Source organism: Notolepis coatsorum (genome assembly GCF_963971535.1).
Source record: "Notolepis coatsorum genome assembly, chromosome: 5".
Classification (NCBI taxonomy): domain Eukaryota; kingdom Metazoa; phylum Chordata; class Actinopteri; order Aulopiformes; family Paralepididae; genus Notolepis; species Notolepis coatsorum.
The window spans coordinates 160066023-160210201 of NC_140169.1; positions in this window are offsets into that span (position 1 = coordinate 160066023).

Consider the following 144179-nt stretch of genomic DNA (forward strand, 5'->3'; position numbering starts at 1 on the left):
CCGCGCAGGTGAAAAGATGCGACTGCTGTTACCTCGAGTATCGGAGGGGACTTGTGCTATGTATGACTTAGTCCACATTGCAGCCGGCTTGTGGGAGGCAAGAAACAGCGTTCGAGACAGGGGAGGGTTGAATTGGACGATACGAAAAATAGAAAATGGGAGAAAAAGTGGATCAAAAAAAATAATAAAGGCCTGGTGCTCTTTGCAGCTGAGGTAAATAGAAGACCCGTCCTATATTTGAGGATTTACGGTACTCTTCTCTTTCCTCCTGTCCTGTCGTGTCGTCCTTCCTCTCTTCTCCTCCTCTCCCTCTTTCTCCTTTCCCCTCTTCTCATCCTCTCTCTTCTCCTCTCTTCTCTCTCTAGTCAGTGTGACAAATTGAAACGGGCTGTCGCCAACCTGCAGCCGGCGTCCCTCAAGATGTTTGGGACCCTCTACAACAGGGGTTCCCAACCTTTTTTCCCCCAGGGACCCCCAAACATCTGATGAAATTCCTGGACCCCCCTCCTAATAAAATACCTTAAAATACTTTCTGTACTGTACTGTCATTGTATTGCTGTTGGCAATAAAGTTTAAAATAAAAAAGATGTTTAGGACCCTCTACAACAGTGCTTCCCAATCCCTCAGGCATGCCAGAACAGCTGGCCTTTGTTAGAGCCATATGGAATCCGCGATCACGGAATCGCGGACGGAATCGCGGAATTGAGCAATAAAAATGGAATCAACTATATTTATAATCAAAAAAAAAATTATATTCCTGTAAATACATATAAATATTGATCTCAAAGACTCCTTACGGCGTCATTGGCAGATTACGCATGTCGGAGAATGACGTGGAAACTCGTCCTTGGTGAATAAAGGGTTTACCCCTAGAAATGTTGTGTACCAAAATTAAACTAAATGCCTTCAGGTAGAAGGAACAGGTTAATTTGTTTAGAGGGTGAGTATATTTCTATAGAATCCTACAATAATCTAAGTTTATTGTACAGTACAATGAGATTGCTATCTGGAAGGAGGAGAAAGGATCATACGTGATAGAATTGTTGGTCTCCTCATCTGACTTAAGCAGATGAGGAATAAACGTGTAAGCCAGACAACCAGAACTCTAGTTGCAGATGAGGAATAAACGTGTAAGCCAGACAACCAGAACTCTAGTTCAACTCAACTGATTTATTTGACCCAGGGCCAAGAGTGAATAAAAGGTTGTTGTTCGGATCTTTCAAAAATGTTCTATTTGAATCCCTCCGAAAGGGCTGACAGGCACCACACAATGGATGACTCAATGGTTAGTCATTAGAGTTTGTTTATTTGAACAAACTAGTTGAGATGTTTTCTCCACAATACAACCTTTATAATTCTCACAGTTGACCACAGGCTTACCATAGGTCAAAAACCTGTGAAACAGAACAAAATGCAGTGCATACACATTAATCATAATATTAATATACAATATATATTAATATCAATACCAATCAATCAATCAATATTAATATTAATATCAATATACATATTAATATATCAATACCACTATCAAATATACATACACTATCCATTTTATATATTATATTATATATATAATTTATATTTATATATATACATTACACTATACACTATCAAACCAGTATGTCATGTCCCCTTTAATTGTGGGTGAGAGGAGGGAGAACTAGAATGACTTCATTTCCCAGAATGCATGGCAATGTTTACTTCCTCCTCCGTGAGATACGAGCCACTAAGCTCCCCACACACAACGGACAAGATAGCAGTTCTCATCAAAGCACACACACGCTCACACAAAAGTTCCCCACATGAATCTCACCGTGACAAACCGGGAAAGCCACCAGGACACTAGTTCAGCTTTGCACCTACGGCGAGGTGCGTTAGCCTAGCCATAAGCTAGCGGCAAACATTCAGACACAACGTTCATTCATTCAGCCAGCATCACTAACACCGTGCACTATGCAAATATTATCCGCAGGCTGCATTAGCAGCCAGCAGCCAACGTGATGCATTACATTGTACATATGTGACACAGCCAAGTTAACATTGCAATCCCTTAATAAAGTCCACTTACCAATGGGCGATGTGATCCTGTCAGTGCTATAGTGAGAAGTGACAGCCCGCCACCATTTGAAAGGCAGCTGCGCGAACTGCGCATGCTCAGTCCCAATCACAAACACCTGTTAACTTATTTAGACCCCTTTACACATCTGATCCTTATATTAAATAAACCAAAAGTCTTGACACCTCCCACTTGGCCGACTGATACAATCCAAGGAGGCCACTAAAATACAGGCCACTATAAATACAAGTCACTAGAGTGTTAATGGGCATCTCAGCCTTAAATCAAACTGTTGTAAGTATCTACATTAAAGTGCTTTTAACTAAGTGTCCTTCAAAGGTAAGTGGGACATTGTGAACACAACCCGCATCATGAACACAAACTAACTAAGGAGGTGGGCCCCACCACCTTTCCTCCTACTGAGTGTAGGTTTGCCCTTGAACCACTCAGTTGCCTCACAGGGTTACCCGCTAACTAAACAAAAGAGAGTCACAAAGTCTTTTGGGTACCCGATGGTGAGGACTTCTTCTGCTGGTCTTCAACCGGAATCAGGACCACCAGCCTCCGCACATCCCTGCGAAGGACGATGGTTGTGGGCAGGGTAAAGTCCTTTGCCCGGGGCCTGGATACATGGGGGGCAGGAAACCCTAGGCAGGTTGTGACGTCCGCGTCACGGACCACCCCCTTCTTGTCTGGATACGTGAAGACGATCCGGCCAAGCCGGAACTGTCCTCTTAAGGCATTCTGGTCTGCGATCCAGACCACATCTCCAACCTTGACACTCCTCTCTGCTCGGTGCCACTTATGGCGGATGAACAAGTTTGGACCTGCCAGTTCGCTCCATTTCGACCAGAATTTGTCCACCCCAGCCTGGACAGCCCTCAGCCTGCGCCACGGATGAGTTTCCACATCAATCCCTTGCATGTCTCCTCCTTGTCCGGTGCGCCCGAGGATAAGGGAGTTAGGAGTTAGGTACTCGACTGTGTCCTCTTGTATTCTCAAATGGGTTTGCCCTGCTGGTACGCTCCGGAGGGAGGTTTCCCATCACTTGCCGGCATAGCTTGGCTCTCTGCTTCTTGCAAGGGACGCACTCGTTGACCACCCTTTTGACAGTTCTCCGACCTTGTACTACCCAAGACTTTCTTCTTGTGCGCAGCAGTGTGGCTGCAATGCCTTCATGATTGGCCTCATGAGCTTCTCTAGCCAGCAAGGTCCCCAGCCATGATTTGTAAGGGATTAACGGTACAGCTGTTCTGTCTTCACTCCATGATTGGACTCTACCGCCGCAAAGCAAGAGTCCTGTGTTGTCATCTCTGGTCACAACAAGGCGGTTCAGGGTTGTGTCCTGAAAGTTTACGCCGTCTTGGGCTGCAAGGGCCAAGTCTTGGAAGGCCACCATTCTCTCTCTTGCAGAGAGCTCTGGTCCCCTTGCCTCCCACTTTGCTGAATCTGAGGCTTGGTATTTAGCGCTCAGCCAGGATTCCGCAGCTCGTCGGACCCAGGCGACAGTTCCACCTAGCTTTGTCAAGCTACTGAACCGTTTGGGCTCCACAAGGCTTACGAGAGCAACACCCCAGGACTTTCTCTTTGGCTTTTCTGCTGCTGGAGGTGGACCTTGGTCTTTCGGCTGTGGTTGCAGCGCAAAGTCTCTCGAGTCTGTACCAACATCAGTACTGCTGGGGCCTGAGAGCTTTTGTGACTGAGCCCTGGTGACTACAGCTGAGAACGCCTTTCTCTGTAGTCTCTTGACGTCATCAGCGACACTGGTCACAATTTCACTGGGCATCTTGACGGGCCACTCAGCTTCAGGCCATCTCAAGAACTCTGGGCCTCGTTGCCACTCTGACTCATTATCAAGCTCCTCAGGAGTTGCTCCCCTTGTGAGGATGTCCGATACGTTGAGGTTTCCATCAACCCACCTCCAGTCTTCTACTGGTCCAGCCATTTGGATCTCTCCAATGCGGTTGGCAAAGAAGGTCTGGTAGCCATAACTGTCCTTCTGGATCGCTCCCAGAATTGTTTGGCTATCCACGAAGTGGACCCAGCGTGCGACCTTGATGCGGCAGTGCTTCTCAAAGTATCTCTTTAGACGGACCGCAAAGACATCGCCGCATAATTCTGCTTTAATTACGTCTCCTTTCTGGTCAAGAGGAGTAAGTTTGGCCTTTGATTCAACCAACTTCACGACGACCCCATCTTGCGTCTCCCAACGGAGGTAGAGCACGGCACCGTAGGAAGCCTCGCTCCCATCAGAAAATGTTACGCCCAATGGGCAGCCTATGGCTCCTTGAGGTGTGAGGCTTCTCTCAAACCTGACTTGGCCAAGTCTCACATACTCCTCGAAGAGTGTTATGGAAGCCTCCCGGAGTTTGGGCGAGTGGGTCATCCCAAGTGTCTTTGGTCTGATTCCCTATGCCTGCCTCTTGGTAGGAGCTTCTCACAAGCATTACTCCTTTTTGCTTCACAGGTGTGGCAAGACCAATGGGGTCGTAGAATCCAGCGACCTGGCTTAGCAGTACTCGACGGGTCAAGGGGTTTGGAGTGTTACTTCTCACTTCCTCTTGGCGCAGATCGAGTCCAGTCCTCATCTTGCCTCGTTTTCTCGAGAAATTGATGGACGTCATTATGCGAAGCTTGTCAGTCTCTGGTTCATAGCCAACTCCCAGTGCTTTGCTTTCTTCATCCCGCATCTGGTTGGGTAACACCAGAGTCTTGGGTGCAGACATAGTTGTCTTTGGGTTACTGGATCTGTCCGCAGTTCCAGACCTCCCACTTTGGGCTGACAAGACCCACGGTTTAAGGGAGAAGCCTCCAGCTTTCAAGATCTTTTCGACTCCTTCTGTGATCTTCTCCAGTTCTTTTAAGTCATCGTGGGACGTCAGGATGTCATCTACGTAGCTGTCTTCTACCAGAACCCGGCGCTCTTCTACCATGGCTGCGAACTGGGGCAGATTTGCCGTTTCCCTCATGGCGACCTGAGCGATGCAGCCAGCAGGTTTATCTCCGATGTTGACTCTGACAACGACGAAGACTTCGATTTCGTCCTCTGGGTTGTCTCTCCAGAGGAATCGATGGAGTTGGACTTCTTCGTCTTTTAGCCACACAGAGTTGTACATTTTTCTCACGTCACCTAGGGCGGCGAACATCCCAGTCCTGAATCTCAGAAGGACTCCTCTGATCAGATTGAGGACGTCTGGTCCCTTGTACAAGAGGTCGTTTAAACTCACCCCTCGGAATTCTTGGCTACTGTTCCAAACAATTCTCACAGGGGTAGTTGATGAGTGAGGATTTGGCGCGACCAGATGACTGATGTACCACTTTGGTCCCTTCCAGCTGTCGTCTTCCTCTTTGGTGAGTTTAGCGGCAGCTCCCCTTGAGACCATCTCGTGGATCTGCTCTCTGTATGCAGCCTTCCACTCTGGCTCCCTTTCAAGGCGTTTCTCAGTGTTTCGGAAAGTCGCCTCCACGGCACGTCGGTTGTCTGGCAGCGTCACAGGGTATCCTCTCCATGGATAAGCCGCGTCCCAGTGCTGTGCTTGTCAGATTGTACGTAGGTGAGACATCCTTTGATCTTTTCAAGGTCTCTTTCCTCTCCTAGGGTCATTTCTTTCCCTCCAGGGGGACATCTACCACACTTGCAGCCGCCACATTGAGGATCGCAGGCCGCACCGACGCTGTCCCACTTGAACCATTCGATGATTTCTTTGTTGGTAGATGCAGTACTTCGGAGGAGTACTTCTTGATCTTCAACCTGGGCTTTACTTGATCCTGCTGGGCCCACAAGGATCTCTCGGTATGCCTTTGAAGTTGTTCTCATTGACCGTGCAAAGTGGATTTCAGACCTATGCACCGCTAGGTCCACTGCCTCAAAGAGGTCGGGATGAGCTCCACCAACAGTCTTTCCCAGGGGACCGTCCCAGAGGACGAGGTCTCCCTCCACTCTGATTGGCTGTGGGACTAGGCGACCCTCCCTGTGACTGATCAGTAGGTCAATCTTCTCAGGGCGGACCAAGTCTTTGACTGCGACGTCTGGGAAGAACTTTTGGAGTTGCTGCGGCGTGACTGCCTGGTTCACCTTTGCGATGTTTTCCAAGCCGTAACAAAGGAGTTTGTGCTCTGCCACTGTTCCTTTGGGGGTTTTTACCCTCAATCTTAAGGAATACCTTTTGGTAGCAACTGTTTTCTCCATCCCTCCAACTCCTTGGACAATCAGTTTGATGTCTTCGCCATTTAGTTTCAGACGATCAGCGGCTTCGTTCGAGACGTAGTTTGTGTCTGAAGCTAGGTCGATCAAAGTGCCGACTAGCTGACCCGAGTTTGTCGTCACCTCGAGTAGCATCATTACCACTGGATATTCTTTTGGCTCACCGCTGGTGCACACTGTTGTTGATGTTCTGTTTGAGAACGCTTCCTTGAACTCTGCTTTTAATTCAGGGGAGAGTTTGGCAAGGAGCTCCTCTTGTTTATTGGTCAGTCCAAGTCCCCTCCTCTCTACTTTTGAATAGCTCGGCTCCTTCTGCTCTCCACTCTTTTCCATCTTCTTGGTCGGTGGCATCGGACAGAGCAAGTAGTTATGGTCTGAGGACCTCCCTTTCCGACAGTCATACTTTGCACAGAGGAATTTCTGGGTGCAACTGCCGTCTTCACCATGGAGGCACAAGCACTTGAAGCATGCTCCAGATTTCTTCAACTGAGCCTTCTTGCTGGACAGGCTTAGTCTCTTGAAGACCTTGCAAGAAAACAGTCTACCCGCATGCTCTTCGTCCCCACACGCTATGCATGAGCTTGATTGAGAGCCCTTTTGGGTGTTTCCCGCTGTGGCTTTGGTGAATGCCCTCCTTTCTCTACCTCGGTCGTTGGGTCTCTCAGGATAGTCCGCTGGACTGGGCTGCAGCTGATCCAACTCCTCAAGGATGTCCTCTTGTCTCTTCAAGTACTGCAGTAGGCAATCAAAGTGGGTCTGTGGTGAAAAGCCGCTTACAGGGTCAAGTCTATACGTAAGCCACTTTTCTTTCAGGGTGTCAGGCAGCTTACTCTCGATGGAATGAGCCACCACCCGATTCTTCACGGCATCTTCCTCCCCCAGGACTTGGAGATCATGAAGAGCTCTTTCCACAGCCTGAATTAGTTCGATGGTCTTTCTTGGTTGGTTTCCCTTGACGGGGGAAAGTCCATGAACCTCTTTTAAGATGAGCAGCACTATCTTCGGCTTGTTTCCGTACTTGTTGTCCAGGAGCCTGAATAAGTCATGGGCGGATCCGTAGCTGGACAGCACGAGGTCCCTCTTGACTTTCTCATCTAGGCTCCCTAGGAGATGGAATTTCCTGATGTTTTCCAACCCATGTGGGTTTCCCAGCTGCTGCAGGTCCTCCCATTCAGCTTTCCAACGGTAGTAAGCTCTCATGTTACCAGAAAACATGGGCAGGCGTGCTCGCTCTAGAGTGATCTGGGGCCTGAAGTTATAAGCACCAGGGTATGTGCCGGAACCACCTGGTGGTGCGTGGAAGGTGCCATGTGATGTGCTTGTGGCATTTTGAAGTGCAGCATCGTTGAGATCAGAGGCCATGCTGGGCAAGCTAGGCTGGACGATGGGTCCAGGGGTCCGAGAGTCTATGGGGCAGTCGACTTGCACTGCCTTTTTTGTGGACTCTTCAATGCCCTCTTCTTTCAGGGCCGTGCTGTATTCAAACCCTGCTTCTTCGACTCTGGTATGCTCCATCTTGAAGTTCAACCATGCACCTCTCAGTTCACTTTCTCCTAGTACATGAGCCCTGGAGGTGAGATGGTTGGCTTTTTTGGAAAAAGCAGTCTGGGCTGCTGAACGCCTCTGCTTCAGCTTCTCCAGCTCCTCCTCTGTCGCTGCCATCTTGCTAACTTTTCCTTCTTCGACCGTTGACTTATGAGCTTTTCTCCCAACTGGGCTTAATAGTCTTGTTTTCCGACTGTTCCCTTTTATTGGCTTTAGCTCTTTGTCTTCGGCTAGCAGGTTTAGCAGATGTACAGGGGGCAGTATGGATGGGCTGTTAGCTAACAGTCAGATGGGTTAAGCAGTCTCTTTAATTAATAAATTTGTCCTTGCTTCAAGGTCATCCGGCCTACTCTCTTGAAAGCCGGGCCTTGGTTTATGAGAACCAATGGTTTCTTGGTTGGACCAGTGGTTTGGTTGTCACATTGGTTTATGACTTAAAACCTTTCCTGGTTTATAACTGAACCATTGGTTTTTGACTGTTCGGATCTTTCAAAAATGTTCTATTTGAATCCCTCCGAAAGGGCTGACAGGCACCACACAATGGATGACTCAATGGTTAGTCATTAGAGTTTGTTTATTTGAACAAACTAGTTGAGATGTTTTCTCCACAATACAACCTTTATAATTCCCACAGTTGACCACAGGCTTACCATAGGTCAAAAACCTGTGAAACAGAACAAAATGCAGTGCATACACATTAATCATAATATTAATATACAATATATATTAATATCAATACCAATCAATCAATCAATATTAATATTAATATCAATATACATATTAATATATCAATACCACTATCAAATATACATACACTATCCATTTTATATATTATATTATATATATAATTTATATTTATATATATACATTACACTATACACTATCAAACCAGTATGTCATGTCCCCTTTAATTGTGGGTGAGAGGAGGGAGAACTAGAATGACTTCATTTCCCAGAATGCATGGCAATGTTTACTTCCTCCTCCGTGAGATACGAGCCACTAAGCTCCCCACACACAACGGACAAGATAGCAGTTCTCATCAAAGCACACACACGCTCACACCAAAGTTCCCCACATGAATCTCACCGTGACAAACCGGGAAAGCCACCAGGACACTAGTTCAGCTTTGCACCTACGGCGAGGTGCGTTAGCCTAGCCATAAGCTAGCGGCAAACATTCAGACACAACGTTCATTCATTCAGCCAGCATCACTAACACCGTGCACTATGCAAATATTATCCGCAGGCTGCATTAGCAGCCAGCAGCCAACGTGATACATTACATTGTACATATGTGACACAGCCAAGTTAACATTGCAATCCCTTAATAAAGTCCACTTACCAATGGGCGATGTGATCCCGTCAGTGCTATAGTGAGAAGTGACAGCCCGCCACCATTTGAAAGGCAGCTGCGCGAACTGCGCATGCTCAGTCCCAATCACAAACACCTGTTAACTTATTTAGACCCCTTTACACATCTGATCCTTATATTAAATAAACCAAAAGTCTTTCACATACAAGGATTATCAGAAAACATTAACATGTCTGCTGTGTACAGGAATCAACAAGGTTTGCATCTCAAACCCCAACAGGTACATAAAACAGTCATTCGTTAACATAATTTGAACATACATAAAATATTGTAAGCCCTTTTTGCATATAAGTAAGCCTGGTTTCTAAGCTAAGTTACATTCTATTCTAACCAAACATAGTGGTTCCATCCGGCTTACTTACATCAAAAACAGCTCAGTCTCTCTGGTCGGGAGGGGTGGAGCCGCAGACCCATGGGGTTGGGGTGGTCTGGGCTCCTGAACTACCAATATGTTCGCTCTTATATACTATAATTTCTGGCCAATAATAGCACATTTTATTAATACAGTTGGTCCAATCAGGCGTCTTCTGTGGTCGGTCTCCTGTGGGGCTGGCTGGCCCCACCTCTGGGTTTCTCTGGGGGGACGTGCTGGGACAGAGAGAGAGAGGGGGCTTATCTGTGGCCCCCCGTCATTGTCTTCCTGTTGGGGACTGGCCCCAACAGGTTCTTGTCGTCGGGTGGGGGTTGGGTTGATCTTCCCTCAGCGAACAGAAGGGGGGGTCTTGATGGCCCCCCCCTCCTTGGTGTGGTCAAATCTCCTCTAAATGAATCTATATGGCTATAGATGTCTAATATCATCCAAGTACAGTCAGTGCTTTCTCAGACTGATATAAGACATCCTATGAAACCACACAACCTTTATTCACCAGACTGACACTCTATCTATCTGTGATAGATATACCAGGCTTCCATAACAGGAGTGTAATACCACTTGTTCCTCTGCTATTTAAAGTGAGCCTGTTTACTGTGGGGTGTGACTTCCCCTGTGGCCTTTTATGACCGGCAACTGTCGTTCTCTCCACTCCAATCTTCCCCCTGATCGGGGGTTTGTTTGGACTGCACTTTTGGCTAAGCCCTGTATTCATTTCTTTTATTCACACATATTAGTTATGGAATTCAAGGTCAATATTTACCACAAGGGAACCTGATTGCGACGACACCTTCCTCTCAGCCAACTCACCTCGCGACGCTCAGACACGGCACGAGCCACGAGGAGTCTTAATAGCAGTCTCTTGACGAATCCTACAGAAACAAGAAGTGAAGATGCAGGCCCCCAATGTGCCCAGTGTGAACTGGCGCGACAACTTCCCAGTAGCACAAGCACGTAACAGACAACGACTGGTGGACGCCTCTACCACTCATTATTTGAATCTTAATTTTACTAACGATGAAATAATGTCAATGGCCAGATCGCAGGAGGATGGCATGTACCAGCGTGCCCAGCAGCAGGGCTGAGTACCACGAGATGTTGCATTTTGAGATCTATCTATACGAGTACGTGTATACGCTCAGATCTTACGCTCTGTAAGATCACGAGGGCGCTGCAGGAGAAGTGATGACCCAGTCCCACAGAGCTGTGGGGCTCCGAGCTCCTCCCCGTCCCCCTTCCATCTCTGTTAGGATAGTTATGTTATGTTATTGTTATTGTTAGGTAGTTATGGTTTTATGCCTTAAGCATCAAAGTGATTACTAACATATAAAGTATATATATCACAAAAAGTATGTAAACTATTTTTGTTCTCTAACACTTTGCCAATGAGGGGTTCCGGTTCCGGGTCGGAAGGATGTGAACGTCTCTGAGCCATGCTGCCGCTCCCGTACTTTTATTTTACTTTAAAAAGCCTTTTTTTATTTTCAAGATAATTGAACCACTAATATACAACATCCGTATCTAAGACTGTACTATTCGACCCAAAAAGGAAAAGAATAACGAGCGTGATGACTGCGCGAGTCTTGAGAAGCGAGGCCGCCCATGTGGATGGGGCTACCATGGCTAAGCTAATGGAGGAGCTCAAACAGGCCTTCACCACGGAGTTCAGAACGTTTGCTGCCTCGCTCGAGTCTAGACTCGACGGCTTCCAGCAGGAGATCGCAGACCATACCCAACGCTTGACCTCCGTGGAGGGCGGCATGGATAGGTGGTCGGATGGGATGGTGGAGCTGGAAGTAAGATGCACAGCTTAGGATGTAGTCATCGACAAGCTAAGAAACAAGCTAATTGATGTTGAATCACGTAGTCAGCGTTCTAACATACGCATCCTGGGCATGGACGAATCCCTGCACAGCAACCGTCCCAGTGTCTTTTTCGCGGAGGTCCTGGTGGAAATCATGGGGAAAGATGTCCTCGCTACACCACCGGAGCTTGACCGATGCCACAGGACGCTAACACCCAGACCAGCACCAGGCTCCAGGCCTAGGGCCGTAATTGCCCGCTTACATCACTACAAGATCAAAGAGACTATTATCCTGGAAGCTCGCAAGAGGAGAGGGAATCTGACATACAGAGGGAAACCAGTCTCGATCTTCGAAGATTATCCCCCCGAGGTGGTCGAGCAACGATCACAATACCGAGATGTCATGGGGCCCCTGTACAAGCGTGGATTTAAACCATCGCTCCAGTTCCCTGCGAAGCTAATCATCCGAACCAAGGAGGGCAGATTGCATCTACCATCGCCCAAGGACGCCGTGGACTTCCTGAGGACCCGGCCCAGAGGGACCTCGAAACCGGTTTCGCCAGGGCGAGACGCGGACCTGACACCGGCTTCACCAGGGCGAGACGTGGACATGACGCTGGCTCCACCGGGGCGAGACGCGGACCCGACACCGGCTTCACCAGGGCGAGACGTGGACCTGACGCTGGCTCCACCGGGGCGAGACGCGGACCCGACACCAGCTTCACCGGGGCGAGACGCGGACCCGACGCGGGCTCCACCGGAGCTGAACGCGGACCCGACACCGGCCTCATCAGATCCTGACGTGGTAGTAGCGATGGACCGTTAGCATACTGCTACGGCTATCACACAGAGAGGGGTCGCATTTGATATTTTATTACATATGCGAGTATGGATGAATACTTGACGTTAGGCCTCGCCTGGAAAGTTATCTTTTTATTTTTCTCTCGCTATCTGACATAAGGGGAGGAGGGGGACAAGTATGTTGTATATGACTGTTGTACTGTTGCACGACTTCAGCCACGGGCTAGGTTGCTAACTGCTAACGTTTCGGAAGGAGCGGGACCTATTCTATTTTGTTTCGGATATTTCTGCCACGCTTATAACTTCTGCGCGATATACCAGCTCCCGGCCATGTTTTTGATCATTGCCACCGGGATGCATTTACTGTTGATTACACGTCGAGCGAGATGGGGTCTCGTGGCTGCGCCAACTGTTTGACTCCCAACCGGTTCATGCAACCCGCATGGCTCCCATTAATGTTTGCTGCTGACAATGTGCTCGCTGGAGCGGCGGGCAGCCCCCGGCACAGCGCCCTCCTCTGGTGGGGAGGCATAACTGTGTAGGGTCAAACCAGCGTCAGGGGAGATAACAGTCTCACGGGCAGGGTATCGCCCCCTCCCGGCCTGGTGGATGTACTGCGCGCCTGTTTTGTCGCAGCATGCCTGGCAGATACACTCCCCCCCCCCCCCTTTTTACCGACAGTTCTGGGTTCCAGCCGTTGACCTTACTAATGGCTTATGGTTCAATTTGATTTTTTCTTGTTTAATTTACACTTTGAGGCACTTTTGTATACAGGGAAATGTGGCAGTTGGCCACTGAGATGGTTCTACGAGTGGTAGGTTTGAAGTCTCTGGAAATGTTGGTGAGTCCCTGTGATGTTGGGGAAAGACCCACCGGTCCCACACATTTATATGTTTTTTATGTCATTAATATATGTTTTATGTATGGCTCAAAATACGTGTGCATAGTGTTTAAGATAAGTGAATTCTACATGCCCACAGGCTTGCCCAGGTCTGCCCCACCTACACGCCCCTCAATGTTCTATGGCTACGGCTAACTCTGAGAGCTTCAAGCTCTGCTCCTGGAATGTTCGAGGCCTGCAGAAGTTGGCTAAGAGGAAGGCGATTCTGACCTTTTTAAGGAGGGAGAATGTGTCTATTGCTTTTTTACAAGAAACTCATATGGGGCCCCACGACACTGCTAAACTCCAAAAGAGCTGGGTAGGACAGGTCTTTGCTACAAACTATTCTACATTTAGTAGGGGAGTGGCCATATTGATCAATACAAATCTCCCCTTTAGACTTATAACTTCCTCTGTGGATAGCCAAGGTCGCTATGTGATTATCAAAGGGGTTCTTAAGGGTAAAGAAATGACATTTATGAATGTATACTGTCCCCCAGGCTACTCCCCTGACTTTCTATCCAAGATATTTACTGAATTTAATGGCCTGGCCTCTGAGAATGCTTTTGTGGGCGGAGACTTTAACTGTCACCTCATACCGTCTCTTGACAAACTCCCACCCAGTCTGGCTCCCCCCTCTAGGCAAGCAAAGATGCTCACCTCCCTATGCGAAGACACTGGATACTCAGATGTCTGGAGAACCCTTTGCCCATCCGAACTGAAGTTCACCTTTTTTAGCGGCCCACACAAGAGCAACAGTAGAATAGACTATTTCTTCATCCCTTCCTCTAAGCTCTTTCTAGTATCGTCCTGCACAATCGGAAGCATCGTTCTATCGGATCACGCCCCTATATACCTGGTCTACTCCCTGTCAGAAGAGAGAGCGCTGTCGAGGCGTTGGCGCCTCAACCCATACCTCCTCAAAGATGATATGACTAGACTAGAAGTCTTTATTTGTCATGCAGTTTAACACACACACGCGAGATGGGCGACCCACAGGAACACACACACACATGCACTGAGTCGCCGATGAAATGTCTCTCTGCACTTTTCCCATCCCGTTGTCCTTCCCCCCATGGGCAGCCGGGAGCAGATAGGGCGTCAACGTGAGCCGCGCCCCGGGGACCAATCCAAGTGCTCCTGTCCGTCTTCGTCAAGGACGCCACAGCGTTAGCGATCTGTTGTGCATGTTTTTCCATTGGGTTTATCTTATCGGGGGGGAAACCCTTGCGAGCACGGGGAGAACATGCAAACTCCACACAGAAAGGCCTGGGAGATACCCCACCTGAGTACCTGGCATCATGGAAACCTGGTCCCCAAGTGGGAATCGAACCCTGGACCTTCTTGCTGTGAGGCGACAGTGTTAACCACTACACCACCGAACCGTCTCCTATTTCGAATCGGAATTTAAAATGTTCTACTCAATTAACTTTCATTCTACGGATAACCCGTCTCTACTCTGGGAAACATCTAAGGTCTTTTCTCGTGGACTGATTATATCTTATGTATCATCCAAGAAGCGCAAGAAAAATGAACAATGCAAACTTCTTGAATCCAAACTAGCCGACCTTGAAAATCAGCATGTTTCAAACCCAGCCCCGGCTGTGCTTATAGAGCTTACCAGAGCGGCGCTAAACACTCTTCTGATCCAGGACGCAGAATATTCTCTTAAATTTGCCAAACAGAGAATGTACGAACACGGTGACAAGCCGGGTAGGTGCCTGGCTAACTTGGCAAAAAAAAGGGCTGACACCCAAGTAATAGCCTCAATCTCTGACTCCAACGGGGTCAGGTCCTTTGACACCAAAACTATTAACAAAGAGTTTGCCTCTTTCTATGCCCAACTCTATAGGACTGAGCGACCCGATGGTGCTCTCTCTGACATGCAGGCCTTCTTCGCTGAATTACACCTCCCTAAGGTATCGAAAGATCAGAACTTGCTCCTTAACGCCCCAATTACGAAGGAAGAAGCTCTGGGCGCCCTTAAGGCTATGCCATCTGGTAAGGCTCCGGGCCCGGACGGTTTCGGATTCGAGTTTTATAAGGAATTCGGTCATATTCTATTAGATCCCCTGCTGGCAATGCTTAATCACTCCGCTGAGGTGGGGATACTGCCCCAGTGCCCCAGTCTCTACGGCAGCGTTTCCGTTAGCCGGTAATTACCGGTATTTGACCGGCAAAATCTGTTGAAGTCCGACATATTTAATCTCTCCGGTCTTAATGTCCGGTGAAAATAATTACCTGAGTCTAAGCACAATTTGATTATTTGAATTGTATTAAAATAGGCTAAAATTAAATAGCCTATGCGATGAACGAAACGATCATTACATTTGTTTCCTCGTTGCTTCTAATAATGACAACGACGTTGTCAGCGAGAGCTTAGTGCTGGGTGTGCGAACTTTTGTGAAGCTGCAGAGCCGGAGCAGCAGCAGCACAATGCAGTATTCCAGCAGTACTCCAATTCAGCCATTTTCAATTCAATGTTGGGTGGGGGGCGCTGCTGTGCGGTCCCCAGAAAAGAGCCAATAACAGCTGAATCAGCTGCTCTGCAGCGTCATACTCTTTGCAAATAAGTCGTTGCGAGGTGGAGAGAGTCGTCACGCAAACCCACGATAATGTTGCCGTCTCTCTCTGCCAAATTTCTCAGTTCTTCGCTTGATATAATTAATACAAATGTCCAATATAACGGAATTCGTTAGCTCATAAAAATGTGATTATAACAGACTGTTGTTTATTAATGTCGGGCGACTGCCCACAGACACCTATTTGATTTAAAGTCGGCAGCAGCACGAGTCTCGGGACTTATTTTATTTGGAATATAATGACTTTATACGCAAAAGTAGCCTAGTTTTAAGTAAAAATATTATAAATCTACATGCCTTGATGATGTCATTATTTTGTTTTGTTGTCATTCTTTTGCCTATCAATTGTTTTTAAGCTCAATAAACTGACCGGAATTTCTCTCATTTGACCGGTAGATTGAAATCTACCGCACACTGAGGCCGGCAACAATTTTTTCTAACGGAAACCCTGCTCTACGGGAAGCTAATATCTGCCTTCTCCTTAAGAAGGGTAAATGCCCTGAGGAGTGCGCCTCCTATATGCCTATAGCCCTACTCAATTCGGACCAAAAGTTGCTTTCCAAGATCCTGTCCATGCACCTGGAAAAAGTACTCCCTTTTATTATTAACGAGGATCAGACCGGTTTTATTAAGGGTAGGAACTCTACCGACAACATGAGACGGCTCCTCAATATCATCCAAATGACTCGTGAGACAGACCACCCCGCGGTGGTTCTGTCTCTCAACGCGGAGAAGGCATTTGACCGTGTAGAATGGCCGTATCTATTTTTAACCCTCGCTGAATTTGGCTTAGGTGACACCTTTATTGACTGGGTCAAGGTTCTTTACAACTCGCGGATGTCGGCGGTCCTGACTAATGGACTTAGGTCTAGCAACTTTCCTCTACAACGGGGGAACCCCCAGGGGGATCCTCTTAGCCCTTTACTATTCGACATGGCCATAGAACCACTCGCACAGGCCGTAAGGCAGTCAGCCGAGATCTCAGGTATTAGAGTGGGCGGGAGGGAGCACAAAATCACTCTTTACGCGGACGACGTGCTGATCTTTGTGTCTAAGCCTGACTCTTCAATTCCATGTCTAACCCGCATGATTTCCACATTTGGAACTTTCTCGGGGTACAAAATAAAACGTTTCCAAATCCGAAACAATGCCACTTGGGACACTCAAATCTATTCCGATACTGCCCGAGCCCTTTCCATTTAGCTGGTCGCCCTCCGGCTTCGTTTACCTAGGAGTATTTGTTACACCCACCTATGATACGTTGTCTAAGGCCAATTTTCCCCCTCTTTTAGACACCATAAGGGCAGACTTAGTTAGATGGGCCCCTTTACCGATCTCCTGGCTGGGTAGGATTGCCCTCGTCAAGATGAACGTACTCCCCAGACTGTTGTACCCTCTCCAAATGATCCCAGTGCTGCTGACAAACAAGGTTATCAAGGAGCTAGAAGGCTGGCTAAGCTCATTCATTTGGAATGGGAAGAAACCGCGTCTGAAAATGGCCAAATTACAGATGGATAGTGAAGATGGGGGTCTAGACCTACCTAATATTAGACACTACCAGCTGGCGGCACACCTTAGGGTACTGGTCGGCTGGTTCAGATCAGACCCACTGTCAATATGGCTGGACGTTGAATCCTCGCAATCTAAGTCCCCCCTGTGGAACCTACTATTTATCAAAGACTTTAGGTCTGTGAGGAAAATGTGCTCCAACCCCATCACATTATGTTCCGTCAAGGCCTGGAAGACTGTCCGTAAGGTGGAGGGCCGAGCCAAGCTGACCTCTCCTCTTACCCCGATTGTAGGCAATCCTGACTTTAAGCCAGACCAAATTGGTGGCGGCTTCAAGACCTGGTATAAGCAGGGCATAACCGATCTTGGCCACCTGTTTGATGGCCGGACCCTAATGTCCTTTACACAGCTGCAGCAGCGATATGGCCTATTGAAAGCGGAATTTTTTAGGTACCTACAAATTAGGCAGTTTATCACCAAGGACACCTCACTTTTAACTGACACCTCGCAGGTGGAGAAAGCCCTCTCCTTGCAGATCCCCAAAAAATAAATATCTATCTTCTATAGTACTCTGAACCTTAATTCATCTTTATCTTCCTAAACAGTCCTGGGAAGAGGATTTGGACATAGAAATCACAGATGCAGACTGGCAGGATACGTGGACCTACGCAAAAAAAATCTCGGTTTGCAACCGCACCAAGGCCATCCAAATTAGAATATTGCATCGCATCCATATTACCCCCGCCCGTAAAAGTAAAATGGATCCCAATACGTCCCCACTTTGCTTTAAATGCAAGATAGAGATTGGAAACCACGTCCACTGTTTTTGGACCTGTGTAAAACTCCAGAGCTATTGGTACGACATTGTAGAAGAACTGTCTGACATATTTCACACCCCCATCGAGCTGGATCCCCTCTGCCTTTTGCTGGGCCTCCCAGATATTCATGTTACCAATTTCAAGCATAAGAGACTGTTCAATTTGTTGACATTTGCTGCTAGAAAGAACATCATATTGTTTTGGATCAAGGACGAGGTCCCGTCAATAAGGTCATGGCACAATATCATAATGGAATGCATTCCCTGTGAATATATTACGTGCATGCTGCATTCCAAGTTGGACACTTTTTATGAGATCTGGGACCCTTATCTGTCACATATTGGGCCTGCACTATCCACCACTGTACTCGCCGGATTTCCCCATTACCAGTAACCTCCCACTGCTGCCTTGTTTTGTCTGACGGTACTGGCATTGTAATACTGTACATGTACACTTGGCTACAGTAGTGCTGCACATGTCCTCTTGGCTGCAGTGATACTGTACATGTCCTCTTGACTACAGTAGTACTGTACATGTCCTCTTGACTGCAGTAATACTGTACATGTCCTCTTGACTACAGTAGTGCTGTACATGTCCTCTTGACTACAGTAATGCTGTACATGTACCCATGGCCGTAGCCAGCTATGAGGTCACCGAGGTCCGGACCTCGGTAACTATTTGTAACTATTAAAAAAAAAAAAAAAAAAAAAAAAAAAAATTGTCAACGACCGGCCCACTACTAGGCTGAGACATCGGCCCATTGGTACTGACTGACACTGGGCTGGCCCAATCACATCTCTTACTAAGCACCCCCCCGCCAGTCGTGCAGGTATATGACTGAGAGGGGGGCTGGTACATGACTGAGATGGGGCTGATACATGACTGAGAGGGAGCTGTGGTACATGACTGAGAGGGGGCTGGTACATGACTGAGAGGGGCTGGTACATGACTGAGAGGGGGCTGTGGTACATGACTGAGAGGGGGCTGGCTGGTACATGACTGAGAGGGGGCTGGTACATGACTGAGAGAGGGCTGGTACATGACTGAGAGGGGGCTGGTATACATGACTGAGAGGGGGGCTGGTATACATGACTGAGAGGGGGCTGTGGTACATGACTGAGATGGGGCTATGGTACATGACTGAGATGGGGCTGTGGTACATGACTGAGAGGAGGCTGGTACATGACTGAGAGGGGGCTGGTACATGACTGAGAGGGGGCTGGTACATGACTGAGAGGGGGCTGGTACATGACTGAGAGGGGGCTGGTACATGACTGAGAGGGGGCTGGTACATGACTGAGAGGGGGCTGGTACATGACTCAGATGGGGCTGTGGTACATGACTGAGAGGGGGCTGGTAGATGACAGAGGGGGCTGGTATACATGACTGAGAGAGGGCTGGTACATGACTGAGAGGGGCTGGCTGGTACATGACTGAGAGGGGCTGGTACATGACTGAGAGGGGGCTGGTACCATGTATTGGGCATCATTGTAGGTCAAACCATTAAAAAGTTAATTTCCACGGCAGCCATTTTGGATTTTGGTCTCTCACAAATTTCCCCCGCCTTTTTAAAAAATCCATTGAGAAACGAAGTGCCACAGATGACCCAACTACTAGGTCCATATCGTATCATCATAATATTATTTTTTAAATCATTAGGATAAGGGTTCCCTTGATAAAGATGCATGAAAAGGCTGTATAATAATCAACACCAGTAGCTCAACTGCAAAAACTGCCTTTTTATTTGATTAGATTTATTTGGAAATTAAAAACACATCATAAAAACAAATGATCTTGACCAATTTGTATTCCTGAGGATATCACCTAAAAGCATTCATTAACAAGCATTAACACTTATTTCCAAGGTGGTCCTCGATGGAAGACATAAAAACACAGCACATTATAGCCTACTCAACTGCAAATTTTTCCTCAACTGCAAAAATGTATGCCTACTTATGTATTAGCCTACAGGGAAAAACACATTCACAACAGGCAGCAAAGTTTGTTTTCAGCCAAGTATGGTAATAAGGTAACTATTAGGATATACATGGTATGGATTACTTACTCTTAATAACTTATTACTATCTGTGGTAGCTCTAGTCTCCACCTACACAAATTGTTTTTGTGCTGTCCATTGATCATGCACCTTCACGTGGTAGGCACATAGGTCAAACTCCCCAAACAAACACAGCATTGATTTAATTGCCATATAAGATGAATATAAAACAAGAAGGTGATCTATTAACTGTGTAAACCTTATGCAATATTCATCATTGATATTTGACTACTTGAAATCTGTATGAACTGAGTAGTTAGTATCAAATGAAATAAGATGGAACTGCTCCATGCATTCATTGAATAAACAACTATTTTCTCATTACCAGTATGGTATTGTTTAAATTGTACAGCTTTTTGCACATCTTTGTCAGGGGATTCCAACAATTCTGGACCTGAATGTACCAGTTAATTGTAATCATCTCTCTCCTTATGTCTAGTCAAGCCAGGTTGTGGAGGAGAGAGACAGGGATGAACAGGCTATAGACTACGTTGCCCATCCTGAGCCTGCTATGATGCAGGTGTTTTTACATCACCACCCAAAACAAGATTCAGCCAAGAGCGAGTGAGTACACTGGTCCACTTGTCCATGGCACTTACTACCCAGCTTTGTAATGGGTTGGGGGGGGGGAATAGTACAGTAAGTACGCATATTTAAGGGGACCGTAAGGATGGTGTACTGGTGGGTGGTGTCCGACCGATTATAGTGGGCCGGTCTGGGCCAAAAAAATAAATGGACCTCCCTAATTTCTAAACCCTGGCTACGGCCCTGCATGTACCCTTGACTACAGTAATGCTGTACATGTCCTCTTGACTACAGTAATACTGTACATGTCCACTTGACTACAGTAATACTGTACATGCTCACTTGACTACAGTGATACTGTACATGTCCTCTTGGCTACAGTAATACTGTACATGTACTCTGGGCTACTAGGGAATACACGGTCACATGCACACGCTCACACCACACATATATGCATGTACACATAAAACATATACATAGGTAAAGCACACGCACATATGGGTAGGTAGAACACACATATATATAGCACACGAGATAATGCACACACGTGAAAGCCACACTTATTTTATTTTATTTATTTATATAGTCATTTCCTTATTTAATTTGTATTGTCTTACTTTTTTGTTTGCCTGTCTTGTGTTGTTATTACTGTTGTTAGTGTCATTATTTTTATTATTGTTAACGGTATTGTATTGTGATGTCTTGTTCTATGTTGAAAATTGAAAATAAAAACATTTATAAAAAAAAAAAAACACTTTGCCAATGAAACAGAAATCTTTGCTGTGTACAACACAGTGTACAGGAGTCGGATGCATTTCCCTATTTGTGTAACGTGTTGAAAGCATAACCCTTAAAAATGTGTTATCCTTACAAACGTTCCCAACCCTGTAATACCTGTTTCCCCCTTGTGTATGATAATTATATGATCATTATAAAAATTATAATTATAACACAAATGTTGAAAAACAACTTCTAAGTGTATAGCGCATACTGTATCCTTTTAGCAGGACTATACAGTAGTAATATTGTGCTTATTCTTTGAATATTTATATATGTATTTTTTACTAAGCTTTGTATAGAAGAAAAAAACAAGACACTTAAGGCTTAAGTGGCAGGCATGTACCACTTTCACATGTTTAAAAATCCAATCTATATAGAGGACAGTAATGTACTGTATGTACGTCCCACCCATGCACATGGATCTATACCCTATCGACAGACGCATCAAATGTTTGCAGTGAGCAATACCCAGTGGTATGTATGAGAATTATCTTGCAGTCTATTTCAACAGCTTGAGAAGTATTTCCAGTTTTGTATTTAAAAAAAAAATGTATTCTTTCCTGATTACCTCTTGTTAATAAATATATTTCCTCAGAAAAAAAAAAAAAAAAAAAAAACACAGCAGAACAACATGACACATAAAAACTAATACAAGTCCTTTCTAAACAGGTGTCCGTGGAGAAGCACAAAAAGCCCCAGATCATACTGGATTATAACCACTGCAAGGGGGCGGTGGATAACCTGGACAAGGTATGTATTGTTTTATAGTGCATGCCTGGTGTAATTATTCTGTTTATTTATCGATATATGATGTGAAAACATGAATGAAGATAACAACCCAAAGTGACATCTACTGTTAACCCCTTCTTTCAGGTATGCTCCGACTGCGCAAGACCAGGACCATTTGCCCGGCCCCTGTGGCATAACAAACAGATGGAGAGGGTGGCCGAATTTCTCTACTTCGAGTGTAGATTTTACGTGGATGGCTGCCGGGACAGGCTGACCTACCGGGACATGGCGACTCACGAGGCGTTGTGTCCTTATAATCCCTGGCGGAATGGTGTGTATCTACCTGCCTGTCTGTGTGTCTACCTGCCTGTCTGTGTGTCTACCTGCCTGTCTGTGTGTCTGTCTATATTTGTCTTATCTGCGAGTGTCTCCCAGCAGTTAATTCCTGTATATATCCTGATATCATATTCATCCTTGTCAGTCAGTCTATGTGCAAGAAACTATGTGCATATAACTCAAATCTTTCAATTCAAATAAAGAGCAAAATGGACAATTTAACACTGGCCACCTTCGTCGACTTCCACTAGTTCTATTAGTCATGATGATGATGTCAGCATTTTCCATAAGCTACGGTTTCACCCATCCACACTAGGGATGCCCCGATCACGTTTTTTGCCACCGATACCGATCACCGATCGTCGTGAGCCATATCGGCCGATACCGATCGTTTTTGATAAAAATTTTTTTTTTTATTATTTTATATAATTTTTTTTAATTTCTTTTTATAAAATATATATATTATATAATTAGACTTGTACTTGTATTATCTGCGAGACATCGCCACCAAGCAACAAGCTCCACTGTCTGTGTGTACTCGAGTAGCCTCCAGCTACTGCCAGGATTCTCCGGAGCTGCACCTGGACCCTATACTCGAGTAGCCTCGAGCTACGGCAAGGATTCTCCTGCGCTGCAGATGGGCCCTATTGATATAACGTTACTGTGCTTTGGTCATATCACATTCAACATGCCCTCAGCTCGAATACGCATCGAATCAGTGTTATAAGACATTTACAACAAGGGCAAGGCTAAGAGAATCATTAAGGACTCCAGTCACCCGAACAACTGCCTCTTTGAACTGCTGCGGTCAGGCAAGCGATACCGGAGTCTCAAGGCGAGCACAGAAAGACTCAGAAGAAGCTTCTATCCCCAGGCCATCAGGCTGCTCAACGAACAATGAACACTACACAACAACCATCAAACGCACATAGCACACACATCCACACGCACACACTCACTTTAAACAAACACACTGTAGCACCCACTCCCCACACTTTATAGCACACACTCACTTTAAACAAACACACTGTAGCACCCACTCCCCACACTTTATATTGATTGATAAAGGATTACACTACAACTCGTACACCTTACTGTAAATTGTACCTAAATTGTACCTCATCCCATTTCTGCTTTGCACTATATAGTATTGTATATTAGTACACTGCATAGTATTGTATATTATATGGTAACTCAGTTACGTCTATTCTGCATCGAACATTGTACATATGTCTATACTGAACACTGTGACCTCATTTTCTACTTCTAATTTACATGCTATACTATGTTATTTGATACTTATCTTGTCTAGCACAGTCTCTGGAGCGTAACAGTAAGAAGCATTTTGTATAAAAGTATTCTGTACTTCTGTATGACAACTATTAAAGAAACTTGAAACTTGATATCAGGAGCTATCTGTAGCTACTGCTAGCCGGATATATAACGTTAATATTTAGTATATTTTAGTTCAATGGGACATTTCGTTTTGAACAGTGAACTAACTTGCGCTAACGAGAGCTAACAGAGCTATCATACACGTCTCTACTAGACTATTGCTGGAGCGTTTGTTGATATCAGGAGCTATCGGTAGCTAGCTGGCTAGATACCGTTCGGTTAGACAATGCCTCATCATGTATTAAACTAAAAGTGAATAGTTGACTGGGTCATTTTGTAACGTTAGCTCAGGGAGACGCCGTCCTCCCGTGTCCCGTCCCACTAGACTAGACCCGTGTTTACATGCGTGCGGGAGGGGCTGGAGGGATGAGCAGACGCCGCACCACCCGGTGTCTGAGACAGAACAGAGACAGCAAGTGAGATCGGTTTTGACGATCGGCGAAAATAAAGCATTATCACGATCACCGATCACATATTTATACTGATTATCGGCCGATAACGATCGGTGGCCGATCGATCGGGGCATCCCTAATCCACACCAATACACCAGTAGGGTTTCTGTGTGATCACCTACTGAGCGGTGTGTAGAGGCTGTCTGTTGTCGATACTCTGGGCAGTCTGTAAGCCTGGTGAGAGAGAGAGAGAGAGAGAGAGAGAGAGAGAGAGAGAGAGAGAGAGAGAGAGAGAGAGAGAGAGAGAGAGAGAGAGAGAGAGAGAGAGAGACTCCCCTACAGGTCGGTTGGTGCGCCTGCGCAGTAGAATCGGGAAGCGATGGGGGCGGTGCCCCTCCAAAGCGCAGACCCCTGACGCTGAAAGATGCGACTGCTGTTACCTCGAGTATCGGAGGGGACTCGTGCTATGTATGACTTAGTCCACATTGCAGCCGGCTTGTGGGAGGCAAGAAACAGCGTTCGAGACAGGGGAGGGTTGAATTGGACGAAAGTGGATAAAAAAAAATAATAAAGGCCTGGTGCTCTTTGCAGCTGAGGTAAATAGAAGACCAGTCCTATATTTGAGGATTTACGGTACTCTTCTCTTTCCTCCTGTCCTGTCGTCCTTCCTCTCTTCTCCTCCTCTCCCTCTTTCTCCTTTCCTCTCTTCTCATCCTCTCTCTTCTCCTCTCTTCTCTCTCTAGTCAGTGTGACAAATTGAAACGGCCTGTCGCCAACCTGCAGCCGGCGTCCCTCAAGATGTTTGGGACCCTTACTGGCCTGTACAGCTTTTACCACCAAAGTCCTCTGAACAGGGCCAACTTGCTGGGCAGCTATGAGGCCCTCAATAAGACGCCCCTGATGCCCACCAGGATTGGGGGGACACGATGGGTTGGCCACCTCCTACGGGCATTGGACAACTTCCTACGAGGATACGCGGCCATTCTACAGCACCTGGAACAGGTGATTTCCATAGAAATTAACATTGTGTGCCTGGTTGGTTATTATGATATATGCTTGGTTATTATGCTATGATAATTAATGTCAAGGCATCAAGTGTCCTTCCATAGTTATAGCTTACAGCTTCATTGTTAATTTGTTTTGTTTTGTGTATATATTTTTTGTTTTGTTTTGTGTATATTTCAGATTCAATCGCCTGATGCCCAGGGTGTCCAGCAGGCAAAAGCAAAGAAATTCTTCAGCTCTGCCAGGGACAGCTCTCTGATGAAATTCTGTGGGTTCCTGCACGACACGGTTGGCCACTTGAGCAGCCTCTCTGCATCGCTCCAGAAGGCTACAATAACTGTTGCAGAGGCACACAGCTCCCTTGTAGCCACCAAGACTGTGCTTGAGAAGTACAGAACCAGGTAGTCATTATTTTGCTCTCTGTAATTCATAGGCTAAATCTACTGTGGATGGCTAAAACTAAAAGTATTCAGTCATTGGTATACATTATACATAATAAAATAATTATAAAGGTTGAGGAGACTTATTTTTATTTAACATTTTAAAATAATAAAATGTCTACTTTTTATGATTAGAGAAGGACCCATGACGAAGGCCACCGGTGGCCTGACCTATGAGGGAGTGGAGTTAGCCAGAAGTGACAGAGCAGTCAAGTCCTCTCAGGACAGCATGCTGGCTAACCTCATCAGTAGCCTGGATGACAGGTTTAAGGACTTCAGTGCTGGAGTTCTGCATGCCACAAAACTGTCCAGTTTTAAGAATTGGGCAGAGCCAGCAAATGCAGCAGGTTTGTTCAGGATGTCAGTCAATCAGAATAAGGTCATATGTTTAGGCCTACATTACACAGAATGAATTAGTAAATACATACTGTAAGCTTAAAGCTTCAAATAGAAAGATTTAGGGCCGGCTGGCTACTTGCAGTTTGATTGATTGCAAATTTTATTAACAGATTGCAGAATGGGTACAAAATAAATACAATACAGTACAGTACGGTTCAATACACACAATTGTTAAGGGGATGCATCATGCAGACCAGAGAAAGACTTTCGTCTTGTTTACATCAGGGTCCCCCATTTTCAATTCATGATAAAGCAGTGGGTGTTCAAATGAGATAATAATAAGCCATCATATTACACTAGCAATAGTTAATATGCACTATACCAAGCTTGGAAACAGAGCTATGCAGTTTGATATTAGTTGGGTTGGCTTGGCTAACTGAGGGTCTTTAATGAGATAAAAATGCACTCTGACTCATGAAATTTATTCCATGTCATCTTCCAGATTTTGGTGACGGAGAGGTTGAGGCCCTTTGTCATCATTTCAAAGAAGTCCTGAACTCTGCCGGTGTCTGTGAGGTTAAAATACCTGACCAGTGGACCATCCTAAAAACAACACTATACCAAGAGGGAAATGTGGTCAACCTGTCCTGGTCTGAAGTGAACAGGCTCCACAAAGACCTGTGCCCTGATGTGCTCCATCTGATGGACCTCGTCCTGTCCATCCCAGCATCCACAGCTGCCTGTGAACGAGGCTTTAGTGCCATGAAGCAGGTGAAGACTTGCACACTGCAAACGTTATTAAGCTCTCTGTGAGTGCCAAGAAAATATGGGTTCACTCACTGCCATTTCCCCCCTGTTTTTTTGTTGTTTGTATTTAGGTTAAGTCTGATTGGAGGTCCAAGCTGACCCCTGCCTCCCTATCAGATCTCCTCACAGTGCAGCTGACCTCGGAAGACATCAAGGCGTTCGACCCCAACCCCGCTATTGACCTGTGGTGCACAGATGGAGTATCAGAAGGCCAGGCTCCATGGCGGACCGTGTTGAGGAACTGTCTGAGGAAGAGGACTAAGAACTAAATTAGGGCTGGCCGCCAGAACAATTAGAATATTCGTTCCGTTCCGTTATTATTATATTATTATATTATTATTCCATACAAGGCTGGATGCATTACAGACTCCGCTAACATCCCTTGTTGCCTTGTAGGTGGCAAGTATGGATTCGTTTATCTTGTTTGAAGTTGTTTTAATATGTTCTTTAATTCTTTTGCTTCCATATTGTAAATAAATTCGCAATAAATTATTTGCATTTAAAACTATTAACGCTGACTCATTCCTTTAGTCCACTCAAAATTATGCTAATATTCCTTATGTTGTTTATGATATTAATTGAAAATAGCATACAAGAGTATTATATAGTAATAATAACACATGGCGATATACTAAAAAGCTATTTATAATTTTTGGCTGGTAAAAAATCTGGATGGCTGGTCGTTTTTTAAATCTACCAGCCAAATGGCTGGTAAGTCAAAAAGTTAAGTTTGTTCCCTGGCCAGTATATTAGTAACCCGGCTTGTATTAGGAGGCCGGCTTATAATTGCTTAGCTCAAGAGCGCACCCGGCCATTAATAGAGACCCGGCTTGTATTTGAGACCCGGTTACTATTAGAGGAATTACGGTACATATTTGTGAGTGCGTAGCAAAAACTCAACTGAAATAAAAAGAAAATCACTAAAGACTATTTAACACTGATTCTACTCTATTCTATTGTGTTTATATATATATGTGTGTGTGTGAGTGTGTGTGTACTGCGTGATGTATCTCGATGTAACACATATCCAACAGTGCCCGTCTGGCCACCTGGTATGGTCTCATTTCTCTCATCACTATAACATAACTGGTCTGGTTCTGGTACCAGCACATCACAACACTAAACAATTACAGCAGCGAACATGAACGAAGATAACATAACCAAAAGTACTCATCTCAGGGATTAAAGCAAAAAAATCTCCTGACTGAACTTTTTTTCTGGCCAAGTCATATTCTTATTTTAACCTCCACTGTATTTATTTTTTAATAACGTTAGCGTTTTAAGGGAGCCTACTTGTAGAGCCTACTGTCCTGACTGTGACTATAGACCCTACTGTTGTGGTTGTTGTGCCAGGCAGGGAGGCTGTGTGCTGGAGAGCGTGAATGCAAGTCTTGTGGCTAGCTTCTGATTGATGGCGAGCTAGCACCCTTTTCCCATTACTTTGAACCATGAACTAAACGACTTGTTATCATACAAACAAGGGACTAAACACGTTTCGCAATTATGCCACAACAACAATGGACAGTCTCCTCCCCACGTTTGTATATATTTTTTTACCACCCACTCACCCCCTCCTAATGTACAGTCTCCTCCTCATCATATGTATATATTTACTGTTAGGATCTCTGGGTAACAGTACTGTATATTTGCATATCGTATATGTGACAAATGTAACAGTACTATTAAACTATATACCTGTAAGGCATGTATGTCCCTATGTCATAAATGTCATGATGTCATGTATGTTGTGTATGTCATAAATGTCACTATGAATTGAAAATGGGGGACCCTGATGATGTAAACAAGACAAACGCCTTTCTCTGGTCTGCATCCCCTTAACAATTGTGTGTATTGCTACTGGATTTACAAGATCCAGAGTGAATGAATGAATGAAAACTTTATTTAATACACAAGACCCTCTTCTTGGGACCAAGTAAGGTTTTGTCGATAATCCAATGTACAGTTACAACCCCCCCCCCCCCACCCATCGCACCCACCCAACCACCTCCAATGTACAGTTTCTTCGTCAAATGTATATACTCTTTTTAGACTATTTTTGAATCACAAACAATAGGCTACTGTATTTTTTAAATCTGGTATGTCATGAATGTATAGATGTAGCAGTATTGTCTATCTGTATGTCATGTGTGTCATATATGTTATGATGAATTGAAAATGGGGGACCCTGATGTAAACAAGACGAAAGTCTCTCTCTGGTCTGCATCCCCTTAACAATTGTGTGTATTGAGCTGTACTGTACCCATTCTGCAATCTGTTAATAACAATCAATCAATATTTAACAGATTGCAAAATGGGTACAATACAGTACAGCTCAATACACACAATTGTTAAGGGGATGCAGACCAGAGAAAGACGTTCGTCTTGTTTATCAGGGTCCCCCGTTTTCAATTCATAGTGACATACATGACATACTACATATAGTAATGTTACATTTGTGACATATATGATATGCAAATATACAGTACTGTTACCCAGAGATCTCCCGGACAAATGGGAGAAAGACGTTTATTGAGCTTAAAAACAATTGATAACGTTCTGATTAACAAAGTCATTCGTTTTGTGGCATTAACATTACCTAGATTTATCAACATTCATACATTTATCAGAAAGCGAGCGGCGCAAGCACACACACGAAACACCACCAACAACAACAACGACAACAACACACTGCTACACTGCTTGTCGCGTAAATAACGTTCTGATTAACAAAAGGCATTCGTTTTGTGGCATTCACGTTACCTAGATTTATCAATAGCAATAGTATATATATGTTTCTTTAGACTAGAATAAGTCAAATGAACTTACGGTCTCGTAAAAGTTGCCGCATCTTGTTGATGAGTCAAGTTTACTCGCGAGTAGAGCTAGACGCTAGAGAGCAATGGCGGAGTTTCAGAAACTCAAAAGAAAATGGGCGCTTCCCATTGGTGCTGAGCACAGCGGAGGCGGGTGAAAGGGCTGTAAACTCAGAACAATCTTGCCTTCTGGTTGGTTGCATTTGCCTGAGAATTTGCCGATTGCTCGCAAATGACTGCTTGGTGCGGCCGCGGTAGGGGAAAAAAAGTATATTTGACGCCTCTGATTGGCTCAGGTTAAAATCCGTCACGACTCCGAATCAAATGACGGAATCTCCAAATCAAATGGACGGATATCTGTCCCAAGACGGAACGCTTTAATGCCTGTTATCTACTGTTAACCCCTTCCCTCAGGCATGCAGCCATATCTGGGCAGAGCGCGCCCTGGTGCCCCTCCCGAGAAGAAGCAGGGGAAACGGGTTGTGAATGACCTCATGGTTGGCCTGGGGGCAGGCCACACCCTCACAACAGACAATTTTTTCACGTCGCATGAGCTGGCCATGGAGCTCATGCAGCGAAAGATGGCTTTGGTGGGCACCATGCGGCGGAATAAGCCGGAGCTGCCACCCAAGCTGCTCCCGCTTCGCGTTCACGGCCAATGCCACGGCCGTGAGCTATGTCCCGAAGAAGGGGAGGAATGTCTTGTTGCTGAGCACCAGGCACCGGGAGGAGGAGGTAATAATGTATTTCATTTGTAACGCACCCTACATTCCTGAGAATCTCAAGAGTGCCACAGAATAATACAATATAAATAGATTTATATAAAAAAAGAACACAGCAGAACAACATGATACATAAAAACTAATAAAAGTCCTTTCTAAAGAGGTGTCCGTGGAGGCGCACAAAAAGCCCCAGATCATACTGGATTATAACCACTGCAAGGGGGCGGTGGATAACCTGGACACGGTATGTATTGTTTTATAGTGCATGCCTGGTGTAATTATTCTGTTTATTTATCGATATATGATGTGAAAATTAGGGAGATATTATTTTTAGACTATTGCGTAATTTCTCCATGTACGACGGGTGCCGTCTAAATGTGTGCGAGTTGACACTAATTTGGTTTTATCTAATTTTATTTGGTTTCTCTTTTTTTATTTCAGCTTGTGGGGACCTATAGTTGCCGGAGGGGGACGCGGCGCTGGCCGATGAAGTTCTTATCTAACATCCTGGACGTGTCCCTTTACAATGGGTTGGTGCTCTGGCTGGCAATCGAACCACGCTGGAACGTCGGGAAGAAGTACCGACGGAGGCTGTTCCTAGATGAACTGGGAACCAAGCTCGTCATGCCGCAGGTGGCCATCCGGGAGAGGTTGCCCCGCGGGCTAAGCGCTGCCGGCATTGTGCAGGATGCAAGGCACACCGCCCGGCAACAAGCCACACCAGCAGCAGCGACACCACCAACAAAAATGTTACTCTTGCAAACATCGAAGTTATATATCGCCACAAGGACGCAGCTCTTATCCTTCGCCACGCACACAGAGGAAATCTCGCTACGGAGCTGGTGGAGGCCTGAGGATCAAGGCTTTTCTAAATGAATCATTACAATTATCAGTGCCCCCCGGGCCCCGGTGATGCCCCCACCCTGGCGAGCCTGTTTGTGTGTCGTGGCTGCTTGCAGTATGTCCCACCCCCCCATCCGAAAGTGGTGCTATTGGGGCCACCTGGCATGCCAGAACTGCTGGCCCGCCATGTGCGACTTCTATATGTCAGCTATATGTCAGTTACCCGAAGCCCGGTGGAACCTGGTCATGGACCGATTGGCCAACTTCATCCTCGTCCCCTGCAAGAACGCCTGGTTGGGCTGCGAGACCACCCTGCTCCTCGCAGACAAAGCGCGTCACGAGGGCCAGTGTAGGGGCGACTTTGTTCGTCGAGGGGGATTCACACGCCGGTACCTCACCCCCCAGCCGGGCACCTTGGCTGACAACACTGACCTGTCCTGCCTGTTTGTCTGTTGTAACTGCGAGAATTCTCGATGTAACATATATCGAACAGTGCCCGTCTGGCCACCTGCTATGCCCCAGATGCCGGATCCATGTCGACGGGTGCCTTTTCTGCAGAGAGCATGATTGGCTCATAAGGAACACGTGCATGGAGAGAGTGGCCACCTTCACCCGTTACTTGGATAACTGTGGCAATTCTAGAGCCAATACATGCAAACGAGCGCTGACCCTTGCGGGAAAACTATTTCGAAGCTCCTTAATGTTCCAAGGTCGACTGTTGTGAGTATCATTGCCAAGTTTAAGGCTCATGGGACGGTGAACAACATCACCGGGCGTGGACGGAAAGCCAAGCTAACACCGGCTAGCATTCGGTTCATCACAAGGCGGGTGGCCAAGGACCCACGGCTTACTGCCAGAGACCTACAGCAGGCATTGGATGTGACAGGTGTCCGTGTTTCAGTCAGTACCGTGCGACGGGTCTTAAACCAAAATGGATACCATGGTCGGACTCCACGAAAGACCCCTTTGTTGACAACGAAACACAAAGGGTTACGTCTGAAATATGCTAAAGAGAATGTGACGAAGACACAGAGTTACTGGAGTTCCGTTGTATGGAGTGACGAGACACAGGTCCGACTGTTTGGCCCCATGAACTGTTGTTATGTGTGGAGAAAACGCAACACAGGCTTTGAGGAAATCAACTGTTTGCCCAAAGTCAAACATGGCGGCGGTTCTGTTATGTTTTGGGCGTGCTTCTCTGCTCTTGGTACCGGCAATATAGCTAGGGATGCACGATAATTATCGGGCCGATAATTATCGGGCCGATATCAGCAATTATGACGTCATCCCGATAAACTCGATAACGTTATTAATAGCTCCGATAATATAATATATTTTTTGGTAAAAAATGCGGTGTGGGTGAATTGGAATGAAGTGCGTTTGTTTTGACTAAAGGCTCCTCCCGTTTTGTCAGTACTGTGCTACGACTGACAGCGTGTGGTTTAGGAACAGGGCGTTTTACACAAATCCAGCGCTCCCTTTCTTGGCTGTGACGTAGCCACGCAAGTTAACGTTAACAACAAAGATGGCCGCGTCGGTACTCGGAGTTTCAGAGGAAAAAAAGATCGCTTGCTATTTGTAATAAATGCTGTGGTAGTTTCCCAAGCAAAATGTATATACATGTACAGGAGCGGGCGTCCGCCAGGCATCATTGGTAAGCACTGCAACATACATTCCTAGCCCACAAGGGTCGACACTCTTCTCCTGTAGAGGGGGAGGGTAGTTGATATAGTTTGGGTTAGCACATAGGATACACAACAGACTTCTGTCTCACTTCCCCAGGCCGAAACTCAGATACAATAGACTAATAGAAATGGCTTGTTGACTAACTACACTTACACAAAAGAATAGCCCGCAGACACTCCACCCTGACTTTTGGGCTGGCGGAGACAATGGGGGTTGACACCAGACCCTTACTTTATTACTTCCCCCAACAGAAACTGCCAACTGTAGCTGTTAAAGTACAGTTGGGTAAGACAGTACCTCCAGCAAAAACATACCTTAAAAGGCTTTCCGGGACATGTCTATTCAAAAAGACAGTCACCTAGTTTCAGCCAATCAAACGTGTCGGTAGGCTAAAAACGGTCACGAACACGGGTTCTCCAATTGAAAGCTCTCTCGCTCATAGAAAGGTCCGCCCATTCATGACGTAAAGTCTGGCGTAGTCTAGGGGGAGGAGTTTAGTCTTTAAAGTAAGCGGTTCATATCGAGAGAGACAGAATCCCAACAACAACACGCAGGCAACACACACTCTACATTCTTCCCCTACTGGACAAAGGACCGGCGACGCATTGAGACGAATACCATCCAACCATCGAAGAAGGAGCCGAGAAGAGATAGATGCTTTTTAGTTTAAAGTGAACTTTAGTCTGATTTCTGATGACCCTCGGCATAGCGATTGCTTCCATCAGGACTCATTGCATTGTTCTTTAAAATCTTTTATTTGTAATTGACTTTGGATCCCATTAAAATCGGATTCTTACATTAATCTTCTTGATGACTCTTTCTTCAAAACGCCGTCTTTTTGCTGCCGCCTGGTAAACCATTTCCTGGTTTTTTAAAGTACAACAGGGCTTTTAAGGTTTAGACACAATGCAGAGCAGTTTAGGAGATTAGGTTCTGATTACTCAGAACATGAATAGCCCCGTTGGTGACTTCAAAAGTGGTGCCGTTAACCTGAGAACGAGAAGCGTCCTTGATTTGAGATTTTTACAACAACACTGGATTTCAGGAAAGCTGCCGGAGGAATTCGACAACATCAGAACCTGGAAATAGGTGAGTACAATGACGGAATACGTAGGACGCTCAGTTCGAGCTGGGGTTGGCAGAATTTACCTCATATATAGTATATAGAAATGAGGCGTTGAGGGGCATAACAACTGTGATCATATTGATTAGTTCAATCGCGGATTGAAGTATCGAACTACATTGAGATGAAAGGCCTATTGAATCGTGGGCTCGGTAATCTGGTGTCGGCAAGTTCCGATAGGGTGTATACCGGGGAATGTACATACCTAGTCGTTTTTCCCGGGACCGGGCACAGCTGAGGTGGTAATTTTTTACGTGTCTGAACAATGAGTGGGTTGTGTGTCTGCGCCTGTGAGATGGAGCGGGTTTCGGCTGGGAGCTGTATCTCAAACAGCGGCCGGAGGAGATCTGTTCCATCGGTCGTTAATACTATAATTCAACATTGTTTGGGTCATGTAATCAGGAGATGTGAGTACGCAAAGCGATCAATATGATACATGGGAGTTATGGGTCACGAGCATTAACGTGGAAGTAATATGAGGGGGGAGGCCTCACCGGAGTTAACGTAGGTTTTTGTAAAGTATCATCCAGGGGCAGCCGTAACCGTTTCAATTCGACGGGACGAGCTCTCTGTATTAATACCGACCGGACTAAATGGAGATCGTGCCCACATTAAGGTTTGATCGAAGGGATTAGGACGAAGTTGACTAAGGTTTGTCTACAAATGGAGATTTGTGGATTACAGAAAGCCATAGTCGGCGGAGATCCATTTTAGTGCGTGTAAACTCTGGATCATATTACGATGCACGTCCGTCGTGATGTCGGTGGACAGGTAGTACTTGATAAAGATTCGGTTCAAAATACTGTTTGTAATCTAAACGTTAGGTAAAATTAAAGTGAACTATTGCACTTAATCTCGTTTTTAATAGACGCACGGAAACTATTAAAAAATGTAAAAATCGAATGTGAATCTTTAAAGATGGCCGCGCGGGCTCAACAATGGCGTGAGATCAGATTCTGAATGGTGAATGAGTTGAATTAATAATGAGTGTGTGTATGGATGTTAGAGGTTAGGTATGCCTGACATAACAAAAGGACTTATTGTTATATTGTACATTGAGTAATGAAATAAGGGATAAAATCTGTATACTGGCGCTTATGTTGAGATTAAAGTTGTTTTGGCGTTATAGGCTCGTGCTCGTCAAAACTCATGCTCGTCGAAGCTCGTGCTAGTCAAAGCGTGTGCTCGTCAAAGCGTGTGCTCGTCAAAGCTCGTGCGCAGCGAAGCGCGTGCGCGTCGTAGCGCGCAGGCTATAGGGTGTAGACAAGCGGCTAAGCTAGCTACATGCTATATGGCCGAATGGACGAAGCGATGAGACTAGCTCGTCGTGGCTCGCTAGGATTATTCAATACTGTATGTCGTGAATGGGATGATATTATATTATTATTATATTATGATATTATAGTGCAACTGAATTGTCATTGATGTTGAATGCGTCGTGTGAATTGCAGTATTGGCTAATGTTAGTACGAATGCTGAATGTGTGGAGAATGAGTAGGCCGTGTGAGAGGTTCGCGCATGCGCACTGGTAAGAAAGGGCTATATGTGTGGTGTGAGGAGTGAACGAGTGGAATGGAATTGAGATGTGGTTAAAAGTACGCTAGGTGGCGCCAGAGTCAGACCTGTGGCTTCCGTCCTGCCTGCTGACGCAGGCTGGAGGGGATCCTCGGGAAGTCTCGCGATGCGCGGCCATTTTAGGTGGAGCGCCGTGGTCGCCATTTTAGACGGGGCAAGGGGTGACCATTGTAAGGGATTTATATTTTCAAAGCGATGTGGTTGGAACGGGGGCGGTGGAGGCATCATTTGGACTCCTGTCCTGGGCAGATACAGGAAGCGTTTAGCTGGTGCAGTTTATGTCGTGCGTGGCTTTCAGTATGGTTAGATATATATGTCCCTTTTTTAGGACCCCCCCCTCCTCTCTCTCTCTCCCCTCCTCTCTCTCTCTCCTCTCTCTCTCTCTCTCTCTCTCTCTCCTCTCTCTCTCTCTCTCTCTCTCTCCCTCTCTCTCTCCCTACCCCCCCCTCCTCTCTCTTTCCCTACCTCCCTCCCTCCCCACCACCTACCCCCCCTCCTCCTGGGGTATTTGGACGGCTGCCTGGGGGATAATGGGGTCTGGGGCAAGGATTCAGAGGCGCCGGCCCCACCTGGGGCGTTTTGGATTTGTGGTGAGTTTGCGTATGCCTCGTTGCCGATTGACTGGAGGGGAAGATGTGCGTTGGGTTACTTAGTACCAGCTATGAGGGTGTCTGATGTTTTGCCAGCGTTTCCCAAGACAAGGAAGAGACGGGATGCGGACCATTTTTTCAGGGTGGCGTTTCCCTGGTATGGGGCATATGCAAACATGGGGGAACTGGATCATTTGGCTAAATTATTTGAAGACATGGCTGCTACGACAGCGAGGGGCTTGGGCCTGGAGGCTCAGGAGTTACGGTCCTTATGACTGATGGAGCTGCAGACGAGAGCAGCTATGGACTTCCTATTGGCAAAGTCAGGGGGCATGTGTGCGTTGATTGGTCAGGAATGCTGCACATTCATACCAGCCAATGATGAAGGGGGTTTGCCAGCCATAATTGAGCATTTGAAGAACATTACTAGGGATATGCAGGACCCTCGGGAGGACTTGTGGGATGACTGGGGTCATGGACAATTGGGCTATATGGGGTGGTCTGTTGTTAAATATCTGCTTTATGCTGTGGTGATGTTTGCAGTTATAGTTGTCTGTGTGACTGTGATCAGAGTGTGTGTTATGTATATGTTCAGGACTCTCTGCGAGGCTGGTCCTGCGATTGAGAGGTCACACTGCTCGGCTGCACCTGCGTTTGCTATGATGATAATGAGGGATGACGCGGAGGGGGGCCGGGTGGGTGTGGGCGTCCCGTTGATGCCAAGGTACCCGGAGTACGCGCTGGCGGCTGTTCTCTGATCTGGGTGGTGGACATTCTGGGTTGGGGAACGGGAAGGCCAGGGCGTGCGAAAGGGTGTGGGGTGGGGGACGTGCCTGAACGAGTGTACATTACCGTTGGGTGTGTGGATGTGTATGCAATTTTGTTTTTTCCCATAGTGGGTACGTGAGTGATGACTGTATTATGTGGAGCTGGGTACCCAGAGTTCGGTGTTGGGTCCGGGCTGTTATGCATGGCCGTCCGGCAGGGCACTGGATTCTGGGGATGATAGCTTGAGTGATGGAATAAGATGCTTGGATGCTGACTGCTTTGTACCTGTGGTGGGGTGTGTTCTGACCTCTGTGGAGGGTCGGTTATGGACTCTTCAGAAACCAGGGGCCGACACCTCACGGCATACGGGGCGCGGTGTCCGATGCATTCTTTAGATTATCTCTGGTGGACACGAGTCTGGATGACGAGTGTCCCCTGGGGGATTGGTACTGAATAATGGAAAGAATATGAAAGAATGTATGTAATGATACTAATCAAGATGTTTTTGTTTCCCGAGGGATATCAGAATTGGAGTGGAATCAAGCAGAAATAGTGGAGAGCCGAAATTCGACAAAAATAGGAACCCAGTGTGTTGACGGAGATCGAACGGGAAGAAAATCAGGGAGTAGAAACTGGTGACATCACACACATGTATCAATTACAAATATCTCGTTTTTAAAAGTGTATGAAGGAAGTAAAAAGATACTCATACAGTGAATGAAAAGAACCTCTCAGAAATTTGATTGTATAGACAGAGTAAAGTACAAGTCCAGTTGATAAATTAACAAGAACTGTTGTCATTGTGTGCTCTGATCTCCAGCAGTTCGATTGGACACGCGGAACACCACAAATCAGGTAAGAATAGGAATTTCAGGTGGAAAAAGGGACAGAAGAGAATAGGAAGGGCCTACAGTGCCACTATTGGCTGTCCGAGTAGGAGTCAGTCACAAAAAGCATAGACACCTACATTTAGACAGGGAATACAGAAAACACTTTTCTGCCTGTTGCCATTGTTACAAGATCAAAAGGAAAGGGAAACTCTAGGAAATGGGAAAAAAGAGCTCATATAGGAAAATGGAAGCCGCAACCCACTCAGATAAGTCGACCCTAATTGGTTGGATAGAAGAAAGTCCAGTACAGATTATTGCCAACGAACACCCCCACACAAAAGGTAACAAATATTATTTGAAAAAAGCAGCTAAAATATCGAGAAAATGGAATAAAAGATGGACACATCTTGTGAACCCTTGGCCTATCGAAGGTTCTTTTGATTTGGAACTAATAGCTGACATAAGAGTGCTAATCAAGACATATAAACACCACGGGATGAAGAGGCAAGGGCAAAGAAATGTTTGCAAGAAACTTCGATGATAGACTCTTACGCACGAGAGGCCGAGAGGAGAAATAGTGACAGGAAGGGCAGTGCAACTGTCAATGACGCGGCCAAACCAGGAGAGGAGGTAGCCCCGGTCACCATATCTCCCCTGGCCCCTAACACAACAACTGTCATCGTCCAAAGTGCAGCTCAGGTAGCCTCACTCACCCCAGTGTCCCACCCAAGAGTAGAACAGGTAAGAGTTGAGGGAGCTTTAGCACCCCCACCATATGACAGTAGGAATGGGGAACGAGTGTACCCTATCCTACCTATAATAGAAATGAGCAGCCCTTATCAGTTAACAGACGATCAGGGGAATACAGAGACGGGACAAGCAAGAACAGCAATTCACCTGACACCTAGGCCACAAGACAGTCAACCCTTGGCTCGTTCAGAAAGGGGATATGCGCCCTCACAGCGTCAAGGGGAAAAGACTGGATATTTGTCGGAGGGAGCCAGGCAGATCCAATTGGCTGAAGTGGAAGGACAAAGCAAATATGAGGCAATGGTAAATCGTAAAAAGTGGGAAAAGCTAATGGAAAAACACGGCCCCACCCAAGCCTCATCTGACCGCCAGAGCGAGTATCAAAGAAGTCGCCTCCCCGCAAGTGATTCCAGCCGGTATGAGAAAAGAGACAGTTCCCCGATTGGTAGCACGCTAGCCGAGTGGGGGCTGATAAATAAACTGGAAATATCCACGAGAGGTAAGACACCAACAGAAACGGGAAGACAAGAGGGAAAATCCGAACCAGCACTAGAAGGTAAGGAGTCTGAGTTAAAGATCTCTGTTGTTGAACTTGTCGAGAAGATGGTAAGGCTAAAGGACGGTCTGATATGAATAGACCGGGAGCTCTTGGGATTGGACAAGGACCATGCTGAAATAGCAGGGCGGATGAAGGACCAAGAAACTCCAGAGGAAAAAGAGACAGAGGAGTATAAAACGATCAGTGGGATGTGGGAAAACATTGAGAAAAAACGAGAGGCCCTGCGAGCCAAAAAAAAATAGCAGAAAAAGGCCCTCGAGACGATAGAAGATGCCGTGAGGGATGGAATGAAGACCAGATCACAGATGAGAAGTCAGCAAGCTCACAACCAGGCCCCCATCAAGATAGCTCCCGTGATAATAAGAGGACAGGACTTGGAATATCACCCCTGGAAGTCATCCGACATGACTCAAGTATCTGAGAAATTGCCGCCCCTCCAGAATGGGGCCAATCCGTGGATTGCCAAATTGGAGGAACTGATGATCGGACAAGAACTGGCGATGGGGGATATAAAACAAATATTGTCAACCATAATGGGAAAAGAAGGCATGGAAAAAATACTGGAGAAGGCTGCCATGGGAAACCATGTGGGGACTGGAGCACAGGATGTGGACCTGTTCGCACGGCACAGGGGAGTATTGTGGCTGGCCCTCCGAGAAACCTATCCGACCAAGATGCACCCAGACCAAATCCACATTGGGACCCTGGGGGACTCCCACCCTAGGAAGTACGTACAACAAGCCTACGCCGCCTGGAAGGATACAACTGGTCAAGATGTAGAACGGGACCCCCTGCATGAAGCCGTGCTAAGAGGAAAGATTGAAGATGGCCTCCCCATGGAGGTGAGGCAAAAACTGGCTGAGGTGGTGTCTCTGTCAAGTCTCCCCCTAAACTATTATACCGATAATGTGGCCCATCAAGTTGACCTATATCGGAAGAAGGAGCAAAACAAAAAGGATAAGGATACGGAACAACACCGAAGGATCCTGTATCAACAGCCAACCGATGCAGGGAAGATAGTGGAATATCTCCAAGCCTTAGTCCAGTCCCCACAACCAAGAGGTGAGACGGGCTCCAACGGGGAACCAAATGACCAGAGACAGGCTCAGTCGGGGACCCAGGGGAGTCCTGCGCCAGAACAACAACAAAATCCAAGGGGAGCACCCTGGCAGTCACGGGGACAAGGTGGAGGCAGAAGAGGGGGCGCGAATGGAAACAACGCTCGGCAAATTGAGTGCTGTCCGTGCGGGAATCTCGGACATATTTCACGAGAATGTGAGCAGGGCTATCAATCCAGAGGAGGAGGCCCTCGAGGGGGGAACAGAAGAGGAAATTGGCGGAACCAAGGCCCACTCCAAGGCCAACACCCTAGTGAGAACAATGGCCCGGTGAATCCATCAAGAGGGCCAGATGAATCACTCTGAAGAGGCCCAGAGAGTCCAATGGGGAGGTGTCAGCTGTCAGTGTCGTCTTTAAGGGAGGAGCCTATTGTGTGCGTATCGGTGAATGACAAATCTGTCGAGATGATGGCAGACAACGGTGCGGCCTATACGGTAGTGCAACCCCAAGACGCGACGCACCTAACCATGTCCGGTCGATACGTACGGACAATTGGATTTGAGGGATTAAAACAGCTGACGCCGGTGACCGATCCTGTGACTCTGAGATATCGAGGCAGGGAAGCGACTATTCCCGTGCTGGTCTCGGAAAGCACACCCATTAACTTACTTGGCCGAGATGGGCTGGGGTTACTGGGAATGGACATTAAATGTACTGCAGAGGGTTGTGTGATAAATGTACGAGAAGACCATTACTATCAGATGGTACAAAGAATCGACAGCCGACCACCGGAAATCTATTGTCTAGGGGGACTGGACCAAGAGTTGCTTGGTTCAGCCTTGCGATGGGAGGCATTTATCACTGCCAACATGCCTGAAGCAAGTGATCCAAAGACACCATATCATTGCACTCTGCAATACCATAAAGATGCAGACTCGTCACAGGCTAAGGAGTGGCTGAGTGTGCAACCAGACAAAGTACAGCTTAATGCTACCAATATCATACTGGGGCCGCAAGGAGCAGCGCTACGTATTGCACGGAGCGACTATCTGCATAAAGAACACGAGATTGCGGACAGTGTTCCCCATGTGACTTTAAAGGTAGCCAGCTCGTGCGATCAGCAGCACATTGGCGAGATGATGAAAAAAGCGGAAGGGATTAAATTTGAACAGATGAAAGAAAACAAACTGATCTGGATAAGCCCCGACAAAAGGTTTATTAAGATCATGGTCCAAGGCACAGGGATGGGTCGCCCCCAAACTGTGCAATTATCCCAAGAGACAATGGGAGAAGTCCCTAACGCATTGAGCCTCCAGGAGGACATGATGAAGGCGGTGCCAGAGAAGCTGTGGTCAAAAAACAGCACTGACATTGGATTAATCAAGTCCGCTCAACCTGTGAGAGTGGAGTTTAGACCTGGGGCCACCCTGCCTTGGAAAAATCAGTATCCATTGAAGGAGAAAGCGGTGGCTGGAATCGAGCCACAAATCAAAGGACTTTTGACAGCGGGAGTCCTACAGAAAACAACTAATCCCCGGAGCAACACGCCGTTGCTACCCGTGGAGAAACCTGATACCTCGTACCGGCTGATACACGATTTGAGAGCTGTCAACGAGGTTTTACTTGACTATCCCGCGGATGTCCCCGACCCCCATGTGCTATTGACATTTATCCCATCGAAAGCTGAATACTTTACGTTTATAGATTTGTGTAGTGCATATTTTAGTGTACCCTTGAGCAAGGAGTGCCAGCATTTTTTTGGTTTTACCTATAAAAATTAGCATTATGAGTATACTAGAATCCCTCAGGGACTAAAGCATTCGCCACACATATTTAACAAAATCCTAAGGGAGGATTTAGACGGGTTGGATACAATATTGACCTCTAGGGTCATTCAGTACATGGATGATCTGATACTGTGTGCAGACGATCAGACAACATGTCATCGCGACTCCGTAAAACTGTTGCAGCTATTGGCAGAAAAAGGCCACAAAGTGTCTTTGAAAAAATTGCAATATTGTAAACCTAAAGTGATCTATTTAGGACAAACAATTTCACAGGGCCATCGGGCTATTTCGGAAGAACATTTGGTGGCCATTAAGACGGCGCCCAAACCTGTGACGGTAAGACAAATGATTGGATTTCTGGGTATCACGGGGTACAGTTCTCCATGGGTCGAAAACTATACGGAAATAGTGAAACCATTAAGAGACATGATGAAAGAGGCGGGCGTTGATAAGCTGAGTAGTAAAGTGGTGTGGACTGAGGATGGTTTACGGGCGTTTGAAACAATCAAGTCCTGACTGTTAGAAGCGCCGGCCCTGGCTTTGCCTAACTATACCAAGAAATTCATACTATACGTCTCTTCCTCTCCAGATCAGAAGCAGGCGTGCGCGGTGTTGACCCAGGACACCGGGGTGGGGGCGCGACCACAGCCGATGGCGTACTACTCCATTGCCTACTCGGAAGTCGAGATGGGGATGGCTCCATGCTACCGAGAAATGGCTGGAGTCTATACAATGTACGAGAAAGCCGCAAGTATCATGATGGGATATCCAGTGGATATCATGGTGAGGCATGACTTAAAGAGTCTGTTGGAGTCCGGTAAATATGCACTAACGATGCCTCGCATTAGACATTATTACAGGCTTTTGGAACAGGAGGATGTGACGCTGGTCAGGTGTTCCATAACGAACCCGGCAGCGGACATCCCTACTCCTGAGGATGGAGAACCTCACGACTGTGTGGCCGAAGCCGAGAGGTACTCTAAACTCAGAGCAGACTTGCAGGCTTTTCCATTTAGCAGTCCAGATCTGGAACTATGGACTGACGGCTCTTGTTATCGAGTTGGCGAGGGACTAAAAGCAGGCTACTCCGTGATAAGGTCACAGGGCCAGGAGTTTGTGGTAGATAAGGCCGAAGCTTTAGCACAACCCTGCTCAGCCCAGCTAGCAGAATTGGTCGCACTGACGGAAGCATGTAACATGGCAGAGGGCAGAACTGTAAATATTCATACCGACTCGGCCTACGCACACGGAATAGCTTTTTTATTTGGCACGGTGTGGAAAGGGAGAGGATTCAAGAAAGCCGATGGAAGCGCCATAAAACATTGTAGTCAGATTAAACATTTGTTAGAAGGAATTATGAAACCAAAGCAGATTGCAATAATCAAGTGTGCTGCTCATCAGTCAGACGAGTCCAAAATAACTTGAGGAAACAATAGAGCAGATGAAGCTGCCAAGGAAGTGACAGGTGCTGACAGGGCAGGTAAGGTCTTGGTTATCACACACAAGGTTGAGTTAGAGGACAAGATAACTTACAAGGATGTTTTGACTTTCCAGGAGGAGGCTAGTCAGGTAGAACGGAACCTCTGGATAACCAGGGGGGCTTGTCAGGATGATTTAGGTTTGTGGCGCAACCACGGTGGATTTGTGGTGGCTTCTGCTGGCCTGGTCGGACTGCTGATCCACACGGCGCATGACTTCTGTCATGCTCATCGGGGAGAGGTAAGGAGAAAAATCAGAGAATATGGCTTTTGGGCGCCAGATTTAACCAGTCAAATTGATCATGTGATACAGAGATGTACGGTATGTTTGAAAAATAATATACGTAAGGGGATTAGTGTGTCACCAGGACATATCCCCACGCCCAATGGCCCAATGCGAGACCTTGTAATTGATTACATTGACATGATTAAACCAATTTTGACACCGCACGAAATGATGTTAGGTCGTTGCATGGTAGTACCAGGCTTGCGCGCGACAGGCAAAGGTCCAAGTTTGGACATCCTGGACAATGATATGCGCGAGTACGTGAAATACATGTCAAAGATCCACAAAAATATTCTGGATCATGTCTCCAGTAGACAGGAGCATGAAACCGGGGAGGAGGTGAATAGGCCGACTACACCTCAAATCATACCGGGCGACTACGTTTATGTTAAAGTATTTAGGCGTAAATGGTATGGCGCGCGACGGGAAGGGCCATACAAAGTCGTCCGAGCCACCGAAAGGGCTTTACAGGTTGAAGGGTCACCGATGTGGTTCCATATGTCGCATTGTGTAAAATCAATAGATACTGGCCAAGAATGGGAATCTGAACCACGGGCCCTGAGCAAGAAACCGGGGCGGCGCAACCGCTAAATGAAGGCGAAGCGGCGGACGATGAAACCGGCGCGGCGCAACCCCTAAACAAAGGGGAAGATGCGAATGATTATGGGGAGCCAGACAGAGGGCAACACGATTGGCCACCGGTAGGGGATGAGGGATTCCTACAGGAGCCAGACAGAGGAGAGGATTATGAATTGGAACATAATAATTTCTCCTCTGTGGACTTGGATGGTGTACCAGAAGGACCGGAGGGAACTGTGCTTAGCACAAGCCCGGAAAGAGATACTCGACCGCAACGAGTCATTAACACTTTGACTGCCGGGAGCCGTCTTTAGACGTCTTTGCTGGCCATGCTAAAGTTGCCGGGGGACGCTGTACGTCGTCTTTATATCAATATTTCAAAAATCTGCGATCGGATTCATAATGTCCCTCCGCTGGCCTGAGATCCACCAGCAGGACCCACTGAGCTCTCTGGCGGTTCAGGAGCGCCATCTGGTGGCCGATCGGCGCAAGCGCTTAACAGGAAGCGCATTAGAGGTTTTGCTAGACGTCCGTATTGCTTCCGGCCACTCGGTACATGTCCCGTGACTCTAGCTCGTCACTCTACATAGCGATCGATTGCCAATAACTCGATAAACAACATGATTTGGACGTATATACCATTATACAAGCTGGAGATGGACCGGGTAATAATATATCCCATAATGATAAAATTTCTACTCGACGATGATCGCCCAACGGCGCGCGGAGACTGGGGTGAGTTTCAGCGTGTAACGTTACCGTCTTCGATAATAACTGATATTATCAACATTTGACCCACATTAGATGATTGGTATAACGCTGCCCACGGAATTATAAACGCCCCCTCGCCCATCCGGTCAACATCAGATGACGTGTAGTAACTTCTAGAAGTACGTCTAGTTGGAATTTTTTATATCGCGCTGATTGCCATCAAACTGTATTTCATCATCAATATAATGCATTTGGGGCTATATATCACGTTCTGGAGAAAGCTGCAGAAAGAGATGAAAACATACTTATACATTAGACCATACTTTACTATGAATATGTGAATGAAAAAGTTTAACGTTGCTACACAATGAACAATACATATAGGACTTTGAATGGGCCCTAATAATGGCAATGTAGCAATAGAATTTAAAAAGTTATAGCCCTGCAAAGAAGGGGACTTTCTCCATAGACAAATAGCGCTGGCAATCTATGGTATATCATTAATTTAACCTTAGGCAACCAAAGTGTTAAGAAACCTCAAAGGTACACATAGGCAAAGTGAGGGAAAACTAAATGATAGTCCATGGAGAGAGCGTGTATATTTTTTTTGATTTTTGATTATTGAGCTCTCTCCTTTTTTAGAAATGTTTAATGTTAATGCATGCAATAATCTTTTCTTTCAGAGTTAGCCGCACAAAACAGACATGTTTGGTTAACTACACATAAGTATAGCAAAAACCTGGTAATTGGTCCGATGTTCTTTTTGTATAAAGGGACGGACCTAGACGGATGTCAACTTTGAATAACTGATAAATTGTGTAAACTTCAACTAAACTGATAGTCGTTAATTGTGTGAGTGAACTAACGCGGGTGTTGAAAGCAATTGACACTAACAAATATGAACTGTGCATTAGAAGGATTCTTTAAATATTTGGTTTTTATGTGATTTGGCTAAACAGTTAAAAGGTTAAGGTATTTGTACAATGTATGAACAGTTTGATTGAGAAAATACTAACAAGAATATTGGGGATAAAGAATCCCCAAACCAGGGACCTGTGGTAGTTTCCCAAGCAAAATGTATATACATGTACAGGAGCGGGCGTCCGCCAGGCATCATTGGTAAGCACTGCAACATACATTCCTAGCCCACAAGGGTCGACACTCTTCTCCTGTAGAGGGGGAGGGTAGTTGATATAGTTTGGGTTAGCACATAGGATACACAACAGACTTCTGTCTCACTTCCCCAGGCCGAAACTCAGATACAATAGACTAATAGAAATGGCTTGTTGACTAACTACACTTACACAAAAGAATAGCCCGCAGACACTCCACCCTGACTTTTGGGCTGGCGGAGACAATGGGGGTTGACACCAGACCCTTACTTTATTACTTCCCCCAACAGAAACTGCCAACTGTAGCTGTTAAAGTACAGTTGGGTAAGACAGTACCTCCAGCAAAAACATACCTTAAAAGGCTTTCCGGGACATGTCTATTCAAAAAGACAGTCACCTAGTTTCAGCCAATCAAACGTGTCGGTAGGCTAAAAACGGTCACGAACACGGGTTCTCCAATTGAAAGCTCTCTCGCTCATAGAAAGGTCCGCCCATTCATGACGTAAAGTCTGGCGTAGCCTAGGGGGAGGAGTTTAGTCTTTAAAGTAAGCGGTTCATATCGAGAGAGACAGAATCCCAACAACAACACGCAGGCAACACACTCTACATTCTTCCCCTACTGGACAAAGGACCGGCGACGCATTGAGACGAATACCATCCAACAATCGAAGAAGGAGCCGAGAAGAGATAGATGCTTTTTAGTTTAAAGTGAACTTTAGTATGATTTCTGATGACCCTCGGCATAGCGATTGCTTCCATCAGGACTCATTGCATTGTTCTTTCAAATATTTTATTTGTAATTGACTTTGGATCCCATTAAAATCGGATTCTTACATTAATCTTCTTGATGACTCTTTCTTCAAAACTCCGTCTTTTTGCTACCGCCTGGTAAACCATTTCCTGGTTTTTTAAAGTACAACAGGGCTTTTAAGGTTTAGACACAACGCAGAGCAGTTTAGGAGATTAGGTTCTGATTACTCAGAACAAGAATAGCCCCGTTGGTGACTTCAATGCAATGCAGACGTTCCACAAGGAGGGAAAAGGGCAACAACTTGCAATACATCCAGCCCGACGGGTCATCTGCGGCATCACCACCGCCACGACGGTGTGTTATTGTGTTAACTTAGAAGCCCACGACGACGCGAGGAGCTAAGAAAGGTTAGCCCCTTTCGTGGCTGTGATGCAACCCTTGGTTGAATACGCAGTCACTTATTGCTCCGTAGTAGCCAGGTTAATTTGCACCACCAAGGACTGCTTAAAAGCTAGCGGCTTGAGCCCTTCTGCGGTTCCCTCGGTCTTCGACAGACAGACCGGCGCATGCAGTTCAGCGTCGCGGAGCATTTAGCCTGCTGGCTACCTAGCTCGACTTCAACCAGCATCTGGAGCTCCAGCAGCTTGTCGATGTGCTAATAGCCTCAGCAAGCTAACGTTAGCTGGCTCCAGCAGCTTGTCGATCTGCTGGAGCCAGCTAACGTTATGTTGCTGAGGCTATTAGCACATCGACAAGCTGCTGGATCTCCCGATGCTGGTTGAAGTGGAGCTAGGTAGCCAGCAGGCTAAATGCTCCCGACGACATCAACAAGCTGCTGGAGCCAGCTAACGTTAGCTTGACTGGTTGCTGGCTAACTAATGTAGCTACTCGTCCCGTGAGATAACGGCGCTGCCTGGCTGGTTGCCCTTCTGTCAAACTTCTTTAATTTAGCAAACGACTCGTCAATAGGTACAAGCGTGCTCGCGCCGTCGTCGCGGGCCCCCAACACCGTGGCGGTGGTGATGCCGCAGGTGACCCGTTGTTGTGGTGGTGATGTGTCCACTCAAAGCCTCTTTTTCAAGGCTCCGCTTTGAAAAAAGAAGAACAAAAAGCTTCGAGCGTCTTAGGTTGGATGCACCACAAGCTGTTGACGGATTGTGAATTTTCATTTGGAAAAATAAATATGGTCACTTTATCAGTCAAAACTGTTGTCTTGGCTTTTGTTTCTGTTGTCTGGTTAGGTCACATTTAAGTTGGTGTTAAGTTATCGTCCTGGGAAGTATTTTTATTTATTATTATTGTATTGTGATATGTTTTGTTTCATGTTGAAAAAAAAAAATTTTGATCAAAAAAAATATATACATTAAAAAAATTATTATAATACAATAAATATCGGTTATCGATATCGGTTATCGGCTTGAGGAGCATAAAGTTATCGGTATCGGTATCGGTGTCAAAAAACCAATATCGTGCATCCCTAAATATAGCATGAGTTAATGGCATTATGAACAGCATACAATACCAACAGATCCTTGCAGGTAATGTGTTGCCCTCGGTTGCAAAACTCAAAATGGGGAAAGAATGGCGGTTCCAACAGGACAACGACCGGAAACACACATCGAAATCGACCAGAGCTTGGTTCCAATCAAGGCAATGGACCGTGCTCGCCTGGCCAAGTCAAAGCCCAGATTTGTGGTGGGACCTCAAGAAATCGATTCAAAAACACAGACCAACGAGCCTGGCTCAAATAGAGGACATTGCACGTTTTGAATGGGCAAGGATTCCACAGGCCCACTGTGCGAAGCTGGTTAATGGATACGGTGCACGGTTAAATGCAGTGCTGAAAGCAGAGGGTTTTTGTACCAAGTATTAATAGTCTTCTGGGTCTCGTCCATGTGAACAAACATCTCCTGTTAATCTCCTGTGAAAGAAACATTAAACAAACCCAAAGAGTCCTTGTGTGTAATGTGTTTTTATATTGCAATAAGGGTCAAACCTCCCATAATAGTTTTTTTTTATCTATCGCCGTCTGTGGTGCTGAAATGCATTCAACATGCATGGTGCCGCTCATCCATTCACATTTGACCCACAGGAGAGGCTCTCAAGAGGCTGGCCCATGAAGATGTTCAAGAGCATGCTGGACGTGTCTCTGTACAACGCATTGGTGCTGTGGCTGGCCATCGAACCTGGCTGGAACCTCAATAAGAAGTACAGAAGACGGAGGCTGTTCCTGGACGAGCTCGGAACAAAGCTCGTCATAACACAGGTGGCCCTCCGAGAAAGATTGCCCCGCGGGCTAAGCGCTGCCGCAATGGTCAAAGAGGCAAGGGACTCCGCCGCCCGACAATCCTCTCCACCGCGTGTATCCTTTCGGCAACAAACGTTTCCTTCCGCGTTGTGCTGATTGGCCAGCGATCTACGCTCGTTTCGCCCCTACGCCGGTAGCGCGCGCACGCATGCATTAAAACACACGCAGGTTTTAATAATAATGCAGGTTTTGCCGCCACGCCGGTAGATAATAATAATACTTAGGCCCTGTTTAGACGGAAACGCTAGCAGGTGAATCCGCAAAAATATTTTTTCGGATGTGCCTTTCGTTTATACGGAAACGGCGTTTTTACAGGGTGAAACCGCAAAAAAGTGAGACTACCTTCCAGGGTGGAATTCCTAGAAACGATAAACCTTTGCGCTATCATCTAAACTGTCAAACCGCATAAAACGATGACGAAAGGGTTGTCAAGGCTCTCGTCGCGCGTACTGCTTACATCACAGGCATGCGCCAGTAGCCTAGAAGCGTAAACAAAGCATGTCTGATTCTATCCATGGCGATCACCTGAAGGCTACATTGGCAGTACTTTTAAATACACAAGGATCTGTCGCGCGGCGTGACTGGACCCACTGTCTGTGAGTGACTCTGCTTTGGTCCAATCACATTCCCCACCCACATTCTGCGAATCAGAGGCAGAGTAGGGCGGGTCTTCACAGGACGTCATGTGACATATGCGCCAATCGTGTGACAGCGGGGCTCAGTCGTCTCGAGTTGTTACAGCCTCGTCTGCACGGAGAATTCCATCCCAAAACGCTAGTCTAAACGAAAAATTAAAAGTGAGACCGTAAGACGACTTTTGCGGTTTCTGTTCAGACTCTCTCCGTCTAAACGTAGCCTTAGACAAACGCACGCAATTGGCACAAGTGTAAATTATGCATTCGTCACTCAGTTTTAACATCGACGCACTTAGCTCAACTCGTTTGCCAGCTTGCTGTGGAGCCTATGGTCACAAGTTCGAATCACTTTTTTTATGTTTAATTAATTTATCATCTATCTATATTAACGTAACTAGCTAGTCATATCAATCGAAATAATGTTCATCTCTCTATATTAACGTAATTAGCTATTCATATCAATTGAAATAACGTATTGTATTGTTTTCATCTCTCTATATTAATGTGATTCCATCAACACATAGGTAATATTTAGATTACAGGCTAGTCATGCATAATCTCGCCCACCAGACTCTTCTACCGAATTGACTAGGTCGCGCAAGTCAATCAATAGATTACACTTTCTGTAGGCCTAACTAGGGCTGGGCGATATAACGATAAATATCGCGATATATTTTAATAATCGATTCGACACTCACCTACTCATTCTGTTGTGACACAACATGATCGCGTTTGAACCAATGTGTAAAAAAATCTGTTTTAGATTAGGCTGTAAAAATCATCAATTTATTGCCATCATGGATAACAGAACAGATTGACAAAGCACAAAGATTGACAAAGCACAAGACTGGGCATTTATTTAAAAAACATATACCCTAACCACATAGCAGATATTTAAAAGGTAATTAACAGGCATGTTCTACAACATATATCCACTCTTGAACAATGAACAACTCCTAATAGCTAGTTACGTTAATATAGAGATGATAATGCACAAGGCTGAGATATACATGCCAGGGGCACACATACATGCACATACTCATTTATAGGAAATAGGCATACACACACGTACATATACACATAGTTGAAGCATAGGCTCTCACTTACACATATGGGGGATATACACATACATAGGGGACACACACATACGTAGCTGAGACGCACATACATATACATACCTGAGATACACACTCACATAGGGGGCAGAGGCACACATGGATACGAGACACACACAAGAGGTAGGAGTACAGTCACACACCAGAAAGATGCACACACACACACGTATGAGGCATGCACACATACTTACGTGATACACGTACCCACGTACATATATCAGAGACACACATGCATGCATGCTCTCATGCACACCTACATATATCTGAGACTAGGGCTGGGCGATAAAACGATAACGATAACTATCGCGATAAATTATTTCCTCGAAATAAACATGAAACGTGGTCGCAAAGTTTCGATATATCGATTTTCCAAGCTTGGATATGAGCACGCACTAACAACCAATCGGTGAAGGAGATGGCTGAGAGCGAAGGAGACCCGGAAGGAGACCCAGAGGTAGGACTCACTCAACAACAAGGCTTGCTAGGCTAATTAGCTTGCACAGCAATGTTTTATATATTTACGTGCCGAGTATGTGTGTGGCGTGAATTCTGAGGCCACGTTTATAGTAGTGTGGGTATACAGTGGACGTCGTTTCAATATATTGTGGCGGAAGAGAGTATTTTAGTGTCATATTTAGCACATTGTCATGGAATACACCGCTTAGAAGCAACAGGCTGGCTAGGATAACTAGCTTGCACGGCGATGTTTTATATATTTACGTGCCGAGTATGTGTGTGGCGTGAATTCTGAGGCCACGTTTATAGTAGTGTGGGTATACAGTGGACGTCGTTGCAATGTATTGTGGCGGAAGAGAGTATTTTAGTGTCATATTTAGCACATTGTCATGGAATACACCGCTTAGAAGCAACAGGCTGGCTAAGATAACTAGCTTGCACGGCGATGTTTTATATATTTACGTGGCGAGTATGTGTGTGGCGTGAATTCTGAGGCCACGTTTATAGTAGTGTGGGTATACAGTGGACGTCGTTTCAATATATTGTGGCGGAAGAGAGTATTTTAGTGTCATATTGTGCGTCGATGTTAAAACTGAGTGACGAATGCATAATTTACACTTGTGCCAATTGCGTGCGTTTGTCTAAGTATTATTATTATTATTATTATTATTATCTACCGGCGTGGCGGCAAAACCTGCATTATTATTATTAAAACCTGCGTGTGTGAGCGTGTGGGCGTAAAAACAAAATGCGCATGCGTGCGCTACCGGCGTAGGGGTGAAACGAGCGTAGATCGCTGGCCAATCAGAGCAACGCGGAAGGAAACGTTTGTTGCCAAAAGGATACACGCGGCCGGGCCGCGACAACACACCGGCTGAGCGGCAGTGCCATCTCTGCGTGCGCAAAAGGAGCCGCCTGGAGAGGCAATGTCACAAATGCAAGCAGGCTATATGTAAGGATCACAGCCTCGCTGTGTGCAACACGTGCACCCAATAAAATGAATTATAAAGAAATCTATTCGTCTTTTTTCAATTCAGGTATTTTCATAAATGTTAGCGTTTCGCCATTTCGTGACCAATATGCGTAAATTCTTTTTTCTAATGAGCAGATAATGTGAGTATAATGTGCAGCTGGTTGAAACGCTGGGATATTATGTATAAAATGTAGAAATTAATATTTTTATGTACGTCAAATATACTTCCCTCAGAGCGAGCCCACTTGTGTAGGCTGGTAAAGCTATGCCTCCTAAAATGTGAATCGGAAATACAGAAATACCGGCTACAGGCTTTCCGGTTTCCGGGCACCCCCTGATCTGTTTATAGTCCCCAGCAAAACAAACAACAAGCAGGTCTGTCAGCCTGTCGAGGGAGGCGATAACGAGGTTGTTTCTGGGGGGAATACATTTTCATGAGCACCGTGTCGTGATTTCAGGGGCGGGACTTCCTACCTGATTCCCACTTTCGGCCGTAGTGCTTTACCAGGCTTTATCTCTCGAGATAAAGCTGGGAACGAGGTTACCACTTGTGTCACCAGCTGGATCACTTTGATTGGTGGTCGCTCCCCTATCTGCTCCCGGCTGCTCACTGGTGAGACAAGAGGGCTCGCTCTGCATTGGGAGGGGCTCTGTGTTGAGATTATACCCGGAAAAAGGTGTACTGTATCACCGCTGGAAATATTACCAATAACTAGTGCTTACTAACGTTAGCGTCGTGGCTATTTCTGACCAAATTAGTAAATTATTTGTCTACACCAGGACATTAGCTTATTCACAAGGACTTTGAGCTGGTTTCCCACGCTGGACCATGGGGTCGAAAACGTATATAAATATAAATAAAATATGCTGTTTTGTGTCTTTTTTGTCATAAAAAGGCAGTTACTATCAAACAAAAGGGAATATAAGTGGTTAAAATTTGGAGATATTTGTAATCTTTTATAGATATCTTGAGGCTCTTAGTGGTAATCGTGGGGGAAATTTCTTTTTTTTTAAATATTTAAAAAATATATATATGACCTTGAACTTGATGCACACTTTCGTGCTTTAAGCATCATGATCTCATGTAGTAAGGAAGGCACAAGGGTTAAAGGTGACCTTTTCTCTCCAGGCCCCGATGACACTGCACTGACAGCCAATATCAAACAAAACATGTGCAGGGTCCTGACTGAAAAATAGAGCTTACCTGCAATCCAAGACCTGCTGAGAAAGGCCACCATCTTAGATCCAAGGTATCGTGGCAGCATGGAGGAGGCAGAGGCATTGGATGATGTCAAACATCAACTTGTGCAAGAGCTACTGGACTTAAAAGAGCCAGAAGGAAGTGGAGAAGGTACCAGTGGTGAGGGCTGCAGCTGCTGGAAGCAATGATGAATCTCCTGCTGCAGCCGCCAAGAAGAAGACCAATAAGTAAAAAAACAGAAGAGCTCATCACCTCACAGGTCAGGCCCAGGCTGCAGTTCCAAAAAGAGTGCAGGCTGATGCAGAGCTGACCACGTTTCTCCAAGATCCCTTGATGTGGTGGCGTGATAATCAAAGAAGGTATCCTTTGATGGCCAAATTAGCACAAAAATACATGTGCATTTGTGCAACAAGCACCAGCTCAGAGAGAATGTTTAGCACAGCTGGCAACATCGCTACTCCTCAGAGATCCTACCTTAAACCACACAACGTCAACATGTTGGTGTTTCTTGCTCGAAATCTGCCAAACTGAAGTAGCTACAGATTTGCACATGGCCTGTTGATGCATCTGGCTGCTTTGATTAATAAAGTATTTTTATGTCGTTTTTTTTTTTTTATTAAAGGCAGTTAGGTCCTCCAGTTAGGTCCTCCTAACTGGATTGGCAGTGTTTCCTGTTAAGGAATGTGTGACTTACATCTGTGCCTAATGTGTAATATTTATTTAAGTGCAATACATTTTTACAGAGACTTGATTTATCCATTGCATTTATTGTTTTTGGTTGTGTGTTTTTTTATTCAAGTGCAATGTTTGCTAACAAAGACTGAGAGTCCATTTTATTTATTGTTTTTGTGTTTATTACAGTGCATTTTTGTTAACACATTCCCTGCCACTGGTTATATCCATCAATGTAGCCTCACTGCCACCACTGTAAGCCTATGGAGATGTTCACCTTCTTTGCAGGGCTATAACTTTTTAAATTGTATTGCTAAATTGACATTACTATGGCCCATTCAACATCGATTATCCATCGTTCAGGATGTAGGAACGTTATACTTTTTCATTCATAGATTCATCCAAAAATACCTTCTAGAATATAAGTGTTTTTATCGTTTTCTGCAGTAATTCATAGAACGTGAGTTATAGGCATAAACGCATATATAGATTATCAATTGCTGTTTTTCCCGATACACGCTATATTAAAAAATTCAACTGTATATGATCCTATACATTATGAGTCATCATGCGCGGATGAAAGCGGCGGGGGGTCGTTTATAATTCCGTGATAGTCAGTAAATGCTTTATGTAGTATGGGTGATATATTGATCAGATCGGTTTGCAGTGAAATAAATAAACAATTGGGCTGAAAATAGTGTCAGTGTCCTCTTACCGTGCATCAATGAGACTGGTGGTGAAAGATCGCAGGTATAGGACGTCGATCGCCTAGGTCCATTTCCGGTTTGTATGTCGCAATAAACGCAGAAATCATATTAAGTTTATAAAGCGATCGATATGTACTATAGTGTCTGTCGGGAGCCTTGCGACAATATCTGACGGCCGGATGCATTTAATCGACGCACAGCAGCCATATCCTGTTTACCAGTGTAACTCGCCCGACCATCCACCAGGCGGCGTAGGGTCCAGCTGCAGCGCCGGAGGTGTATATATGAATTATGAATGCCATGGCGAAAAAATGAAATATTGATCTCAATATTGCTGTACAGCGTGGTTTGGCAGACAACGCATGGCCGGCAATAACGCTGTACAACGTGATTGGCGGGGAATGTGTTAACACTATGCCGTCCGAGAACGAGTATATACGTGTTTAGAAAAACAGCGTTGTGGACCAGAGCCACAAGTATATATGTGACGAGTTTTTATTGTTTTATTCCATATTTATAGCGCTTCTTAGGTACCCGATCCACTACCAGCATCTTTTCAGATATTTGATTTTCGAAACATGCAGTACCGGCCAAACCCGCTTAGGGGCGCCATCGCTCCACTGCAGTATCATTGTGAATAAAATAAAAATAAAAAAAAGGTACAGTTCTGTGGGCGGATCATAGTTCCTTGATCCCAGCTGAACATCCTCCATCTTGGATCAGCTTGGCGAGCGTTTTTTTCAGCGTGGAATAATGGGATTTATGATTAGCCAATGTGCATATCGATCTACCCGAATCAGATGACTGGTGAGGAAATGCTGCCGGCGATCACATGGCCTGACTGTAGGATAATATTACCCCAAATTACAGCTGGATTGGACATCGTTTTATAACGTAACGTGATTGGTCAATGAAAATGCTATATTGAACGCACACTGTATTGCGGATCAATAATAGTAATCGGCGTTCCCCGCCGCCCCCATTTCATCCATAGATGCTCTGTAATAGTCCGGATGCTACGCAGTTTGTTTTATTTCATTCGTATATATACAGCAGAAATGGCGTTTGATATAACGGCGCCAACGTTTAGCCTATTATCTAGCTTCCTGCAGAAAAGCCTAGATGAAAAGTGTGTTATACCTTATATTCACGACGCTATAAAATGACAACCAACCGATGGATTTTAATTTTCTTTAAGCCATTATGAAGGCACGGTTTATGCACTCAAGTGACAATGAGAATGGACAGATAGCAATACTATAAATGATATATAAAGCTCTTAGAAAGTACATCGGTTTGTTTACTTTCTGCTGTCCTCTGAGGCCTAAATCCGCGGGCCGCGCCGGTCGTCATAGTGTTAACACTTTGATCGCCATGGTTAAATTCATCATTTACCATCCCTAGCCAGCTCTATTTGTCTATGGAGAAGTTCCCCTTCTTTGCAGGGCTATAACTTTTTTAATTCTATTGCTAAACTGACATTATTATGGCCCATTCAATGTCCTATATCCATTGTTCAGGGTGTAGCAACGTTATACTTTTTCATTCACATATTCATACTAAAATATGGTCTAAAGTATAAGTATGTTTTTATCGTTTTCTGCAGCTTTCTCCAGAACTTGATTTATAGCCCCAAATGCATTATATTGATGATCAAATACAGTTTGGTAGCGATCGGTGCCAGATAAAACATTTCAACTGGAGGTACTTCTAGAAGTTACTACGTATCATCTGATGTTGACCGGATGGGCGGGGGGTCGTTTATAATTCTGTGGGCAACGTTATATCATTCACCTAGTGTGGGTCATATGATCATCAGAGCAGTTTATATGGAACACGTTAGAAAATAACGCTGGATCTTACCGTATCTTCCTCGCGCCGTTGGACGATCAGCTTGGAGTAGACAGTTTTCGATTATGGGATGTTGATCTAGATTAACCATTTCCAGGTTGTATAATACTATATACGTCCAAATAACGTTGTTTATTGAGTTAGGGCGAGCGATTGATTATCCAGTGTGTCGAGATGGAGTCCGGCTAACGATCACGAGTGCCCGGACGAAATATGGATGAGCACTTCCTGTTTGGCGCGTCACTTCCTGTTGGCCGATCGGCCACCAGATGGCGCTCTAGAACCGTTAGAGAGTTGAGTGGAGATCAGCAGTATATCTCAGGTCCCCGGAGGAGAAATATGATTTCGATCACAGATTTTTGAAATATTGATATCAAAGACGTGTTACGGCGTCTTCGGCAGAATGAGCATGGCGGGCAATGACGAGTTACGGCGTTTCCGGCGATTAAAGTGTTAAGAGGCTGAGAGTCCATTTTATTTATTGTTTTTGGTTGTGTTTTTTATTCAAGTGCAATTTTTGCCAACAGAGACAGTCCATTTTATATATCGTTTTTGTTTTTTATTACAGTGCATTTTTGTTAACAGAGGCTGAGAGTCCATTTTTATTGATTTCGGTTGTTTTATTTATTTAGGATATTTAAAATGTCTTCCAATGTTAAATAAAAGTTTATTGCACTTTGAAACGGTGTCCTTGTATTATTATGCTATTATCATTATATTAGAAAAAAAATTCTCTAACCGGCCGCAATAATATCGCTTATCCCAATAATTTTCTGGGACAATTAATTGCCCAGCAAAATGTGTTATCGTGACAGGCCTAGCTACGGAGCTAACAGAGTGTACCATCCAGCAACACTGGAAACGGAGTCACGTTAACGTTATGTCGAGTTCATACTACACGTATGAACTCGACATAATGTTAGCGTTACGTCGTTACTCCGTTTCCATGAAGTGTTTATCTGTTCCGTTGTTGAAAATGTAACATTAAGTTAGGTATCCGACGCACTTCCGGCGAGGACAGGAAGCCGTTATTAAATCGTTGTAGTCATATTGTAGTCTTTTAGTCTTATTAACTAAAAGATTTTAACTAAATGAAAAGCAACAGCAAAAATGTGATACGGGATAAACGTATGACTGTTTTTACTTCTTTCAGCTCTTACGGTGTGTCTATGGTGTCAATTGTCAAATGATGAACGTTAAATAAATGGTTGGCATACCATGGCCATCAGTTATGGATCTCATTTCGTCTGAATTAAAAGTCCAGCTGGGAAATGCTACAGGGCCCACCACCAGAGAGCGACCACCAGGGGGCTGGGTGTCAGCGCCTCCCCCTCTTACATCACCCCCTGGAGGGGGTACGGACGCTGGGTGTCAGCGCCTCCCCCTCTTACCCCACCCCCTGGAGGGGGGTATGGACGCTGGGTGTCAGCGCCTCCCCCTCTTACCCCACCCCCTGGAGGGGGTATGGGCGCTGGACGTCAGCGCCTCCCCCTCTTACCCCACCCCCTGGAGGGGGGTATGGGCGCTGGACGTCAGCGGCTCCCCCTCTTACCCCACCCCCTGGAGGGGGGTATGGACGCTGGACGTCAGCGCCTCCCCCTCTTACCCCACCCCCTGGAGGGGGGTATGGATGCTGGACGTCAGCGCCTCCCCCTCTTACCCCACCCCCTGGGCGTCAGCGCCTCCCCCTCTTACCCCACCCCCTGGAGGGGGGTATGGACGTGTGTGTGACTTTAATTTATGTAAATCAATGTCGCCGTGTTGTGAGGCAACAGTGTTTTTTATCGCTGTCACTTCTCTTTTGTTGACAGTTCAGTGTGAGAAGGAATACGCAACAAGGTTTTATGGACCTGTATGAGGCCATATCTCTTATAATAACAATTGTTATTGTTTTAAAAGGAATGTAATACGATGTAAAAGGATAAATAAAACAGTAATTGTACCATCAGTACGTTTATAAGCCACTCAATATACGGGGATCCGTTAGTGAATGACGCTAAGCTAGGCTAACGGTGCAGGTGTTCCCTAAGCCTAATGCATGCACAGAGAAGAAAAGGATCTGCTTGTCTAACTCCAGGGTAGATGGCAAATAAGCTTATTTCCCAAAAAGTTGGCGTGTTCCTTCAACAGGTTAATGGAGTATTTTGTATCGTAACTCAAACAGTAGATGGTTAATAAACCACTTGGTTCAGTTTAACCCTTTCACTGCCGCACTACCAAACGGTTAACCCTTTCACTGCCACACAACAGCAGGTTAACCATTTCACTGCCACACTACAGAAGGTTAACCCTTTACTATCACACTACCGACGGTAAGAATTGAAAAGAAGAATGTTGCAAAAAAGTATTTAGCAATGCAAAAAATACGTGTATTAAATGCAAAACAAAAATAAAGGCAAGAGTTTTGCTTTCATTGTAGTTTCTTTAAAGTAGTTATACTGCTGCTTTACAGAACTACTTGATGCGTTTGGTTTGGCTCAACTGTAATATTAGGAAGCAGCACTTTTAAATTTGTTTATTGTGTAGATATGAATTTCTCTACAATGTTCTTGCACTTTAATTACCATTGTACTGATGTTTCTAAATTACTAAGGAGAGAACACTAGATATTTTTACTTATTTCAAGAAACCTTGCCAAGCCAAATTTGCTTACTGCACTGGTAATTATTTTACTCGTTTCAAGGACACATTTGCTTAAAACTATTTTATTTTGAATGTCTTCCCCAATCTATCTGCACTGGTAATTATTTTACTCGTTTCAAGGACACATTTGCTTAAAACTATTTTATTTTGAATGTCTTCCCCCATCTATCCTCCCATACTTCCTCTCTCTCTCTGCCGGACTGCCCAAAAAAAATAAAAATCTACCAAAAACATAAAAAAAAAAAACGATTTTCTTTTTGTGAGACCATTTTTGCAGTGTGGAGTTCCCGCTCCTGATTGGATGAAGTGGGAACGGGATACTAGAACATTTATTTTGTGTTTACTGCAGAGCGAAGGGGGACTGGGAGACCCGTGTTATGGACTAAACAGTGATGGCTGTCGGAATGTAGAGCTATTATTTTCACATGTAGACACTTATTTTAAAGGGGACATGTATTGCTATTCCTAGCACTATTTGGGCAACTTTACACAATTCCTGTGAGTCTATTGAACACATCTGTAAGCTTTTATAAAAAAAAAATCATTGTTTTATATTTCCAATCAAGTACTCGAAGGCCAAATTTTTCTCACTTTGGATTTCAGGCAGTGGTGGCCTGGCTCCGCCCATAAGCACTTTGAGTGACAGTCATCCACACAGTCTGCGACTGGCACAGAGAGAGATAGAGAGACTGATTAATTTCACCGCGGGGGGCATACTCCCACGGGACAATGCATTGGTAACTTGTTTCAAATGACAATATATACCCCTGTGATTATTATTGTACGGATCGGAATACGGGCATGCGCGTGGGAGCATGCGCAAAGATATTAGTGATATGCTGGTGCTCGACTGCGAGGGAGAGAGAGGGACACACGGAGCACTGTGTAAACAAACGCTGCGTGTGTGAGAGAAGACAGGTCCCCCTCTATCTCTCTCCCTCGAGTCGAGCACTCTCGTTTGAGGAAGTGTCGGGTTACACTGTCTGCCTCGCTCTGTTTGAGGAAGTGAAGATTTTACACTCGCTCTGCTGTCGCCGTCAACCATAGAGGGGGCGTTAGTTATGCAAATCAGTGCTATATTAACGTCAGCAAAACTGTCAAATCAGAACAGCTTAGTTGAGTGAGGGCGGATCTCGTGAACGCGAGACTAGACACAGACCCATTGATACTAACCCCTATTACTATAAAACCATGCTAAACACAGAAAAAAACCATTTATAATGCATGTCCCCTTTAAACAAAAATATACCACTTGCAGCACCTTTAAAATTTGAGCGGTATTACCAACAGGGAATTTCACCGTGGTGATCATTAAAAACCAGTAACAGTTTCATCCCTAGTTTGAGTCTTAGTAGGCACTGAGTTTTTCACAATATGGGACCTTTAAGAAAAGCACATTCCCATTTCAACACTGCTCAGCTTGGAACAGAAGCAGGTCCATCAAGCAACAAGCCTTACTTTGACCTCACGTTCTCAGAAGCAGGTCCATCAAGCAACAAGCCTCACTTTGACCTCACATTCTCTTGGCCTGGAGTTTGTAGACATGGCAGCAGAAGTTATGGTTCTTCATTTGTTCCATGTGAATGAACGTGTCATTGTCGAAGGCCAACGTGTGCTGGTATGTCTGAAACAATAAACGAGGCAACAGATAAATACAGATACACTGGCCTGCAGAAGCGAACCACAGTACACTGGCCTGCAGAAGCTAACCGCAGTACACTGGCCTGCAGAAGATAACCACAGTACACTGGCCTGCAGAAACTAACCGCAGTACACTGCCCTGCAGAAGATAACCGCAGTACACTGCCCTGCAGAAGCTAACCGCAGTTGAGTACACTGCCCTGCAGAAGCTAACCGCAGTACACGGCCCTGCAGAAGCTAACCGCAGTACACTGCCCTGCAGAAGCTAACCGCAGTTGAGTACACTGCCCTGCAGAAGCTAACCGCAGTTGAGTACACTGCCCTGCAGAAGCTAACCGCAGTACACTGCCCTGCAGAAGCTAACGCAGTACACTGCCCTGCAGAAGCTAACGCAGTACACTGCCCTGCAGAAGCTAACCGCAGTTGAGTACACTGCCCTGCAGAAGCTAACAGCAGTACACTGGCCTGCAGAAGCTAACCGCAGTACACTGGCCTGCAGAAGCTAACCGCAGTACACTGCCCTGCAGCTAACCGCAGTACACTGGCCTGCAGAAGCTAACCGCAGTACACTGGCCTGCAGAAGCTAACCGCAGTACACTGGCCTGCAGAAGCTAACCGCAGTACACTGCCCTGCAGAAGCGAACCGCAGTAGAGTACACTGCCCTGCAGAAGCTAACCGCAGTACAATGCCCTGCAGAAGCTAACACAGTAGAGTACACTGCCCTGTAGAAGCTAACCGCAGTACACTGCCCTGCAGAAGCTAACCGCAGTACACTGCCCTGCAGAAGCTAACCGCAGTACACTGCCCTGCAGAAGCTAACCGCAGTACACTGCCCTGCAGAAGCTAACCGCAGTTGAGTACACTGCCCTGCAGAAGCTAACAGCAGTACACTGGCCTGCAGAAGCTAACCGCAGTACACTGGCCTGCAGAAGCTAACCGCAGTACACTGGCCTGCAGAAGCTAACCGCAGTACACTGCCCTGCAGCTAACCGCAGTACACTGGCCTGCAGAAGCTAACCGCAGTACACTGGCCTGCAGAAGCTAACCGCAGTAGAGTACACTGCCCTGCAGAAGCTAACCGCAGTAAACACTGCCCTGCAGAAGCTAACCGCAGTACACTGCCCTGCAGAAGCTAACGCAGTACACTGGCCTGCAGAAGCTAACCGCAGTGACCACCTTCTTTTTCAAAATGTAGTTCTAAGTTAAATTTAACTTCTCAATATCAGTTTTATCTTGTGACAAAGTATCAGAGTTCAATCTTGTTGTTTTAGAGAAAACAGAATTTCTAAAGGTCTAAAGAATTGCAGTAACTACAAAATAGTCACTTTAAAGCCATTTCTCAGTTCCACCGTGTGTGTAGTTCCTGCAGGGCAGTGTACAGTTCATTATTTCAGTTACAGTAGGTTTTTTGAGAGCGATCCATGTTCAAATATATTTTAGTAGTAAGTAGGGATGTGCATGACTGACCAAAATCATTTTCCAATAGTCTACTGTTCTGACCGAATATTAGAAATTGTTATTTTCTGTTTCAGTTTAAATTCAGTTAAAATGTTTCAGTTATTATTTTTAATAGAATGGATCAAAGTGTATTGCACATAAACGGGCACTTCAGATAATCCTTCAGAACGTTGATCGGCTCAGCTGACAGACAATAAATCAAAATGACAACATTCACCATCGCAGCCTATAATAACAGCATTGCATTGGCCCATCAACCGGTTTTAATAAATTAATTATAAAAAATATATATATATATAATTATAAAAATTATTATATATATTTTTTTCAATTCCGACATGAACATCGAATGTGGAGACTGGCACGACTGTTAGAAAGTTCTAACTCATCCCTGCTCCACAGCACTAGACTCTGGGGCTACGACTCCAGCAATTAAGACTATTTCGGGGGGGTATCTTCCCCCGCCCCCTCCCTTACAAATCCATCTACTGGACACCTGCACTACACACAGCGACCACCCATGATGAACACTGATCATAACTAGGGATGTCCCAATCCGATGACGATTTCCGGCTGATCATAACTAGGGATGTCCCGATCCGATCACGTGATTTTCCGAAAAAATATAAATGAATCAGGAGATGACCATGTTCACGTCTTAAACTCATACTGAGGCCTTAGTTTTGGTTTTAAATTGCATATCATTCATTTATTTATTGTCACACAGAGCAGAAGAATTTTGCCAAAACAAACGCATTTCCTTTGATTTAAGGGGAGACACTACAGGTGAATAGGGTAAAAAACTAAACTAAAAATTAACTAATAGATATCACAATGAAACTTCCCCAGTTGATTACTTATATTAAGACAAGACTTTTTTGTTTTACAAGTTTTCTGAAATTGTATGTTTAAATATGCAAATGAGGCATGATCTACTTAAATATGCACTAATTTGCATATAATTCCAGGACAGAAATCTGAACATTGGATAAAGCCAGTTTCAAAATTATAGTTTCATTTTGTTGACATATTAGAGCCAAAGGTTATTACAGAGGGGATTTTGGATATCTCTTTTTATCACTCCATAAATCAGAAAATACTCCATTCAGTCCATTTTTATGGTAAAATTCCATATTTCGCCATGTTTTTAGGAATAAAATGTGATATAAATCAGGGTATGAATGCGATATCAACAAACCCTTCTGTAAATACCTTCAGAACATAGATAGTAATATAACTGGAAGGTTTGGTGTATGTGAGTGCTACTGAAGTGGAGATCTCTGGCTCAGAGTATGAGGAAAAACTCTTAAAACTCATTTTTGGGAAAACGCCTTCAAAGTTCTGTATTGTAAATTGCCATACTTTTTTTTGTAAACAGATATTTACAAACACAATACCTAATCAAACCATTAGTAATAGACAACCTAAACACATGCCTGATAACTGAATAATAATAATAATGATGTTATTGAACTGAACATAACTATACACAGGCTACAAACAGTGTAGTACAGTGTAGTACCCCCTAATAGGCAATTTTTTTTTAATAGATATCACTATGAAACTTTCCCAGTTTGTTATGTACATATAAACTAAGAAAAAAATATATTGCAAGTTTTCTGAAATTTATGTTTATATATGCAAATGAGGCACTTCTCCATTACATATGTGCATATTTATGGGTGCAATAAGGCTAAATGAAGTAAAATAAACAACTAAATGTGTGTTATTGACGTTTTATTGTCACTAGTTTCATAGAAGACATGTTTAGGAAGCAAAATATAACAAAATCTCAAAATCAACAAAAAAAGTATATTTGACTATTCACCTGCAGTGTCTCGCCTTAATTATACATCAAATGATTTATGTCAAGGATTGCAATGCCTCGCTTGAATGAAGTTAACTTTTCACCTGGATAACGTCAACATTCAGGGTGAATGTAATGTGAGAAATTGGGATAAAAAAGAAATAAAAAATCTAAATTTATCGGATCGGGAAATATCGGTATCGGTAGATACTCAAAATCACATGATCGGGATCGGATCAGGAGCAAAAAAATGTGATCGGGACATCCATAATCATAACAATGCTTACTAGGACATAATGTCATAATAATGCCAACTACAAAAACAGTGCCTGCATGACTACTGTAAAACTGAAACTTTTGATAACATCGCTCCATTTCTCCATTGCCCTGCCCTCTCTCTCGTGTGAATGAGGTTGGCGCTAGAGTGAGAACGTGCCGCATCTTGGAGCAAGATCTTGCAATCGATGTTATTCGATAGCCTCATACAGGTAATATATTCACTAGTTTAAATAAGTTAGCATTAGTGCTAATTTGATAGCATTTCCCATCTTTGTTGAGCCAACGTTTTATACAAAAAGGAATTAAACGCCAGCTCCTCATCGACGCCAGTCCCAAATACAAGCCGTCGTATCGGTTACGCCATTGCCGTTTCCGGCCGGTCCACCTGGCAAAATTGCAACGCATTTCCCCTATTGCCCATTTCAAAATCGTCTCGTTTAAAACAAATAAAGCATGAACATTTGCATGCTGCCTTTCTGTGCGTTCATCCACAATCTATAGCTCAACATGAAAATATTCGCAATTAATCGTAAAAAGAAATTTGCCGAATTTTATTTCAACCAAAAATGCTTTTAAACAATAATGTTAGTGATAGAAGGGAACTCATTTTGTGCAAAAATGGAAAGCTTGCCAATGTTCATGAGGCAGAATTGTTACAATAGCCGATAATCAGGGCGGCGCAGTGGGCAAGGCGCTCGCCATCAACGCAGGAGATACTGGTATCGAGCCAGGGTGGGAAAGCCGGTGGGTGGGTCCTGGTCGTTGTAAACAGCGACTCCTACAGTTCGGTCGGGGTGCCTGCTCAGCGAGGAAAGGATCTAAGGGGGGGGGGGGGGTAGTGTGATCCTTCCACACGTTACACCCTCTCAGTGAGTCTGCGCTGCCAGGTGAAAAGAAGCGGTTGATTGGCTACACATGTGTCGGAGGAAGCATGCTATAGCCTCCACTCTCCCAGACCGACTGTAGGGGGTAGATGCGCAGCGACCAGGAAGGGGATTGGGAATTGGCATAACGACTAACATTGGGATGGGAGAAAAACAAAGGAAAAAGAAGGGGGAAAAATATATATATAAAAAAAACAATAGCCGATAATCCATTTTCCCCAATGATAAATCCCTATACGGGTGGACCTCGCGGGCGGTCCAATGTGACGTCAGACTAGGGCTGGGCGATAAAAATTGCGATATATTTTAATAATCGATATCGATCAATAAAAAAATATATCAATAAATATTTTTTGTTTGTTTTTGTGGCCTGCAACAGGGCAGTTTTAAAACCAGAGACAGTGGACAGACTTGCCTTTCTTGCCTGCAACTTAAAGTAATGGCTTTGCTTGTCCAAATGACAATACTGACCAAATTGAGATTTATTTTTCTCTTTTCCATTTATTTTGTTTGCTTTTTAATTTAAAATACAGTTTGAAACCATCTGTACACAGTAGGCTATGTGTGCTAGCAGAGCTAGTCTCCAGTCACGGTGCACATGTGTGGTGGTTTGTCCACCAAAAAAGCGCCAAAAGATAGAAAATAAACTAGCAGAGCCAGAACTGTTCCAACTCCCCTGGAGCCACAGCCAGCAGAGAAGCTGGTTTGCTTTCGCTTTTAAACCAGCTGCAGCCTGAGAACTGGAGTGTGAGGGGCTGTAACACTAAAGATGGCGGCAACGACAAAGAATTGCTGCAAAATAAACATGCATCTGTTTAAAAAAAAATTATATCTTTTTAATACGATAATTATCGATGTGATATGACAACATTATCATATCGTTATCGTGATATTATTTTTGGCCATATCGCCCAGCCCTACGTGACGTCAGACTACACCTCCCTATATGACTGAAGCAAATAAAAGCCTGGGCTGTTATTTTTAGTTTCACGGCACGGCTTCCGTTGCGACGCCTCACCTCGTCCCACGGCTCCTCTAGGGGGATCTTCCTCAGCAGCCGACCCGTGTCGTTGTTGTGCAGCCTGACGTGGGGCGCGCCCTCCCCCTCATCCCCCTGAGTCACCTCCACCACCGCCAGCAGGTCCAGCTCGTCCTCGTACACCACCGTGCGGAAGGTCTACGGAGGGGAAAGGGTGATTCCACATTTTAAACCGTGCTCTTCAGGTAACCGTCGGTAGTGTGATAGTAAAGGGTTAACCTTCTGTAGTGTGGCAGTGAAAGGGTTAAAGTGGTTCCAGACAAAACATGCCGTCTGCACGCTAGAGAATCTATGCCCAGTAAGCTGGTTCATCGTAAATAGAGTAAAGGAATATTACACTAGGAACGTAAGAGGGCTTGGTGCAGCCAACAAACAAAAGCTACTGGTCCACAGGACGTAATTACAGTACGCTTATATACATCATATATTGACCCATCGCGGTTCGAGCGCAGCTCTCGGCATTGCTACCAGCTTGGCTGGTCGTTCATACTAACGCAATTGGCAGTGTTAGGGGTGGGAAGCTGGTGGGTGGGGATCAGACGTTGTGGACAGCGACTCCTACAGGTTGGTTTGTGCAGGAAGCGACGGGGTAGGGCTGGGCGATATGGAAAAAAATCATATCGCGATAAGAGGCAGGGGAACTATGTGAGAATGCTATTCATCGACTACAGCTCGGCATTCAATACCATAGTCCCCTCCATACTCATAGCCAAGCTCAGGGACCTGGGCTTGGGCTATGACCTCTGCCAGTGGGTCTTGGACTTCCTGACTGGCAGACCCCAGGTGGTGAGAGCAGGCAACTGCACCTCCTCATCCATCACCCTCAACATAGGGGCCCCCCAGGGCTGTGTTCTGAGTCCCCTCCTCTACTCCCTGTACACACACGACTGTGTGGCTCAGCGGAGTAGCAATACAATCGTCAAATTTGCTGACGACACAGTGGTGGTGGGCCTGATCTCTGCCAACGACGAGAGGGCCTACCTGGAAGAGGTCAAGGTCCTGGCGGGATGGTGCCAGGAAAACAGCCTCTCCCTGAACGTCAGCAAAACAAAGGAGATGATTGTGGACTTCAGGAGGTCGGGGGTCAAGGACTACAGCCCCCTCAGCATCGACGGGGCACCGGTTGAGAGAGTCAACAGCTTCAAGTACCTCGGAGCCCACATATCCGAGGACTTGACATGGACCATACACATTAACAGTGTGGTGAAGAAGGCACGACAACGCCTCTACTTCCTCAGGCGCCTAAGGAAGTTCCAAGTCAGCCAGAAGATCCTTAAGAACTTCTACTCATGTACAATAGAGAGCATCTTGACCGGCAACATCACCTCCTGGTTTGGGAATAGCACTGCAAAAGACCAAAGCAGACTACAAAGAGTGACACGTTCAGCCGAACGCACAATTGGAGGGGGGCTCCCCACCCTCCAGAACATTTACTACAAGCGTTGCAAGGGGAAGGCTAAGAGAATTATTAAGGACTCGAGCCACCCGAACAACTGCCTCTTTGAACTGCTGCCGTCAGGCAAGCGATACAGGAGTCTCAAGGCGAGCACAGAAAGACTCAGAAGTAGCTTCTATCCCCAGGCCATCAGGCTGCTAAACGAACAATGAATGAACACTACACAACAACAACCACCAAACACACATAGCACACACATCCACACGCACACACTCACTTTAAACAAACACACTGTAGCACCCACTACACACACTTTATAGCACACACCCACTTTAAACAAACACACTGTAGCACCCACTCCCCACACTTTATATTTATGGATGAAGGATTGCACTACAACTCGTACACCTTACTGTAAATTGTACCTAAAATTGTACCTCATCCCATTTCTGCTTTGCACTAGATAGTACTGTACATTAGTACACTGCATAGTATTGTGTATTGTATATTATATGGTAACTCAGAACATTGTACATATGTCTATACCGAACAACTGTGACCTCATTTTCTTCTTCTAAATTCATGCTATATTATGTTATTATGTTATTTGATACTATCTTGTCTAGCACAGTCTCTGGAGCGTAACAGTAAGAAGCATTTTGTATGAAAGTATTCTGTACTTCTGTATGACAACTATTAAAGAACTTGAGAACTTGATAATGTTATCATATTTCTCTATATCGATAATTATAAGTATAAAAAAAAATAAAAATTGAAACAACAGATTTATGTTTATTTTGCAGCAATTCTTTGTCATTGCCGCCATCTTTAGTGTTACATCCCCTCACACTCCAGTTCTCAGGCTGCAGCTGGTTTAAAAGTAAACCGGCTTCTCTGCTGGCTGTGGCTCCAGGGGAGTTGAATAAACTAGGCTCCGCTAGTTTATTTTCGATCTTTTGGTGCTTTTTTGGTGGACAAACCACCGCACATGTGCACCGTGACTCGTGACTGGAGTCTAGCTCTGCTAGCACACATAGCCTACTGTGTACAGACGGTTTCAAACTGTATTTTAAATTAGAAAGCAAACAAAAATAAATGGACAAGATAAAAATAAATCTCAATTTGGTCAGTATTGTCATTTGAACAAGCAAAGCCATTACTTTAACACTTTGAGTCCACGCCGGGTTTTCCTTTTTACCCCCTTGATGCCATCATCCACTTCAATGTTAACGTTAATATCGCCTAATCTATGTTTTAAATTATGGCTATGTGTCTAATCTGCCCGTCGCTTATCAAAGACTATTTTCCAGTCAGCGCTGTCAAGGCAGATAAAAATCGCTTCATTTCCGTTTCAGAGCATTTCGAAAAGCACCAGTTTTGAGATAAAAAAACAGTTCATTCTGGACCATTCTATGAAAATCGTCTTTTACTGGAATATTCCAGAACGCTGATATTCGTCGGCCTATTTATGAATAGTTTTCAAATAAACGCTAGATGATCAATATTATACGTGCACGCAAGCACATTCGGGCCGCGCTGATTTCCTCTTGGACTTTTACAGTGAAACCGAAAGAGCCCATTTCACAAAACAGCTTATAACTTCATCAAAATTAGTCTGATTATCCTAACACTGATAACATAGATTCCTTACCTGACATCAGATGGTATCCAACTGGTATATTCCAATTCCTGATCACCATTCAAAAAAATCGATAAGTGTATAGATCCACCGTGTGTACAGTGCAGTACATGATTCCGCGGGTCTCAGAGGCTCCAGAATGAACTGTGGTAACCCCGGCTGGATCAGTGGACTGGAAAATGTGGAGTACCGGATTTTTTTCCCTATCCATTTTCATTGAGGCCATTCCAAAATCCCTTATGTCATCTGGGAGACGATAGGGGAGGCGATTTTTTCCACATATGATCGCCGGCGGCGCTCGTGTATACTCGGTAGGCTCGTGTGATGCAATATGATTTCAGATCACAAAAAAAAATAAAAAATCCGAGAAATCTCGTGAGTGGCTTTCAACCACATATTAATAAACCCGAGATATCTCGTGTGTGGCAGTTAAAGTGTTAAGATGCAGGCAAGAAAGACAAGTCTGTCCACTGTCTCTGGTTTTAAAACTGCTCTGTTGCAGGTCAAAAAAAAAAAAAAAAAAAATTAGATTTTTTTTTATTTCGATATTCAATATCGATTATTAAAATATATCGCGATATTTATAGTTATCGTTATATCGCCCAGCCCTACGACGGGGGCGGCATGTCCCTCCCACGCAGACCCTCGCCGCTGAGATCGCGCTGTGCAGTTGAAAAGATGCGACGGCTGCCTCCTCGTGTACCAGAGGGGAGACACGTGATGCAAGGCTTCGTCCACATTGCAGCTGGCCTGTGGGAGGCATGGCCTAACAGCATTCGAGACAGGGGAGGGTAGAATTGGACAATACAAAATTGGGATGGGAGAATAGAAAATGGGTCAAAATATATATATTTTTTCCTACTTTTTCTCCCATCGCAAAGGAAGCAACAGTTTTTTGTTATTGGAGGATCAAGAAAAGAGGGCGGGACTTGATAGGCCAATGGCTTGTGGAAAGAGGGACAGCGTACCAAAGGGCACGTTTACAAGAGCATTAGTGAAGAAAGCTTGAATCATCATCATCTATGTGATGATGACTGAATGTGGCGCTAAAGCAATGTCCAAATATGAGACAATTCTAAATGAATTAACAGATTGCAGAATGGGTACAATACAGTACGGCTCAATACACACAATTGTTAACCCTTTCTCTGCCACGCTTATATCCATCCTTATACCGTCCTCTGCCATCTCTATTTGTCTATGGAGATGTTCCCCTTCTTTGCAGGGCTATAACTTTTTAAATTGTATTGCTAAATTGACATTACTATGGCCCATTCAACATCAAGTATATATCGTTTAGGATGTAGCAACGTTCTACTTTTTCATTCACACATTCATACTAAAATATGGTCTAAAGTATAAATATGTTTTTATCGTTTTCTGCAGCATTCCATAGAACGTGAGTTATAGCCACAAATACATATATTAGATCATCAAATGTAGTTTGATACCGATTGACGTCAGATAAAAAATGTCAATTGTACAAGGTCCTACACGTCATGCCTCATCAGAAGCTAACCGCAGTAGAGTACACTGCCCTGGGGGGGGTTTATAAGTCCGTGGCCGACGTTAAATAATTTATTTAGTATGGGTGATATGTTGATCGGAGCAGTGTGTATGTTTAATAATAATCAAACACGCTGAAACTCACCGCAGCTTCCTCGTAGCGTTGGGTGATCAGCGTGGAGCAGAAAGATTGCTATTATGGGATGTTGTTATATGCGATCCATTTCGAGGTTGTGTAATACTATATACGTCCAAATCATGTTGTTTATCGAGTTATTGGCAACAGATCGCTATCCAGTGTATCAAGATGGAGTCCCGCTAGCGATAGCGAGTGGCCGGACGAAATATGGGTGAGCACCACTTCCGGCGCGCCACTTCCGGTTTTGGCGATTCGCCGATCGGCCACCAGATGGCGGTCTTGAACCGTTGGAGAGTTGAGGAGATCAACAGCAAGTCTCAAGTCTCCGTGGGTGAAATATGATTGCCATGACAGATTTTTGAAATATTGATCTCAAAGACGCTGTAAGACGTCATTGGCAGATTAAACATGGCGAGTAATGACGTCTAAAGTCACCCTTGGCGATTAAAGGGTTAAGGGGATGCAGACCAGAGAAAGACTTTTGTCTTGTTTACATCAGGGTCCCCCATTTTCAATTCATAGAGGGGGTGGGGGGGGGGGTTGGATATTTACAGTGGCCAGTTTCGAATTGCAGCCTCCCGTAGGTGCTCTTTAACACATTGGGTGCCATGCATTATGCCCATCTTTACCACCCTCTGCCAGTGCTGTAACCCTATGTAGTGGCTCACCTTCTTTGCAGGGCTGTATAACTTTTTAAATATTATAGCCATATCGACATTACTATGGCCCATTCAACATCGGGTATCTATCGTTCAGGATGTGGGAACGTTATATTTTTCCATTCATACATTGTCGTGTTAGTACCGTCGAGAATATAAGTATGTTTTTAGACTGTATAGCAGTAATTCCTAGAATGCGCGCTATAGGCCCTGACGCGTATTATAAATTTCGTCCCTATACACGCTATATTAAATTTCAAATGCATATGATCGCTATACATTATGCTCCACCATGCGTGAAGGAAAGGGGGGGTTGGGGTGGTTTATGATTCCTTGATTGTCAGTAACGGCTTTCTTTAGTAAGACACCATACGTTGATCGGCCAGATTGCAATGAAATGCATGGACAATAGAGCTGGAAATAACGTTAGGTTCCTCTTACCTGTGCCCGATGAGACTGGAGGAAAAAGATTCCAATTATTTGACGTTGATCTGCTAGATCCATTTTCCGTTTGTATGACGCAATAAACGCCGAAAGCATATTGATTCTTGCGTCTCGAAAGCGATCCAATGCACTCGAGGTGTGTATATTGATCCACGTAACAACATATCTCTGGCAGAGCTTTTTCCCCGATGCACCGAGCGCCACTTCCGGTTTAGAGTAGAGTGTAACTCGCCTGAAATCCACCAGGCGGCAGTATTGAGGCGTTGCAATATCAGACAGGGTCCAGCTGGCTCCTGGAGGCTTCCTGGATGAATTATGAATGCCAATAGCGAATCAAAGAAATAACGGTATACTCGTTATTGGCAATTAATGTGTTAAGAGCGGTTTTGAATGTGGGTATGGATTCACATCTTTTTACGGCTGTGGGTAGGGAGTTCCACATTGTTGTGGCATACAGGGATGAGGAAGGGATTTGAGATTCACGGGTGTTTACATTTTTATTTTATTTTTCATGTTTTACATATTTTAGTTTTGCATATATATATATATATATTTGTTTTGTAAGGTTTTAAATTAGTACTCATTTGAGTAGTGGAAAAGGGGTAGGATTAAATAAGTGTATACTTCTTTCTACTCCTTTTCGAACATGTAAATTGAATTATGTTTTGCTTTCGTTTATTTATTTAATTTCTTGGAGATCAATGATTATTTTGATTTTATATTGTTTGTATTTATTTACATGTTCGAAATAAAGATTTCAAATCAAATCTAGGTACCTCTTGCCAGATGATATATTTTTTTTTTTTAATATGTCAAAAAAAAGTCAGGCCACTGAACTTAGAAGCAGGCCAGGCCAGTGTTTCTAGTTGCACCAGCGCAATAATTAGATAACCTAGGTGGGGAACAACCAGGAGATCACTGCAACTCACACAAGTTGGAGAACTATCTCTCTCTCTCTCTCTTGCTCTCACACATGCATAAAGGGAGCGGCATGCAAAAAACTGCTAATCATTGACACATGCTAGCCTGTAATAATCCCCCCCAGAAAAATCTACTTTGCATTTGATATATTTAGTAAGGGCATTTTATCAAATATTTGACCGATCTGCAAACTAAATCCTTACCAATCAATTTCTTCACTAATGTGTTTGTAAAGGTGTGTAGTAAGATGTATTAAAAAGTTGAAGTTCAAATCCTGTATGTTTTTTCATAACAACTGCTCAAAGTTGAGGTACCGAATACCGATTTTCGAAAAATCTAAAATGTTCTGTTTGGCCTTGGGTAACTTGTGAGGGGTCAAACTAGGGTTTTTTCATGATTCTGAGTTGATTGCAATAATCTATTTTTCACTTAAATCATTCCTTTGTGGAAAAACGGCCACGCCCACCTTTCCTGCTCGGCCCCCCCACCCCCCCACAATGCCTTTCCACTGCTAGCATAAAATGTTTTGATTATTTTACTATATGCCCTTTTAGGACTTATTATTGTTTAGTGGTAGTTGCTAGTTGGTTGGCATTCAGGGTGAGGAAGTTTAGAGTTAACATGCTGAAGCCATTTGCGACCTTCATTTGATCATGGACAGCCTGCTTTTTACGCCTGATATGCAAGTATTATCTAAAATGTTTACTTGAAATATTTCATGTCACTACTTTGGTAATGAAATGTAACATACTGTACAAGTTGTCAACTTTGCTTACTTGTTAGCTGTGTAACAGTAGGCGCAATAACATGGTTAGCTAGCTAACGTCAAATCCATGATGTATTACTCCATGATTAGTTGTCAACTTTGCAAAATACTGCTTCCTTAATGACAGGAATGGAGATGGCATCCAAGATACTTCTGATACTCTTTATACCATTGTGGAAGAAACTGATGAGCAGATCGATGATGAGGTTGCGGTTGACTCCCCAGACGACAACAGCTGTCCACAGAGTGAGGTTGAAGGCACTTGACAAAGCTAAGATCTTGAGAGGAGCTGAAGTCAAGATTCTTCCATTCACCAACAGAACAAGGACAGGGATAAACACCATCACATTTCTTCCCATTACTGAGCTTGCCTCTTCTGTGACACATGACCAGCTATTCCTCACTCCGGGTGATACACTCTGGGCAGCAGGATGGGTGATCAAAGCCCAGGATCCTGAGTTCCCACACTCCAACTGGAATGGCTGGATGAAGAGTACATTACATTTACATTTAGTCATTTAGCTGACGCTTTTATCCAAAACGACTTACAAGTTCTGTACGACAAGTCATCAGGAAGGGTACAACTCCATGCAGATGATGTCAAGCAGCGCACACAGATCGACTTCCTCCCAATCATTGATGGTGACCCTAATGACCTCAACACCATCTTCACCACTCTCAAAGAGTGCACGCGGCTCTCTGCAGACAGAGTCACTACAGTGACATTCGATCTTCCGATCTGGCTGAAGGCTGTGGACATCATAAAACAGACAAATCTACCTATCATTCCGAGGTTGGGTGGATTTCACCTGCTGAAGTCCTACCTTGAAGCCATTGGAAACATCATGGAGGATTCTGGACTACTGGAGCTGATCCAGCTGATCTATCCAGGAAATACGACAGCCAACCACATCCTGGATGGAGGATGTTTTGACAAGGCAATCCGTGCTAACCTTCTCATCGATGCAGCCATTTATCAGCACATCATGAAACATGCCTTCACTGAGGAGCAACTTGGTGAAATGAGGACTTTCATGGAGAAGGTAGCTGATGGGAAGATGGGAGCCAGACACACAGATCCAGTAGTGGCACTGTTTGAACAGCGGTTTGAAGAAACCTTCAAAAGACTTGCTGAAGGAGGAAGAACGCCTGCTCTCTGGGTGCAGTACCACGTCATGGTAGATGTGATCAAGGTCTTCATCAGAATTGAACGGCTTGCAGATCACAATGGCCACCTGTGCTGCATTGTTAGCAGGATGTTGGACATCTTTGTGGCTGCAGGGCATCATCAATATACCAAGGGTGCACAGCTGTACAGTCAACTCATGAAGCAACTCGAAACTTTGCCTGCTTACAAGGAGACATTCAAAAGTTTCACTGCCCATGGAAACCATGTGGTCTGTTACTCCAGCCATGATTGGAGTATGAGCTGACTCCCTTTCCATTGTCCCTCTTCAGCAATAAAGATCAGAAAATGAACAAGGCAGGCTTTTCCAAGACTAGCCTGAAGGAGTTAACTGATCCGCTTGACCTCACTAACCAATCCTGCTCCACTCTTGTAGTTGATGGCGGATGGTACATGGTAAAATGGGAACAAGGTCAGACTTGGCAGGAGATTGCCAACAGTTACTTGAGCTACATACAGCAGGCCGCCGCTCTCAGAAGATCATTGTTGTCTTTGATGGCTACAGCCGATCACCAAAAGATCATGACCACATCTGGCGCGCTAAGAAGTCATGCTGTGATCTCCAGATTCGACCGGATATGATACACTGGACACCAAGAGCAAAGTTCCTGGACAACACCAATAACAAGAGTGAGCTAATCCACCTCCTCTCTTCAACATTCAGACAACATAACATCACAGTGGAGCAGTGTGACAATGATGCTGACACTTCGATTGTGAGAGAGGCATTGGCCACTGCTACAGATGACTCTGTTGAGGTTAGTAGCATTTGTGTAGGTACTGTAGCCTATTTTATTTTTATAAACTGAAACAAAGGTATTCACTCTCGAGTATTCAAACTTGAATAGTTTTATCTGGTATTGTATAGTGCAACACGCTTTGCATATCTTGTTCTATTTTCAGGTGCGGGCAGAAGATGCAGATGTGCTGGTGATGCTAGTACACCATATTCCAAGCACCAACCATCCACTCTTCTTCACAACATCAAAGGGCTCCTATGTCAGAAGGATCCGTGAAGCTCTCTCTGAAAGAAAGAGATGCTATCTGCTCTTTTGTCACACCTTCACTGGTTGTGATATGGTTTCTGCAATAGCTGGCCATGGGAAAAAAAACTTATTTGACAGGTAATAATAATAATAAATTATGTATTTTTTTTTCTATTTCACTTTATATTGTAAACAAATCTCAAAGTGCATTTCTTTTGCAGGTTCTGTGCAGGGGACATTGATGAACACATGGACATCTTCATTGACACACAAGCTACTAAGGATGCAGTGATACAGGCTGGTACTACCATCTTCCAGTACATTTACCATGCTCCAGGTACTGATTTGAGTGAAATTCGACACAACATGTTCTCACGGAAGGCAGCGGCAGGGCTGATCAAACCAGAAACTCTACCTCCAACAGAGGGTGCAGCTGAACAGCATTCTCTCTGTGCCTACCTACAAACCCAGGACTGGATCCTTCTGCAGAGTATGTCTCTGAACCCCAGTGACTATGGATGGACAATAGGTGTACATGGCTATGAGCCAGTCCCAACACTAGACCCCATGGCTCCTGAGGAGATACTGCAGTTCACAAGCTGCAACTGTAACGGAGATTGCAGCAACCGGCGGTGCAGCTGCAAGAGGAATGGCGTTAAGTGCATCTCAGCATGTGGAGTCTGTAAAGGAATTTCATGCAATAATTGTGGTCATGATGGTGGTGAGTCTGGAGAAGACTCAGAGATTGACTCCTGAAGTGATCAGCACTTGTAACTACTTATAACTACAAATAAAGCTACTTTCGAATTTAAATATAAGAGTGGGCATGGCCTTTTTTCAACCAATGAATGATTTTAGTGAAAAATACATGATTGCAATCAACTCAGAATCATGAAAAAACCCTAGTTTGACCCCTCACAAGTTACACAATGCCAAACAGAACATTTTAGATTTTTCGGAAATCGGTATTCGGTACCTCAACTTTGAGCAGTTGTTATGAAAAAACATACAGGATTTGAACTTCAACTTTTTAATACATCTTACTACACACCATTACAAACACATTAGTGAAGAAATTGATTGGTAAGGATTTAGTTTGCAGATTTTCATATATTTCCCTTACTAATTGCAAATATATGCCATCACACACACTGGCATTTAAAGGGTTAGAATTATAAAATTAATATGTGGTGTTATGATCAGGGCTGAAGTTGAATAAAAGATTGTATTTTTTATCAATTACAAAAAAACTGAAAATCCATAAAATCTGTGTTGTTGCTAATAATACTGTTTTTTTAACAATTATTTGTGATGCCATCACAAACACTGGCATTTAAAGGGTACAAATAAAAAAGATTCCTGCATCAGAATGCAGGAAGTGAAGTCTTTGTAATAGTGGTGCGGCATAGCTCAACATATCAAACCAATTGTTCATTTTGTGATAAAAGCACCAAGTTTGGCAGATGTGTTGATAGATATATTGGGAACAAAACTGGATATTGGGGCGTTACAAACTAGCACCCTGGTGGCCGTGGCAGGCATTTTTCAAAATTGCCACCAGCGCTTTGTCAAACTTTCCTATCCCATTGGATTTGCATGCAATAACGGGTATAATCTAGATCCCACTAACCCTGAGAACCAAATAAAATACTCACTCACCATTCTAAGGACATTTACAAAAAAAAATGTAATTTCATTATATTAATATATAGTGGCGTGAATCAGTAAAACAGTTATCGTAGCAGGCTGCTTAAAGACATAATTTCCGGTCAGCTATAGAATGGAGTAAGTCGCATGTGACACAGCTGCTCACCCGTTATTTTTTTTTCGTTTTAAAAACATATTTATAGACCACCAATGCGTTTAAAACTTGACGCATATATCAACTGAGATTATCAACTAACTATATTGACTGAAAGAATCGAGATGCCTCCAAAGAAAAATCAAACGATCTCAAAACCAAGCGCAGAGGACTCGCCTACGGCCACAGGATACATGAGACAAATAGCGGAGAATATAGACGTGATAGCGGCCGCCTCAAGTTCAACCCCTACAAATACCTCCGAGGACACCGAATATATCATCCGGGAAATGAGAAAAATGGAGAAGATAATGGAGACAATGGAGAAGACAATAACCCAAAAAGTAGATGCTATCAAAGAATCTATCGAAGGCAAAATAGAAGCGCTAAGAGTGGACGCCGAAGCACATATTAAGCGCACCGTGGCACTGGAAACAGGCCTGGAAGACCACCAACAAAATTTCGTTCGGATCTACAAAGACTTAGATGATATCAACGTTAATCTAACTGCTGAGATGAAGGGAAACTACAAAGAACTCAATACGGAGCTCAACGATATAACGGTTGAGCTTAAGCGAATCAATGAAGAACAGAAAGCCAAAATATTCTAGATGGAATATCAAAGTCGCAAGCTGAATATTCGTATAGTCGGTCTGGATGAGTCGGTGAGCTGCGCACACCCTGAAGAGTTTGCGACAGAATTACAGAAAATCCTGGGACCAGCGATCCTTCCTAAAGTACCCGAGGTGGAGCAGTGCTACAGATTGGGGACCCGATCCAGTGACAATAACGTTAGACCCAGAGTGATATTGGTTATCCTGCACCAAGTCAGAATAAAATAAATGATTATTCGTGAAACTCGCAGGATGAAAGGCAATCTGAAATACAAGGATATATCAATACACTGTTTTGAAGATTATTGTCGGGAGGTGGTGGTCCTACGAACCAAGTTCAAGACGGTGATGTCTAAATTCTATCTGGAGAAATACAGACCCCTATTAATATACCCTGCAATACTTTGCATCGTCGATAAACAAGGAGCAAGGGTTTTCCTCAACTCGCCTGAAGATAAATACATGGCAGCACAAAACGCAGGATAGTGTATAAATGGCCTTTTAATCTCTGTTATGCATGGACACCATATAGTATAAACTTTAATGAACCGATGATTTGGGACAGAGAGACCTACGAGCTCAGAGTTATTGAATGTTTTCCCAGTTGGGCTTCTATTATTGTGGACATATTGGATTCAAAATTGGAACGATATAGAGAAGATTAATATGGCGTTGAAGTGATCCTTATTTTAAGAGTATGGCATTCTAACAACATTCCAGAACATACTGGAACATTCGAACACTGTAAAAACGACATTTTGGAATAATCTAGAACATCTAAAACATTCTTTGATATAGGGAACATTCTGGAATAACAGCAATACGTGGCCAGACATACTACCAGAAGCCCTTCGGGGGAATAACCAACAGCATCTAGCTGCAGAACCACAGAACCATCACAGCAGCGGCCGGCTGGAATAACATTCTTCACAACGGATCATCGCCCACCCCTGGCCAGGGGAAATGCTGCATATACGTATTTAAAAACTGCTTTTTATTAATTGGAAATATTTCCACTACTTCTCCAATTTATGCTTTAGATGTTTAAGCATAGCAAAGCTCTTTTAAGATCTAAGTTAATGTTCTCTTCATTTTTTCTTGTTTTTTTTCTTCTCTTTTCTCTGATTTATTGAGGTTCTCTTTTCAGTTCAATACCTCCATATTATGCCTGGGTTATTATAAATTACACAAGTTCATATAAAATGTAAGTGATTATGGCATGATAATTTAAGCTTATTTTTGGTCTTTATTTTTAGTTTTATCTTATTTTAATTTTTATTTAACGGGAAAGTGGCCAAGCCACAGTTGACATTCTACTTATGGTAGAATTTAGAATGTTAGATCCTATGGTATACATAGGAATGTTAAGGATAATTGGATCATTCTGGGATATCCGGTGGTTTAAGGGAGGGAGTCATACGCGAAGGTTGTGTTCATGGAACACAATCCTGTACGACTCTCGGTGGGAGGGGAGGGAAGTGGATTTTTATTTGTATATATGTATGTTTTTAAGCTCGGCTCTCAACGGGACCTCACTAGTTGGATGTATATCTATTGTTGCCTCGCACTCCAGAAGCATTACCAAAAACTACACTACAACATGTATAGATTATGGCTAGTTTGAATATAATGATCTGGAACACTGGGGGAATAAATAACCAACTCAAACGCAAAAGCGTGCTCACACTGATGAAAAAAGAACAGGTGGACGTTGCTCTGCTAAGCGAAACGCACATTCTAGAGAAAGACATAGATAAGTTAGCAGACAACACATATCATAATATTAGTCACTCTTCTATTGGTACAAGAACTCGGGGTGTAGCCATAGTAGTTAAACGTAAGTTGAATATTGAATTAAAGGGAGTATGTAGATGGTCGGATAACTATAGCTAAGATTGTACACAAGAACAGGAAAATAGCGTTGGTAGCGGTATACGCCCCAAATTTGTACGAAGTGGGTTTCTTCACTACACTAACCAATGCAATGTTAGACCTTCCCGATTACTCATTTATAATAGGTGCGGATTTTAATGCCATTTGGAATCCAAGGATGGACAAATCTTACCTCGCCTTTTCCAGCGAACAAAAGAATTCATCTAATGCATTAAAGGATTGGTCGAAGATTACAGGTGTAAATGACTTATGGCGATCACTTAATCCCACGACCAGAAAGTACTCTTGTCGATCTGCAAGACATAACACATTATCCAGAATAGATTATGTCTTTGCATCCCCGAGACTATTTGATAACTATGAAGTGGAAATGATACCCAATGCAATAATCTGGCTGAGCTGGAAACGCTTTACTCAACGTTATTTAATTCTTTAAAATACAACAACTCAACTCGACTAGAAAATCAAGTTAAGGTACTAAAAAAAGAGATCAATGCCATATACAGACAACAATCGGAAATACAAATACGTAGCACAAGACAACAGCAGTACTCCCAAGGTTCTAAACCTAGTCACCTATTAGCCATGCGATTAAGAATTAATGCAAAATTTGCAGATATAACTACCATTAGAGCACAACAAGTACTTGAAACAAACCCTGAAAAAATTAATGATACATTCAAAGAATTCTACTCCGACTTATATAAATCAGAAACGACCTTCGATCAAAACAAAATGGACACATATCTTAATCAAATTATTCTCCCTAAACTTTCAGAGGATGACGCTAAACAGTTAGAAACACCGATCACACTAGATGAACTTAGGGAGACCATATCCGAAATGCAAAGTGGTAGGGCTCCTGGAAGAGACGGTATCCCACCAGAAATGTACCTCTCTTGTTGGGACATAATTGGACCCTTATTACTAAATATGATTTTATACTCAGTTAAGGAGGGGAACTTCCATAAGAATGACAATATTGCACTCATAACAGTCTTCCTTAAAAAAGACAAAGACCCCACCGAGTGCGGTAGTTATAGACCTTTAAGCCTCCTCGGAACCGATATCAAACTGTACTCTAAGGTATTAGCCATCAGACTACAAAAGCATATCCCAGATAGCAAAAGGTGTTAATTCAATGTTGATTTATGGTCAAAATGCTTGATATTTGGTTAAGGTCGACGATTGATGGTGAATCACCAATTAACCGCTGAAGCAATTGACTAATGTTGAAAACATATCATTGAATCAATATTGTTTTGTGGTTGCATTTTAATGATTGAAATGCCAATATCTAATAAATGTTGAATCAACGTATGCTGTTCAACGTATGCTGTTTGTCGTCATTACGTTGGACCGATCCGAATCCCCCCCCCAATTTAAACAGATATGGTACGTCCCAGCATGCAGCTGAGCACTCTCTCAATGTGAACTGCATGGCAACAGAACAGCACGTCTGGTTCCCCCGGATTTGATTCTACTGAGTGCTTTACAGTAGGTTTTGGCTATATTACTTTTATCTTAACTGTGTTCTGTGAAAAATAACGTTATTGTGAGTGTGACCAGTGGATCTTGACGGCGTTGTGCATGTGCTTATGCTGCAGTTTGGTAGGTAAATATATATATACGTCAACTAAGATAAATATTCATGAATATTCGTTAGCGTGTGCTTAATATAACTCTGGAGAGTGTGCAAGTGGAATCGTACGGTTGTTTAAGTTATTTCGATGTAAATATTCTAGCGCCAAACGAATAGAAATTGCGTGGTCCAATTGCGTGCGTTGGTACTGAATGACGTTGTGCGACTCAGCCAATCAAAAGCATGCTTATTGGGTGAACAGGAAGTAGTCAAGGAAGCACGCGCTAGCTGGCCTAGTAAACACGTGGATCCGTAAATGCAACGTTGCCTACCAGACAACGGGACCGCGTGTTTCTTTTTGTATGGCTGTTCAAACTAATTTTACAGTTCTGCTAGCTACATGCAGTATTTAGCGAGCTGGGTTAGCCGGTTAGTTGGCTTTGAATCCCGGCTACGGCTAGGTAGCCAGCTAGCTAAATGCACCGCGACGGTGATGTCACCAAACAAAATGGCGGCGCCCATGTTGATAAAGCGCTTCACATAACAAATCGTTTTTTCTTAGAAACTGCTTATTTTTATAACGTGATTTTTTTCTGTGGCTTATCTAAATACTAATTTGATGCTATGACTATGTTTATATCGCTATATGCTTCATCTCCCCTTTAAGCTTAGGCACTCTTTCTAAGTTGGTTAAGGTTAGAGTTTGTCTTAGAGCATGGCGATAGAACGCCAGGTAGTTTGCAGGCTGTTTGGCGTGCCACTGGTCCTGCTAATGTTGAATGAATGAATGAAAACTTTATTTAACAGATTGCAGAAGGGGTACAATACAATATGGCTCAATACACACAATTGTTAAGGGGATGCAGACCAGAGAAAGACGTTTTTGTCTCGTTTACATCAGGGTCCCCCATTTTCAATTCATAGTGACATTTATGACATACACATGATGACATTTATGGCATAGGGAGGGACATGCATGACATACAGATAGTATATAGTTAGACGTTTGGTTATATGCACGGTATTTTCTAATGAACAATATAACAATAATATAATAATGAACTCTCCTGATATTGATCAAAATGTAGAATTATGCAAGCGTTTCACCCTGCACATTGCAATGCAGAACATTAATCAGGACCCTCCCCCCTTTTTTCTTTCTTTTTCCAGAATCACGTACCAGTTTCAAGAAGCCGCATGTTGCAGCAATTGAAGCAAATACTTAATTGTTCTAGCCAAGTAAATACCACAATTTATGTACCATTACATTGACTATATAGTTAGACGTTTGGTTATATACATGGTATTTTCTAATGAACAATATAACAATAATATAATAATGGACTCTCTTGATATTGATCAAAATGTAGAATTATGCAAGCGTTTCACCCTGCACATTGCAATGCAGCACATTAATGTCGACCCTCCCCCCTTTTTTCTTTCTTTTTCCAGAATCACGTACCAGTTTCAAGAAGCCGCACGTTGCAGCAATTGAAGCAAAGACCTGTTCTAGCCAAGTAAATAGCACAATGTATGTACCATTACATTGACTACAGCACCTCATCACTATGTCATCTTATTCTCGGGCTAAAAGACGTAGAGTCAACAAATTAGTGAGAGAGACAGAGCAGGCTATCCTCACTGATTATAAGTTAATTGTTGCTGCTAATTCAAGGACAAACCATCACTCTTTAGAGAACACAGATCCTGTCACAGCCTATACTGAGTGCCTGCTCGATTTACCAAAGACAGACTTGCCACTAGATTTAACAACTAGATCAGACTTGCCACTAGATTTATCAACTTCAGACTTGCCACTAAACAGACCACTAACTATCAGTGATCAAAGTGAAAATATTGACTCACCAGGTGAGTCAAATGCACATTTTGAAAGTATAGCTGGGGATGACGAAATTGAACCTGAACATGTCTTTGACAGTGATGAGCATAATGAAGATTTCCTCATGACAAGTTTAAAATATTGGGCAACATCCTATTCAGTCTCTCTGGTTGCACTATCATCTTTGCTGTCCTTTTTGAAGATGTTTCACCCCACCCTTCCTAAAGATGGAAGAACATTGCTAGGAACACAAAAACATGTGCCTACCACTAAGATTGAAGGGGGAGAATACTATCATTTTGGTTTAGTCAAAGGGGTGCTTTCACGGTTGGCATGTTTGATTTTACCGGCAACTCTGACAACTCTTAATTTACAGTTTAATATAGATGGTTTACCTTTATTCAAAAGTTCTAAACTTCAGTTTTGGCCCATACTTGGAAGTCTCAAATGTGACTACACAAAGTCCCCATTTGTTGTTGGCATTTTTTGTGGTCTAAGCAAGCCAAAGAGTGTTTTTGAGTACCTAGAGCAGTTTGTCAAAGATCTTCAGAATGTACTGTCTAATGGCATTATTTATAATGACAAGCAATTTGATGTACAGATTTCTTCTTTCATTTGTGATGCCCCGGCTAGAGCTTATATTAAGCAGACCAAGGCATTTAATGGCTATTCTGGTTGTGACAAGTGTTTTCAGGAGGGTGTATGGAGAAATAAAATGACATATCCTGAAACAAAAGTCAGACTTAGGACAGACTCCAGTTTCTCAGACATGGTTGATGAGGCACATCACAATGGGACGAGCCCTTTAACAGGTTTAGTTAAGATGGTTTCTATGTTTCCAACTGATTACATGCATCTCTGTTGTCTCAGAGTTACAAGGAAACTGCTTAATATATGGTTAAAGGGGAAGAATTTGGCAACAAGGGTCCCTTCCAAAACTGTACAAGCCATTTCAGGTAAACTGCTAAAGCTACGTCCCTACATGCCTTGTGAATTTAACCGTAAACCAAGGGAACTGTCAGAGTTAGATCGCTGGAAAGCTACTGAGTTGCGATCCTTCATGTTGTATTGGGGTCCTGTTGTTTTGAAGGATTCCCTCCCCAGTGAGCTGTATGACAACTTCATGTTGTTTTCTGTTGGAATGTACTTGTTGCTGTCCCCTAGTATTTCTGAGGAAATGTTGGCCTTTGCGCACAAGTTGATGGTTTCTTTTGTTGAACACTTTGGGACAGTGTATGGAAGAGGTGAAATTGTGTACAATGTACACCAGCTTATTCATTTGGCTGAGGAATACAGGAAGTTTGGCACTCTAGATAATATCTCAGGATTCCCTTTTGAGAACTATCTTGGACAAATTAAGCATCTTCTACGCAAGCCACATCAGCCTCTACAACAGGTAGTGAAAAGGTTGTCTGAAATTCCACATGTTGGATCCCCATGTCCCACAGATGATCCAATTTTGCGTAATATTCACACTGATGGGCCTGTCCCCCCACAGTTTACTTCTTCACAACAGTACAGGAAGGTCTCCACTCATCGGTTTACTTTGTCCACAAAGAAAGGAGACAATTGTATTGAGGTTGGAGATGGATTTGCATTAGTAGAGAATATTCTTAAATCAGAGGAAGAGGTATATATAATTTACAGAAAGTACAGACACAAACAGCCATACTACATGTATCCCTGTGAATCATCATACATTGGTACATACAAGGTCAGTGGCTTGCAAGAAGATATAGGGATAGGTAAACTTCGCTATATCAAGCGCAAATGTCTTCTCTCTCCAGACGGAGATGGTGCCATTGCAATACCACTACTTCATTTAACAGCATAACCATACTGCCCTACAAAGCTAAAGTGCAGTAACTATATTGACACACTGACTCTAACGTCGGATTTCGGGGCATAACTTACCTCATTAATAAATACACAATTAGTACAATATTACATGTACACAGATAACATGTTTGGCTGGCCAATTGAAACACTTAAAGGAAAACTCCAACATTTTGTGAAATTAGCTTATTTAACATCTTCCCTGGAGTTGGACAAGAAGATGCATACCTTTTTCGTCTCTCTGCATGCTTTGGGCTTAGGGAACGCCTGGACCGTTAGCCTAGCTTAACTTCATCACTGGAAGTGGGGCAGACATCTAGCCTAGTTCACTACAGTCAGGAAATATACTCCAAATACAACTCCCAAACGTTCCTGTAAACATGTTGTGACCTGTGTGTTTACCCCGTCTCCCAGTCACACAAGTCACACGAGTCTCCCAGTCACATGAGTCTCGTGTGACTGGGAGACTTGTGTGACTTGGAGACTTGTGTGACTTGTGTGACTTGGAGACTTGTGTGACTTGTGTGACTTGTGTGACTTGGACTTGTGTGACTTGTGTGACTTGTGTGACTTGGAGACTTGTGTGACTTGGAGACTTGTGTGACTTGTGTGACTTGGAGACTTGTGTGACTTGTGTGACTTGGACTTGTGTGACTTGTGTGACTTGTGTGACTTGTGTGACTTGGAGACTTGTGTGACTCGTGTGACTTGGAGACTTGGACTTGTGTGACTTGTGTGACTTGGAGACTTGTGTGACTTGGAGACTTGTGTGACTCATGTGACTTGGAGACTTGTGTGACTGGGAGACTTGTGTGACTTGGAGACTTGTGTGACTCGTGTGACTTGGAGACTTGGACTTGTGTGATTTGTGTGACTTGGAGACTTGTGTGACTTGGAGACTTGTGTGACTCGTGTGACTTGGAGACTTGGGCTTGTGTGACTGGGAGACTTGTGTGACTTGGAGACTTGTGTGACTCGTGTGACTCGTGTGACTTGGACTTGTGTGACTTGTGTGACTTGGAGACTTGTGTGACTCGTGTGACTTGGAGACTTGGACTTGTGTGACTTGTGTGACTTGGAGACTTGTGTGACTTGGAGACTTGTGTGACTCATGTGACTTGGAGACTTGGACTTGTGTGACTTGTGTGACTTGGAGACTTGTGTGACTTGGAGACTTGTGTGACTCATGTGACTTGGAGACTTGTGTGACTGGGAGACTTGTGTGACTTGGAGACTTGTGTGACTCGTGTGACTTGGAGACTTGGGCTTGTGTGACTTGTGTGACTTGTGTGACTTGGAGACTTGTGTGACTTGTGTGACTGGGAGACTTGTGTGACTTGTGTGACTGGGAGACTTGTGTGACTTGTGTGACTGGGAGACGTGGTAAATACACAGGTCACAACATGTTTACGGGAACGTTTGGGAGTTGTATTTTGATTGTATTTGGAGTATATTTCCTGACTGTAGTGAACTAGGTTAGATGTCTGCCCCACTTCCAGTGATGAAGTTAAGCTAGGCTAACTGTCCAGGCGTTCCCTAAGCCCAATGCATGCAGAGAGACGAAAAAGGTATGTATCTTCTTATAACTCCAGGGAAGATGTCAAATAAGCTAATTTCACAAAATGTTGGAGTTTTCCTTTAAATGCTTAAAAAATGCAATGTGTGCGGACTAATTAGGAGGCGGCTGTTACAAAGGGTCAGATTAAACCGAATATATATATTTATTACTTGAGATATATTGTATAGTATTTGTATATCGTCTGATATCCCTTGTATATTCTTTGTACATATACACGGAATATCCCTTTACCTAGTACAGGCCAGACCATAATATTCGTTCTCCTATTGGACAGCGACCCCCCTAGGCGCCACGGCCATACCCCCAATGTCTAGTTCAAAGTCACCGCTAAGACGTATAAATACGTTGCAGGTGGATACAGCAGTTAGTTACCCCAATAAGTTGAAGCCTTCACCACGATACAACGTGCTGTGAAGTGTGCCCGTTTTGCCCCAAAATAGAGCCTTGAGACCGCGTGCAAATTGATAGCTGAAGTGTCAGAGTTTAACGCTGTATCGTCGAGTTCGACCTATTCTATTATTAAGTATTAGTCTATTATGTATAGTGTATCGTGCGGCTACCGTTCTACAGTGACCAGCATTACCAACGTTTCATCGTACCGAGCTAGTGTGCTTATCCAGGCTGGGCGGCCTAACCTTGTGCCGCCATCCGAGGAGCCCTAGACGAGAACCGTGTGGATATGTACACTGGATAACCTACACCGACGACTACAGACAGAAATAAGGCTGGATTATATTAGTTTAGGACGGTATGGGAATGGCTTGTAAGGAGAGATCATTATGAGTACCGTAAATTCTCATTTCAGCCCTTTGAAGATGAATGGTGAGGTGGTGCTGTGGTCAGTTGTACAGTTCCCAAATGGTGGGACAGCAGTAGTTCTAGAGAGCTGGTTTAATGCTAAAGACCAGGCTGTGTTATGGCCCCCTAAACACATAAAGCTCACAAAAGCCCTTCGAGATGGACTGCAACCAGATGATAAATGGATCACCTATAAGGATGTACGTGAGCTTACTACGTGTGGTGAGTATTTCATGCAACACATACACAAAAAGTGAGGACGCAAATTGTGACGATGCACATATGATAAGAGGTACATATATTTTTTCGTTAAACACTGGACTGCAGATATGTTAATTGTCATTTTCTCTCTGCTCTTTCCAGAGACCCATGATGAGGCCAAAAAACGAGAGACCAAGTACACCTCAACTATGTGTCCAACCTCTGAAATTGAATCTGAGGACGAAGGAGATCTCCGCCAGAAAAGAAGATCCAGGTACAGTGTTCACTTTGTTAAAGGGACAACTCTCCCTAGGGTGTTGTAAATAATGGCACTGCTGTTGTAGTTGCAAGTAGTGCTAAAAGGATAACACACAGTGGCCTGAGGGCCTATGTATTCAGACTTTAGCCTTGACTAATAAACGTAGTATCATAACTACATTTATTTATATGTGTGTATATATATACTTTTTTTTAGGCCAAATCAGCAGTATGTGCACTCGGACTCTGATGACTCGAGTGGCGACGCCAAAAGAAAACGTTTTGCCAAAGCACCTGATGTGGGTTTCCCAGGTATTGATGCAATGCATTTATTTTATATAGGCACTTTGGAAATGATCACTGCTACAGTTAATAATAATAATAATAATAATAATAATAATAATAATAATAATAATAATAATAATAATAATAATAATAATAATAATAATAATAATAATAATAATAATAATAATAATAATAATAATACAGTTAAACAAATTAGTCTGACCATGTACCGACAAATTGAGCATTTTAATTTGATTGGACTTCTGCATTTCTTGCAGTTATTCTATAGTTGGCCCAAAATATATACATTGTGAATAACATGCCAACTAAAATATGTTGTAGGACAGACTCCAAAATCGAGCCGGTCTCGTAAGGCGCTAAGATCCGGCAACCCTCCAGTTGTTGGCCAAGAGCCTACAATGAATGGTATGTTGCTATGAATGTTAAAATGCCAACTAGATGACTGTTTAAACATGATTTGTAGCATCTTCAATTCTCACCCTGGCTTACCTTTTTTAGATTCTTTGGATGGTGGCATGATCTACAGCTATTTAGATTCGTTGCAGACTCCTGATCCAAATAACAGTAAGTGAACCCATATCTGTGTTCTTGTGAGGAGCTTGCTGGCAGGTCGCTGGCATCATGCATGCAACAAAATACATGTTTACAATGTGCATGCCAGCCCACTACAAAAATTCAAAGCCTTCACAACTTGCAAGCAATGTCACAATAAAAATGTGTAGTTGTACATAATGCTTTTATATTGAGCACAATTTCCACCATGTTTGAGTCGCAACTTATTTTACATTTCCCCTTTGTAGATCTGGTTACTAGCAACTACCGGCAATCGCTAACTCAACATAATGGTGAGTTATCAAGCAATCTCATAACATAATATTCTGGCATGTTTAAAATATCTGTATTGTCTCGCATTGTCTTTGATATTTTTATTAAAGTAGTATTTGGCAGTGCACGTGAAATCAGCTGAATGGAAATCAAACATTTTCTCACATGGGGGATTACAATAGCGTCATTTGCTAATAACTTTGTGTATTTCCTACTGTGTTTCAGCCGAGATGCCAGGATTTGATATTGTACAGTATCACCAGCAGCAGCAGGCCTCACATGTCCAGCAGCTGCAAGATCGACAAAGTGCAAGTAGTGGTATGATACTGTACTCTTTCAGTAACAGTGTTTTGCGAGACGGGGATACAACTCCTTACACCCCTTCCTGACATAGAGCGACGCGAGCGAGCGAGAAAAAGTGATTAAAATGTATTCGTTTCAATCAGACTATCCTGACCTGCCGCGAGCGACAGTGAACTGAGCAGCGATGTCGTTCACCCCTCAAATATTCGCTCGCTGTGTCTCTAGTTGAGCGATTACGCGGCCGAGTCCCGCCCCTAAACACTTTTTATTGGTCGAGAATCCAGGTAACACACACTCGGACACGCGCTGCATCATATCAGGACAGTGTCGTGTGCGATTTCGTCTCCAGTTCGCTCGCTTGCTGCCTGTCAGGAACCGGTGTTAGTGATTATGACATGTATGTTAATTTGACTGACAAGTCAGATTTTGTATTTTTAAATATAATGATTTGTTTCTACAGGGATGTCGGGATGCAGCTCGGGGCAATACTACAGTCCCCCTGGTCTCTCACAACATGCACAAAATGGTATGCCATTTTAGAGGGAACTACCACCAGTTTGATCCAATGCAGTCAAACTATAGTGAAATATATAACTATGATTTTGTTTCTACAGCGATGTCAGGACACAGCTCAGGGCAATCTGGTGTTTCACAGCGTAGACAGATGGCCGGCGATGACGGGCAGCTTATGAAAGGCAAGTCTATTGGACATGGTGTAATTCCTCGTGTGATTTGCTGCTTATTTTTATTTCTCACTTAATGATTTTAACTCTTCTTCTGAAGACCTTACCATCCAGAAGAATAATTCAATGCTTGCTGAATTACTTGTCGTGGTGAAGGATCTATCCAGAGATGTGCAGTTCATCAAGACCGAGTTGGCTGAGGGCAACATATCTGGTGGGACCAGGGGACATGGGGTGGCCACCACAACCACTATGCTCCCCTTCCAGCTGCCAATCGCCAGTGAACAAGACTTCAATGAGGCAGAATCATTACTGATGGAGCAATCAGTCCGTCAAAAGATGGTAATTTATTGAACTGCATTCATTTATCAAATGTAGATCGTTTCAGTGTGGTCTTGTTCAGGGGAAAAATGTGTTTAGCACTTTCTAGTTCAAAACGTGTTAGAGCTTGTATATCTGCTATTTATGAAACGTTTTGAAATTGTTCAAATATACCGTTTACATATGGACAGGAGGGTTAATGTGGTTAAACCTAATGACTGGCATGGGCTGGAATATCAGTGCATGCATAAAGTGTGTGTATAAACAAGTTGGTTGCTCTGTGTTCATAAAATAAACGTTATGCCGTTTCTAACGCAGGGCCTTCATTTTCTTCTCTCTGATTTAGATTTCTCGCCTGGCTTTGGTAGGAGGCACCAATTCAGAGAACCTGATCAGACTGATGTTGAAAACTGCTATGACCAACGCCCTGGCCAGTGGGTTCAACTGGGCTGGAAAGAAAGACAAGCGTTGTTCAGAAAGCAAGAAGCCATTCAAGCACACCACACTACAAGCCTGCATGTTTGGTGAGCTTCCTCCCCTGCAAACTACTTCATAGGTTAAGTTTAGGTAGTGAGGTGGTGATGCTGGTGATGCTGGTGATTCAGAATATAATTATGCTGTTGCAAAAACTTAAAAAAAAAGTGTTATGTTGGAATAAAGTGATGAAAGTGCAACCTATAAGAAATGGACAACGTAATTGGTGAGCTTTAGAGGTGCATGGATACACATTGTATTGCCTAGATGGTGTCAGGCTAGGCGATTGCTTAATTCTCTTTCCTGTCCAGTCTAACTGGATGCTGACTGTAGCTTGTTACTGTAGACCTACAGAGTGAGTAATTGAGTGATTAAAAAAAATCGCACTCGTGTGAAGTGAGGGGTGCTCTTATCATCGTACATCATCTCACCCACCTCTCTTCCTCACTTTTTTATTTTTGTGTCTATCAGCTGCTGCTCGACAGTTTGACCCCAAGCTGACCGACCAGGACTACAGCGAAACTGTCAAGAAGTGGCTTCGTTATGCGCCAGACCGGGAGGGAGGCATCTCAAGGAACCGAAGTGACCCAAACTTAAGTCAAGCGAACCAGAGTCAAACTTAGGGTACCCCAGCATAGCACACACTGTTTCCCTGGTTCATACAGTACAAGGAATTACCCTCATGGACACTGTTCTTCCATGGACGGCATCTACTTGAATGACTACTTGCTTCAGCCTGTTCTTGGAACCGAAGTGACCCAAACTTAATTGTCAAGCGAACCAGAGTCAAACTTGGGGTACCCCAGCACACTGTTTCCCTGGTTCATACAGTACAGCCTGTTCTTGCAGTGTTTATTTTTTTTATTTTTTATTTTAACCTTTATTTCCCAGGTTCGCTGAGCACGGATGCTCTTTTTCAGCTACGCCCTGCTTCACATTCACAGAGTTCCATTCACACCTGGGAGCTGCCCAGGCCTAACAAAATTAATAGTTGGTTTCAGGTTGCCGACCGACCCTGCCGATTTAGGTGCGACCCAATATATTTTATGAGTTTTTAGAAAAAATTATAAAAAAAAAAAAAAAAAAAAAATTTAATAAAGTTTCATAGAAATCTTAGTCAAACATTTAGTATTATGGATATTAAACATGCTGGCAGAGTACATGCATCCATGTTGTTGTGAACATTTTAATTAAATAAAGAAATTCCCTATCCATAGTCGCCGTGGGAAAGAATAAAAAAAAAAAAAAAAAAATCCCTACCTACCCATGGCCAAACTGACAACCAACCTGAAACCAACTATTAATTTTGTTAGGCCCCAGTACAACCACAGTCTGACACTGTTGGCCACTGAGCAACTCCACTGGAGCAGTTGGGGGTTTAGTGCCTTGCTCAAGGGCACTTCAGCGGTTGGTGTTAAGGGTATGGGAGAGAGTTATATGGGAGAGAGTTATAGAAACATTAGGGGTGTAACGGTACACAAAATCCACGGTTCGGTACGTACCTCGGTTTTGAAGACACGGTTTGGTATTATTTTCGGTACAGTGGGGGGGGGGGGGGGGGAATCCAAAAAAAATTGCTTTTCATTTATCTATTTATTTAACTGTATTAAACAATATAAAACGAATTGGCCATAATTGACTGAGCAAACTAATGCTTACTGCTGTAACCTACTAATAACACTTAAGTAAATCTGAAGATTATTATATAGCAGATGCCTTGGAGGATAAGTCGTGGACAACTGTAGATCATCTAAGCTCCACTGTGTTTAAATTCAAATCCTATGCCATTGTTATTTAACCCTTGTGTCTGAAAACTAAAGTATTATACTCTTATTAGGGGACTAAATTGAAAAACTCCATAAAAAGATTATGTTGAAATAATTCCCCACTTTCTTTTCCATAAATATTTTATTCAACTTCAGCCCTGATCATAACCATTTTTTATATTATTTTTGTAATGAAATACTCCCACTTTTCTGAAAAGAGTTGTTAAATATGACAAAAAAAATAATATGTTGTGGTTATGATCGGGCTGAAGTGGAATAAACAATTTATGAAGAGTAAAAAAAAAAATACAAGATAATTAAAAGATTATGCCACATATTATGTTGGCTACAAACATAATCACTGCAAAGTTATCAAACAAATACGAATCTGATCAGACACAAGGGTTAAGTTGTTGTTCCCTTTCTAATTTCCTCAAACATCTAGTCTAGTTAATGTGATCAATATTATTTGACAATTGATGCTTTTTGTTGGACATTTCAGTCAGTAGTGAGCTCATACTTTGAGCTCATAAATTTATAGTTAAAATGATTGAGACAACGCAATCTTGTCTTCGTTGTGCATGAATGCGTGTGCTCACCACACACAATATGTGTGTCACTATTCTGGCAGTGGCTATATATGTATTGTTAATGAAAGCCTGTTATAAGGTCTGTTATTTTTTTTTGTGTAAAAGGTATGGTCACTGGAAGTATGATACCCTAGAAAAAAAAAAATTCATATTAAAGCCATGTTGTCATTTTTGTTCACACATTTTTGGATATATGGTCATATAAGAATTTTATTATTATTTATTTAACAATAGTGTGTTTAACAGCAGGAAAAAAACATGTAATGTTATGATGTATACATATCAGCAGCAATATTTTAATGTAAAATGTACATTAATCAGTATTGATTCCTTAACTTTACAAGTTACAAGTAGATGTACAAGTTACAAATGTACAAGTAGAGTACCATTTAGATTATGGTTGAATAAACATTGATGTCTAACATTGATTCAATATAAAATCAACTAAAATGTGCATGTAGATTACCATTTAGATTATGGTTGAATAAACATTGATGTCTAACATTGATTCAATATAAAATCAACTAAAATGTGCATGTAGATTACCATTTAGATGATGGTTGAATCAACATTGATATAGTATCAGTTATGGTTGACACCTAACGTTGATTCAACATGTAAGTCATAGACAACGATCTGTATAATTTCGATGTCAGGCTTCAACATAGATTCAATATTTCTGCCGAACCCTATTTCAACGTTGATTCACTAATTTTTTGCTATCTGGGATGACATCTTTAATTCACCCGGACCAAACTGGCTTCATAAGAGGTCGCTTGATCACCGATAACATAAGACGATGCCGACACGTACTAGATGCCAACAAGGAAGACAACACACCTAAGGCGATACTGTCCCTGGATGCAATGAAAGCTTTTGACAGGTTGGAATTTTGGGCAGTATTAGAAAGGATGGGGTTAGGAAAAGGATTCATAGATATGATTAAAGTATTATACAAAGACCCATCGGCCATGATTACAACAGGTACAATTCATCTCCAAAATCTTTCCGGTATCACGCTCAGCCAGACAGGGTTGCCCTCTTAGTCCCGGACTATTCGATCTATCATTAGAGCCTTTAGCACAATATATAAGACAATCCCAATCCATAGAACCAATCATAATCAAGGGCACACAACACAAAATTAGTTTATATGCGGACGATGTAATACTGTTCATGCAAAACCCCAACACAGCATTGCCTCATCTTCTCAGGCTGATTGAGGACTTTGGAGATCTATCGGGATTCAGGATAAATTGGCCGAAGTCGGCCTTCCTCCCACTTAACGCCCCTGCAAAAAGAAATATAACCCTCCCAAAAGAGATCAGTGTTGGGCAAGTTACTTTAAAAAAGTAACTAGTTACAGTTACTAGTTACTTCTTCCAAAAAGTAACTAAATTACTTACTCAGTTACAAATTATAAAAGTAACTAGTTACTTCAGAAAGTAACTATTGCGTTACTTTCAAGATTTTTTTTTACATAAACAACATACACAAATCTAAACTATTTTAATGTTGCTGTGGGACAAAGTGAGACTAGCCTCCAATCAAATGCCATGTAGGCTATGTAGATATTATAATTACTATGTTGATCATACAAATACAAACAGAATAGATGTTTTGGAACTTTTGATATGTATTGCCCCTCAACAGGCCACAACTGGGCAACATTAAATTATGCTTGTTAAGCACTATACCAAAAATAAATAACAAATATATACTGATTGATTGAACATTTTAATTAACAGATTTCAGAATGGGTACAATACAGTACGGCTCAATACACACAATTGTTAAGGGGATGCAGACCAGAGAAAGAGTTTCGGCTTGTTTACATCAGGGTCCCCCATTTTCAATTCATGACATTTATGACGAAAGTCTTTCTCTGGTCTGCATCCCCTTAACAATTGTATGTATTGAGCTGTACTGTACTGTACCCATTCTGAAATCTGTTAATAAACTTTTCAATCAATCAATCAATGACATACACAACATACAGATATAAGAATCTAATCGAATCATCTAAACTAATCTAATCATTACATTTAAGACATGCATGACATACAGAGATATACTGTATATATATCTCTGAGCAGCTGAAGCATCTGCTATTAAACCAGGAAGTGCAGCACTGTTGATAAGGCTGTCAGCACTGCAGTAGAGCCACTCAGTGCCCTGCGCTGCAAAGAGTGAACACAAAACGCTCATGGACCCACGGTCTCATGTTGACATTGTGTTGTTCGTTGGATTCGTTTTTGAGCTCAAAACGTACACTACACGGACCGCGGTCTCATGCTGACTGATCAGTGATCGCTTGTCTTGTCGCGCTGTGTGTCAGACTCTGGATGCTTTAGACACCCGCCCACCTCCACCTCTGATTGGCTTACCATGACATTGTATTCAACCTCAGCCAATCGTCAGCATGTATGCTTGGCTCGCGCACTGTCCACTAAACAAGGAAGAACATATTATTGCCTCTCGGCGCAGAGATATGTCTGATGAAAGAAACAGGTTCATTCATAGTAACGCGCCGCATTTTGTTGTAGTAACGGTAACAACGTTATTAAGATTGGAAGAGTAATCCGTTAGATTACTCGTTACTGAAAAAACGAACGCCGTTAGTAACGAAGTTACTTATAGTGCCGTTATTCCCATCACTGAAAGAGATACAGATGGTAAAACAATTTAGATGTTTGGGAGTTGAGATATTCCCCACCATAAGCCAAACGGTGAAGCACAATTACATACAAATCCAAAACAAAATCAAATACGACCTTGTCAGGTGGTCGAAACTTAAAAACTCAGTACAGGCACGTATATCAATAATCAAGATGGACGTCCTACCTAGAATCAACTTCTTCAGCTCAATGCTACCGTTACCCCCTCCAAAGGGTTACTGGAAAGAATTACACTCCTCCACATACAAATTTATTTGGAATAACAAACCACCACGTATAAAAAGATCCACCGCACAAAGAAACAAAGCAGACGGAGGTATGGCATTTCCAGATTTCTACCACTACTTTAAGGCGTACACTTTAAGACCACTAACAACATGGTTTGATCCCCAAGCATTAGTATCCTGGAGAAATTTAGAAGAAAATATAGTAGCTCCACACAAGCTGAAGGGCATAGTATACACCAAATTACCAATTAAGCAATGCGAACGGAAATTTGGCCCCATAATCACTCATGCGATCCGGATATGGCGCGAAACACAAAAAAAATATTCTACCCTACATAAATGGCATAATCATACTCCCTTATTCAATAACAATGCACTCTGGATAGGAAAACAACCTATAAGATTCCCTAGATGGGAAAAGCAAGGCATACACTCATTAGGAGACGTCTTCAATAAACAGGGTTTTTGTAGTTTCAAGGAAATACGCAAAAAATGTAATCTCACCAAGTCCACGCACAGTTATTGGCATGTTTGAAGGCTCACGGTGTTCCATTAAATATACCAATTGTACACCACAGATACCACAAATTCTTCTATGAAAGAGAGACATCAAGAGGTTTTGTTTCAGATTTTTATCATCAATTACTAACGTCCTCATATGAAACCCTCCACCTAGACTCCGTCTGGAGGAGGGATATACCAGACCTGGAAAGTGATTTTGATTGGCAAGAAGCCTGGGCAAATATTCGATTCACATCAAGGAACCCGGACCATCAACAAATCAATCTTAACTATATTCACAGGACATACTTGACTCCTATAAGACTGAAAAAAAATTGGTCTTATACAAGACTCCAAATGCTCCTTATGTACAAATGGGGACGAGGGGACATTTATGCACATGTACTGGGACTGCCCACCAGTTAAGATATTCTGGAAAGAGGTGACCCAGCAACTATCAAATCTCTTAACTTGGAATATACCTGTACACCCCTCTGTACTACTGCTGAATGATGTTTTTTGAGTGTGCAGTACATCCACAGCTAAAGAGATTGGTTTTATCGGGTATCACAGTGGCTAAAAAGCTGATAGCATCACGATGGTTCCAACCGGAAAAAATGTGCCGAAAGGTCTGGATTATTACATATCTCGATGTGATCTATCAAGAAATATCTACAGCAAGAATTTTGGGTCTCAATGAATCCAAAATGACATTGTGGTTAGAAGTGGTGGAGAAAATAAAAGCTAGCATATAATGGTAATGTCTGGTTAGGAGCGAGGGAAAGTGGATGGATTATCCAATGGGGGGTCCGGAAGGGGGGGGGTACGAGCTGGAGCATATGTGTGTAGGTTTTTAGATAACAGGTATTAAGGGTATATCCTATATAAGACAATTAACTAAAATGTGATTTCATTGGATGTGCACTGACAACTAATGCTTGTATATCTTATCGTGTGTTGTCATGTTTGTTTATGTGTTTGTTTAAAAAATAATAAAAAAAAAAAATACAAAAAAAAATACATAATTTCCATATTATAGCATACTAAAGTGCAAATGTTATTTATGTAAGTACAGTGTATGAGGTATAAGCTGGCCCCAAGCTTACATTGCAAAAGCAAAAAAATTAAAAAAATGTAAATTTATTTTTTTATATATTATTATTATTATATTTTTTTTTTTACCACATGGTGGTGCTGGCGATGAAGAGAACTCTGTGAATCAGAGTGTGGACAAAATGTCCTGGGCTGCATACCATGCAAGTCAACAGCTTGCTGGAAGAAAAGTAATCTGCCCAAGTGCCCTACTACCCCTGTTCCACCAGAGTGCCTACACAGTGGCTGTAACTGAGGGGTACAATTCCCTGACTGTATTGAGAGTATGGTATTATTAAACCACTACTTAGTTATGTACTTTAATTACTGGCCATACAGTACATAGATATATCTGGTGAACACCCACACAAGAATACGGCAATGACACATAAAGTTCTAGTTAGAGGTATTTATTATTATTAGAGCAGCAACGGTAGGTTACAGATTGAGAATTATACTTGCGCTTGTAAGGCGAAGAACACTTAAAGTAGGTCAAGAGCGTAAGTCCATGAGAATAGTAAGATGGGTATAACTGACGCCACCTGTAGCATAGTAATTACATAAGGCACACTCGTAGTCAGCTGGAGACACTGGGGGGTTCCCTCCGGTTGTAAGCCGGCAAGGTAGAGGAATGTTCGGGAGCAAAGTCTGGGTCAACGCGGAATAACGAGGCTCCAGATACAGGAGCCAGTGCAGTACTCCCTTGGTCCGCAGACAAAGCAACAGCTATAATCCAGTATGCCCGACAGCATGGATGAAAGCTAGCCAGCCTCTGGTCCTAGAGGCGGGCTCGAGGGTGCTAGATCCCACACGACAGTGGGGTAGACGGTTCTCTGCTCCAGCAGCCACAGTACCAAAGCAATATAATCCAGCCAGAAAAGGCTCTGCATTCGCCGGTGTAGGTTCTCCGGTGTACATATCCAACGGTTCTCGTCTAGGACTCCTCGGGTGGTGGCACGAGTTTAGGCCGCCCAGCCTGGATAAGTGCACTAGCTATAGGTACGACGAACCGGTGGTAATGCTGGTCACGGAAGAACGGTAGCCGCACGATACACTATAAATGATAGACTATTACTTCACATTAGAATAAGTCGAACTCGACGATACAGCGTTAAACTCTGACACTTTAGCTATATATTCGCACGCGGTTCTCAAGGCTCTATTCAGGGGCAAAGCGGCCCACTTCACGGCACGTTGTATCGTGGTAAAGGCTTCAACGTTTAGGATACTCTACTGCTGTATCCACCTGCGACGTATTTATACGTAAGGTGAATAATCTAGTGCCAACCTCAGTTCTGTCTCGTATTACTGCGCAAACCTGGACATGTTGAGACATGCCTTGGCGTTGCCTTTGAACTTGCCATTGGGGGTATGGCCGTTGGCGCCTAGGGGTCGCTGTCCAATAGGAGAACGAATATTATGGTCTGGTTTGTACCTAGGTAAAGGGATATTCCGTGTATATATACAAAGAATATACAAGGGATATCAAACGATATACAAATATTATACAAGGGATCTCAAGCAATAAATATATATATTCGGTTTAATCTGACCCTTTGTAACAGTGGCAATGATCAAACACTCCATGGATGTAGTTAGAAATGCAGTTCAACATCTGAATTCTGGGCAGACACCAGTAGTAACATTTGATCAACCGATGTATGCTATTGCCAAGCAGATCCAGTGGAAGTGGCCAGAGATGTATGGGGAAGACAAATTTGTTGTGATGTTTGGCGGCCTGCATATAGAGATGGCATCTCTGAAGACCCTGGGTGATTGGTTGAAAGGCAGTGGCTGGGTTGAAGCACTGGTACAAGCAGAGATCACAACAGCAGGCACTGCTGACTCCTTGCGTGCAGCACATGTTGCTCGCACCTGACGTGCCCACCAAGTCACAGTGGCTGCACTATATGTCCTGCAGTATCGGGCCTACAATAACTGTGATACAGATACAGAAGATGCGCCTTTGGGGTTTGATGAATGGTGCTCAAAGAGGGAGGAGAGCTGCGCTCAATTCCAGTACTGGGCAACAGTCATGGCATTGGAGCCGTGTTTACTGGTCTATGTGAGATCCCTGCGGCAGTCCTCCTTCAGCATGTACCTCGATGCTCTGACAGAACTCGTCCCCTGGTTCTTTGCTCTGGACCATACAAACTTTGCCTGCTGGATCCGTTCATCTTTGTGACATGACTGAACTACAAACAAAACACCCAGATGTTGCCAGAGAATTGAATGGCAATTTCACCATTCAGAAGACCAATCAGGTATTTTCGCCAATCCCCATCAATCAAGCACATGAGCAAAATAATGCTTGCATCAAGAGTGATGGAGGGGTGGTAGGTCTTACAGACAACCCTAGTGCTCTCAGACGGTGGATGGTAGCTGGCCCTGAGGTTGCAGTGCTGATTGAGGAATTTGAATATGCTCACCAGCTCATGGGAAGACAAGATGGGGTGCTCCACCATGATCAGACAAAGTGTGCAGAAAGCATTTAGAAAATATGTCTGCTCGCTCGTCAATGTAATGGAAGAACTGGGCAACCCATTGGAAGAGGAGAGTGAATACCTGCTTGTCCTTTACAGCAAAGAGATTGCAGATCCATCTGCAGTGGAGACTGTTAAGAATGCACAGAAGATTGGCCAACAACAGTTCCAAGCATTCACAAAGGAATGTCTTTTGGAGAGAACAAAACCCATTGATGACACAATCCACCGCAACCGGTTGAAACTGTTTGTTGGCTCAACGCAAAAGACGGCAAGTAAGAAGCTGACATCAATGAAAAGTGATGTTGAGTTGTTTTCACGACTCTACATTAGCTGTCAAACAAGAGATGGAAACCTGGAAGACTTCTTCCAGCATGAGAACCAAGCATGGCCACCAGCACTCTCTGATGGAGGTAGATTATGACTTGGGACCATCTGAAATGCCTGGAGGACCTGTCTCCAGCTCAGACTAAAGCCCCTGATGCTACCTGTGTAGTTCTTGATGGAGCTGCCATGATTCAGATGATGAAGCCAGCAGGTGCCAAGACATTTGATGAATATGCCCAGCAGGTTTTCATCCCATATATATATTCTCAGCTGTGCAGTGTTTCACCCTCCCCCAGCCCACCAAATGGACCAAAGGAGATCCCAGATGATGCAATGCACATTATTGAGAGGTTTGTCATACTTCTATTTGACAGAACCAGCACCTGCACCAAGGTGAACCAGGCAAGAAGGAAACTCTTTCCACGTAAAAGCTTGGCACAGAAAATTCCACCTACCCGAGCTGCTCTGGTGGAGCACGTTAAGAGAACAGTCTACCAGGGTGGTCACATCTGGGGGAAGACACTGCTTCCAGACCCTGTGCTGCCATCACCAATTGACTGGGGGTGGGTGAAGACAGAAGGAATGTATGAGCCCTAAAGGCCTCTCCTCTGTCCTGATTCTCCTAGATCTATCTGCAGCCTTCGACACAGTCAACCATCAGATCCTCCTCACGGCTCTCGCAGGAATGGGAGTGGCTGGCTCTGCGCTGACATGGCTGACATCATACTTCAATGACCGCTCCTACCAAGTGTCATGGAGAGGGACCCTGTCGGCCACCCACCCCCTGCGGACGGGTGTCCCCCAGGGCTCGGTCCTAGGACCCCTTCTCTTCTCCCTCTACACTAAATCACTGGGTAACATTATCACGTCTCATGGCTTCTCGTATCATTGTTATGCCGATGATACTCAATTCTTCCTCTCCTTCCCTCCCTCAGATATCCACGTCTCTGACCGGATCTCGGCCTGTCTGTCCGACATCTCCGCCTGGATGACGACCAACCACCTCAAACTGAACCTAAGCAAAACAGAATTGCTCCACCTGCCGGCCAAATCCTCCCCCCTGACCGACCTTTCCATCACAGTCGAGAATGCAGCTGTGACCGCGTCCCCGACCACCAAGAACCTTGATGTTGTCCTCGACGACCAGTTGAACTTCTCTGCTCACATCGCAGCGACAACCAGAACCTGCAGATTCCTCCTGAGCAACGTCAGAAGGATCCGCGCCTTCCTGACAAAAGAAGCCACCCAACTCCTCGTCCAATCAACAGTCATCTCTCGCCTCGACTACTGCAACGCACTGCTCGCTGGCCTCCCGGCCGCGTGTATGCTTTCCGCAACGCAGTTCGGTTTCCGGGTTCCTCTGATTGGCCGCGACCCCCACGTGACCCGCGCTAGCATGCCCCTTTATCCTTTTTTTCATGACAAACCAATTACATAATCCAACATATGTGTAAAGGGACAACATATTCCAGTTAACGGCATATTTTTTTAATGATTCGTTACGGCGTAGTCAATACTTCCATGCGTATAAATTGAGGAAGGCAGGGACCTCTGCCGCTCTGGTGCGCGCTGCAACACAACACACAGCAGAGCAGCAGCGGTGGATAAGGGGGCTTGCTAGCGCGGGTCACGTGGGGGTCGCGGCCAATCAGAGGAACCCGGAAACCGAACTGCGTTGCGGAAAGCATACACGCCTCCCGGCCACTGCCACCAAGCCTCTTCAACTCATTCAGAATGCAGCGGCCCGCCTGGTCTCAAACCTACCAAAGTCGACCCATGTCACCCCACTTCTTAGGGACCTGCACTGGCTCCCCATTGCTGCACGTATCCGCTTCAAGGCCCTCGACCTGGCATACCGTGCGGCAAAGGGAACCGCTCCAGCCTACCTCCGGTCAATGGTCTCTAACTACACACCCTCAAGACCCCTACGCTCTGCATCTTCTGGCCGCCTCAGACCTACTCCTATCCAAGCCCCGGGAGCGTCATCAAAGAGATATTCTCAGTCCTTGCCCCCAGGGGGCGAAATTAAAGGCCGCCACCCGCCATTGGCGCTCAGTTTTTACGTTTGGCGCGTGCCACTGAGAGGTCTGCCCGCCGTGTGGCGTGTAATCAATCAATCAAGTTCATAACGATACTCTTATTTTGAAAATCTGTGCGGGTCTCATTTCCGCCCCAAGCGCAGCTCCAGTCATAATATCGATGGCTCCGGCAGTTAGCAACATTTGGTTCGTATGATACTCTTATTTTGAAAAAAAACGTGGCAACGAGTCATATCCGCCCAGCCCTGCAGCGGGATACTATTGGCTTATGCTCGTATCAACACAGAGGCAGTCTGCTCTAGTCTAGAGCGGACCTCCATGAGCTACCGTTACTGTTTAAACAATGACCCAGTCAACTATTCACTTTTTTTTTAAACTTTGACCATTCTGCTGGCTCTTTTTGCGTTTATCGCTTTTTCTCTGGTCAAGAATGACCGACAGAAACAGGTTGAATGGGGGTACAGATGGGGGGAAGACACTCTGAGAAAGCTATGGCTTTGTCCGGGAATCGAACTTGCCACCCCAGATCCGTGACGAGCACGGCTGTCCCCGGCGCCGAAATAGAGCTCGAGGTACGCGGTGAGCTACTGGAGCTCCCCAACTATTCACTTTTAGTTTAATACATGACGAGGCATTGTCTAACGGTATCTAGCTGGCTAGCTACTGATAGCTGCTGATATCAACAAATGCTCCAGCAATAGTCGACTCGAGTGCATAATACCTCCGTTCCCTCGTTAGCTAGCTCACGTTAGCTAGCTCACGTTAGATCTATATGTCCCAGTAAACTAAATTGTTTTAACATTATCTAGCGGGCTAGCAGTAGCTACAGATAGCTCCTGATATCAATGTCTTATAACATTGATTCAATGCGTATTCTAGCTGAGGGCATGTTGAATGTGATTTGACCAAAGAACCGTAACATTATACCAATAGGGTCCAGCTGCAGCGCCGGAGAATCCTTGCATGCTGAATGTAGGGTCTAGCTGAATATAGGTCTAGCTGCAGCGCCGGAGAATCCTTGCTGGAGCTGGAGGCTACTCAAGTATACACACAGACAGTGGAGCTGTTTGCAGATAGCGAGCATTTTGACTTATTGCGTGGTGGCGATGTCTCGCAGATAATACAACTACAAGTATGATTATATAATATATATTTTATTAAAAAAAAATGTAAATATATATATATATATATTTAATCAAAAAAAATTTGGCAGGTAAGAAATATGCTTGGCGGGTAGATTCTTCCCATCTACCCGCCACTGGCCGGTGAGTCAAAACGTTTATTTCGTGCCCTGCTTGCCCCACAATGAACTACCCACCCCAGTTAGGACAGCCGAAACCCATCCAATCTTCCGCCGTCGACTTAAGACGCACTTCTTCAACCATTATCTGAAATAATAAAAAATAAATAAAAAAAACTCTAACCCTAACTAACCTTACTGTCATGCACTTGTCCTAATAAACTAACCTACACTGTAACACGCAACACTTTGATGAACATTGTTACTCAGCTGATAGAGTTGTACCCTTCCTGATGACTTGTCGTACAGAACTTGTAAGTCGCTTTGGATAAAAGTGTCAGCTAAATGACTAAATGTAAATGTAAATGTAAATGGATGCCATTGCCACAAGCATCACAATCCTGCCGCGAGCTGATCTCTTGTGGCTACAAGTGTGGTTGCAAAAAGCGCTGCAGGTGCAAGAAGGCTGCACAGGCCTCTGCTTCTGTGATTGAGAATGTGCCAGTTGAACCCTGTTGAACCATTCTTCGCTACAGTTTAATCGAGCAATAGGCCCATCACCATTTTGTGTGTGTGTGTGTGTGTGTGTGGGGGGGGGGGGGGGGGGGGGGGGGGGGGTAAAAAAGGAAAATGTTTGATACCGTTTTGTAAATTGTTGTATTTTTTTTTATATAACAATTATAAAAAAAATATTAATAAAACATGTTCTTCACTTTAAGTCGTATGTAAATACTATTTGTGGTGTTAAAAACATGGAAACAATAGCTTTGGTGGCCAAAGTGTTCTATGCCAGTAATCGCTGGCAGCCATTTTTGGAAATGGTTACCATGGTCACCAGAATGCCAATCTGCAATGCCCCAATATCCATATATTTTCTAAATATATTAAGCTAAATATGTACCAAATTTGGTGCTTTTATCACAAATTGAACAATAGGTTAGCTATGCCGCTCCACTATAACAAAACATTTCTGGTGGGGGACCCCCAGACCCCCTGCTTAAAAAGTGGCCTGACTGGGGCTATATTTTGCACTATATTTCCTGGCCTGAATGATTTCCCCAGTCCGGCCCTGGTTAAAAGCCTCCAATGCTTATTAGTGTGTGTGCGTTTGAACGTTTGCATGTTTCAACCATACATTTCCATTTATCAATTTTTTTTTTAATTGTTTTTTAAACAAACATGACAACATAAAATTAGATATACAAGCATTAATTGACAGTGTTGTGAAGAAGGCACGACAACGCCTCTACTTCCTCAGGCGCCTAAAGAAGTTCCAAGTCAGTCAGAAAATCCTTAAGAACTTCTACTCATGTACATAGAGAGCATCCTGACTGGCAACATCACCTCCTGGTTTGGGAATAGCACTGCACAAGACCGAAGCAGACTACAAAGAGTGACACGTTCAGCCGAACGCACAATTGGAGGGGGGCTCCCCACCCTCCAGAACATTTACAACAAGCGTTGCAGGGGCAAGGCTAAGAGAATCATTAAGGACTCCAGTCACCCGAACAACTGCCTCTTTGAACTGCTGCGGTCAGGCAAGCGATACCGGAGTCTCAAGGCGAGCACAGAAAGACTCAGAAGAAGCTTCTATCCCCAGGCCATCAGGCTGCTAAACGAACAATGAACACTACACAACAACAACCATCAAACGCACATAGCACACACATCCACACGCACACACTCACTTTAAACAAACACACTGTAGCACCCACTCCACACACTTTATAGCACACACTCACTTTAAACAAACACACTGTAGCACCCACTCCCCACACTTTATATTTATTGATGAAGGATTGCACTACAACTCGTACACCTTACTGTAAATTGTACCTAAATTGTACCTCATCCCATTTCTGCTTTGCACTATATAGTACTGTACATTAGTACACTGCATAGTATTGTATATTATATGGTAACTCAGTTACGTCTATTCTGCATCGAACATTGTACATATGTCTATACTGAACACTGTGACCTCATTTCTACTTCTAAATTACATGCTATACTATGTTATTTGATACTATCTTGTCTAGCACAGTCTCTGGAGCGTAACAGTAAGAAGCATTTTGTATGAAAGTATTCTGTACTTCTGTATGACAACTATTAAAGAAACTTGAAACTTGAACTTGAAACTTGAAACTAAATTAACAGTGCACATCCAATGAAATCACCATTTAAATAAATGTCTTATACAAGATATACACCTAATACCTGCTATCTAATACCCTACACACATATGCTCTCGCTCGCTCGCTCGCTCCCCCCCCCCCCCCCGGGCCCCCCCTTGGATAATCCATCCATTATCATTCGCTCCTAACCAGGCACTACAATTAGGGATGCCCCGATCGATCGGCCACCGATCGTTATCGGCCGATAATCAGTATAAATATGCGATCGGTGATCGGTGATAATGCTTTATTTTCGCCGATCGTCAACCCCCATCTCACTCGCTGTCGCTGAGTTCCGTCTCAGACACCGGGGGCTGCGGCGTCTGCTCATCCCTCCAGCCCCTCCCACACGCATGTAAACACGGGTCTACTCTAGTGAGACGGGACACGGGAGGACGGCGTCTCCCTGAGCTAACGTTAGCTTAGCTACCGTTACAAAATGACCCAGTCAACTATTCACTTTTAGTTTAATACATGATGAGACATTGTCTAACCGAACGGTATCTAGCCGGCCAGCTACCGATAGCTCCTGACATCAACAAACGCTCCAGCAAGTATAGTAGAGATGTGTATGATACCTGTTAGCTCGCGTTAGCGCAAGTTAGTTCACTGTTCAAAACGAAATGTCCCATTGAACTAAATAATTCACTGAGGCGTTGTATTAACGTTATATATCCGGCTAGCAGTAGCTACAGATAGCTCCTGATATCAATGTCTTATAACACTGATTCGATGCGTATTCGAGCTGAGGGCTTGCTGAGCACAATTAAGTAACGTTATACCAATAGGGTCCAGGTGCAGCGCCGGAGAATCCTGGCCGTAGCTCGAGGCTACTCGAGTATAGGTCCAGCTGCAGCTCAGGAGAATCCTGGCCGTAGCTGGAGGCTACTAGAGTACACACAGACAGTGGAGCTAGTTGCGTGGTGGCGATGTCTCGCAGATAATACAAGTACTATATTTTATAAAAAAAATTAAAATTAAAAATTATATAAAATACACTTTAATTTCTTTTAATCAAAAACGATCGGTATCGGCCGATATGGCTCACGACGATCGGTGATCGGTATCGGTGGCAAAAAACGTGATCGGGGCATCCCTAACTACAATTATATGCTAGCTTTTATTCTCTCCACCACTTCTAACCACATTGTAATTTTGGATTCACTGAGACCCAAAATTCTTGCTGTAGATATTTCTAGATAAATCATATCGAGATATGTAAGAATCCAGACCTTCCGGCACATTTTTTCCGGTTGAAACCATCGTGATGCTATCAGCTTTTTAGCCGCTGTGATACCAGATAAAACCAATCTCTTTAGCTGTATAGGTACTGCACACTCAAAAACATCATTCAACAGTAATACAGAGGGGTGTACAGGTATATTCAGAGTTAAGAGATTTGATAATTGCTGGGTCACTTCTTTCCAGAATATCTTAACTGGTGGGCAGTCCCAGTACATGTGCATAAATGTACCCTCGTCCCCATTTGTAAATAAGGAGCATTTGGAGTCTTGTTTAAAGGGGAACTATTTTATAAATGGCCTTTGAGTGTTTAGCATTGTTTCCTAGCTATGTGAACTTATATTAATATGATCCATGTCTCTAATTCTCATATTGGCGCATTCTTCCAATTCTCCTCTCACAATATTCACCCTCACTGAACTGAGTCATCTGAAAATGTGATGATTTGTGATGTCAGAGAGACACCGCTGCATGATAATGTGGCTGTGTGGCATCAGGTACATGATGAGCTGCACACAGTGGTTGGAGCCCAGGCTCAAAACGGTTCGAGATCTTGAGGTAGAAAAATGCTGTTTTTGAGGACTTGATTAGAAATACACAATGAAAAAAGAAAAAAAATTACAGAGGTGTTCCATAGACTGACAGGAATTGTGTAAAAGTGCCCAAATAGTGAAAGAAATAGTAAAATAGTTCCCCTTTAAGACCCATTCTGTTCAGTCTTATAGGAGTCAAGTATGTCCTATGAATATAGTTAAGATTGATTTGTTGATGGTCCGGGTTCCGTGATGCAAGTCGAACATTTGCCCAGGCTTCTTGCCAATCAAAATCTATTTCCAGGTCTGGTATATCCCTCCTCCAGACTGAGTCTAGGTCGAGGATTTCATACGAGGACGTTAGTAATTGATGATAAAAATCTGATACAAAACCTCTCGATGTCTCTCTTTCATAGAAGAATTTGTGGTATCTGTGGTGTACAATTGGTATCCTTAATGGGACACCGTGAGCCTTCAAACATAACAATAACTGTGCGTAAAAATAATATGTGGAACCGGTGAGATTACATTTGTGTATTTCCTCATAACTACAAAAACCCTGTTTGTTGAAAACATCTCCTAATGTGTGTATGTCCTGCTTTTCTCATCTAGGGAATCTTATAGGTCGTTTTCCAATCAGGAGTGCATTGTTATTGAATAACGGAGTATGATTATGCCATTTATGTGGGTTAGAATATTTTTTTTGTGTTTCACGCCATATCCGGATCGCATGAGTAATAATGTGGCCAAATTTCAGTTCGCATTGCTTAATTGATAATTTGGTGTATACTATGTCCTGCAGTCTATGTGGTGCTACTATATTTACTTCTAAATTTCTCCAGGATACTGATGGTTGGGGATCAAACCAGGTTGTCAGTGGTCTTAAAGTGTACGCCTTAAAATAGTGGAAAAAATCTGGAAATGCCATACCTCCGTCGGCTTTGTTTCTCTTAACACTTAACTTAACTTAACACTTTAACATGAGCGGGCACACACTCATGTCGCACACACGCACACTTATGGCCAAAAGGAAAGGACACTTTAAATTAGAATAACAGGAACAGTGTATTGCACTACCAAAGCTAACTAGCATGTCCCATATGCTCTGTAAATAACATGTACAGATACCGAGATGTCACTCCATGTTACCTGTTACCTGTTTACTGCACAATGTTGTTTTTTCATTTTTTGATTCTATTATATGTTGTACCACTGTATTGCACATCGTTGCGGGCAAGACCACCCGCATTTCATTGTATACCTGTATGCCGTGACAATTAAAACTCTTGACTTGACTTGACTTGACTCTGTGCGGTGGATCTTTTTATACGTGGTGGTTTGTTATTCCAAATAAATTTGTATGCGGAAGAGTGTAATATTTTCCAGTAACCATCTGGAGGGGGTAACTGTAGCATTGAGCTGATGAAGTTGATTCTAGGTAGGACGTCCATCTTAACTATTGATACCCGTGCCTGTACTGAGTTTTTAAGTTTTGACCACCTGTCAAAGTCGTATTTGATTTTATTTTGGATTTTTATGTAATTGTGCTTCACCGTTTGGCTTATGGTAGGGAATACTTCAACTCCCAAACATCTAAAGTGTTTAACCATTGGTATCTCTTCTGGAAGGAGTATATATTTTTTTGCAGGGGCGTTAAGTGGAAGGAAAGCCGACTTCGGCCAATTTATCTTAAATCCCGATAGATCGCCAAAGTCATCAATCAACTTGATCAATCAATATGATGATGGCGCCGCCCCGATCGGCTGCCTCTCTGTTCGCTCCGTCGAGACTGTGTTTACTTTTGTTAATATTTATAGTTTTTAGAGTTTTGTGCGTACCAACTGTTGGTGCATTTAATGTATATGACCGTCAGTCACTCATAGACATTGGATTACGGGAAACTTACCAACTGGATTACTCGCTGGATCAGCTTTCCGAACCACATCAATGGCCTCAAGAAATCCTCCGGAGATTAGGACCAGACCCTTTGTTCCCAGAGCCCAGGAAAAGACGACGAGGAAAGAGGGCTGGGATCCGAAACAGGCTGAGATCCAGACGACACCGTACACCACTTCCCAGTATATTGCTAGCCAATGTACAATCAATAGACAATAAACTGGATGACATCCGAGCAAGGATTCAATATCAAAGAGACGTTAGGGACTGCAATGTCCTTTGCTTCACCGAAACATGGCTAACACCGGAGGTTCCAGATCACGCGATTCAACCAGCGGATCACTTCTTTATCCATAGAAAGGATCGGACACAATCAGAGTCCGGTAAACAACGTGGAGGAGGTATTGCCTTCATGTTTAACAAAAATTGGAGTGATCCAACGAACGTGAAGGAATTATCCAACCACTGCTCCCCAGAACTGGAATATATAACCATCAAGTGTCGTCCTTTCTTCCTCCCGAGGGAGTTAACGGCGATCGTCCTGGTCGGAGTGTATATTCCACCGCAAGCCAGCAACAAGGTGGCGCTCTCCAGACTACACGACGAGGTAAATAGAATACAAGTGGCTAACGTTAACGCCGCCATTTTAGTACTGGGAGATTTCAATAGCGCCAATCTGAGAAAGGTATTGCCTGATTTCTATCAGCATGTGACTTGCAACACCAGAGGCGGTAACATCCTAGATCACTGTTACACGCAATTTAAAGGTGGCTACAAGGCTCATTCTGATAGTGGCTTTGGCAAGTCAGATCACGCATCCATTTTCCTTACACCAAAGTACAGACAAAGAATTAAAAGTACTCCCGTAGTCTCGCGAGAGGTGCAGAAATGGGATCTGACGTCAGAAGAGACGATCCGGTCAGTGTTTCATCACACAGACTGGATTGTGTTCCGCGACACAGATAACATTAATGCCTACACGGAGACAGTGCTGGACTATGTCTGTACCAGGGTGAAAGAAACAATCCCCACTACCAAAATGAAAGTTTACCCAAATCAAAAACCCTGGGTAGACAAATCCGTCCGTGAAGCTCTGAGAGAGCGCACCAAAGCATACAATGACGGCCTAGTGGCAGGCAACATGAATGACCACAAGGTGGCGCGACACAACGTAAGGAGGACAGTGTCAGAGGCCAAACGGCGCTACAGGGATAAAATTGAACTCCAGTTTGAACAAGCTGACTCTAGAGCTATGTGGCAGGGGCTCAAAACGATGACAGACTACAAAGGCGCCTCCCTCAAACTGAACAGTGACATCTCCTTAGCAAACGACCTCAATACCTTCTATGCGAGGTTTGATGCTGGTAATAACAACACCAGCTCACAAACCTCGGCAATGGGGGGGGGGGGGGGGTCGGCTGCTGATGGAGGCGCAGTGTTCAGGGTAACAGAGCATGAGGTGAGGCGGACCTTTAAAAAAGTGAATATCAGGAAGGCAGCAGGTCCGGACGGCATCCCCGGCCGCGTCCTAAAAGTCTGTGCCGACCAACTGGCCCCAGTATTCACTGACATATTTAACCTGTCCTTAGAACAGGCTGTCATCCCCACCTGCCTGAAGAAGTCCACTATTATCCCTGTACCCAAAAAATCCAAGCCTGCTTGCCTCAACGACTACCGCCCTGTAGCTCTCACCTCCATAGCCATGAAGTGCTTTGAGAAGCTAGTAAAGGGCTACATCTGCTCCTCCCTCCCCATCAACATGGACCCCCTGCAATTTGCATACCGCCCCAACAGGTCCACGGAGGACGCCATATCCCATGTGCTGCACACAGCAGCATCACACCTGGACAAGAGGCAGGGGAACTATGTGAGAATGCTATTCATCGACTACAGCTCGGCATTCAATACCATAGTCCCCTCCATACTCATAGCCAAGCTCAGGGACCTGGGCTTGGGCTATGACCTCTGCCAGTGGGTCTTGGACTTCCTGACTGGCAGACCCCAGGTGGTGAGAGCAGGCAACTGCACCTCCTCATCCATCACCCTCAACATAGGGGCCCCCCAGGGCTGTGTTCTGAGTCCCCTCCTCTACTCCCTGTACACACACGACTGTGTGGCTCAGCGGAGTAGCAATACAATCGTCAAATTTGCTGACGACACAGTGGTGGTGGGCCTGATCTCTGCCAACGACGAGAGGGCCTACCTGGAAGAGGTCAAGGTCCTGGCGGGATGGTGCCAGGAAAACAGCCTCTCCCTGAACGTCAGCAAAACAAAGGAGATGATTGTGGACTTCAGGAGGTCGGGGGTCAAGGACTACAGCCCCCTCAGCATCGACGGGGCACCGGTTGAGAGAGTCAACAGCTTCAAGTACCTCGGAGCCTACATATCCGAGGACTTGACATGGACCACACACATTAACAGTGTGGTGAAGAAGGCACGACAACGCCTCTACTTCCTCAGGCGCCTAAGGAAGTTCCAAGTCAGCCAGAAGATCCTTAAGAACTTCTACTCATGTACAATAGAGAGCATCTTGACCGGCAACATCACCTCCTGGTTTGGGAATAGCACTGCAAAAGACCAAAGCAGACTACAAAGAGTGACACGTTCAGCCGAACGCACAATTGGAGGGGGGCTCCCCACCCTCCAGAACATTTACTACAAGCGTTGCAAGGGCAAGGCTAAGAGAATCATTAAAGACTCCAGTCACCCAAACAACTGCCTCTTCGAACTGCTGCGGTCAGGCAAGCGATACAGGAGTCTCAAGGCGAGCACAGAAAGACTCAGAAGTAGCTTCTATCCCCAGGCCATCAGGCTGCTAAACGAACAATGAATGAACACTACACAACAACAACCACCAAACGCACATAGCACACACATCCACACGCACACACTCACTTTAAACAAACACACTGTAGCACCCACTCCACACACTTTATAGCACACACCCACTTTAAACAAACACACTGTAGCACCCACTCCCCACACTTTATATTTATGGATGAAGGATTGCACTACAACTCGTACACCTTACTGTAAATTGTACCTAAAATTGTACCTCATCCCATTTCTGCTTTGCACTAGATAGTACTGTACATTAGTACACTGCATAGTATTGTGTATTGTATATTATATGGTAACTCAGAACATTGTACATATGTCTATACCGAACACTGTGACCTCATTTTCTTCTTCTAAATTCATGCTATATTATGTTATTATGTTATTTGATACTATCTTGTCTAGCACAGTCTCTGGAGCGTAACAGTAAGAAGCATTTTGTATGAAAGTATTCTGTACTTCTGTATGACAACTATTAAAGAACTTGAACTTGAACTTGAACTTGAGAAGATGAGGCATTGCGGTGTTGGGGTTTTGCATGAACAGTATTACGTCGTCCGCATATAAACAAATTTTATGTTGTGTGCCCTTGATTACGATTGGTTCTATGGATTGGGATTGTCTTATATATTGTGCTAAAGGCTCTAATGATAAATCGAATAGTCCGGGACTAAGAGGGCAACCCTGTCTAGAAGAGCGATACCGGAAAGATTTCGGAGGTGATTATACCTGTTTTAATCATGGCCGATGGGTCTTTGTATAATACTTTAATCATATCAATGAATCCTTTTCCTAACCCCATCCTTTCTAATACTGCCCATAGATACGACCATTCCAACCTATCAAAAGCTTTCATTGCATCCAGGGACAGCATCGCCTTAGGTGTGGTGTCGTCCTTGCTGGCATCTAGTACGTGTAGTAATCGTCTTATGTTATCAGTGATCAAGCGGCCTCTTATGAAGCCAGTTTGATCCAGATGAACTAAAGACGTCATATGCTTTTGAAGTCTGATGGCTAATACCTTAGAGTACAGTTTGATATCTATAACTACCGCACTCGGTGGGGTCTTGTCTTTTTTAAGGAGGACTGTTATGAGTGCAATATTGTCATTCTTATGGAAGTTCCCCTCCTTGACTGAGTATAAAATCATATTAAGTAATAGGGGTCCAATTATGTCCCAACATGAGAGGTACATTTCTGGTGGGATACCGTCTCTTCCAGGAGCCCTACCACTTTGCATTTCGGATATGGCCTTCCTGAGTTCCTCAAGTGTGATCGGTGTTTCTAACTGTTTAGCGTCATCCTCTGAAAGTTTGGGGAGGTTAATTTGATTAAGATATGTGTCCATGGCGGTTAGGTGGCCGAGCGGAGATTGCGTTCGTCACCAACCCCGGAGCTGTGAGCTGGATTCGCCTGTTCGAATCCAGCTCACAGCTCCGGGGTTGTCACCAGCTTGGCTGGCCGTCTGCACTAATACAATTGGCTGTATTAGAGGGTGGGAGAAGCTGGCGGGGTGGGTCCGGGTCGTTGTAAACAGCGACTCCTACAGTTCAGTCGGGGCGCCTGCTAAGCGCGGATAGGACTTGAGGGGGATAGTGTGATCCTCCCACACGCTACGCCCTCTCGATGAGAATCCGCGCTGCCAGGTGAAAAGAAGCGGTGATTGGCTGGACGTGTGTCGGAGGAAGCACGTGGTAGCCTCCACTCTCCCAGATGATCTGACTGTGGGGGGTAAGTGCGCAGCGACCAGGAAGGGACTGGGAATTGGCATACGACTAACATTGGGATGGGAGAAAATCGGAGGAAAATGGAGGGGGGAAAGATAAAAAAAAAAAAAAAAAAGATATGTGTCCATTTTGTTTTGATCGAAGGTCGTTTCTGATTTATACAAGTTGGAGAAGAACTCTTTGAATGCCGCGTTTATTTTTTTAGGGTCTGTAACAAGTCCTTGTTGTGCTTTAATGGTAGTTATATCTGCAAATTTTGCGTTAACTCTTAATCGCATAGCTAGTAGGTGACTTGGTTTAGAACCTTGAGTAATGCTGTTGTCTTGTGCTACGTATTTGTACTTCAGATTGTTGTTTATAAATGGCGTTAATCTCTTTTTTTAGTACATTAACTTGAGTTTCCAGTCGAACCGAGTCGTTGTATTGTAAAGAAGTAAATAACCTAGAGAAAAGCGTTTCCAGTTCAGCCAGTTTTGAGCATCGATTTTTGCGTATTTTGGAGGAAAAGCTATCGGTGAAATCCTTGATCATTCCCTTTACCGACATCCATAACATTCTGGTGTTCTGCTCCAGTAGGAATACTGAGAGAGCTTCTTTGAGTTGTGTAATGAATTCCTTAAAAATATTATTATTATATTTAAAATATAGTTTTTTTACCTCCTATAATAGTGGGGGTCGTGGCTCTCTGACACCGTTATTTGGGGGTCGCGGTAGGGCTGGGCGATATGGCAAAAAATCATATCGCGATAACGATATGATAATGTTATCATATTTCTCGATATCGATAATTATCGAAATTGTTATAAGTTAATTTTTTTAATTTTTTTTTAAACAGATGTATGTTTATTTTGCAGCAATTCTTTGTCGTTGCCGCCATCTTTAGTGTTACATCCCCTCACACTCCAGTTCTCAGGCTGCAGCTGGTTTAAAAGCGAAAGTAAACCGGCTTCTCTGCTGGCTGTGGCTCCAGGGGAGTTGAACAGTTCTGGCTCTGCTAGTTTATTTTCGATCTTTTGGCGCTTTTTTGGTGGACAAACCACCGCACATGTGCACCGTGACTCGTGACTGGAGTCTAGCTCTGCTAGCACACATAGCCTACTGTGTACAGACGGTTTCTAACTGTATTTTAAATTAGAAAGCAAACAAAATAAATGGACAAGAGAAAAATAAATCTCAATTTGGTCAGTATTGTCATTTGGACAAGCAAAGCCATTACTTTAAGTTGCAGGCAAGAAAGACAAGTCTGGCCACTTTCTCTGGTTTTAAAACTGCCCTGTTGCAGGTCACAAAAAAAAGAAAAATTATCGATTTTTTCCCCCCGATATTCGATATCGATTAAAATATATCGCGATATTTATAGTTATCGTTATATCGCCCAGCCCTAGATCGCGGCCTGAAAAGTTTGGGAACCCCTGGGCTAGAATACGTCCTCTTAAAAAACCTGAGCCATCTGTGTGAGTGGCTGGATAGAATCGGTCCCTTCAGTCAATTCAAGTTTACTGTCGATCTACTCATATGACCGTTGAATGATTGCTTTCCTAGTACTAGAATCCATGTAACCGAAATACACAAGTAAAAACACATTAACTAAGAAGTACCGTACTTTTTGCACTATAAGCTGCACCTGAATATAAGCCGCAGCAGCTAAATTGAATGATGTGTACATATATAAGCCGCACTGGACTATAAGCCGCAGGTGTTTTAATGTTTAATTACCATAATGTAAGGGTTCGTGCACAGAGGGGATTGTCGGGAAAGAGATGGCTGTTTGAGGAAGCTCCCATTTATTAACATTTGTTTAAACAGTAACGGTAGCTAGCTACTAATGATAGCTACTTAGCCAACACTAGGTAGCTACTAACGTTAGCTCACGGAACGATAGAGCCAACACTAGGTAGCAATTGTCCCGGGAGCTAACGTTGGTACCTGGCTGGTTGCTGGCTAACTAACGTGGCTAATCGTCCCGGGAGCTAACGTCTCTGCCTGGCTGGTTGCTGGCTAACTAACGTGGCTAATCCTTCTGAGAGCTAACGTCTCTGCCTGGCTGGTTGCTGGCTAACTAACATGGCTAATCGTCCCGGGAGCTAACGTCTCTGCCTGGCTGGTTGCTGGCTAACTACCGTGGCTATTCGTCCCGGGAGCAAACGGCGCTGCCTGGCTGGTTGCTGGCTAACTAACATGGCTACGCGTCCTGGGAGCTAACGTCTCTGCCTGGCTGGTTGCTGGCTAACTACCGTGGCTATTCGTCCCGGGAGCTAACATCGGTACCTGGCAGGTTGCTGGCTAACTAACGTGGCTACTCGTCCCGGGAGCTAACGTCTCTGCCTGGCTGGTTGCTGGCTAACTACCGTGGCTATTAGTCCTGGGAGCTAACGTCTCTGCCTGGCTGGTTGCTGGCTAACTAACGTGGCTACTCGTCCCGGGAGCTAATGTCTCTGCCTGGCTGGTTGCTGGAAAACTAACGTGGCTAATCGTCCCGGGAGCTAACGTCTGGCTGGTTGCTGGCTATGCACTCGACTGTGAGGGGGAGGAGGAGGGCTCGACTGTGAGGCGGAGGAGGAGGGGCAGGGCGTGCACTGCTGCAGCAGATTTACGAGTCTGATCGGACGGTCACAGAGCTGAGGGAGCGAGCCCAGTTAGCTGTAAAAATCCATAGATTAGCCGCACCGTTATATAAGCTGCAGGGTCGATTAGGTAAATAGTAGGGATGCTCGATATTGGCTTTTTTACCGATACCGATATTCCGATATTGTCCAACTCTTAATTTCCGATACCGATATCAACCGATACCGATATATGCAGGGTTTCCCACCCCAAAAAACGGAATAATTTCAGGTAACTAATAATTTCACTGGATATATATATAACAAATATTGTTAGTTTTATTTATTTTTTAAACCGATACCGATATTTTCCAATATCACATTTTACTGACGATATCGGACATCCCTAGTAAATAGTGAAACATTTTACATATCTGTAGATACTACATCTATATCTGTACATATCCCTTACCTACTCTTACTAGTTACGCTGCTGGCCAGTATGACGTTACTACCATAGTGTCTTTATACCTGTATCACTGTACATATTAATACTAGGGATGCACGATATTGATTTTTTGACACCGATACCGATAACTTTATGCTCCTCAAGTCGATATTTATTGTATTAAAAAAAAATTTATGTATATATTTTTTTTTATCAATTTTTTTTCTTTTTTTTTTCAACATAAAACAAAACATATCACAATACAATAATAATAATAATACATAAAAAGACTTCCCAGGACAATAACTTAAATGTATATTCCTGTAGTTGACCTAACCAGACAACAGAAACAAAAGCCAAGACAACAGTTTTGACTGATAAAGTAATGAAAATTCACAATCCGTCAACAACTTATAATACATCCAACCTAAGACGCTCTAAGCTTTTTTTTCTTCTTTTTTCAAAGCTGTCCGCCTTGAAAGAAAGGCTTTGAGTGGACACATAGCCTAGCAGGTCGCCTGCGGCATCACCACCGCTGCGATGGTGTTAGAAGCCTACGACGACGGCGCGAGCACGCTTGTACCTATTGACGAGTCGTTTGCTAAATTAAAGAAGTTTGACAGAAATGACCCAAGGGCTCAAGCCGCTAGCTTTTAAGCAGTCCTTGGTGGTGCAAATTAACCTGGCTACTACGGAGCAATAAGTGACTGCGTATTCAACCAAGGGTTGCATCACAGCCATGAAAGGGGCTAGCTTTGCTTAGCTCCCCACGTCGTCGCAGGCTTTTAAGTTAACACAATAACACACCATCGCAGCGGTGGTGATGCCGCAAATGACCTGCTAGGTTGGATGCATCACAAGCCGCTGCACTTTTCCCTCCTCGTGGAACTTCTGCATTGCATTTATTACAAATAGCAAGCGAACTTTTCCCCTCTGAAACAATCCCCACTAGCGTCGCCATCTTTGTTGACATCCGCGCTGCTTTCAAGAAACGTACGTGGCTACGTCACAGCCAAGAAAGGGAGCGCTGGATTACACTATTACACACTATTACACTATTACACTATTACACTAGTACACTATTACACTATTACACAAAATTACACTATTACACACTATTACACAATATTACACAATATTACACTATTACACACTATTACACTATTACACACTATTACACTATTACACACTATTACACTATTACACACTATTACACACTATTACACTATTACACACTATTACACTATTACACACTATTACACTATTATACTTTATTACACTCTATTACACTATTACACACTATTACACTATTACACTATTACACACTATTACACTATTACACACTATTACACTATTACACTATTACACTATTACACACTATTACACACTATTACACTATTACACTATTACACACTATTACACACTATTACACTATTACACTATTACACACTATTACACTATTACACACTATTACACTATTACACTATTACACACTATTACACACTATTACACTATTACACTATTACACACTATTACACTATTACACTATTACACACTATTACACTATTACACTATTAGACACTATTACACTATTACACTATTACACTATTACACACTGTTACACTATTACACACTATTACACTATTACACACTATTACGCTATTACACACTATTACACTATTACACTATTACACACTATTACACTATTACACACTATTACACTATTACACTATTACACACTATTACACTATTACACTATTAAACACTATAACACTATTACACTATTACACACTATTACACTATTACACACTATTACACACTATTACACACTATTACACTATTACACTATTACACACTATTACACTATTACACACTATTACACTATTACACTATTACACACTATTACACACTATTACACTATTACACACTATTACACTATTACACACTATAACACTATTACACTATTACACACTATTACACTATTACACCGAGTACAATGGCACAATCCGCAAGTCTCTACGACAAACGGTTCAAGAGATACACTGAGGGGGTGTGGCCTAAGGGGGCGTGGTCTAAGGATCGGGGGAGTGGTCAACATCGACCAATGAAAGGTGGTCAACATCGACCAATGGCACAATCCGCAAGTCTCTACGACAAACGGTTCAAGAGATACAATGAGGGGGTGTGGCCTAAGGGGGCGTGGTCTAAGGATCGGGGGAGTGGTCAACATCGACCAATGAAAGGTGGTCAACATCGACCAATGGCACAATCCGCAAGTCTCTACGACAAACGGTTCAAGAGATACACTGAGGGGGTGTGGCCTAAGGGGGCGTGGTCTACGGATCGGGGGAGTGGTCAACATCGACCAATGAAAGGTGGTCAACATCGACCAATGAAAAATTAAAGAGGATATCCCTACTGAGTACAATGACACAACCCGCAAGACAGAGGGCGCTGTCCAGCAATTCAGTACTGCAACACAGTGATGGGCAATGATGGGTTAAGTCGATGAGGTCATTGGCAGGTCAGCTGAGCCATGAGCCCTGAGCCTCACAGCTGTTAGGCTGAACCAATCAGCCACGAGCCACACAGGTGATGCAATCACAACACAATGACTTGCATTTTCTGGATTTTCTTTGCATTACTGCATTGTCACGTTGATTAAAAGAAAACTATAAGAGATGAAGCGTTGTGACTCGCACAGGAGCACTACAACGAGTAGGCGAAGGGTTGTGTGCGATATTGTGGCATTCGTGCGATATTGTGGCACTCCTTCGGCGATCGGAACAGAAGGGTAAAAAAGAGTGGGAAAAAAGAGATTCCTAGAGTGGATTTGCATGGCAGTCAATGGGGAGGAGAACCTTCAAAGAAATGGTCGTCAGTTGAGATATAAATGTCCAATTCCATTTATTTTTCTTTTGTGAGCGGGCTGACAGCCGTGTCATCGTTTTGATGTGTTTGTTTTATTTCTACGTCCAAAATTGAGACCACACTCGCAATTCACCCAAGGTAGTGGAAAAAAGATTATTTCAGCTCTCGCACTCTAAATTGCAATGCATTTCCAATGGGACCGAAATTTTACCGTTTAAAGTCGATTCGTAGCCAGACGGTGCGGTGAAACTTTACGAGTTCGAATAGCGCTGTTGCCATAGGTTATAGAGGGTACTGAGTTACCTCGCTCCTAAAAACATATACTCAGAACTTCCTCGCGGACGCCGAGTACGATTGCTAAGGTTACAACTACAACCTGGCGGCACACCGTTTGACGCAGCAATTCCCGGAGAGTTGGACGGTGTCCAAGAGCACAGACCCCCGGGGAGGGTCGCGCCGTGAGGGCGAGTTAAGTCCACTGCTACACACATTGCACTTATTATAGGATCTTGTATTTTAGTAACTATTGTAATTAGTATAGGCCTACTGTGTAAATTGGTATATTGTATTGTATATGGTTAGGCCTGCCGCGATAAGCAATAAATCGATTAATTGCAGCGATAATTTAAATGAATGCAATGATTTTGACGGACGCGATTAATTGCTATTTGCGCGTTTGTTTTAATGAGGCGGAACCAGTGCCCCTTGTCAGTCACTGTCCGTGTTGGGAGGCGGGCCGCTGGCTTTACTACAGCACAGCACAGGAGCTCCGTGGGGCAACACCACATAGCTTAACTACATTTCTCAATAGTGTTGCTCCTTTTAACCAAGTAGCGTTATTTGTAGTGTAACGTTAGAATAACACAGAATAACGTTAATACAATTACATGCATCATTGTTTACAATGAACGGGTGGGGCTAGTCAAAGGACTGGAGACGGGGACAAGTTAAACATGAATTAATTTATTATAACAGGTCGTTTTCGAGTCGTGCTGCAGTGCCTACGCACCACAGCTATTCTATTATAATACTGCTTTGACGCTTCCTCCTCATCGTTGATTGCCTGTAGTAGCTGCATCTAACGTTAGTAGCTAACGTTAAAACAAAAAAACACAACCGGACGAGACAAGTTGTCGGCTAGGATAATCACAACAATACTTCCGGTCCGGTCGGTGGGCTTCAAAATAAAAGTCTTAAACACCGGAAAAGACGGAGCGGTGGGCTTCAAAATAAAAGTTTTGGGAAATAAATTTCTCAAAAAAATTCTCTAACCGGTCGCAATAATATCGCTTATCGCGATATTTTCGGGGGCAATTAATCGCCCAGCAAAATGTGTTATCGTGGCAGGCCTAGCAAGCGGTGTCGCTGAGTGACTCTATCTGTGGCGAGGCTCTAGCTGAGGACAGGTGGCCATCTAGTGGCGAGATGGAAAAGGGTGTGAGTAGCGTTCAGAGAAAGCTGGTAGATCCCAAGTTTGCTGACGTACCATTGCCACTGACACGTCAAGCATTGATCGATGCTCAGCAAAATGATTCCTCCCTATCAAGCTGTTTTGCGGCAGTAGCCAGCACTACTGATAGTAGGAAACACGCCTTTTTGATAGAAAAAGGGGTGTTGATGGGCACCTGGGTAGCTAGGCCAGGTGTGACAGACTTGAAGTGTGGGGAAGACTGGAGTATAGTGCACCAAATTGTGTTGCCAGTGGAGTGTAGACATCACGTGCTGATGTTAGCACATGAGCATGTGTGGTCTGGTCATTTGGGGATTTCTAAAACTTATGACAGAATCCTACAGAATTTCTTTTGGCCCGGTTTGAAGGCCGACGTGGTAAACTTTTGTGGTTCAGATTCAGATTCAGATTTAGATTACTTTATTCGCCATTTTATACAGGTACAAAATGGAACGTGATTTGACATTACAGTGCATACTTTTTTCACAATTAAGAACAATACAACAGTAAATAAATAATAATCTTGCAGTACATGTCAAATAGTGGGGAAACCAAATCAGGGGGTGCCGCCGGCTCCTCTGCACCCCATTCCGGCAATAGGGGAACCTTTTGAGCATGTAATCATTGACTGTGTGGGTCCCCTGCCTAAAACAAAGGCAGGAAACCAATACATGTTGACTATTATGTGTCTTGCCACCCGTTTCCCAGAGGCAACACCTCTGAGGAAAATTACTGCCCCGGCCATTACCAAGGCGTTAAATAAGTTCTTTGCAACTTTCGTTTACCGAAAACCGTACAAAGTGACCAGGCCACGAATTTCATGTCTAAAACCTTTAATCAATCTTTGCAGGCCTTGGGTGTCAATCACACAGTGTCTAGTGCGTATCATCCTGAGTCACAGGGGGCACTAGAGTGCTGGCACCAGACACTGAAGGCGATGCTAAAAAAATACTGTGTTGATACAGGTTGTGGTTGGGATGAGGGTGTGCCATTTGTACTGTTTGCTATTAGGGATGCTAAACAGGAGTCACTTGGGTTTAGCCCTGCAGAGCTAGTGTTTGGTCATGGTGTGCATGGGCCATTAAAAATGCTCAAGGAGAAAATGTTGTCTGGTTCTCCTCCTACATCAAATGTGTTTGATTTTGTCTCCCGGTGTAAGGAGCGTCTCCACTGTGCGTCCTCGTTGGTTAGGGAAGCCCTCGCCTCTGCCCAGGGGGAAATGAGGTGAGGTTTGACAAGAAGGCGGTGGGGCGGCAATTCGAGGCTGGCGATGAGGTGCTGGTTTTGCTGCCCATGCCTGGGTCAGCACTCTCTGCCCGGTTTGCAGGGCCCTATAAAGTGGAGAGGAAAGTGTCAGACACCAATTATGTGATATGTACGCCCGAGAGGCGCAGGAAGACACGGTTGTGTCATATCAACATGGTGAAAAAATATCTCACCCGAGCTGGTGGGAGTACGCAGGAGGTGCAGTCTGGCAGCCCAGGAGCTGTTCCAGCTGTTTTGTTAACATGTGTAAACCCCCTGCCGGACGATGATTTGAAGGTGTTGTCCGAGGGTCAGCAGACGGGGCGTTTGACTAACTCTGAGTTCATGAGTGACGTCACTGCTCGTCTGGTGTACCTGCCCGAGTCACAGGGTGATGATGTAAGACAACTGTTATTGTCATATCCAGTGTTGTTCTCTAATGTGCCTTTTAGAACGTCCGTCCTGGAGCACGATGTTGATGTTGGGAGTGCGAACCCCATTAAGCAACACGCATATCGATGTCCAGTGGCGAAGAGGGAGGTAATGAAGAAGAGGCTCTGTACCTTCTGGAGAATGGGATGGCTAAACCTAGCCGTAGTCCCTGGAGCTCTCCTTGCTTTTTAGCTCCCAAGGCTGATGGGTCTCCCCGTTTCTGTACTGATTACAGGAAGGTGAATGCTGTAACGGTGCCTGACTCATTCCCGTTACCCAGGATGGATGACTGCATAGACAGTATTGGGCCCGCTGTGCTTATCACGAAGCTCGACCTCTTGAAGGGGTACTGGCAGGTCCCCCTGACAGAGCGAGCCTCGGATATTTCGGCGTTCGTTACACCCGACCATTTTATGCAGTACACCGTCATGGCTTTCAGGATGAGGAACGCACCGGCCACGTTCCAACGTTTAATGCACCTGGTGTTGGGGGGTGTGCCTAAGTGTAATGTGTACTTAGACGATGTGGTGGTGTACTCTGATACTTGGGCAGAGCACATTGCTAATCTATGGGTGGTATTTGCGCATTTGGCGGAGGCGTCGTTGACCCTGAACCTCACTAAGTGTGAATTCGGTAAAGCCACTGTGACTTACTTGGGGAAGCAGGTGGGTCATGGGCAGGTCCGCCCGGTGGACACAAAGGTCACAGCAATCCTTGCATATCCAGCCCCTTCCACGAGGCGCAAGCTACGTCGCTTCCTGGGAATGGCTGGATACTACCGTTGTTTTTGTAAAAACTTTTCTGTGGTGGTAGCTCCCCTCACTTCGTTATGTAGCCCTGTTGTGCCTTTTGTGTGGTCCACGGAATGTCAGTGCGCCTTCGAGGTTGCTAAATCCCTCTTGTGCAGTGCACCTGTTCTGGCAGCCCCTGACTTTGCGTCTCCTTTTCAGCTGGAGGTCGACGTGAGTGCTGCTGGGGCTGGAGCTGTGCTGTTACAGGCGGGAGAGGGCGACGTGCATCACCCGGTTTGCTACTTCTCGGTGAAGGTCAAACAACATCAGTTGAACTATTCCACCATCGAGAAGGAGACGCTGGCGATGCTCCTCGCCCTCCAGCACTTTGAGGTGTACGTGGGGTCCAGCTCCATTCCAGTGCTGATCTATACGGACCACAATCCCCTTGTGTTTTTAGCTCAGATGTACAACCACAACCAAATGTTGATGCGTTGGGCCCTGCTGGTGCAGGGCTACAATATTGTCATCCGTCACAAGAAGGGCGTGGACAATATTGTGGCCAATGCCTTGTCCAGAGGGTAGGTCTGGGGGTACTAATCTGATGTTGGTTGTATAGGTAATAATGTTTTGCTCACCCAGTAGGTTCGCTTCTATGGGGGGAGGTGTCACGTACGTGGGTTGTTCATTATCATTATTGCCATATTTTTAACCCCATGTAACATCAGGTTAGTATATTTAATATGTGTTATTTTATTTGTGTGTGATGTGTGTCATCTCCTAAACCCTTTTTCTTTTCTCCCCTTCCCAGATGCCACTCATCTCCCTGATTGAGCTGATTGCACCTGCTTGGTGCACCTGTGGGCAGTCAGTTGGGATGAGTGGATATAGCCTGGAAGATGACACACATCCGGGCGCCTCATTGTGTCACTTGCCGGTGATCACGGTGTTGGAGGTTGCCTGCGGTTGCCACGGTGGTGAAACTGTGCTTAATTGCTTTTGTTTATATTGTAGTTGGCCTTATCTTCATTACTGTGTGTTCATTGTGTTCACACTGCTACCTGGTATGTATTTGTGCTAGTGTTGCTACCAGGTAGCATATATATATATATATGTAGGTTGGCCCCTGTGTTAGGTGACACAGTCATAGGGGAGCATATCTACATTATTGGCCTCCTTATTTAAATCCCTAGTGTTGTCTGTTTGTCCATTTATATTTACATTGTTTGTCCTCCCATTACCATTTTCCCTGTGTGTTAATTGTTGTGGGTTGTTATTTCCCTTTCCTATAGCGTGGAGGTTTGAATCCCTGCCACATATAATAAATATTATTTACCTTTTGGAAAAACGCTTTGTATTATTTCTTGCCTGCCGGGACCAGTGCATAAAGCACCTACTGGACGGACTGTTTTTTCATGTGCAGTCAGCTTCAGCTTATATTCCATATGGTCGTCAGACCTTTGTACATGACAATGGGATAATTAGGATAATGGTAAAAGCATACGAAGGAAGGAAGGGGAGGGGGATATCAGCACTATATTAGGCAATAATGGACAGCAAGGACATCACAACCATATATATAAAGGAAAAGTGGGAGAAGGAATTAGAAACGGAGATAACAGAAGAATAATGGTATAACATAACACACAACCACAGGGTCAAGGATATGGAGGGAGTTTGGGTGGAAAAACATAAATAGATTCTTTATAACACCAGAAATACAGGGCAACTATACACCAACACAGAAACCATGCTGGAGAAAATGTGGACAGGAAATAGCAAACCACACACACATATTCTGGGGATGTCAGATAATAAAGAACTATTGGGAAGAGATAGGAGAGATAATAAATGAAATAGTAGGATATGAAATACCCCAGACAGGCCAAGTATTGTATTTAGGGAACTTAACACAGGAAGGAATTCAGGGGGAAGACAAATACTTGATTAAGATATTATTAGTAGCAGCCAAGAAAGCATTGACGAAAATGTGGTATAGAGTAGAAGCACCGACGAAAGAACAATGGACAGAGATAGTAGGGGGAATACAGGAAATGGAGAGGATCACACATAGCTGAGGCTACAAGACGAGAAGTTTGAGTCAAAATGGGAGAAGTGGGAAGAGTATAGGAAGAAAAGAAACGACATCACAGGAGAGTGAAAAGGAGACAAGAAGAGAAATAGAAATCTAAATGAAAATGAACTATGAAGGTACCAAAGAACCCATGTCATTTTATTCTTTTATATCTTTTTTTCAATTTTTTCTTCCCTTTAGTTAATTCATTTTAGGTCAACTCTTCATTTGATTTTGATATTATTTTCTACTATCAGCTATATCTTTTAGTTCATATCTGTCGAATTGTATTGTACTGTCTCTTATCATTTTGACCGCCAATCGTAATGTTGTACGTGGATGTTTGTTTGTAAATCAAGAAACTGATCATAAAAATGTAAGTAAAAAAAAAAAGAAACTCGGGTATTGCAGATTAACACTTTCACTGCCCAAGCTTAATTCCTTTTTACCTCCTTGAATGCCCAGGGCCACTTCAATGTTAACGTTAATATCGCCTAATCTATGTTTTAAATTATGGCTATGTGTCTAATCTGCCCGTCGCTTATCAAAGACTCATTTTCCAGTCAACATTGTCGTAGCAGATTGTTTTTTTATTGCTTCATTTCCGTTTTCTAGCATTTTGAAAATCACTCGTTTTCACGGAAAAAATAAGACATTCCATGATAATCGCCTTTTACTGGAATATTCTAGAACGTTGTCATTGTTCGGCCTATTTATGAATCGTTTTCAAATAAATGCTAGATTATCGATAGTATATGTGTGCGCATGCACGCTCGTGCCGTGAGTTGAAAATCGATTCTCCTAGTTACTGACCGCTCGCACAGCCAAACAGCAATATCACATAATCACATAAAAGCTTATATCTCTGTGAAAACGAGTCTGATTATCCTAAGCCTGGTAACATAGATTCCTTACCTGAGATCAGATGGTATCCAAATAGATTATTCCAATTCCTGATCGCCATTCGAAAAAATCAATATTTTTATTGATCCACCGAGTATAGTGTAAAAACACATAATCCCCGCTGCTCTGAAACTCCAGAGTGAAACTGGTCGACGGCGGTTGCATGAGTGAGAAGTAAAATGTGGAGTGCGGGTTTTTTTTTCTCATTCATTTTCATTTAATCCCATCCAAAAGGGTGAATTACCATCTGGGAGACTATAGGGGGCGCTTTTTTCACATCTGAGCGCCTGGAGTGGCTGATTTTCCAACGGTAGACTTGGTTGATGAAATATGATTTCAGATCGCTAATAAAAAAAAATTACGAAAAAAACGAGAATTCTCGTGAGGTGGGCCTTCAACCCGCGGGGGGTAAACCCGAGAAAACTCGTGATGGGCAATCAAAGTGTTAAGTTTTGATTTTCCTATGTTGGCTTATGTTATTTTCGGGAACGGTTTTTGTTGATTGTTGATTATTGATTTTTTGTTTGTTTGTTTGTTTTATCTTGCAAACTTTGACTTTTTTTCTTTCTTTTCGGGATCGTTTTTTGTTGATTTTTGATTGTTGATTTTTTTGTTTGCCTCTCTTCTCGTTGCTATGTGACACGCTGTCATGGCAACTGCTATTCACCTTTAACACATTGACGGCCACGGGGATTAGACGGGCCCCACTCAATACGGCCAGCATATCATAATAAGGTTTCATTGTGCGTGAGGCTGTTTGTAGAGCTAAATCTATACTTTAGATTATTGCTATCTGTCCATTCTCATTGTCAATTGACACTATAAACCGTCCCTTCAATATGCCTTAAACAAAAAAAAAATCATCAATACGTTCCCATTTTATAGCGTCTTGAATATGAACGTTATAGCAGAATGTTCTGGGATATTTCTTGGAACGCAAGATACAGGGCGCTAAGCTAATAACGTTAAATCGAATGGCGTTTCGGCCATAGACCAGCTAGATATAAAAATCGAAATGCATTTGATCGGTATCATGGTCCACCATGAATGCATGAAAGGGGGGGGGGCGGAGGATGTCGTTTCTGATTATTGATTACCAATAACGGCATTAGCCTCAGTAGCCTAATTTGCTGACCGGGTGGATGGCAAGGCCCGATTGCATGCCGGTTGGACTGCAAAAAGGATTTCCAAGTTATCGATCGCCATCTGGTAGATCCATATGTCCATTTGCTGATGCTATAATCAATGTTCCCCCTAAGGTGCGCCCGTGCGCGCGCGCACATCGCAAAACGCACATCTGAAATCGGTCGCGCAAAAAAGAAAAAAAATCTGGATTTTTCTTTTTTTACTTTTTTTTTTATTCAACAAACATGACCATGTTCACGTCTTAAACTCATACTGAGGCCTTAGTTTTGGTTTTTAATTGCATATCATCATTCATTTATTTATTGTCACAGAGCAGAAGAATTTTGCCAAAACAAACCAATAGTATCCAGCTGCAGAACGGCAGACCAGCCACACTCTCAGACCCAAACGCATTTCCTTTGATTTAATTATACATCAAATGATTTATGTCAAGGATTGCAATGCCTCGCTTGAATGAAGTTAACTTTTCACCTGGATAACGTCAACATTCAGGGTGAATGTAATGTGAGAAATTGGTATAAAAAAAAAATATATATATATATATATATATATATATTTTTTTATTATAATTTTTTTGATCGGATCGGGAAAGATTGGTATAGGTAGATACTCAAAATCACATGATCGGGATCGGATCGGGAGCAAAAAAATTTGATTGGGACATCCCTAACGGTAACCTGTTGCGTGTGACGTTACCAAGAGAAGCCCCGCTTTCAGTGGTTTGTGGGCAGCGCTACTGCATGCTCACACAGACACACACAACAGATGAGGAAGTGGACAGATCCGACCAGCATTGCTGGCTCCTCACAATGCAAACGCGAAGATGTACATTACAGATGAACTGCAGAGAAAATTTCCAATTTATCATCCCGGTCGAGACTAATTGGAAGCGGAGTGCAACGCGTGCAAAGCTTGACCATTCTGTTTATGTGTCTAATAAAGTGGCAAAGTTGACCGAATTGATTGAAGAATGCAGCTATACAGAGAGAGAAAGAAAATAATTGAAAACTATTTTGATGCCTCAAAATGATGTTTTGGTTTGATAAGATGCTTATGATACAATCATTCTAAGGATTATGTGTGTAATAAATTAGTTTAGTACACTAATTGCAACAAATCTGAAACTGCATAGTGCACTTTTAAATTAGTATCTTTGTGAGGTTACTGTTTTATAATTTACATTACATTGAAAAGATAAAGATATATTTTTTAAAGCTGGATTTTCTAATACAGAAGAGGTATTATTTAGAACATTACATCATATTTTTCTTGTTATTTATTTTGTCCAGTAAGACTTGAAAATATATATTATTTTGTCATAGGTTGATTTAGTTATTTTCTTGAGATTTGTCAGATAGATTACTTTAGGCATAATACAGCATGTTGAGTAACTTTGGTTATAGAGAGATATTATTTTGTTATATAAAATAATATAACCAATAATTGTATATCCATACAGAGGAGGTATACTTTAAATATATTATAATGATAAGGCATCTTTGAGTAAACTTTGATTAAGTATCTTGAGGCTGAAGGCAGAGTGTCCTCTTTAAAAAAAATCACAATATGGTCACCCTTGAAGTCGCATTATAATTCACTTAATAAAATAATGACGAGTCAGCCTCCTAAAAAGACAAAAGTTAGTGACACGACTCACACCGCCGCCGCCAACCCAGCCAAAGTAAGGACTATGCTCTGTATCGTCAATCAATGGTCAAATAAATATTTGATTAAGGAATATGATATGCCTTTTTGTATTATTTCTCTGTGTATCAGCAAAATGTATATATTTTTATGTTAGACATTAAGGGAAATTAAGATTCTCAGATTTTTTACAAACCGCCGCTTATCAACTAACCGGTTAATCGGCAGGTGATGTATGTTGCTCAGTAGTTGCTGATGTCTGCTCAGGAGGTTTGAGTGTTTGCTCAGACCAAAAAATAATTAGAGGGAACATTGGCTATAATCCTTTACTGCATACTGAATTCAGCGTCCCAAAAACTATTTCAGGCGATCGGCTACACGCATAGCTATAGGCTAACAGAAAAATCCATTCATAAAAAAATTAAATAAAACACCGGTCTCTAACAGGGAACACTGCATTATTGACACAGCGCCCCTATGAGGATCTGGCCGGTAATTCACGTTTCCGAATTCCAAGAGTAGGGTAAATCTGCAGTGCCGCTCTGTGACATTGAGTAGGATATTACAATGGAATAAAAGCCAAAACAACCTTGCCACGGACATATCCGTGGTTGGCCCTCAACCGTTGGATCCGAAACACGGACATGTCCGTGGTTGGCCCCGAATGTGTTAACACACATTAAACGTCCGTTCTATTGATGTCAAACTCTCTCTCTGACCATTCTGCCTGCTCTCAGTCGTTATCAGTTGTTATGTGCTGAACGACCTCGGCATGCACACACCCTACTTGCTGCTACCACACTGTGGTACTGAGAGGGCTATAGCTGTCATCCACCAATATTTTACATTATATACATTTTGAAAAACCTCGACATCCTTCACCATTCTGCAATCTGTTAATCAAATTTTCAATCAATCAATCAAACCCTCCTCCCGCAGGACCATCCGGGCTACGAGCGCTCTGTCTGTCACGCCTTCGTCCACGACATCTGTGAGGAGGAGACGCCGGGCCGCGTCCCCTTCCCGCCATGGAGTCTGGACGTCATCCTGGCCATCTTTGTCCTCTCCTCCATTCACCCGGAGCGGTAGGTGAAGCCCGGAAGACAAAGGATAGGAGAGTAATAACCTCATTTATCACCTGCCAAAGTTTCCCCCTCCCCTCCCCCTCCTCCCTTTGCACCAAAACCCTCCATGCCAATCCTACCCTCCCCCTCCACTCCCCCCTCCTCCCTTTCCACCAAAACCCTCCATGCCAATCCTCCCCTCTCCCCTCCTCCCTTTCCACCAAAACCCTCCATGCCAATCCTACCCTCCCCCTCCACTCCCCACCAAACACTGCTTAAAAGCTCGGGGTGGGTCAGAAATATATCAGATATAAATTTCAAAGGTACCCACCGTTCAATTAGGGTTTCACACACATACGGCAGGGTTTGAAAGCTTGGAGTTGCTAATAAACATTTTAAATCATTTTTATAAAACGAGTGGTAATCACAGAGCGAGCCTTGGCAAAATGGCTTCTTCTTCTTCTACTGCTTTTGTGACATGCCTGGTGCGTCCAGCAATCACTGCGCTCTCTGTGAGTACCACTCGTTTTATAAAAATGATTTAAAATGTTTATTAGCGACTCCGAGCTTTCAAACCCTGCCGTATGTGTGTGTGAAACCCTAATTGAACGCTGGGTACCTTTGAAATTCATATCTGATATATTTCGGACCCACCCCGAGCTTTTAAGCAGTGTTTGGTGGTCCAAATTAGCCTGGCTACTATGGAGCTGCGAGTGACTGCGTATTCAAAAGCCCCTGGCTTGCCCATCTCAGTCACGGAAGGGGCTATGGCCTGATGTGTCCCCAGGGACCTCTCAGAATCCAGTGAGACGTAGGTCTTTATAGTGGAGAGAAAGGGATTGTGAGTAGAATGGGCCCAGGTATTGGATGGGGGGAGAGTTAGAAAGGGGGGGGGGGGCAGGGGCGGATTTAGGATTATAGGAGATCCGGGGCTTAGCCCAGATAGGTGCCCCCCCCCCTTTTTTTTTTTTTTTTTTAATTTTTTTTTTGCAGGCAAGGGGGGCAAGGGGGGCAAGGGGTGGGGGCAAGGGGTGGCAAGGGGTGGTCCACGGCAGATTTTTTTTGAATTTAATTAACCTGTACGTGCAATTTCCTGCAATATAGAGCCTTCAATCTTGACCAATAAAGCTGCTCTTTTCACTATAAAACTCAGTTAACCATAACGTAGTTATGGTTAGATTTATATATTGGGGGGGGATATATCATATTTTTCATATGATCAAAAAGTGGTGGAGCAAGAGCATACCTTTGCTCCCCCAAGTTCAATAGTGGGAGAGCAGAGATGCTCCAAATGCTCTTATGGCCAGGCGTCTATGATTCACTGATACAAAGTAAAATAGTGCAGTGCAATAAAATAGTTATCATCGTATTTTTTCGGGAGGCCGGTAAGGAGTGCATTACAGTAGTCGAGTTGGCTTGAGATAAAGGCATGGATCTGGTTTTCAGCGTCCTTTTGATTTATAAATGGCCGTACTTTAGCTATGTTTCTAAGGTGGAAGAATTAAGTTTTTGTCAACTTGTTGATTGTGATTTAAAGCTTAGGTCTGAGTCTACCATGACACCAAGACTTAACTCACTCAAATACAGTTAGCAGCTGGATAGACCACAGATGGAAATTAGCTTCTGCTAAATCTGGTGCAAACATATTTTCATGTAACAATGATGAATAGTCAAAAAAAAAAAAAAAAAAAAAAAATTAAATAGATTCGGGGCTTTTCAGAAAACATTCGGGGCTTGAGCCCAAGTAGCCACCCCCTAGCCCCGCCCCTGGGGGGGGGGGGGGTGGTATCAGGTGAGACAAAAGGTGAATGAATGGGGGAGGGTTGGAACATGGCTGGGATATTGTTTGAGGGGGGAGGCGGGAGGGGATCATCATTCCCAGTGTTGCGTTGCTGATATCAAATCTGGTTGCACGCACGCGAATGACGCCACATGCACGTGCGCTCCTGGGCGCGTGCGCGCGCTCCCGCGCATGCGCATAAATGTTCCCTCGCATAAGCACAGACTAAAGACAGTGCGGAGATCCGCTCAGAGACATGGATATCTGAGGGAGGGAAGGAGAGGAAGAGTTGAGTATCATACGAGAAGGCATAAGACGTGATAATGTTACCCAGAGATTTAGTGTAGAGGGAGAAGAGAAGGTGTCCTAGGACCGAGCCCTGGGGGACACCCGTCCACAGGGGGCGGGGGGCCGACAGGGTCCCTCTCCATGACAGTTGATAGGAGCGTCATTGAGGTATGATGTCAGCCATGTCAGCGCAGAGCCAGCCACTCCCATTCCTGCGAGGGACGTGAGGAGGATCTGATGCAGGGGCGGGGCTAGGGGGTGGCTACTTGGGCTCAAGCCCCGAATGTTTTCTGAAAAGCCCCGAATCTATTTAAATTTTTTTTTTTTTTTTTTCTTTTTTTTTTTGACAATTCATCATTGTTACATGAAAATATGTTTGCACCAGATTTAGCAGAAGCTCATTTCCATCTGTAGTCTATCCAGCTGCTAACTGTATTTGAGTGAGTTAAGTCTTGGTGTTATGGTAGACTCAGACCTAAGCTTTAAATCACAATCAACAAGTTGAGAAAAACATAATTCTTCCACCTTAGAAACATAGCTAAAGTACGGCCATTTATAAATCAAAAGGACGCTGAAAACCAGATCCATGCCTTTATCTCAAGCCGACTCGACTACTGTAATGCACTCCTTACCGGCCTCCCGAAAAAATACGATGATAACTATTTTATTGCAATGCACTATTGCATTATTTTATTCTATTTTACTAACTATTTTATTGCACTGCACTATTTTACTTTGTATCAGTGATAATCAAACCGTAAACAAAGACGCATATTAACACTTTCAAGGTGGTGGTATAAGTTAAAAAGTGTGGTGTTGAAGTAAAAAAAATCCGTGCCCGCTAACGCGGGCACCTATCTGGGCTAAGCCCCGGATCTCCTACAATCCTAAATCCGCCCCTGATCTGATGGATCTGATCTAATGTGTCGAAGGCTGCAGACAGGTCTAGGAGAATCCGGACAGAGGAGAGGCCTTTCGCTTTAGCTAAGTGAAGTGCCTCTGTGACCGCAATGAGGGCCATTTCTGTGGAGTGACCAGTCCTGAAGCCTGACTTATTAGGGTCTATGAGGTCATTCTGTAAGAGATAATCAGTAAGTTGGTTGGATACAGCACGTTCAAGTGTTTTAGAAAGGAAGGAGAGAAGAGAGACAGGACGATAGTTGTCTATGACGGTGGGGTTCATGGTTGTTTTTTTTATGAGCGGTGTGACTCTGGCTTGTTTTAGGGAGGTGGGGACCACCCCAGAGTTGAGGGAGGAGTTGATGGTTGCAGTTAGGAATGGGAGAATGTTAATATAATAGCTCTACATTCCTACAGCCATCACTGATATAGATTGTCTGGTCAGTAACATGGGTCTCCCAGTCCCTCCACTCTGCAGTAAACAGCCATCACTGATATAGAGTGTCTGGTCAGTAACAAGCTAATTTGGCTTGGTAATGTTCTCTCTCCCGTTTGGGTAAAGTTGGAAGGGATACCAGAACATGTATTTTGTGTTTACTGCAGAGCGGAGGGACTGGGAGACCCATGTTACTGACCAGACACTCTATATCAGTGATGGCTGTTTACTGCAGAGCGGAGGGACTGGGAGACCCATGTTACTGACCAGACACTCTATATCAGTGATGGCTGTCGGAATGTAGAGCTATTTAACACTTATTTTAACAAAGAAATACCACTTAAAAAGTCTTAAAAACTTCCGGTTTGACAGCAATATGTAGCAGGCGCGTTTGGTTACAGCTCCGCTCCCGTCAACGTTAATTTTGTTTAAAAACCTTATTTGAACAACACTAATGAAATTAAACCACATCGTATATATTAAATAAGACCTTCTACTAACTATATCAAAAGAAATAAAGATTCAACATGGAACCTAAGGACAAGAAAAAGGGTGGAAAGAAACTCGGAATAGACAGTACAACGGCGCAAGTTATGACACACTCCTCGAAGGATACAGCAGCCGCCAGTACAACAGTACCGTTGTTGACTAGCCCCGTCGGGGAGACAGTAGCGGATAACATACCGGGACCGACGACGACTAGCCCCGAGAGGGTGACAGCAGACGACGGCATAACGGTAACGGCGGGGACAAACACCGTGAGAGAGAAAGCAGGGGAATTGGAGAAGAAAATCTCCGTCAAATCCACCGTGTCCCCCAATGCTCCTACAACCTCAACTGATACAAGCAGGGAAGTTACACAACCCGATTTCAAGTCTCTGACTAACCTGATAAAGGATCAGATACAAGCAGGGAAGGATCAGATGGACGCTTTCAAATTACACATCGACGAATTCAAAGTACACATCAAGGTTAAAAAAGCGGCCGCGGAACAGGCCGGGCGAATCACTGCAGTGGAGAACACGGTGCTAGGAATTACATTGAAAGTCCAAGAGAACGAGAAGACTGTTAACGATGGATTCACAGAGGTAGCGGAGGAGATAAAACAGGTGGAAAGAAGAAAATACAAGACATCGAAGAGGAAGCAATGGAGAGGCGGCTCGAGACCGAACGTTACTACCGTAGAAACAATATCCGTATTGTGGGATTGGATGAATCAGTCAATTGCACAGACGACTTATTTCCAACTGTGTTAGCAGGAATTCTAGGTAAACATATCCTACCCACAGCGCCGTTAGTGGACCAATGTTATAGAGTCGGTACACGAGACCAAAAAGGCAACGGGACGAGGGTTATCATTGCTACTCTGCGCAAGACAGAAATAAGAGATGCGATCATCAGAGGGGCACGCAATCAATGGGGGAAACTGAAATATGGTGACAAACCAGTGTCTTTCTACGAGGATCTATGCAAGGAGGCCATTGCTCTACGTGTCCCCTACAAAGATGTGCTGCAGAGATTATACAAGAGAAATCTTAAGCCAAGCCTTCGGTACCCAGCCCTTCTATCCATCTTGGGGGAAGATGGTAATAGGCTCAGATTACGCTCGCCTAAAGCCGCCGATGAATACATGAAGCAACATGAAACTGGTTCCCCGGGGCCGGTCGCAACATAGGCTCGAATCAGAAGATAAGCCTAATCATCTCTCTCTTTTTCTCAATTTTTTTTCTCTTTTTATTTTATTATTTTTATTAGAATGACTTTACCACGGCTCAACAAAAGCAACAGCTGATATGCATGCTGGCAACACTGAGGCACAAAGTGTTTAATACGGATCGATAGGCATTATATTTATAGACTTCTGGTCTCTGAGGAGGCAATAATCCAATATTGACATTGGGAACACTCTGGAATATTCTGGACTCTTCTCTCGACTACTCAGGGGCACAATGGAATATGCTGGAAAACACTAGTAGGTCATAACTCCTGGGCAGGAAGATCATTCTGGAACATAACAGCAGTGTTTACGAATTTACAAGGGTATTCTACAACCTTCTAGAATATACTGCACTCCTACAATGAAGGCCTGTAACTTTAACATCTGGCATGCATATGATCCAGTGACGGAAGTTCAATAAGGTTTTAAAAACATCAGCCACATCTAAAGGTATAAGCATGACAAGGTTATTCTAATATTTTAAACAATTACTCCACTGCTTTAGGGATTTGCATAATGTAGCTCAAATCTTTTTTTTTTTTTTTTATTATTTTCTCTGTTGAGTTTTATTTTGATTTTCACTTTTTTTATGGTGTTAGTATTTTTCTCCACTCTTTTCTTTTTTTCTGATGGTTCCAACATAAGTTAGTAGAAGGTTCAAATGAATATATCAATGAAGGTATATTTTTCATTTTTCACACTATCGTTATTACATTAATGGGAAGGCGCAAGACCAAAAGTGACTATTGAATTAGAATGAACGTTTTAGATCCTATGGCAATTAGCATAGGAAGATTAGGTTTAGAAAGCTCATTTTGGGCAACCCGGTGGCTTAAGGGAGGGAGTCATACGCGTAGGATGTGTCTATGGAACACAGTCCTGTACGACTCTCGGAGGGAGGGGGAATTAGGGGATTATTATTTGTATATATGTATGTTTTTAAGCTCGGCTCTCAACGGGACCTCAATAGTTGGATGTATATCTATTGTAGCTTCGCACTCCAGAAGCATTACCAACAACTACACAACAACATGTATAGATTATGGCTAGTTTGAATATAATGATCTGGAACACTGGGGGAATAAATAATCAACACAAATGCAAAAGCGTGCTCACACTGATGAAAAAAGAACAGGTTGACGTGGCTCTGCTAAGCGAAACTCACATTTTAGAGAAAGACATAGATACGTTAGCGGACAACACATATCATAACATTAGTCACTCTTCCTTTGGAACGAGAACTCATGGAGTTGCCATAGTCGTTAGTTGAATATTGAATTGAAGGGAGTATGGTCTGATGCAGATGGTCGGATAACTATAGCTAAGATTGTACACAATAACAGGAAAATAGCGTTGGTAGCGGTATACGCCCCAAATTTGTACGAAGTTAGTTTCTTCACTACACTTACCAGAGCAATGTTAGACCTTCCCGAATACTCATTTATAATTGGTGCGGATTTTAATGCCATTTGGAATCCAAGGATGGATAAATCTTACCCCTCCTTTTCCAACGAACAAAAAAATTCATCTAATGCATTAAAGGATTGGTCGAAGATTATAGGTGGTGTAAATGACTTATGGCGATCACTCAACCCCACGACCCGGAAGTACTCTTGTCGATCTGCGAGACATAACACATTATCCAGAATAGATTATGTTTTTGCATCCCCGAGACTATTTGATAACTATGATGTGGAAATGATACCCAATGCATTATCAGATCACTGTTATTTACTCCTAAAAGGAACATTTGGTATACTATCATCCCGAGCCCCAAGATGGCGATTTAACTCGATGCTGCTTAATAACAAGGAATTCATTACACAAATCAAAGAAGCTCTTACAGTATTCCTATGGATGAATGCGAACTCGGTGCAGGACCCCAGAATATTATGGATGTCGGTAAAGGGAATGATCAAGGATTTCACTGATAGCTTTTCCTCCAAAATACGCAAGAATCGATGCTCAAAACTGGCTGAACTGGAAACGCTTTATTCAACGTTATTTAATTCTTTACAATACAACAACTCGGTTCGACTGGAAACTCAAGTTAATGTACTAAAAAAAGAGATTAACGCCATATACAGACAACAATCTGAAATACAAATACGTAGCGCAAGACAACAGCAGTACTCTCAAGGTTCCAAACCAAGTCACCTATTAGCTATGCGATTAAGAGTTAACGCAACATTTGCAGATATAACTACCATTAAAGCACAACAAGGACTTGTTACAGACCCTAAAAAAATAAACGCGACATTCAAAGAATTCTACTCCAACTTATATATAATATGTATAAATCAGAAACGACCTGAACGAAAAATGTATAAATCAGAAACGACCTTCGATCAAAACAAAATGGACACATATCTTAATCAAATGAACCTCCCTAAACTTTCAGAGGATGACGCTAAACAGTTAGAAACACCGATCACACTAGAGGAACTCAAGAAGGTGTGGTATATTCTGACTTATAATCATGCTTTAACTCCCAGAAATCTTTAGCGACAGCTGTGTGTAAGTTTGGTGATAGGAGAAAACAATTAAATCCAGTAAATACTCTGATATAGTTCAATACAATTCTGGCCCAATTCTGATGTATTCAATAAGATTCATTCTGTTATTTATATATAAGATAAGATAAGATAAGATAAGATATTCCTTTATTGATCCCCTTGGGGAAATTCAGGCATCATAGCAGCATGGGGGGGAGGGGGGGAGGGGTACAGGTAGTAAAAAAAACAACACAGTATACAGGTAGTAAAAGACAACACAGGCAGTGTAAACAATTTGATCAATATGGTCAATATAATTTACTATCTGACTAGCTGAGGAATATTCACATTATTCACAGTGTCACATGAGGTGCAGTATGCAAGAGGTAGTGTTATAATAATTTACTATCTACTGAGTATACATTAATCAAAGTACCAGGGTAGTCTACTTTGTCCCCCTTGGGTTCCTATAAGTCCCAGGTCAATGTCTGGTAGCAGTCGCTGTCGCTGCCCCCTGTTGTGGGGCCTGGAGGCTGCTAGTCGCTGCCCACTGTTGTGGAGCCTGATGGCCGCTGGTATGAAGGACTGTCCGAGGCGGTTAGTTGAGTGTCGGGGGGGGATGAGTCTGTGGCTGAACGAGCTTCTCATCTTGACTAGCTCGTCATAGAGGGGGTGGTAGGGGTTCTCCATGATGGCATCCAGCTTCCTTATCATCCCCCTCTCTACCATCACCTCAAGTCTAGGTAGCTCGACTCCCACCACAGAGCTAGCCTTCCTCACCAGCTTGTTGAGCTTGTTGGTGTCCCTTGAGTTGATGTAGCCTCCCCAGCATGCCACAGCATAGAAGAGGATGCTGGCCACAACAGACTGGTAAAAAGACTGCAGCAGTTTGTTGCACACATTGAAGGACCTGAGTCTCCTCAGGAAGAACAGCCTGCTCTGTCCCTTCCTGTAGAGGGCCTCTGTGTTGTCCGACCAGTCCAGTTTATTGTTCAGGTGTACCCCAAGGAACTTGTATGAGTCCACCATCTCCTGTTCTGGTTCCGGTTCTGTTTTTCCCCCAAATAGTAGTTAAGTAATTATAAACTAACCATAACTAAAGATAATATTGATTACATTATGTACTGGAGGAATAGCCAAAAGGGTCAGATAAATCTATGAGACATACTGAAGGGTCTCTTCGGTAAACACAGGATGGGTTGCGACAGGCCTGAGTGATTAAATTTAGACATCCCCTCTCCCCCACGTTGGAACAGGTAAAACAACAAAGGACTGGGCTGCTAGCTGGCTAAAAGTTAGCATTTGAATAGAGTGGTCTGTTGACCAAGCCAAAGTAGAACAAAAGAGACGGCCCTCAGGCACTCAACACTGATACTACAAACAGGACATACCAGAGATGCAGCTGTCCTCCAGAAAGAATCTCTTTCTCACCTCCTTGGCAAACGGGGAGAGGGGGAGAGGGATTCTTCTAAACTATGCATTTAGGGTGCGGTTACACCTTTCGTTTCATCTTCGTATTGTTGTCATATGTGTTTCGCCGCGACGTCGTGCGCCTCGAGTCACACTTTCGTTTTTTTTCGTTTTTGTCACCCGAGCACACTGATGTAGTACACTGCCAAAGCAGTAGGTGGCAGTAGGTGGCAAACATGAAGGCAATTTCAACCAATCAGAACTTGAATGTGCCTGCAAAGCAAATGTCAACAAGGCGGCCACCATCTTTTGCCTAGTTACCCAATGCAGCAATTCTTTTTCAGCAAAGCCTAATAAAAGTGCAATAAACAAAACGGATACATTCACTGTGTTCTGCCTGTCATTTGTTGATGAAACAAAACTAACATCAACACAAGTGACCACCAAGAGCGGATAGTTTAGTCTAAATAAAGATCGGTAGCATTGTTAGCTGCATGCTAACGTCAATGGAGTATGCCATTATAACAATATAGCATTGTGGCTAGAAGCTAACGTTAGCTCACGCTACTTAGCCAGCACCAAACTGATGATATCGCGAGCTATCAGTAGTTAGATAACATTAGAGACAACGCTGTGTGTATTAAACAAAGGTGAATAGATGACTGGGCCATTTTGTTTAATGCTTGTTAAGTTGAAAGAGGAGCTTTGAGCTAACAGGGTTTGATAGCTAACACTAGCTCATGTTATCCAGTGGCAGTGCCAATCGGTAATGCTAGCAGAATGAATGGATGTAAACTTTCTTTAACATATTGCATATGGGTACAATACAATACGGCTGAATACAAACAATTGTTAAGGGAATGCAGACTGTTGTAGCTTGGACTGGGGTCCTTATAACAATAACTTGACAACACATAGTAGCTGCAGCTATTTGGTTTGGGACAGCTCTCTGTCACCGGAAGGGCACGCAGATGGTATCTACTGCGCATGGGCGTTTTCGCAACAACGGCTCATGCAGACTACACGCTGTTGTCTGCACGTTTTTTAGCGTTTCTCCAAAACGCAAACACAATTTTGCGTTTCAGCCGTATCCACAAAAAAACGCCAAAAAACGCATTTCTGTGTAATAGGGACATGAAACGTATTCAAAAACGTATAAAAAAACGCCACAAATACACTAGTCTAACCATGGCCTTAGTTTTAAGTGGGTAAAACACCACCAAAACCCTTTATTAATCCCATAAGGACAACTAGTCTCAAAAGTTATAAAATAGTGTATTATTTAAGATAAGACTAAACTAGACTCTTATCCACCATTGCAAAGTCTAATTAAGCCACTAATATAGTTAAAATATAAGATTTAAGGTGGCAAAATATGTGTAATGCACTTAGAAAATTAATCTAACTTCAAAGATAAGGTTATAGAATATTGATAAATGCAACAGGTGGTCGTAAAACCAAATAGACTAAAATAGATAATCATTTGAAGATCCTATAATTAAAATTATAGAATCCTTTGTTCTTGTTAAAAACAACAAATAGGGCTAAATACAGTTTCTAAAATACCTAAAGATACCAGGAAAAGACTTACATTCACTGTTTAAGTATAGTCATAACTAATCTCTAATCTTTTAGTTGGTAAAATTAAATGCTGTATACTTTAAAACGTTAAAACTCCAGAACAGTACTTTTGTGCTTAAAAATAGCTAAATCTGCCTCTAGGTTCAAATATACTCCATATAGGGTGCTTGTGTGACTTCTAAAATGGCCGCTATGAGCCTTAGCCAATCAGGACGTAGAAGATCCGCCCTCTGACGTACTAGTTTAACGTTCTCTCAGAGGAGGGATTTAACCTTTAAAACCGGCTGCACAAAGGCAGACGAGGAGAAGCTCTTGAACATTCTATGCACAGCAAGACGGAGAGAGAACTGCTTGAAGACGCTGAACGAGAATACCATCCTTTTTCTCCTGGCAACAAGAAATCAACAACCGACGCCATTGAAGATTATTATTCTTTAAACTACTTTTTTAGACTGATATTAATGACAAGCGGCATAGTGCTTTGGTACATTAATATCATTGCACATTCATTTTGATTGAATCAGAGTATTCTTGTACACTTCTGGTACTTTGAATAAAACCACCACTTGAGAAATAACAAATCTCTCATTGATTCTTTTTCCTCCGCCGTGCAACAACAGCAATTTTTAGTAACAGACTTAGGGCTATAGAACACAACGCAGAGTAGATTATATGATCAGGAAACCCTCTAGTCTGATTACGATAAAGGCCATATCCGAAATGCAAAGTGGTAAGGCTCCTGGAAGAGACGGTATCCCACCAGAAATGTACCTCTCTTGTTGGGACATAATTGGACCCTTATTACTAAATATGATTTTATACTCAGTCAAGGGGAACTTCCATAAGAACGACAATATTGCACTCATAACAGTCCTCCTTAAAAAAGACAAAGACCCCACCGAGTGCGGTAGTTATAGACCCTTAAGCCTCCTCGGAACCGATATCAAACTGTATTCTAAGGTATTAGCCATCAGACTACAAAAGCATATGACGTCTTTAGTTCATCCGGACCAAACTGGCTTCATAAGAGGCCGCTTGATCACTGATAACATAAGACGATTACTACACGTACTAGATGCTAACAAGGACGACACCACACCTAAGGCGATGCTGTCCCTGGATGCAATGAAAGCTTTTGACAGGTTGGAATGGTCGTATCTATGGGCAGTATTAGAAAGGATGGGGTTAGGAAAAGGTTTCATTGATATGATTAAAGTATTATACAAAGACCCATCGGCCATGATTACAACAGGTATAATCACCTCCGGAATCTTTCCGGTATCACGCTCATCTAGACAGGGTTGCCCTCTTAGTCCCGGACTATTCGATCTATCATTAGAGCCTTTAGCACAATATATAAGACAATCCCAATCCATAGAACCAATCGTAATCAAGGGCACACAACATAAAATTTGTTTATATGCGGACAACGTAATACTGTTCATGCAAAACCCCAACACCACATTGCCTCAACTGCTCAAGTTGATTGAGGACTTTGGAGATTTATCGGGATTTAAGATAAATTGGCCGAAGTCGGCTTTCCTTCCACTTAACGCCCCTGCAAAAAAATATATAACCCCCCCAGAAGAGATACCTATGGTAAAACACTTTAGATGTTTGGGAGTTGAAATATTCCCTACCATAAGCCAAACGGTGAAGCACAATTACATAAAAATCCAAAACAAAATCAAAGACGACCTTGACAGGTGGTCAAAACTTAAAAACTCAGTACAGGCACGGGTATCAATAGTTAAGATGGACGTCCTACCTAGAATCAACTTCTTCAGCTCAATGCTACCGTTACCCCCTCCAGAGGGTTACTGGAAAAAATTACACTCCTCCACATACAAATTTATTTGGAATAACAAACCACCACGTATAAAAAGATCCACCGCACAGAGAAACAAAGCAGGCGGTGGTATGGCATTTCCAGATTTTTTCCACTATTTTAAGGCGTACACTTTAAGACCACTGACAACATGGTTTGATCCCCAAGCATTAGTATCCTGGAGAAATTTAGAAGAAAATATAGTAGCTCCACATAGACTGAAGGACATAGCATACTCCAAATTATCAATTAAGCAATGCGAACGGAAATTTGGCCCCATAATTACTCATGCGATCCGGATATGGCGTGAAACACAAAAAAAATATTCTAACCCACATAAATGGCATAATCATACTCCCTTATTCAATAACAATGCACTCTTGATTGGAAAACGACCTATAAGATTCCCTATATGGGAAAAGCAAGGCATACACTCATTAGGAGA